The following is a 144,179-nucleotide window of genomic DNA, read 5'->3' as shown; positions in this document are numbered from 1 at the left end:
CCTGGGTTGGTGTAATGCCTAACTGCCCTAACACTAAAGGTTCCCTTAGCAGATGTTTCTAAGGGCCGTAGATGTCAGAGTCCAAAATAAAAATGCGTCTGTGTCGAAACCTATGCTTGCCCTCACTCTTTGACACAAATGTGTTAGAAGTCTTTTAAAAGTAAAAAGTGGTGGTTCAACAACAATAGGAAAAACCAGAATTGGTTTCAGGTGGTCTTCTCACCAGTTGTAGGTTGGTCAGCTTCAAAAGAATGAGTTCAATCAAAAAGGCACTGTTCATAGGACCTTCTCCCTAGTTTAAACAATGTCAATGGGCCTCATTACAAGTGTGGCGTACCGGAAACAAGGGTGCCGGTAAGCCTACCGGCACCCTTGTTTCTCGACCACCACACTACGAGTCTGCCTGCCGGGGCCACTGCGCCCAACAGGACTGATGCTGCCTAGCGCAGTGGCCCCGGCATGCAGAGTTGCCATGGAAGCACCGGCACTGTCGGCAAAGGTGCCGGTGCTTCCGATTCCCGATTCCCATGGAGTCCTTTAGGACTCCATGGGAATGGGGACCTATATTTTCCACTTTGATTGGCTGCTTAGGGATCCCTCCCCCAAGCTTAGGCCTGTTCCAAGTTCAAATACAAGTTCAGCTCCTCGGCCTCTCAGGGTTCCCTTCCCAAGCTCAGGTCTTTTCCAAGTTCAAATACAAGTTCGGCTCTTAGGCCTCTCAGGGTTCCCTTCCCTAAGCTTAGGCCCCTCTTCAGTTTCAAAACATAAATTCATTTTGGCAGGATGTACCTTTCTCTCATATACAGTTCTTTCAAGGGGTAGCATCAGAGACTTTCAAAAAGGCCAGTTTATTTCTGAGCTTTAACCCCTCTCTTTTATTTCCTAATCTTCATTCTCTTAACCTTTTGTCTTCAGGGGCTTTCTACACCCCCTTCTTTTCCCCTCTGTTTTCTTGACTTCCTTCTCGTGCACGCTTACACCTTCTTTGTTCTTCTTGGGCCCTGGCACTTTCTTCAGCTTTCCTGTGCACACTCACAACTGGCACCTTTTTCCACTTTCCCATGCACACTTGCACACTTTCCACTCTGCCGGGCCGCCTGCACCCTTCTCTCTCATTTTGGGTTGCTTGCGCCCTCTTTATTGCAGTTCTTTCACTTTGCACTGCCTGCACACTCTGCTTTCTTGCTTCCTATTACTTTCTCTTAATCTTGTCTGTCTTCTTTCATTCTATATTGCTTTACTTGTTCCTTTAATTTCTTTTCTCTTTTCCACTCTGTGAAACTTTATGCATTCCTTTCGCCCGCTCTGCCTCAGTTAGCCGCATGCTCCCGAGTCTCTCTCTCTCTCTTACTTTCACAAGACTCACCCGGGCAGCAGGGTGTTGACAAGCGGCCCCTTCCGGTTGTGGGGCTCTGAGGTCAGGGTCTCCCCACCTTCCCATCAAATACCCTTGGGGCCGCCACAAGACCCAAGGGAACAAGCAATGTCCTGACTGCCAATAGCAGCCTGCAGGGTGCTTCGTTCCGGCTTCTGGAGACACGGCTTTCTAGCCATGCTGTAGCTCCGCATCAACACCCGGCCAGCATCTCAGCACACCATTCTCCTCTGGACCGTAGATCCTGCTGCTCTCTGCTCCTTGGCTTCTCTGGTCCAGGTAACATCCCCAGGTCACTCTCTCACCTGTGTAGAACCACACCTGTCTCTAGCAATGGGACAACTTAAGTTCTTTCTACAGCTGGTTTCTACAGCTTGTCCACCCTCTGGGTTGGGATCCAAAAGCGATGGCCCTTCCCTGGCCCCCTGACTAGAGAATCCCGGGGGGGGGGTAGGTGTGAGAACACTGTCAGGTTTCTGCCAGACCCTTCCCCTATGTGGTTCGGACTGTATTGCTTCACAGGGGAACCTCGATGTGGATTCTGGTTACAGTGTTGATTCCCATTGGTGATTTCTCTGCTCCTGGTGGATGGATCAGGCCAGTTTCACTGTAGCAGGCTTCAGGACACACAGGGGGACTGCAGAAAGGCACGTGCAAAGTTTGTCACCACGGCTGGGTGACAAAGTAAGTGTGTGTACTCCAGTTCGGGCACTCTCTCTTTACTCCAGACCTGGGAATGCCAAGTGTACGAAATTTGGTGTGAGAGTGCCCTGAACAGAGATCTTGCAATGTGCCAAGATGTCTCACGGCCATAGCCGAAATTGGCGGATACCTCCGCGTTTGAGCTGGAGACACAGAGGTAGGGTGTTTTAGTCCCTTCTCTGTGTTCTTGCTTCCATCTCCAGTTACGTAGCGCAGCGCCACTGGAAGTATTTAACTCCCCGCCTCCCGGCATGACGCTGCGTTGCAACCCCCATTGGATGCTTTCCTGTTTCTGGGTTTCCTCGCTCCGATCCTCTGCCGTCCGCCTTCGGATCTGCCAGAGGGTTTTTCCCTGTTCTCCGGTGTTCCTGTCTCCCTCGGAATGCTACTCTTCGCTTCATTTTTCCTGCCGCTGCTCCGAGCGGTGCGCTGCTGTGCTTTATCTCCTGGCGGGTCCCGTTCCGGCAGTCTCTGCCTGCTCTCTCTCTCTCTCTCTCTATATATATATATATATATATATATATATATATATTTTCCAGGTTTTTCCCGTACTCTATTCCCGCTGGGCTCCTCTGAGCTGTGCTTACTGCTTACCTTCTCCCTCTTCCTGGATCCAGTGCCACATCTTCGAACGGCCACAAGGAGCTTCTGACTTCCCTGACACTGCTACTCCTTGGCTTCGACTAACTTGGACATTCTAAGGCTACCTACGAACTCTGCTGTATTGCCTCTCACCATTGCTTCTGTCAGCGATTGTCCTGTCATCTGGATTGGAAGGGTTGACGCTACACTACAGGGTTTTTTCCCTTTTGGGTTTTTCCCTGATTTCTGGCTTGGTTCCAGAAAGGGAGTCACGGGGCAGCTGTTCAAACAGCAGTCACTGTGGCTTCCCTCCGTGACAAGCATATCCATCTAAAGAAGGGGAGAGACTACCTTGCACAGCGACACCTACAAGAGACCGACAACTCCGACAGCTCAGGTGAGGAGAGTGTGCTTACAGGGGAGGAAGAGATTGGATTGCACCCTACGCCACACAAGTTTCAAGGGTCTCCTCAAAACGGCAATGGTGTCAGAGCAAAGGTCCTGCGCAAGCCGGTCAGCCCACTGGTTGGCCCACAGACACCTTAGAAGAGGCTTACTTGCAGGGTTTGATGAAGGTGCCGAGAATAGTTGGTCCTCCTCTTCTAATGGGTTGAAGTGTCTTCGCAGACCTTCTAGTTTGATCAGATGCATAGTGGTCCAGAGGGAAAACAGCGGGCTCAGGGTGCCAAACCTTCCAGCAGGTCACCAGTGGTTCCTTGACTCAGCTTCCTAGTTTCAGGATATTTGGATCCTATCCTAGGTTCAGTGAGAACTCAAGAGATCGACCTGGTATGAGTGTTTGGAGCCCTCTCTTATCCAGAATCTCCTTCGCGCCAAAACGAAGAGGACCTAATGAGAGACCTGCTCACATACAGGCACAACAGATGTGGACCAATCACGGACCACGGTGGTCCCAGTCATTCACAGCACACCAGATTCTCTGGCACCCAGGATGTGTATTGGAACCAGACAGTCCAACCCACATACTGGAAGCACACACACAAGGCATGCAGAAGCGCACAAAAGCTTGGCGTTTTGCGAGAGAATGCATGCCCAAATAAGGACTGACCCGGGTCAGCTCGACCTGGGGAAGGTGAAGGGGCAAGATAGCCAACGGACAGGACAAAGAACCTTGTGGCATGGCTATTTTGGAGCCAGGCCACCTTTCTGTGCCAAACGCGGTAAGCACGGTTTGCATGGCAGGAAAGGGTTAAAATATATGAAAAGATAAACTGCCACTAGCCCTCGCCAAGGCATATCTGCACTTCTCCTAAAAAATCCTTCGAGGGTGTCTAGGGCCTTTGTAAATGAAAGGAAGACCCAAGTGCACTGTACTGTAAGATACATTGTGCACTTGTAACATGTTGCAAAAAGTTGCAACATTGGAAAGGGCTAAGGGAAACAAAGTCTCCCAGTACTGACTGGGCCTCATTACGACCCTGGCAGAAGACCATGGTGCTATTAGCACCATGGTCCATGCCGGTAAGTTACCGACTCCGCCATGGAAAAAGGGGGAATTACTGCCCCGCCAACCTTGTAATGGGTTGGTAATTCCCCCTTTCTCCATGCGGGTCCCTACTTTAACGGCTGGTCTACACCAGCCGTTAAGGTCGAGTCCCGCAAAGGGACCTTGTAATTAGGTGCTAATAGGTTAACTGCGCCGCAGCCTTTTACGGCGCCGTTAACCCATTAGCGCCTGGGTCGTAATGAGGCCCACTGTCTTAAAGGACATTTGCGTTTCCCCATAACAAAGTGAGCTAAAAGCTCAGGGGAGTGCAGCTGCAGGCTGTGCTCCACTGGCAAAGTCAGACTATGGTGTTTAAACAGCAGCAAAACGTTGGGGGGTACACAATTGGAGGGGAAACTTCACATAAATGGGAATCTTTCCTAACACTAGCCCCTCCCAGACCAAGGACAGGGGGAATTAATTCACCCCTGGATAAGTCTCATGTTCAGGTCGGTTAAACATTCTGGACAACCCATCAGCATTGCTATGTTGGACACCTGGCCTATGCTCAATGGTGAAGTCAAAACCTTGAAGGCTTACGGACCACCTGAGCAACTTTGGATTCTCTCCCTTCATGTTCATTAGCCACTTTAAGGACTTATGGTCAGTTTGCACAGTGAAGTGGTCCCATAGAGCTAGGGCCTCAGCTTCCTTAGGGCACACACAACAGAGAAACATTCTTTCTATGCTGTTGACCATCTGAGCTATGTGTCCTTAACCTGGCGACTAATTAATCCAATAGGGTGTTCCTTACCCTTCTCATCTACTTGTGATAGTACAGCTCCTATCCTAGTGTCAGAGGCATCTGTCTACACAATAAAAGCTCCTTGGTAATCAGGGGCCCTGAGAACAGGGGCCTGGCACAAGGGGTCATTTAAGCCATTGAAGGCCTACCCATACTTCAGACCAAATTACCTTCTTGGGTTTCTTAGGAGTTGTGAGAGCAGTCAGAGGGGCCGTTATAGTGCCATAGTCTGCCATTAAATGTATGTAGTACCCAGTGAGTCCTAAAAAGGCTCTTACCTGGGTTTGTGTAGTGGGGGTAGGCCAGTCTTGTACTGCTTGTTCTCTACTGGGTAGATGCTGTATCCTCCCTCCTCCTACTTCATGCCCAAGGTAGACCACTTAACCTTGTCCAATCTGGCACTTATTGGCCTTTATGGTCAAGTGGGCATTCTGAAGAGCCTACAATACTATCCTAAGGTGTTTCACATGATCCTCCCAGGTGGCACTGAAAACTGTTATATCATCCGGATATGCAAGACAGAATTCATCTAACCCATTAAGGGCATGATTCACAAGCATCTGAAAAGTGGCAGGTGCATTCTTCAACCCAAAAGGCATTACCCTGAACTGGTAAAGACCCTCTGGTGCCTAGAACGCTGTGTTCTCCTTGGCATGTTCTACAAGAGCTATTTGCCAATAGCCTGCAGTAAGGTCAAATGTGCTGAGGTATTTGGAGGCACCCAAAGTATCCACCAGCTCATCTGTTCTAGACAAGGGGTGTGCATCTGTCTTTGTGACAGCATTCAGGGCCCTGTAATCCACACAGAACCTCAACTCAGAGGTGCCTGCCTTTGGAACCAAAACCGCTAGGCTGTACCAAGGACTACTAGAGGGTTCAATCGCCCCAAGATCTAACATTTTGTTGACCTTTGTCTTAATGTAAGACCTTACTTTGTCTGACATTCTGTATCCTCTACTTTTAGTAGGTACACTATCTCCTGTGTCAATGTCATGTTTGCACCAAGGTGTCAAACCAGGAGCTTGTGAAAACAAAGGGGAGAATTGCCTCAGCCAACCTCTCACCTCCTCTTGTTGATCAGAAGACAGGTGAGGGGCCACTTTGACACCCTCAATGAAGCTATCTGAAGGACTGCCCTGGAACAGGTCAGGGAGAGGTTCCGACTCCTCCTCCTCAACATCTGAAGCCAGCATCAGTGCAGCTATTTCAACTCTTGGGATGAAGGCCTTCAGCCTATTTACATAGAACACTTTTTGAGCTTGTCCAGCACTTCCAAGGTCCACTAAATAGCTGACCTCACCCAGTGATTCCACCACTATGTATGTGCTTGACCATTTGTCCTGTAAAGCTCTAGGCCTTATAGGACTCATGATCAGGACTTGCTGACCTGGTGTGCAGTTAATGAGGGCAGCTTTCTGGTCATACCAATGTTTCACCAGAGCTTGCCCAGCCTTCAGCTACTCACTAGCCAGACCAATCAGGAGTACCATTCTTTTTCTGAGTCCTAGCACATAGTCTACTATGTTGGTTGTGGCAGGGGGAGTGGGCATCTCCCACTCCTCCTTGACTATTGCGAAGGGGCCCCTCACAGGGTGACCAAAAAGAAGTTCAAAGGGGCTAAAGCCAACACCCTCCTGAGGTACCTCTCTGTAGGCAAACAGTAAGCATAGTAATAGAAGATCCCATTTTCTTCTTTGGGGCTCAGAGCCCCAATCATGCTCTTAAGGAGACTGTTAAACCACTCAACGAGACCATTGGTTTGTGGGTGGAATGCGGATGAAAACTCATAGGTGACACCACATTCCTTCCACATGGCCTGCATATACTTTGAAATAAAGTTGCTGCCCCTATCAGACACAACTTCTTTAGGGAAGCCAACCCTAGTAAATATGCCAAGTAAAGCTTTTGCAACTGACTTGGCAGTCACATTCATCAATGGGATGGCCTCAGGATACTTGGTGGCATGGTCTACCAGCACCAGGATAATGCTATTGCCTGAGAATGTTTGGGGGTCAACAGGACCAACAATTTTTTTTTTTTATTTTATTGGTTTAAATTCAAACCTTTAAAATATTACACAACAGAACAAAACAACAATTAGCATCTTAATATTATGCCCCTGCTGACCTCCCCCATTCCCATGACCCCAGGCATTAACTATGGCTCCTCTCCTGTCGCAGTTTTTCACATTAATTCAGTCAGCCTTTATTTTACTTGACTTCATTACCTAGAAGTCCTTCAGTTTAATTTGTGTTTATCCTCTCCTCAAATACGGCCAAAAATGAAGACAGGGGGATAATTAGTTTCATGTCCAAACCGTTCCACATTCTCTGCCACCAATCCTCTGCACACAATGACTGATGGTTAACGTACCACTGGCCCAGATGAATAGATCTTTCATTCTTTAAGGTCGGACAGAATAGCACAAGGTGCTTGAGGGATTCCAGCTCATTGCTACAGATGCGACAGGTAAGATTTAGACCTGCATCCCCCGGCCACTGGCTGGTGCGATCTTTCGTTCTAAACGCATTCAGCCGGAATAACATGAATAGTCTACGGGCTTTCGAATTTGGAAATCGATTCATATAAGGTTGCAGCACATTGTAGCCTATCGCTTCAGCGGGAGCATTTTTCAACGTACTGGCAGTCTGGCGCTCACTCCATGTGTTAATCCAATCAGCACGCCAAATCTTCACTTTAGCTGCTGTCGGGTTTGAATGAAGAGTTTTCAAGCTGATATTATTGATTGTTAGTAGATCTTCACATTGTTTCACCCATTGAAACAGAATATCTGGGCCTCTAGCACAAGCGTTGTGGAGAATCTTAAATTGGAAAATTCCCTCCTTTGCTCTGGATTTCCGGAACAAGGTTAGTTGGTTCCAGCAGATCCTAGCATGCATCGATACCAGAGCAAGTTCGTACCTTATGCATGCTGTCGAGATTCCAATTGGTAGACTTAGAGCCTTGGACCAGAACATGTGTTCCAATGAAGCCCAATGTGTCGGCGGCCAACCAAAGGCATTTTCAGTGCCGTATGTCAAAATCGGGACCACTTTCTGTTCATAAAAGTTTCTCAACGGTCGCATTGAAAACGCCCATATTTTTTATGTATTACAAGACCCTGATATGCCAACTGTCCGCATTTCCTCTTGGAATCAGTCACCCAAGGTTCATCACAAATACTAGAGTTCAGAATCATACCCAGGTATTTTACGGTTTTTGAAGTGCCAAGGTCAACTTGCTCTAATGACCATACGTGTTTTGAGCACCTTTGTTTTTGGCGCGTTCTTAGGTTCTCAAACACCAATATTTCAGTCTTTGCTGGGTTTATCTTCAAGCTGTTCATGCTCACGTACTTTTGAACCACGTCAAGTTTGCATTTGAAGGCCAATTGGGGTTTGATCTAGAATTACCAGATCGTCGGCGTACAACAACCAACTTATCGGCGATGAGTTAAGCTTCGGTGGAAAAGCCCTCACAGATTGGATTGCTTCGCCAATGTCAAAAATGAAGAGACTAAACATTGCAGCTGCCAAAGGGCATCCCTGTTTCACCCCTTTGTGAGTCTTGATTTGGGCAGACTGGGAGCCCGATAGATCGAGACAAATCGCAATTGAAGTGTCTGTGTGTAGTTCTTTAATTGCCGCAAGTATGTCTGCGGGACAACCCCACACTTCCAATTTATGCCACAGCGCTTCCCGATCAATCATATCAAATGCCATGGAAAAGTCAACAAAGGCTACATACACTTTCGTGTTTGTTCGCAGGGCTTCCATTTTCAGTAGGTTTAAGATTAGCAGGTTCAGTGAACACCCCACCAATTTCACAAAACCTGCCTGTCTTTCGTCCACTTTTTTTGCTGTTTGGGCCCAGTTAGTCAATTTAGTTTGCAGCAAAGATGCATAAAGCTTGCCTAGGATGTCAAGCAGGGCCACCAGACGATAGTTTTTCGGTGAGGCTCTGTTCCCTTTCTTAAAAATTGGCACTATTATCCCTGATTTCCATGATGTTGGCACTTGTTTTTGTGAGTTGATTCTTGCTAAAAGATCGAAGCACAAGTCAGCACAAAGATCAGGGAACTGTTTGATCATAAAGTTTGACAGTCCATCAGGACCCGGGGCCCTTGAATGTTTTGCTCTCATTATTGCCGCTCGGATGTCATCCTTTGAAAAGTTTAGGTTCCAAGCTGGTTGGTTAATTGTGGGCAAGATCGGAGCAAGATTTTTGTGGTATAGCGCCGTGAAGTGATGGACCCACTCAGTTTCAGTCACCAGGCATACTTGTAAGGCCTCTTGCGAGGTTTCCATGCAATTAATAGTTCGCCAGAACTCACCACTGTTCTTGTTTGATAAGATCTTCAACATGGCCTCCGCATCATTCTGGTGTAATACAAATTGATGGCTTTTAATCCAGTTTTTGTAACGCTGTTTGGTTACTTTATTTCTTGACGTTATTTCATCTTTTGGTCCTTGATTGTTTTTCCAGATTTCAGCTCTCATAGATCTTTTGCGTTGCATCACCATTAGATCAAAACGATGTTTTTTCCGTAATGAACGGATTTTCATTCCATTGTTTTTGCTTTTGAATTGCGCCAATATAGGCGCATATTCCATCTCTTCCCGTATATACTTAAATTGGGAGCATATGTTGGCCAGCTTGTGTTCTTCCAGTCATACACGTAGGCGATTAGATTCAACCACCACTTTTGAGCTCCATTTTTTGCTTTGGACGCCTTTTGTGTCGTGAAATTTTAATACCAGCATTTCATGGTCACTATTGTCCATTGCACGAATATTCAGGGTTTTTATTCTCGCATGCATCGTATCAGAAACAAGGATATAGCCAATGATAGAGCAGTGGCTTTCGCGCTGCCATGTGGGCTTCGCTGGTATGTCTCCTTGGGTGCAGCCATTTAACATTGACAAACCTCTTGCGTTCATTACATCTGACCAGGTTTTAGCTACATGATCTTTGTCGACACTCTGTGGTTAAAAAAAGTCAATATTTAAGTCACCACAGAGTATCAGGCCAGTTCAACTGGATGATTTAAGCAGATTATCAATTATGGAGGAAACCTGGTCAATGAAAGGATAAGACCCGGTCCATCGATGGTTCCAATATATGTTAATTATGTGGATCACATCATACACCATCAGTTTATCCATGAGTTTTCTTATCTCACAAACTTGAATGTAGGACGTGTAGTTTATAGAATTTATCAACCGGTACCCTGAAGACCGTTTGATCATCGTTAACAGCCCTGCTAATGGCCGCCCCTTGTCAGCTTTAATAGCTGGATTCAAGGCACATTCGAATTCGGAGATCACTGGCAAATCGCACAACCAAGTTTCTTGCAGACATATCAGGTGTAAGTCTTGCAGCCAATCGTTGTTTAAAAGATGAATAAAGCCGCGCGTGTTCCACGATGCAAACAAACATTCCTGGGCCGCGCTAGGCTTTGAACATTAGCTGAACCTTTTGGCATTCAAGGCTGATGCCAGCCAATTCCATTCTTTCGTTGGTTCATTTTCTTTTAGGCTACTTGGTATCATTGCCGCGGGGTTGACTGCTGGCACACCATTAATTATGGTTATTTTGATTTGTGCCATCGGGCTAGTTCTAGCTGCCTCCACCTGTTCAACAGCCACTGTACTTTGAGGTGTGGGTACAGAATGTCGCTCATTACGGATTAAGCCACGCTGACTACGCTGCTCCTGCTGAATCTGATCGATTGCTTTGATGCTTTGGGAGGACTCCAGAGACGATGACTTTTCCTTTTGCATATGCCATGGGACACCTATTCCATCATTCTTCACTGTTTTGTTGCACCTTTCCGGTTCCGTTACTTTGTAGGTATCAAAGCCCAACAATAGCAGCTCTTCATCTGCATATAGAATTACATTCGCAATTATACTAGAGTTTACATGCAGAATCACCTTGTCAGTGCACAACTCATCTGTGAATTCTACAATTTTTAGATCTTTCGAATCTAAAGATCGGAGCCGAGGTATGTGATGGAGCAATCTTAACACGTTTGTTCTGTTCATGATTAATTTATCGCCACCTCCCAGCCTCTCCAGCATGATTTTAATCAAAGTAGTTGTTTCGAGGGATCTGGCTGATTCCTGCCGGTTCTCAGTCTTTTGTTTTTTTTTTAAACATTTCGACCTGGTGGTGGTCAAATTTCTGCGGTATGAGTAGAGAGGCGACGGAGGCTGTCGTAGCAGGCACTTCATTTCTTTTTGTGAAAATCACCCCGTTTACTAAGCATTGGCCGGCTCCACCAAAATCCTGATACTTCCGCTGATCGCTCGATCTCTGTCTTTCCCATTTCGCTTGTAGTGTAATTAACTCGGGCTCCTAGGTTACAAATCTTCCACCCCTACTTCTCCATCAAGTGGCACCAACTCACATGACCTCTCGTTGTTCTCTCGTGTTATAATAGAGGGTAAAATCTGGATTGATTGAGGAGTGTTTCTTTTGGGGTGTGAGGGCTCTTTTGCCAAATTCTTGGGCTCGCTGCACGGTTTTGAGAATTTTGACCATGGAGCACTTTTTTGAGAGCTTGGGGCAACGAGCGGAACTTTCACAGGTTCAACATTCACTAGCTCCACTGCTTCATAAGTTGATAAATCCATTAACTCTTTGTGAATTGCCAATTCTTCTTTACTTGGTAAATTTTCAACGGATATCGTCTTATTTCCCACTGTTTGTGGTTGACCCACTGAGTTCTCTTTAATTGTGTCCTCTAATTTCAGACTAGAAGTGATTGCTTTGTCTACCAGTTGGAACATATTAAGGTTACGTAGGATTTTTCGTGCTCCTTTCTGTTGAGATTTTTTACGTGCTGGTAAATTCTTTTGCTTTTTCCCCATGCAGGGTGGATTTTTTTTCACATCCATGTTAGCTTTTGTTTTAGCGATAACAGCGGGTCCTTCATTCATCCCAACCACCAGGTCCACCTCTTTCACTGGAGGAAGTGAACCAGATGCCTTTTGAGTATCCAATAAGGCAGGATTTGATGCATTTTTGGCTTGCAGGAATGCGGTATTAAACAACATTTCCAATAAGTTAAACTGCCCAATGATTTTGCTCTGTGGCTCACTGAGGTTAATCAAATTTTCTACCACGGTTACAGCCTGCGGCGAGGCGAAGTTAAGCCCTGGGATAAGTGAGGCATTCCCTTCCGCTACAAGGCTTTCTGATGGCATGACAAACTGTTTCACGGGTTGCGCTGGCTGCACTTGGCAGGCAGCCTTCTTGGCCATTTTAACGGAATTGGATGGAATTTATACGGTGCGTGGCTGCTCGGACGTTGTCATATCTATCATGTAGCCGCCGCTACCCAGCTCCTCTCCTCTTTCAGCTGTCAATGATTTTCGAAAAAGAGACAGAGCTTCTTTTGCAACCTCTGCGAACAATTTTTTATCAATTGTGTCGTTCCGTTTAACATCGTTTAATGTATCTATGCCCGCCAATATTTTTTGATTTAGTTCTTCTTGTTTGGACTTTTGTTCGCTGTGTGATACTTCCAAATGCATCACTTTTGAGTTCATCATAGCCAGTAAGGTTGTAACGTCCTTCACATTTTCATTCAGGGTTTCGTACAACTTAGTGAAAGGCGTTAAGGAGATTGCCATTGCAGATGTAAGGGCTATTAGAAGCTCATTAGCAGGTACGTGTACACATGGGGCAGGACATCCCCCTCTTCCTCTCTCCTGTGGGTCACGGGCTGCTCGTGTAAAACGTGTCCTTTCACGCCGAATTTTTGGAAATGGGTGCTCAATGAATGAGGAGTCTCTTGTGGTGGAATCATCTGCCGAGTCTTCACCATTTGAAGAATGGCTTACTTGGATTTGAGGACTCGTCCTAGGTGTGAGTACTACATTAACATGCGAAGGCAATCTTTTCTGGGAGTCTGCCACATTGCCATTATGTGACAGTACTGACTCATCCAAAGATAGAGTCACTCCCGCTTTGGGTATTTTATAGTTGCCAGATCCCCATATGTCTCGATTTACATCAGTGATGTTAACGCAGTTCCTTTTTTGGGGCGCTTTGGGCATCACATCCTGCACCGGGGTGGATGCCACAATCCGTTTACTTGAGCAGGATATATTTAAGTTTATCAAGTTTTGTAAAACTGAGGATACCACCTCTAAGGAGTTTGTTTTATCAAAGAAGGGAGGGCCATCACTGCTTCCCCTCTGCGCACATCCTATTTGTGAATCAAAAGCGGGTGCTTCAAAGTGAGTGACCATTAAGGTTTCCTCAGGGATCAGGGTTTTCAGTATAGATGGAGCCATGTCATATTGATCTCTGTTTAAAGTTCCAATTAAGGTCATATATCCACCTCCAATAGCATTGGGAATTGCACCTACCTCTGACTCGGCTTCAGAATCAGCAGTGTTGCTTCCATCAGTCGCTGCTTTCCGTCTCCGTGCAGCCTCGGGAGGGGCGCAAACGCAGCTGACCAAACGTGCCTCTGCCCTGTCTGGCAAGCGCTGCGCATCCTCGGTGTCTCCAGAAGTGACATCGCACCCGCACGCCGAATCAGCTACCCGACTCCGCCCACCAGCGTCGTCAGGAGCGTCATCGGTCGCGGACTGCAAACCCGATTCCCGCAGTCCCACCACAGCCTCAACGCGAGCAGGGGCCACAGCAAGGACTGGCATACCCGCCGCTCGACATCCACCTATCGTCCCCAGGGTGGCACTCGGCTCATCCTCTCCTACCGGTGTCTTGATATGGGCCAAATCGTCCTCGGGACCAGCCCTCGGGAGCAATAATTACCCAATTCAGCCCAAAATACAGGTTCTATTGTGCTGAGCAGTGATCTCATGCTAGTGACAAATGACACCTTCAACCACTTTTAGTATTTATTCTAAACAGTGAATTTCATATACATTTGGGATTCAAGTTAGAGAAGATTACAAAGCACAAAATGCAGAAATATAGAGAAACATAGAACTTAGATAAACATAGAGAAACATAGAGAAACACAGTCTTATGCCCCTTCAATCAGCACTGGGAGACCCTGGCCCTCATAAGCTAGCTGTAACAAGCCCCGCTCAGAGGACAGCGCTGCTGGGTGCCGTCAGAGCTCCAATTCCGGGCACTTGATCTTGCTCGAACCAAGTCCACAGGACGATCTCCCACCCGAGTCATGTGAGCATGCATATTTTATAATCTCGTGCTGCCCATCCATGACGCACAGTTCCAGAACTTTCCCTGTGCAAAATATAGGCTGGCTCATGGAAAAAACCCAGCTCTGTCTCCTTCTTCTGAGCCCCTCCCTGGAGCCCATCTGCGCGGAAGCTCAGGAATGTCTTATCAGTGCCTTCCCAGAGAAAAGGAAGATTAGCTTGGGGCCATGCAGGGCTACCGTTAGTGAGGCAGAGCAAGCTCTAAAAGACATGCACTCATAGCTTAGTGTTCATAGCGCTTAAGACTGGCTATCTAAGCGCTATATAGGTGCCATAATGTTCCAAACACTCCAATATTGTCTATTAGCTTACAGAGCTGGGGCCTTCGCCCTGCCTGTCTATCAACAATGCATAATGTGACCTATCACTCATACTAGGCCTGCATATTCCTTGTAGCTCACTACTGCATAATGGAAGTGCTACAACAGACTACTGTCAGCATTTTTAGCACATACTTTGAATACACTATTGGCTTTCAGCGGCTAATGCTGTCATCTAAAGCCCTGATTGGCAAGGTTGCAATTTTGTGTATCACTACATTCCACCCCTATTCAACGTGTGTGCGACAAAAGCTGACTAATACACATCAATATAGTATTTAGTGCAGTGATAAAGACCTTTAAGCAAACTATCTTCTAGCGGTTAGTCAGCGTGGCATGCAAGGTAAAACACTACCTAAACAAGAATGTACACAAAGTGAACAGTGACATATACCCTTGCCAAAACCTGGCCTACACAAAAATACCTACACAAAGTGAACATGGGAATTTACTCTAGCCAAAACCTGGCCTACACAACAATACCTAAATAATTATTGTATGACTGATTGTCAGTTAAAAAGCAGCATGCAGTTAGAATGTCAAGGCAATCCAGTGTAGTCTAATCTACAATGCACTATTGCATTTATGTATGGTTACCAACTCTAAACCTGGCAGCCTTTCACTCTAAGGGCCTACCCTCCCCCTGATCCCAGGGCATACAGACATGACTATGGGCTGTGTGATTAGATACTTCCCCCATGTATGTGGAACCCAACCAGAAACCATCTAATTTCGTGAACAAGGTGAACCCATGGGCACCAGGTTATCTAAATAAAAACAATTCTACTAATTTACATCAAGCATGGCATGTGTTATTCATGCAATCAAAAGCAAGCGATTTGATCCATATGTTTGCTGGCAACTGTAGCTTTGTGTGCCAGTGTGTGGAGGATGGTCGCCCCCACCCAGTAAAAAGCCAACACCTGCTGATTTAACAATGTTTGCCATAAAATGCATCGTGTGTATTTAGCAGTCTTGTTGACCTGCCCTATGGCAGAAAAAATGTCTTCATACCTAAAATTCTGTCATCTCCAGTGGTTGCCAATACTTGTAGCAGTGTTGGGCGCATCAATGGGCCCCACTAGGCCAGAAGTTCTATAGCAGAGCTGGCATCAGAACCCATAGTGGCTAGCTTATTGTGCACAGTTTCTATGTCACAAGCATATAAAGCTCCTGTTACTCCCCGCTGCTCCTGCAATTAATGAATCTAGCTCCCTAGCTACGCGCACTCTAGTGATGGGCCATAGAAATGGACTCCATTTGTAGCAGCTTGGTAGTACTAAGGAAACATTGCCTCATGTATCACTCTAATAATAGAGGTGTGCATTACCAGCCTACAATTTAAATGTTGCCTTACTACTGGAAAATCTAACATGTTCACAGTGTCTACCTATTGTGACTTGGAGAATACCCTTCTTCACGTGGGATATCTACCATATACAATATTAGTTTTTGCTACAAACACCATACTACCATCCGGCAGTGGCTGTTTCATCACACCATTGTGTAAAATGCATTTAGTCAAATTATAGTCCATAAAATCTTGGCGAGAACACTCGCTGCAGTTCTTGGTCAGATAAAACATCAGATTAAACAAATTAAACAAATCGTTGTATCCATTCACTGAAACATTTGGGCCTATGACTTCATAGACACCAGTCATATGAGTCAGTGACAAAAGATGTCTGACAATGTGCCAGGCCAGTACGCTAGCAATTCCATGTGGATACTCATTTGTAGCGCTTTTCCAAAGAATTATTCCAAATGTCTACAATCAAAAAGGTGACTCTTTGCATTAGTGTGCTGGAGACAGCTGTCCCCACAAAAACATGAAACTGGTTGGTTTAACAAAAACCGTGTCACACTATGTGTCATAAAATCAAACATCAAGTCAGTCATGGTTTCATTTACCTGCCTTAAGCTGGCTGTAAATGTATCCAGTGTTTCAAAGATTACCATTTCAAATTAGAGCTCACACACTTGGCAGCATTACTTCAAATTAAGAATCTTAACCTACGCACAGGTGACTTTGATGTGCGCACTCATTTTATCTCAAAATAAATTACACTCCTGCTTGCATATTTCTGCTGCCCCAACAATTCATAAATCATTTTCCTGCCTACGTGCAACGTAGAAGTTTTTTTTTTTTCAAAAAAGCAAAGCATCTCTGGTTAAAGCAATTCAGTTGGAAGAGCAAAACCATTTCGTTTTTTCAGATTCATCTCAAAAAGTGTATTTAAAAACCATTTTTCAATGTGTTAGCATTCAAGTGCTGTGTCACACAGCTGTTTGTGGTGCATGATGTTACAGTCCACAACTCATTGTCCATAATCCTTTAAACAAGAAAGGAAAGACATGTCAATTAAGTTATTTCCAGCAACTGAATCATTTGAATGTGTAGCATCAAATATTTGATAATTAGCCAAGTCTGCACCGTGCCAGTTTAGCAAAAGTTATTACTCTGTTGGACACCTTTCGCAGGTTGCAGAACAAATGTCCTCATACGTCATGCATGTTAGCAGCATTGAGTGCGGTGCAGGACATTTCGCAGTGACTCGCATATTTCTGAGAATGCGTCTGCTTGACTGATCAGTGTCACCCACAAATTGCACACATCTACTTCTGTTATGGCACGCAACTGTCTTGCTTTTTTGCCTAGGCAAAATACAAACAGAAATGTTAGGATGCCATCAAAAGTACAATGTCGTTATTCTTCACATTAGGATGTCGTCAAAACTTCAATATCAGCGTTATCCACACCTTCCCATAACACCACCCCCATCTTCAGAAGTCTCATCAGGTAACTACACACTTTATCATTGCTACTGCAATTATTTATCACCCTTCTGCATGTTTCTGGGGGCCTATTTACACTCAACCATACGGGGTGTAACTGCCTAATCAAAAACTCATTTGTGCAAGGCGATCATAGTTGGTCAATGGTACCTCAGACTGATCTGTGCTTTTACAAAAGCCATATAATAAGTACCCAGGTCGCACAATGCTTTTCTTTTTCACCAAAGCGATCACAAATGCCAGGCGCCAACTTGCTTCCAGTGTCTCATGATCTTGATTTAGTTTGCCCTGCTGGCATCACTCCATTTTTCAAAGGTAAAGTCCTTCAGTCCAATACTGCCTGCAGTTTCACAAGCAGCTTTGTTTATTTTTCTCCATACAGCTAGTGTCTTCCAAGCCTCTGGTTTTTTCACTTATCATTTTCTCAAAGGGTGTTTGCTGATTTCTTGGCCGACCCCTTTGAGAGCGATAGTCTAAGTCAGTTTCTTTTGTTGCTTCAACAAATCATTCATTCTTGCACTAAGCCGTGAGGCTTCTGGATCATGGCTAATGTGCAGTGTTCATGTTGTACTCCAAAGCCCCGCTCTGCATGTTGTCTCTTGCAAAACGGCTAAGCGCTTTTGTCAGTTTTGCTTCCATCTGGAATGCCATAATGTCTTTGTCAGTTACTCCAGCCCTGGCAATGTAGCTTGCATTTTTAAACAGCTGTGTATTTTCACTTCTCAAAGCGCCTAGAGGTTTCTTCTCCAGTGCACAGCGCTTTACTTCAGTTCACATCACATGGAGCACTGGAATGCAGCTTGCACAGCAATGTTGCTTCACTTCACATCACATCACATGGTGCATGGGGATGCAGCTTGCATGGCAATGTCTCTTGAAATGGGCAGCTGTCTTTTCTTAGCCCTTTCACAGATGCACAGGTTCCCCAAATGTTCAGATGTGATATGCCCATCTGCCATCCTGCATGCAGCGTTTGTTTTCCTTCCAGTGTTGATACTGGGCAAATTCTTTACTTCTGATCAGCATTTCTGTCTTTGCACCCCCTCTCCTCAGTTTTTTTGCTCACATTGATGGTGTCTCTCACAGGGGATGGAATGCAGGAATGTCAATGTTTATCTTTCGCGCAGCAAGCTTATCTCTTTGCTCTATAACTCTTAAACTGTGGCGGCTTCAATGGAAGGCACTCGTTTCAGACAGTTCATCCAGATTAACTCTTTCTTGCACTGCTTTTCTCCAGCAACTCAGAAAAGCTCCCATATCTGAAACACCATTTTACTAAACAGGAGCGCAGTATTCTGCTTTTGTCTGCCTTCCTCCAACAGTTTTTTTTTTCTTCGCGCACCTCGCCCAAGACAGTGCAAGTTATCCTCAAGGCACAAGCTCTGCACACACAGCAAGATTCTTATTTTCAAAAGAGGCACTTTTTCTTGTCATCAGATTCTACTCCATGTAATTTTGCAAAATGTCAAAGCGTCTTTTAGCCTGTTTTGAACTGATTAATGTCCCATTTAAAAGCATACGTTTTTTTTTCTCTTCTTCCTCGTAACCTTGTAGTTTGGCTTCACGAGCTCACCCAATGCAATGTGCGATCTTTCAAAAGAACCCGCAACCCACTAAATCTTTGTGCTATCTTATCACATACAGATTTTTTCATTCTGTTGTACCATTGCCAGAATATAACCACTTATTTCAGTGCATTTAAAAAATGCCATGTTTAGTGCAGCTCCCTACACGTTTTTTTTTTCCTGCAAGAGCAACCCACACTCTATATTGCTTGTGGGCTGTTAAATGTGTCAACAACATTTTTCACCATGTATCACAGTCAACAGGTCACTATTTCCAAACATGCATCACTTATAAGGCAACAGTACAAATCCATGGCATAGCGTGGGAACACTCAAAAATACTCCAGGGGCAATTTAGAGGCAATTTAGAAAAATATAAATTGTTTTTTCCCCCCAAACCATTGCAAACTGATTCTGCAATTTCAAATCAATACACAAAAATCGAAAATCCAAATAACATCACTCACTTTCTTTTTTAAGTGAGTCTCTCACCCATTATAAGCATGGCACAGCTTAAAATGCAATATAACTATTTTAGTGTGTTTCCTTTAAACAGAATTCGCCACCAGCACATGGAATTTACAGTTGCCAAAAGAAAAACAAACCCTTTAGGCTCTCAGCACAGATGTTACTCTTTCTCCTAAGCACGGCTCATTCCCCACGTTATCTTCAGGAATGTCAACACTTCAAAAGCATACATTAATAAAGCGAACCTTCGCCTCCGAAAATTACAGCCTCCCACTCGCTAGCACACTGGGGCTGAGTCAATGGTTGAATTACTGTTCACAATTTGCATGTCAAATCCTCGCAACTATTTTTTTTTCCCTGCCCTCATGACAGAATAGAGATGAGAACTCCGTCTCACTTTGCATTTCAAATTACAACTTTAAACTGGGGAAACCGCATGATAAAATTCTTTCCTAATTGAACATACATCTTTCTTGACCATTCATCAGAGCGCTTTAAACAAAGCCATTTCCCGCTTGTTTATCGCCATGTACTCCCTGGCTCCATTCCCAAGCAATAAGTCAGTCACGACTGATTTACTGAAGGGAGTCTTAACCACACAAGCTATCGGCCACGGCAAGCCGACACAACGCTGCTGTCTTTTGAAGTCTCAGAGCTGCAGTGAGACCACCAAGGAAATGCGACAGCCTGCTCCTCACTCTGCACTGTGTTCTCTCACACAATTTGTCATTTCACAGCAAGGCACTGCTCTGCACAAATCCCCAAGCTGCCACCAAATGTCTTGATATGGGCCAAATCGTCCTCGGGACCAGCTCTCGGGAGCAATAATTACCTAATTCAGCCCAAAATACAGGTTCTATTGTGCTGAGCAGTGATCTCATGCTAGTGACAAATGACACCTTCAATCAGTTTTAGTATTTATTCTAAACAGTGAATGTCATATACATTTGGGATTCAAGTTAGAGAAGATTACAAAGCACAAAACCTAGAGAAATGCAAAATATAGAGAAACATAGAACTTAGATAAACATAGAGAAACATAGAGAAACACAGTCTTACGCCCCTTCAATCAGCACTGGGAGACCCTGGCCCTCATAAGCTAGCTGTAACAAGCCCCGCTCAGAGGACAGCGCTGCTGGGTGCCGTCAGAGCTCCAATTCCGGGCACTTGATCTTGCTCGAACCAAGTCCACAGGACGATCTCCCACCCGAGTCATGTGAGCATGCATATTTTATAATCTCGTGCTGCCCATCCATGACGCACAGTTCCAGAACTTTCCCTGTGCAAAATATAGGCTGGCTCATAGAAAAAACCCAGCTCTGTCTCCTTCTTCTGAGCCCCTCCCTGGAGCCCATCTGCGCGGAAGCTCAGGAATGTCTTATCAGTGCCTTCCCAGAGAAAAGGAAGATTAGCTTGGGGCCATGCAGGGCTACCGTTAGTGAGGCAGAGCAAGCTCTAAAAGACATGCACTCATAGCTTAGTGTTCATAGCGCTTAAGACTGGCTATCTAAGCGCTATATAGGTGCCATAATGTTCCAAACACTCCAATATTGTCTATTAGCTTACAGAGCCGGGGCCTTCGCCCTGCCTGTCTATCAACAATGCATAATGTGACCTATCACTCATACTAGGCCTGCATATTCCTTGTAGCTCACTACTGCATAATGGAAGTGCTACAACAGACTACTGTCAGCATTTTTAGCACATACTTTGAATACACTATTGGCTTTCAGCGGCTAATGCTGTCATCTAAAGCCCTGATTGGCAAGGTTGCAATTTTGTGTATCACTACAACCGGTAAGTCAGGATCAAAGGCAATGACCGGATTGAAGACTGTACAGTTCAGACAAGTTACGCTTTGCGTCGAGTACTGACTCTTTGCCTCTACTTGCTTAGTACTATTAGACACAGGAGTTAGATGAGGTATATCAGGGTGGCCTGGAACAGGGGGTACTACTGCATCTGGAGTAGGGGCTGAACCCTCTTCATTTTGCAAAGGATGAAATACATCATCTGGCATCAGTACGGCTTGCTCTTCAAATAATTCGGTATTTTCCGACTTTGAACGACAGGAAAAGTATTGGCTCACCTGTTTTTGACGAGCGCGTTTAGCAGGGAGATTCTCTGGATTGGCCATACGTTTTAATTGAGCTCTGGTCCTTAAGGTTAGATTTGATGGGTCCATCATCTGCGATTCGCCACTCGCCAAACAGCCAAACAGTGAAGTCCTCAGCCCTTTAGTCCTCAGGGCTTAACGCCGCAAGGGCGGTGGAGGCGAACTTTTGTACCTGGTGACCCGGTCAGGTGACTTGGTCAGTTGGACAGTTGTTAAAGGTACAGGCACACACACCTCAATCTCTCCTTCTCCTTCTCCTTCTCTTTCTCCACGTGATAAAGTCACTCGCCACTGCCAAACAGTGAAGTCCTCAGCCCTTTAGTCCTCAGAGCTTAACGCCGCAAGGGCGGTGGAGGCGGCCTTTTGTGACCCGGTCAGGTGACTTGGTCAGTTGGACAGTTGTTAAAGGTACAGGCACACGTACCTCAATCTCTCCTTCTCCTTCTCCTTCTCTTTCTCCACGTGATAAAGTCACTCGCTACAGCCAAACAGTGAAGTCCTCAGCCCTTTAGTCCTCAGGGCTTAACGCCGCAAGGGCGGTGGAGGCGGCCTTTTGTACCTGGTGACCCGGTCAGGTGACTTGGTCAGTTGGACAGTTGTTAAAGGTACAGGCACACGCACCTCACTCTCTCCTTCTCCTTCTCTTTCTCCACGTGATAAAGTCACTCGCCACAGCCAAACAGTGAAGTCCTCAGCCCTTTAGTCCTCAGGGCTTAACGCCGCAAGGGCGGTGGAGGCGGGCTTTTTGTACTTGGTGACCTGATCAGGTGACCTGGTCAGTTGGACAGTTGTTAAAGGTACAGGCACACGCACCTCACTCTCTCCTTCTCCTTCTCCTTCTCTTTCTCCACGTGATAAAGTCACTCGCCACAGCCAAACAGTGAAGTCCTCAGCCCTTTAGTCCTCAGGGCTTAACGCCGCAAGGGCGGTGGAGGCGGCCTTTTGTACCTGGTGACCCGGTCAGGTGACTTGGTCAGTTGGACAGTTCTTAAAGGTACAGGCACACGCACCTCACTCTCTCCTTCTCCTTCTCCTTCTCTTTCTGCACGTGATAAAGTCACTCGCCACAGCCAAACAGTGAAGTCCTCAGCCCTTTAGTCTTCAGGGCTTAACGCCGCAAGGGCGGTGGAGGCGGCCTTTTGTACCTGGTGACCCAGTCAGGTGACTTGGTCAGTTGGACAGTTGTTAAAGGTACAGGCACATGCACCTCACTCTCTCCTTCTCCTTCTCCTTCTCTTTCTCCACGTGATAAAGTCACTTGCCACAGCCAAACAGTGAAGTCCTCAGCCCTTTAGTCCAACAATGTCAATCCCTACCCTCTCAAATGGTCCCCCACAACTGGGAGTGGTGCCAATGGAGCTTGGATTGTTGTGCCACTTTTCCCAGATAACTGGCATGTGGCACAACTCCTGCAGTGGCATTCTACCTGCACCTCCATCTTGGGCCAGTAGAAGTGCATGGCTAACCTTTGCTTGGTTCTCTTGATGCCAAGGTGACCAGCAAGGGGGACTTCATGCACCAACTGCAAGAGGAAGGTTCTTACAGCAAAGGGAACCACCAACCTCCTATCGACTCCTTCTGTAGACTCCATAGGATCACTGTAGAGGAGCCCACGTTCCCAATAAATCCTGTGCTTCCCAGGAGGTTCACCCTCAAGCTGGGAGCAGTCCTGTCTCCCTAGGCCTTTCAAAGATGGGCACTCACGTTGGCCCTTACTGAACTCAACCCTGTCAGGACCACTTTCCACTAAAAAACTCTGTAGTTCGGGATGGTCATTGGGATTGAGGATTTCTGGGAACACCTCTTCCTCATCAGGTTCAGGTGTTTCACCAACTACCTCCACTTCAGTGGTAGGTGAGTTTGGGGAAATATTTTCTTTCCCTCTTCTGTCTTTTCTGACTCCTTTAGCCTTGGTATTCCCCTTTGGCTTGGGCTGTGCATTGGACTTGGCCAAGGCAGCCCTTGTTTGTGACCTTGTGCATGGTCTCTCTGCTGTGTCACCCACAAGCCCTACAGCTGTGAGATCATTCCGCAGCAGGACCTTTCCTGGAACTTGCCTCTGAATGCTCACTGGAATCCTGAATACTGTACCATTTATAGTAAGATTTACAGGCATAACCGGGAACTTGAGGGGGGCCACCAGCTAACATAGTGGGGAACAGAGGCGCTCTGGCAACTTCCTCTGGGTCTACCAAGGTAGAATCGACTACAGTTCTGCTGAACCCACTATCCCTAAGGACAGGAGTGTCAACTTCATTGATCAGCACACTGTCTTTAAAATAGTGATTGGTATTATCAGGAATTCTAGCATAAGCCTCTGAGACTTTAGGCTCCCAGGAACCCAGGGAAACTAAAACTACCTCAGATTCTATCCGACTGGGGAAGGAGTCTGAAGAGAAGGATGCTCCTGTGATCTCTTCTTACTCATAGGAGGAGAAGGGCAGATTCGCAGAGTGTACCCCCAAGGTTTTGACCTTACATCTGGGGTCCCCCTTCACATGGTCACTTGCTCCACAAGTCACACAAGATCCACTGGGTCTTGGGACATACAGAGGCTTACTGTGACCAGAGTTCTGTTTGGAAGGATAATTTCCACTACCCTGTGCATTTTCCTGTGACTTACCCTTACATTTCTTTTTCTGGCTCTTTTGGGAGGAAGTTTTATCAGACCCCCCACCCTCTTTACCTTTGGACTTTCCACCTTCTTTCTGCTTACCAGGACGAGTCTTGTTCTTATGGGACACTCTATGTGACACCCACAAATCTGCTACTATGGCCAGATTCTTAGGCTCTAACTTCTTTGAATCTGCCAAATGCTGCTTAATCACATGGGAACAAGATGCAAAAATATGTTCAAGCATGACAAGACATATCATACCCTCAAAGGTGGAGACCGTATAGCCTTCAACCCAACTAGTCAAGTTTTTCAGAGAATCAGTCACATGTCACCCAAGTACTACCTTTTTGTACTCTCTAAACCTCTTCAAGTATTGGGCAGGAGTCTTCCCAAACTTTAAGATGAGAGTTTGCTTCAACATTGCAAAATCTACTCTTTCAGCTTTTGACATCTCCATAATAGTATTGCAGCCAGAATGGGGTAGTCTGCTGAGCAACCATGGAATTTTATCAACATTTACAACCTCTTGAACTTCACATGCATACTCAAATGCATTCAGCCAGTCCATAATGTCATTCTTCTCATCATAGACACTGAGCAGATCATTGGGAAATCTTGGATGAGAGGAGGGCCCAGAGCCATGTCCAGATCCCTTGGAAACTTGAAGCTTGGTCAGTTCCAACTGGTGATCCTTGTCTTTCTGTTTTTCTGCCTGCTCTATCTTCAGCTTAGCTATGTGGAAATCAAGGTACTTCTGCTTAAACAGCAGTTCTTGTATCTTGAATTCCAACATGGCATCAGCATCAGAGCTGGCAGAGAAAATTTGGGACAATGCATCCTCTCTGTCATCATAGGCACCATGAATGAGGGCAGCGACAGAACTGTCAGGTCTGTCAGTGGAAGCTGCTCCACCTCCTCCTGCACTCTCATAAGAGGTTATGGCATCAAGTTGCAACTCTTGCCATTTCATAATTCTTTGAATAATTTCCAATTTTGTACCTTGAGCAGGTAAACCTCTCTGTAACGCTCACCTGACTCCCACGGAGGCGCTGGCCTGGTTTGCGCTGCTGTGACCTCTTCTAAGATGATGCGCAGGGTTCGGAAGACGGACTGGACCGGGCCCCCAAATCTGGCTTGTCTGGCTCGCAGAAGTATCCTTCTGTAGGCAAAAATAGGGGATTAACTGTCTGCGGGGTAATGCAATCAGCCTCCCACTTTCCCCTCTCACCCTCCTCGAAACCCTTCTGTGATTCCTCGCAGCGTCTCACCTTAGGGTCTGGAAGGACGAGCTCTCCATCCTGCTTCTGATGCAGGGGCGCGCTGGTATCCAGTTACTTCACTGGATTTACGGATTGGTGAGAACCAAACTTGCTTGGCTTCCAGGTAAGTTTTTTGATAAGAGGTTCCCCTTGTGTCCATGCATTAATGTACTAATGCTAGTGTCTTTTTCCCCATAGGGTCTTGGGTACGGAATGCCGGGGAACAGGCACTGACCCGAGATGAGAGGTGAAATCCTTGTAGAAATCAGGTAAGTCTTTAATGAGCGTTTTTTTGTAATGTCTTTTCATTCGCTCATTAACGCTGATGTCTTTTTTTCCCCTTAGGGGCCGGGGTCCGGAAATGCCAGGATGCGGCGAGGACCCGAAATGAAGAGGGAATGAATCAACAGGTAAGTCTTAACATGGAGATTTAGCTTTCCTTATTCCCTTCTCTCTCTTACCTTTTTTTCTGGTCTTTTTCTCCCTAGGCGCTGGGGCGTGACTGCGAATACGGATGATCGCTGCTGAACATGGAGGCGCCCAGTAAAGGTGAGTGGAATGCGGCGCTGCAGCGATCGACGCGATGAGCTTTTAAATAAAATCTTCCTTTTCAGGGTTGTCGGCGAGATGTCTCCGGGATGCGGCTTTAGCAGGTAAGGACTTTTCCTTCTTCTGTTCTCTTCTTCTCTTCCTTTGCAGCTGATCCAGGATGCTGGCAGGCGTGGCAGAAGTCAGGATGCAGGAGCAGACACGGTGAGCGTCCAGCTGCTAGATGCAGAACAACGCGAAGCACGTGTGGCTGTTCGGGTGGGGTTTAAATAGCCTTGGAAGAAGTTCCAGGTATGTATCCTTCCTCCAATCAGGTATGTATCCTTCCCCGACCACGCCCGGATGGTAAATTAGTCCCACAGGTAAAGTAGTTCCTTTCAGGCCTCAAGGAGGCCGGGATCCTGCAGCATGGTCTGCATCAGGTAAGTGCACCCAAGCACTTCCATAATGAGCCTGGCGCCTATGGCGCCAGGACTGATGTCTTTTATGAGCCTGGCACCATAGGCGCCAGGACACTGTCCAAAGGGCCTCTATATGGGGTTGCTGGGTCCTTCCTTGGGGACTGGATGTCCGCTTTCGGGGACGCAGGGCTTGAACCGGCTCCCCGGGAGCGGGCATCATGACAGCACTCCCCCCCAAGGCCCCTCCCAAGGTTGTTCCCTCCGGGGGTTTTGGTTTGTCTGGGAAGAGTCGGTGGAATTTCCTGACTAATCGAGGTGCATGCACATGGTCGCTGGGTTCCCACGACCTCTCCTGAGGTCCGTACCCCTTCCAATCAATTAGGTAGAACAGTTTTGACCTAAACATTTTTGAGTCTAAAATGTTCTTCACTTCGAATTCGGGCTCCCCATCTATTAGAATAGGTTCTGGAGGTTAGAGTAGTCGGGTTCCGGGTACCACTGGTTTCAGAAGTGACACATGAAAAACAGGGTGAATTCGCATACTAGCTGGTAAATCAAGTTTAACAGCCACTGGGTTAATTATTGCCATAATAGAATAAGGTCCCAGATATTTTGGGTTAAAAGTTCGAGGCCCTTTGAGTGGTAAATGTCTGGTAGCTAACCACACTTGATCCCCAATCTGATACGGAGGTGCTTCACTCCGATGTAGATCAGCATTCTCCTTGTATTTTCTCTTGGCTTGTTGTAAATGCGTAGTTGCCTCTTTGAAGGCTTGGGTAATTGTAGAATGCAGATATTCTACTGCAGGAATTCCGAGGTTCTGAGGTGAGTCAAGGTTTGAGGTTCGAGGGTGATGCCCAAACAAAGTATAAAAAGGACTGTGGCCAGTTCCAAAGTGTACCGAATTATTATATGCGTATTCGGCTATCCAAAGAATGTCTTTCCAGTTGCTTTCAGATTGCTGTAACATACACCGTAAGTATTGCTCAAGGGTCTGATTTGACCATCAGTCTGAGGGTGGTGACTGGTCGATAATCTTACGTCGATCTGCGCCATTTGGCAACATTTGCGCCAGAAGTGGGAAATGAATTGGCTTCCCCGGTCAGAGATTAGTATAGATGGGAATCCATGTAGCCGAACAATATTTTCGAGGAATTCTTTGGCTAGGACAGAAGCTGAAGGTAAACCTTTCAAAGGAATAAAGTGGGCCATTTTGGAAAACAAATCCACAATTACCAGAATAGTATTGTACCCCGAACAAGGAGGCAGGTCCGTAATAAAATCCATTGATAGGGTGTGCCAGGGTGCTGGCGGTATGTCTAGAGGTTGAAGGAGACCGGCTGGTCTTTTCTTTTGACTTTTATTTTGGGCGCAAACACCACAGGACATCACAAAAGATTTAACATCTTTTCGCCAAGAGGGCCACCAAAATTGTCATTTCACCTTTTCCTCTGTCTTGGCAATACCGGGGTGTCCCTCTATTAATGCATCATGATAACCGGAAATAACTAGTTTGTGTAATTCCTTATGTGGCAGGAATAAGCGTCCTTGAAAATAAGGTAAACCATTATCTATGGTAAAGTCTGATCCCTTTTGTATCCAATCCTGTAAGGTTGTAGGGTCCAGGAGTTGTTTCACTCTGGCTTGAATGTCTTCAAGTGTCTGTAACGAAGTCATGCCTAGAATCCTCTGTTCGGGAATTATTGGTACTGGCTCTGAGTTTGTATCAGATTCTCCCATTCCAATTCGGGATAAGGCGTCTGCTTTGCCATTCTTGCAGCCAGGTCGATAGGTAATCACGAAATCAAATTCAGCGAAAAACAAAGCCCATCCGAGCTGCCGTGATGACTGAGCCTTGGCGGTTTTCAAATACTGTAAATTCCTGTGATCAGTGATCACTGTGATGGTATGTCGAGCGCCAAGCAGATAATGCCGCCAGGCTTTAAAAGCGGACTTAATGGCTAACAGTTCTTTGTCCGTGATTGCATAATTAACCTCGGGTGCCGAGAATTTTCTGGACCAAAATGCTACGGGATGCAGTTGGTTTGTTTCGGGATCTCTTTGGGACAGGACAGCTCCCATGGCTAGGCTGGATGCGTCAGTCTCGACGACATAAGGGAGATCTGGACGCGGGTGTTTCAATATAGGTGCAGAGGTAAACTTAGCTTTTAAATCCTGAAAGGCCTGCTCGGCTTCTTCAGACCATTCAAAATGTTTATTTTTCCTCAAGAGTGCAGTAGTGGGTTGTACCACGCGTGAAAATTCCGGGATAAACCTGCGATAGAAATTGGCAAAGCCGAGCATGCTTTGAATCCCTTTTACAGAGCTAGGTGATAGCCATTTGAGGATGGCATCCACTTTTCTTGAGTCCATTCGGACTCCTTTGGGTGTCAGGATGAAACCTAGAAACTCGACTTCTGTGGTATGGAAAACACATTTCTCCAATTTAGCAAATAGTTTGTGTTGGCGCAGTTTTTCAAGTACTGCCCTGACGTGTTTTCTGTGATCAGATTCCGAAGAGGAGTACACCAGAATGTCATCGATATATACGACAACACAAACATCAATGAGTTCCCGAAGGATATCATTCATGAAGTATTGGAAGGCAGCCGGCGCGTTACACAATCCGAAAGGCATCACCTGGTACTCGAATAATCCGTATTTAGTACGGAAGGCAGTTTTCCATTCGTCGCCTTCTTTAACTCGTACCAAATGATAAGCCCCCCGGAGATCTAACTTGGTGTATATGCAAGCGTCCTTCACCTGGTCAAGGAGTTCAGGGATCAGAGGCAGAGGATAACGGTTTTTAACCGTTATCTGGTTCAATGCACGGTAATCGATACAAGTTCTAAGGTCGCCTTCTTTTTTGGGCACGAAGAACAAAGCCGAGGATGCCGGGGACTTTGACGGGCGAATAAAACCATTAGCTAGGTATTGATCCAAATATTGTCTCAAATGCAGATTCTCAGGTTCGGTAAGGGCATAAATCCTGTTACAAGGGGGTTGTGCACCGGGCACCAGATCGATTTGGCAATCGTACGATCTGTGAGGAGGTAACGTGTTGGCCTGTTCCTTTTGGAAGACGTCCTGAAAGTCTTGGTATTCCGGAGGTAGTTGCATGGAGGCAGAGGTTACAGATGCTAGATTAATCTTCAGGTTTTCTGGGTAGCAGGTTTGTGTACAATCCGGGAAGGTTATTCTCTTAGCTCGCCAATCAATTCGAGGATTATGTGTCTCTAACCAAGGGATTCCAAGAATAACCTGAAACTGTGGAGCCTTGATTACATCAAACACAACATCCTCCCGATGGCCGTCGGGACCAATAAGAGTCACCTCAGTAGTGGAATGTGCTACCGGTCCAGATGCAATTTCAGTTCCATCGACTGTGGTGATGACATCTTTGCTGGTTTTAGGACGGAGAGGGAGGTTAATCCTAGAGACCAATTCATGATCCACATAGTTTCCAATAGCCCCACTATCGATGTATGCCTTTATTGCATGCAACCGCTTAGGCTGTTCTGGATCTACGAGAACCATTGGCACAATGAAATGCGAGGTCTGAGAGTTAGTTTTCATGCTCGGCAAGCGGACCCCTACACTTGTCGGGCAGAGTCGTTTCCCAAAACAGAGTCTTCATGGTTTTTATCAGCGGCTCCTACTGCCTTTCGGGGCGGTTTTGCCGGGCAATCTCGTAGAAAGTGTCCAGAATTCCCACAATAAAGACATAATTTTAACTGCCGCCTCCTTTCACGTTCCTTTTGAGTTAAGGGTTCTTTAACCCCTCCAATTTGCATAGGCTCAGAGACATCAACTCCCTTGGGATTACCATGGGTCTTGACCAACACCGGGGTCTCAAACCTGGACCGATCTGCTTTTCTGTTTTGAAGTCTGTGATCCAATTGGACCACTAAGTCTATATACTCTGTGCATTCTTGGGGCGGATTTACAACTTTGGCCAAGACATCTTTAAGTTCTGCGCGTAGGCCTCGATAAAACAACGTGACTCTTTTATCCTCTGGCCATCCCGTTTCCACAATTAGTCTATTAAAGGTTGCAATATAGGATAGGAGGTCCTGATTGCCCTGTCGCAGGGATAGAAGTTCGTCATCCAGAGCCTGCCCCTGTTAAGCTGTGCGTCTCTGGAGCGCTGCGTACCTGAAGTTTCAGTTGCTGGTCTCGCCGGTGACGCCAGACTGGTAGACCGTCAAATAGAATGCAGAAATTGTAACGCTAGGAAGCGACCCCGACCCAACCCTAATGGAACAGGGATGGATTGGAATCACCTCCCAACGCCACTGGCTCACCTCCCTGCGGATTAAATTGACGTCGGGACAGTGCAAGCACTGACAGGGAGGTGATGAGGTGTTGAGCTGGTATGATCCGGTAGAGGTTCACAAACTGGAGGATGAGAGGTCTTCAAAGATGTCCAGGCACGATCCACCAAGGCAGTTGATAATCAAGAGGGCTGGCACCCAGAGCCAAATAGACAAGGAAGATCCAGGCAAACAAGGAGATCAGGAAGAGAGTGGAACCCAGGGAACAGGGAGGCCCAAGGAGAGGGAGAAAGCCAGAATGGGAACCCCACCACCTCTTAAGGGCCACAGAGCCAAGGGAAGATAATCCCAATAGAAATGAACCCAGGGAGGGGAGAGGAAACTGGAAGGCAGAAACCACAAGGAAGGGACCCAACAGGAGCTAGGCAGCCCAAAGGGCCAGAGAATCGGACAAGGAAGCAGGAGCGAAGGAGCAGGAACCTGATGCAAGGCACCAAGCGACGGTAAGTGGGGAACAAACCGCGTTAAGACGCGATCTGTAGAGGGCCGGACGCTATTTACAGCGTCCGGCACAAAAGCGAGGCTTGGAACGCTAGCGGGGCTGCGCATGCGTAGTGGCCGAGCGGGCACCAGAACGAGGCTTGGAACACAAGCTTGTCTGCCCGTTCCTGGTTACCCGCGAGGTTCGCGCATGCAAGCGAAGGTGTCGAGCGCCGGCCCGCTGCCTACAGCCACGCTTCCCAAGCCGGTAGTACGGGTACAACTGCCACGTCCGGGAACGGATGCGACGAGAAGGCCAGGTAAGTGTCCTAACACCATACCCCCCCTCCGGAAAGACCGGAAGAACCCGGCTTCCAAGGAAAACGGGCATAAAATTCCTTAACCAAACGAGGGGCATGAACGCTCTCAACAGGTTCCCAAGTGCGATCACAGGCAGGATAGCCCTTCCAGTCAATCAAATACTGCAATTTTCCCCTAAAGAGACGGGAATCACATATTTCCTGCACCTCAAATTCAGGGAAACCTTCCACGTCAATAGCAGCGGGTCGGGGGCAGGCACGATGGAAGGGATCCGAATGATAAGCTTTCAAAAGAGATACATGAAAAACAGGGTGGACCCTCCAGGAGTCCGGCAACTTAAGTTCAAAAGCTACTGAAGATACCCTCTTGACAATCGGAAAGGGGCCTAAAAACTTGGGAGCTATTTTCAAGGGTATGTTCCGTGCAGGCAAATATCTGGAAGATAACCACACAAGATCTCCCACCCGGAATGGTGGCTCAGGGCTCCGATGCTTATCGGCCTGCCTCTTCATGGTCTCACGTGCCTTGGCCAGGGTACCAGCCGCTCGACGCTGCAGATTCTGGATATCGGTGACAAGGTGATCCGCCGATAGGAACATTACTTGATTGTACTGGCGTAAAAGGCAGCAATCTGGGATGAAGGCCAAAAGTACAGAAAAAGGGACTTAGTCTGGTTGCAGAATGAACTGAATTGTTATACGCAACTTCGGCCAAATCGAGATGCGACATCCAATTTGTTTGGGAGGCATTGGCAAAACAACGGAGGTACTGCTCCAACGTTTGGTTTGTCCTTTCTGTCTGTCCGTTGGTTTGCGGATGATAGCCAGAACTGAGTGCCCTCTGGATGCCCAAATGCTGGCACAATCGACCCCAAAAGGAAGAGATGAACTGAGAACCACGGTCAGATATTATCTTAACAGGTAATCCATGCAGGCGATATACATAGTGCAAAAAGGCATGTGCCACTAGAGCAGCCGTGGGAATTCCTGGGAAGGGAATGAAGTGGGCCATCTTGGTGAAACAGTCGACAATAACCATGATGCAGGTATGACCTTCGGAGGGCGGAAGGTCGACAATGAAATCAGTGGCGATTGTATGCCAAGGAAAAGGCGGAGTTTTCATGGGATGTAAAAGACCTACAGACCTCATGCGTGGAACCTTGACCTGGGCACAGATGGGACAGCATTCCACATAACGCCTGACTTGCAAAGTCCATTTAGGCCACCAAAAATGTCGAGAAATGAGTTCTTGTGTAGACCGAATACCACGGTGACCCCCTATCTTGGAATCGTGAAAGCTTTGTAGGATTGTCTTGCGAAGCTCATCCGTGGGTAGGTACAACCTATTCTGGAAAAAAAGCAATCCATCCTTCTCCCTCAACTGGCGACGTTTCATCAACGTATCCCGAGAAGAATCAGACAAAGTAGCTTGTACCACCCTATGCAAGAACGACGGCAAAGCCAGTAGAAAATGCTTGGGAGCGATCACAGGCAGGTCTCGTCCCTCATGTTGCACATCAGCAGCCAAAGAACGGGAAAGAGCATCCGCCTTCACATTACAGTTACTGGGTACATAGGTGACACGGAAATCATACTGTGAAAAAAAAAAAGCCCATCGAGCCTGGCGGGAGGTCCGACACTGCAGAGAGCGTAGAAATTGCAGGTTTCGATGGTCAGTGCGTACCTCCACCGGAAAGCGTCCTCTGAGAAGATGATGGCGCCATTCTTCAAAGGCGGTCTTGATGGCCAGTAGTTCTTTCTCGATAATGGGATAGTTCCGTTCACTAGCCGTAAGTTTTCTGGAATAGTAGGCTACAGGAAACTCCATTCCAATGCTCGGATCCATCTGAAGTAGAACGGCTCCCACAGCAAAATCCGAAGAGTCGGCTTCCACGATAAATGGCTGGTCGTCTTGGGGATGATGTAAGATAGGCGCGGAACTAAAGGCCTTCTTTAGTTGCTCAAAAGAGGCGGCAGCATCATGCCCCCAAACAAAGATTCTCTTACTGCTGGTCAAACAGGTTAAGGGTGCAGTTAGTTGCGAAAAGGATGGAATGAATCTCCGGTAGAAATTAATGAATCCAAGAAAACGTTGAAGAGAATTTCTGTCGCTGGGGACCTTCCATCCTAGGATTGCACGAACCTTGGCTGGATCCATGTGTATACCCGACGCACTGATCACATACCCAAGAAATTCAATATGGTCTTGGTGAAAAAGACATTTCTCAAGCTTAGCGTAAAGGTTATTCACATGTAGCCGCCGAAGTCCCTCTTTTACTTGTACTATGTGCTCTTCGAGATTTCTTGAGAACACCAATATGTCATCCAAATAAACCCAGACTGAGGTCCTGATTAAATCAGAAAATATATGATCCATTAGGCGCTGAAAGACAGCTGGGGCATTACATAGCCCAAAAGGCATAACTCTGTATTCATAGTGCCCACTTGGAGTCTTGAAGGCCGTCTTCCATTCATCCCCGGCCTTTATCCGTACCAAATGGTAGGCTCCACGGAGATCAAACTTGGAAAATATTCTTGACTCACGTAAAGATTCCAAAATGGATCGAATCAAGGGAAGTGGGTATCTATCCTTTTGAGTGATGTCGTTTAGTTGGCGATAATCAACACACGGGCGCAGGGTACCCTCCTTCTTCCTTACAAAAAACAGTGGGAATCCTGCCGGTGAATTAGAAGGGGCAACATACCCTTTCTGAAGACATTCATCAAGATATTCCTGCAAAACCTCCTTTTCTTGAGCGGTCAGGGAGTACACCTTACCATGTGGAATCACAGCGTCGGGCAACAGGCCGATGGCACAATCGAAAGATCTGTGAGGAGGTAAGGGAATGTCCTTAGGTTCAGAGAAAACCTCATGAAATTCAGCATATTCAGAGGGAACTGAAGAAACAGAGAGTAAGCGTGGCACACCAACCCCTTCAGTCTGGGTGGCGATTGAAGATTGCGTTGAAGAAGAACCGATATGGCAACAGTCCTGCACACAACGATCAGAGCAGAAAACCAAGGTCCGAGTCTGCCAGTTGATGTTGGGTTTATGATGTAACAACCAAGGCAACCCTAAAATGATCGGATAAGAGGGAGTCTTGATGACATCCAGAGAGATCTGTTCATGATGTTCTTCAATCCACAAACTCAGTGTCTCGGAATGTTGATGGACCGGACCCGAAGACAACGGGGTACCGTCAATAACTTCCACCACTGAAGCACAGTTCTTTTCAATCAAGGCAATACCATTCCTGTTGGCAAAATCAGCGTCCATATAATTTCCAGAGGCTCCACAATCCAATAATCCTAGCACCTTTATGGGTTCTTTTCCTGACCAAGAGACCTTGAGTGTTAAGACCATAAGCACGACTGATTGCATGGGTTGTCGGACCTGTACCGAATCGGGAAGGACTGTAGAAGAAGAGAGGCCCATTGTCGCCTTTCCCCTAGACGATAGGCCATTCAGTTTTCCGACTTCCGAAGCGGTCTTAATGGACAAGTAATGAGATAATGGCCGGAGGCCCCGCAATACAGGCACAACCGTAGGTCACGCCTACGTCTCTTCTCGGAATCAGATAGGGGACCCCTGACCGCTCCTAGTTGCATTGGTTCAGGAGTAGGTTCAGACGAGGTAGATGCTTTGGCTGGCACTGGAATGAATCTTGGAATTGACCTTTCCAAACGACGCCTCTCACCCCTTCTCTCAGACAACCTGTGATCGATCCGCATCACCTGTTCTTGCAATGCTTGCAGGGTTTCAGGTTCTGGATATGGAGAAGTTCATCCTTATATTCGTCTCTCAACCCCCTACGAAAAAGGGTCTTTTGAGTAATCTCAGGCCATTGTGAATCTGTGGCCAGCTGACGAAAACGGCTGATGTAGGCGATTATATCACTAGATCCTTGCTTCAGGTCCATGAGCTGATTTTGCGCAGCAGCGGCGAGGTTGGGAGACTGGAACACTTCCAGAAAAGCCTTCTCAAAGGCCACAAAGTCTTCCAGAACTGGACTCTTGGCAGCTACCAAAGGAGTGGCCCATCGATATATACGACAACACAAACATCAATGAGTTCCCGAAGGATATCATTCATGAAGTATTGGAAGGCAGCCGGCGCGTTACACAATCCGAAAGGCATCACCTGGTACTCGAATAATCCGTATTTAGTACGGAAGGCAGTTTTCCATTCGTCGCCTTCTTTAACTCATACCAAATGATAAGCCCCCCGGAGATCTAACTTGGTGTATATGCAAGCGTCCTTCACCTGGTCAAGGAGTTCAGGGATCAGAGGCAGAGGATAACGGTTTTTAACCGTTATCTGGTTCAATGCACGGTAATCGATACCAGTTCTAAGGTTGCCTTCTTTTTTGGGCACGAAGAACAAAGCCGAGGATGCCGGGGACTTTGACGGGCGAATAAAACCATTAGCTAGGTATTGATCCAAATATTGTCTCAAATGCAGATTCTCAGGTTCGGTAAGGGCATAAATCCTGTTACAAGGGGGTTGTGCACCGGGCACCAGATCGATTTGGCAATCGTACGATCTGTGAGGAGGTAACGTGTTGGCCTGTTCCTTTTGGAAGACGTCCTGAAAGTCTTGGTATTCCGGAGGTAGTTGCATGGAGGCAGAGGTTACAGATGCTAGATTAATCTTCAGGCTTTCTGGGTAGCAGGTTTGTGTACAATCCGGGAAGGTTATTCTCTTAGCTCGCCAATCAATTCGAGGATTATGTGTCTCTAACCAAGGGATTCCAAGAATAACCTGAAACTGTGGAGCCTTGATTACATCAAACACAACATCCTCCCGATGGCCGTCGGAACAATAAGAGTCACCTCAGTAGTGGAATGTGCTACCGGTCCAGATGCAATTTCAGTTCCATCGACTGTGGTGATGACATCTTTGCTGGTTTTAGGACGGAGAGGGAGGTTAATCCTAGAGACCAATTCATGATCCACATAGTTTCCAATAGCCCCACTATCGATGTATGCCTTTATTGCATGCAACCGCTTAGGCTGTTCTGGATCTACGAGAACCATTGGCACAATGAAATGCGAGGTCTGAGAGTTAGTTTTCATGCTCGGCAAGCGGACCCCTACACTTGTCGGGCAGAGTCGTTTCCCGAAACAGAGTCTTCATGGTTTTTATCAGCGGCTCCTACTGCCTTTCGGGGCGGTTTTGCCGGGCAATCTCGTAGAAAGTGTCCAGAATTCCCACAATAAAGACATAATTTTAACTGCCGCCTCCTTTCACGTTCCTTTTGAGTTAAGGGTTCTTTAACCCCTCCAATTTGCATAGGCTCAGAGACATCAACTCCCTTGGGATTACCATGGGTCTTGACCAACACCGGGGTCTCAAACCTGGACCGATCTGCTTTTCTGTTTTGAAGTCTGTGATCCAATTGGACCACTAAGTCTATATACTCTGTGCATTCTTGGGGCGGATTTACAACTTTGGCCAAGACATCTTTAAGTTCTGCGTGTAGGCCTCGATGAAACAACGTGACTCTTTTATCCTCTGGCCATCCCGTTTCCACAATTAGTCTATTAAAGGTTGCAATATAGGATAGGAGGTCCTGATTGCCCTGTCGCAGGGATAGAAGTTCGTCATCCAGAGCCTGCCCCTGTTAAGCTGTGCGTCTCTGGAGCGCTGCGTACCTGAAGTTTCAGTTGCTGGTCTCGCCGGTGACGCCAGACTGGTAGACCGTCAAATAGAATGCAGAAATTGTAACGCTAGGAAGCGACCCCGACCCAACCCTAATGGAACAGGGATGGATTGGAATCACCTCCCAACGCCTCTGTCTCACCTCCCTGCGGATTAAAGTGACGTCGGGACAGTGCAAGCACTGACAGGGAGGTGATGAGGTGTTGAGCTGGTATGATCCGGTAGAGGTTCACAAACTGGAGGATGAGAGGTCTTCAAAGATGTCCAGGCACGATCCACCAAGGCAGTTGATAATCAAGAGGGCTGGCACCCAGAGCCAAATAGACAAGGAAGATCCAGGCAAACAAGGAGATCAGGAAGAGAGTGGAACCCAGGGAACAGGGAGGCACAAGGAGAGGGAGAAAGCCAGAATGGGAACCCCACCACCTCTTAAGGGCCACAGAGCCAAGGGAAGATAATCCCAATAGAAATGAACCCAGGGAGGGGAGAGGAAACTGGAAGGCAGAAACCACAAGGAAGGGACCCAACAGGAGCTAGGCAGCCCGAAGGGCCAGAGAATCGGACAAGGAAGCAGGAGCCAAGGAGCAGGAACCTGATGCAAGGCACCAAGCGACGGTAAGTGGGGAACAAACCGTGTTAAGACGCGATCTGTAGAGGGCCGGACGCTATTTACAGCGTCCGGCACAAAAGCGAGGCTTGGAACGCTAGCGGGGCTGCGCATGCGTAGTGGCCGAGCGGGCACCAGAACGAGGCTTGGAACACAAGCTTGTCTGCCCGTTCCTGGTTACCCGCGAGGTTCGCGCATGCAAGCGAAGGTGTCGAGCGCCGGCCCGCTGCCTACAGCCACGCTTCCCAAGCCGGTAATATGGGTACAACTGCCACGTCCGGGAACGGATGCGACGAGAAGGCCAGGTAAGTGTCCTAACAGCCCCTGAGAGTGTCGAGCAAATAACCTTTCCATGCTTGCTTGAATCCTTTGAAAATCACGGAGAATCGGGTCATCTTGAGTAACCAGTGGAACTGACCAATCGGCAGCGCAGCCGCTGAGATATGACAATACAAAGGCTACCTTGGTCTGATCATTAGGGAAGGCCCCAGGTCTGCATAGGAAGTGCAAACGACACTGATTCATGAATACGGCGAATCGTTTGGGGTCCCCAGCAAAGCGTTCGGCTGGGGCCAGCGGCATGTTTCCAGGTAGATTAATCTGCACAGGGTTACTGGAAACCACAGGAGCGGGGTTCCCTCCGGAACCGGGTAGAGGAGTTTGCCCAGCTTGACCTTGCAAAAGCTGTCTGGCCAGGTCATCAGTTCTTTCCTTTGATATTATTAATTCCCTCCTGAGGGCATTAGTCTCTTGACAAGCGGCATGTACTGTGGCCCGTAATTCCCCCAGTAATTGGGCCAACTGATCAGTCTCAGAACTTTCCAGAGCGCCTGGGTGGGAATTTGTAGGAAGGCTTCGCGTTCTGTAACGCTCACCTGACTCCCACGGAGGCGCTGGCCTGGTTCGCGCTGCTGTGACCTCTTCTAAGATGATGCGCAGGGTTCGGAAGACGGACTGGACCGGGCCCCCAAATCTGGCTTGTCTGGCTCGCAGAAGTATCCTTCTGTAGGCGAAAATAGGGGATTAACTGTCTGCGGGGTAATGCAATCAGCCTCCCACTTTCCCCTCTCACCCTCCTCGAAACCCTTCTGTGATTCCTCGCAGCGTCTCACCTTAGGGTCTGGAAGGACGAGCTCTCCATCCTGCTTCTGATGCAGGGGCGCGACGGTATCCAGTTACTTCACTGGATTTTCGGATTGGTGAGAACCAAACTTGCTTGGCTTCCAGGTAAGTTTTTTGATAAGAGGTTCCCCTTGTGTCCATGCATTAATGTACTAATGCTAGTGTCTTTTTCCCCATAGGGGCCGGGGTACGGAATGCCGGGGAACAGGCACCGACCCGAGATGAGAGGTGAAATCCTAGTAGAAATCAGGTAAGTCTTTAATGAGCGTTTTTTGGTAATGTCTTTTCATTCGGTCATTAACGCTGATGTCTTTTTTTCCCCTTAGGGGCCGGGGTCCGGAAATGCCAGGATGCGGCGCGGACCCGAAATGAAGAGGGAATGAATCAACAGGTAAGTCTTAACATGGAGATTTAGCTTTCCTTATTCCCTTCTCTCTCTCACCTTTTTTTCTGGTCTTTTTCTCCCTAGGCGCTGGGGCGTGACTGCGAATACGGATGATCGCTGCTGAACATGGAGGCGCCCAGTAAAGGTGAGTGGAATGCGGCGCTGCAGCGATCGACGCGATGAGCTTTTAAATAAAAGTCTTCCTTTTCAGGATTGTCGGCGAGATGTCTCCGGGATGCGGCTTTAGCAGGTAAGGACTTTTCCTTTTTCTGTTCTCTTCTTCTCTTCCTTTGCAGGTGATCCAGGATGCTGGCAGGCGTGGCAGAAGTCAGGATGCAGGAGCAGACACGGTGAGCGTCCAGCTACTAGATGCAGAACAACGCGAAGCACGTGTGGCTGTTCGGGTGGGGTTTAAATAGCCTTGGAAGAAATTCCAGGTATGTATCCTTCCTCCAATCAGGTATGTATCCTTCCCCGACCACGCCCGGATGGTAAATTAGTCCCACAGGTAAAGTAGTTCCTTTCAGGCCTCAAGGAGGCCGGGATCCTGCATCAGGTAAGTGCACCCAAGCACTTCCATAATGAGCCTGGCGCCTATGGCGCCAGGACTGATGTATTTTATGAGCCTGGTGCCAAAGGCGCCAGGACACTGTCCAAAGGGCCCCTATATGGGGTTGCTGGGTCCTTCCTTGGGGACTGGATGTCCGCTTTCGGGGACGCAGGGCTTGAACCGGCTCCCCGGGAGCGGGCATCATGACACTCTCTCAGCACACATAATTATTAGTGTTTCTGATTTAGAAGAATTTAAGGTTATATTGGTAATTGTTTCCAAGGTCTATGGCCTTTACAGTTATCACTACTAAGTCACTATGTGTCCTGGGTAGGGGTAATCTGAAATGCCTTCACTAGTGTGCAACACTGGATACCTTCAGTCCTATCCCACCACTGCCACCAATTTGTTAAGATGGATTTCTGAACTCTGACCTGATGGTCAGAGGTTCAGGAGGCCAGCCTAGTTTCTCAGAACAGGGTAACCTTCTGGACAAGCCAGACCAATCAAGGTAGCCTTGGCGCAGTCAAGAATAGGGGCCTCATTCCGAGATTGGAGGTAGTCATGGCGCCATGACTGCCTCCAATAACGGTACTGGGTCCGCCCTGGTTGAATGGGGACTTACCGGTCTATTCCGACCTTTGCGGGACCGGTAAATCACCATTGAAAATGGCAATCCCCATTCCCATTTGACCCCCCCCCACAGGGCTCAATGGGAATGGGGAGGGTGCAAATAACGGGCCGGCGCTTCCCTAGGCCGTTATTTGCACCCTGGTCCCCTAACGGGAACCGTAAGGTATGTTTGGTCCGACCAAACGTATGTTACGGGTCCCGTTGGGGGACCTCAGAATAGGGCGCAAAGGGATTACCGGCACCGGTGTCCTTACCGGTGCCGGTATCCCTTTGCGCCAAACTCGGAATGGGGCCCTAGGTCTCTGGAGGGGCAAGGGTGACTGAAATACCTCAATGAGCACACAGAGTAAAGGACACTTACAAATCATTCTCAGTCAGGTGTATATATATTAAAAAAAACAAATATATTTATTCAAGGCCTTTGAGTTACAGCACACAGCAATAATGAATAGTAATACCTTTAAACCAACACAATCCTATTAAAATACATATATACAATTCCAAGTGGCCTAAAGAGTTAAGCACACATAATGGTTCCCCAACCTGCAAGAGAAGAAAGCAAGCAGTGCAAATTATCTTTAGGCAGTTCTGCAAAGTTCAGTACCTAACTGAAAGGCAGTCGAGTCCCTACGATGAGAGGAGCCTAGTTCTTGAATGTACTTTCAGGTGCTGGTGCACGCAATGGTGCAGAAGGGCGAAAACGGGGTCTCTTGTAGGGTCTGTAGCAGCTCAGGAAGATGGATGAGGTGATGCAGAATATGTTCCAATTAATCGTGGAGGGTCTTCCCAAAAGGGCAGAACAGGTTCCAGGAGTTGGGAATAGTGCGATAGCTCAGGCTATCTGTGAAAAGGAGAGTGGCCCTCAGGGGACACTTGTGCGTAAAAATAGGTGGATGCGCTAGGGGCTACCGGTAAGTGTTGCAAGTACTCACCGACCCCTGGCGTACTCAGGACCAAACTTCGGCAGTCGAGTCCACTTCGGTTGCAGGTTCAAACGCGGCAGTTGTGCGGCTCTGTGGCTTTCAGCTGCGAAGTTACAGCGTTGATTCCCAAACGGTACAGTGGTGATTTCTCTGCTCCTGGTGGATGGATCAGGCCAGTTTCACTGCAGCAGGCTTCAGGGTGGGCCCAGAGGGGCACTGCAGCAAGGCACCTGCGAAGTTCGTCACCACGGCTTGGCGATGCGGTAACCGCGTGTACTCTGGTTCAGGCGCTCTCTCTTTACTCCACACCTGAGAATGCTAAATGTACAAAATTCGGTGTGAGAGTGCCATGAACAGAGAGCATGTGATGTGCCAAGTTTCAAGGGTCTCCTCGAAACGGCAGCAATGTCAGAGCAAAGGTCCTGCGCAAGCTTGTCAGCCCACTGGTTGGCCCAGGGAAACTTCCGAAGAGGCTTACTTGCAGAGTTTGATGAAGGTGCCGAGAATAGTTGGTCCCACTATTCAAATGGGTTGAAGCATCTTCACAGACCTTCTAGTTTGATAAGATGCAGAGGGATCCAGCGGGACAACAGGGGGTTCAAGGTGCCAAACCTTCCAGCGGGTAACCAGGGGCCAAAGGACAGGACAAAGAACCTTGTGGCATGGCCATTTTGGAGCCAGGCCATTTTTCTGTGACAAACGCGGTTTGCATAGCAGAAAAGGGTTAAAAAAATATATTAAAAGATAAGCTGCCATTAGCCCTGTCCAAGGCACATCCGCACTTCTAAAAAATCCTTTGAGGGTGTCTAGGGCCTTTGGAAATGAAAGGAAGACCCAAGTGCTCTGTACTGTAAGGTACATTGTGCACTTGTAACATGTTGCAGAAAAGTTGCAACATTGGAAAGGACTAAGGGAAACAAAGTCTCCCAATATTGACTGTCTTTAAGGGCATGTCAGTTCCCCCTTAACAAAGTGAGTAAAAAGCCCAGGGGAGTGCGGCTGAAGGCTGTGATTCATTGGCAAATTCAGACTATGGTGTTTAAACAGCCGCAAACAGTTGGGTGGTAAACAACTGGAAGGAAAACTTCACATACATGGGAATCTTTCCTAACAATGTCTGAGAGTCCCAAATAAAGATCTGCCTTTGTTTAAACCTATGGTTGCCCTCACTCTTTAACAAACGTGTGTTAGGAAGTCTTTTAAAAGTAAAAAGTGATGGTTCAACAAAAATAAGCGACCAGGATTTGTTTCAGGTGGTCTTCTGACTGGGTCTAGGTTGGTCAGCTTCAAAAGAATGTGTTCAATCAAGAAAAGGGAGAGTTCACAGGACCTTCTCTATGGTTCAAACAATGTCAATGTCTTTAATGCCTTGGGGTTCCCTTCCCAAGCTTCAGTCCTTCCAATTTCACAAGAAAACCAACAAAAACACAGTTCTTCTTTAAGCGTCTCAGGGTTCTCTTCCCCCAATCTTCAATTCCTTCACTAGCACAAATAATCAGGATTCCACTTTGATAGGCCTATTAGGGTCCCCTTCCACAAGCCTAGGCCTCTTCCAAGTTCAAATACAAGATCAGGTCTTCGGTCTCTCAGGGTTCCCTTCACGAGCTCAGGCCCCTCTTGAGTTTCAAAACACAAGTTTCATATACAATTATTTCAAGGGGTAGCATCAGAGGCTTTCTTTCGAAAACACCAGGTTCTTTGCACCTCCTAAACGTGACCACTCCGAGCTTAAACCCCTCTCTTTAATTCCCTGCTCTTCCTTTTCTGAACCTTTTTCCTCCAGGGGCTTTCTGCACCCCCTTCTTGTTCCATTCTATTTTCTTGACTTCTTTCTCGTGCCCACTGGCACCTTCTTTAACTTCCTCCATGCACACTTGCACATTCTTTATCTTTCCGTGCCCACTGGCACCTTTTCCAGTTTTCCCGTGTACACCTGCACACATTCCACTCTACCAGGTCGCCTGCACCCTTCTCTCTTGTTTCAGGTCACTTGCACCCTCTTTATTACAGTTATTTCGCTTTGTGCCTTTTGCGCGCTTTGCTTTTCTTGCTTTCTCTTGATCTTGTCACTCTTCTTTGATTCTATATTGCTTTACCAATTCCTTTCATTTCCTTCACTCTTTTTCCACTTTCTGCATTCCTTTTCACCCGCTCCGCATCAGTTAGCCGCATGCTCCCTAGTCTCTCTCTTTCTCTCTTACTTTCACAAGATTCTCTCGGGCAGCAGCGCATTGAAAAGCAGACCCTTCTGGTTGTGTGGGCCTGAGGTCAGGGTCTCACCACCTGCCCCTCATAATCCCTTGGGGCCGGCACAGGTCCCAAGGGAACAAGCAATGTTCCGACCACCAATAGCAGCCTGCTGGATGCCTCGCTCCGGCTCCTTGGTGACACGGCTCCCTAGCCACGCTGCAGCTCCTCACCATTACCGGGCCAGCGTCTCTGCACACCGTTCTCCTCTGGGTCGTAGATCCTGCTGCTCTCTGCTCCTTGACTTCTCCGTCCAGACAACACCCCCACTCTCTCAGGACCAAACTGCTCTCTCACCTGTGTAGAACCAGTAATTGTGAGAACAGTCAAGTGGAGTTAGGAGTGCGTGATAATTAGTAAATGCCTGACTCTGCCTGACTCTATTAATGGGACAACTTAAGTTCTTTCTGCTGCCAGTTTCCCTTACACTCCACATGTTATTCCTATGGGAAATCTTCATTACTCCTGGTTGCCTCTTCCTCGTCTCAGTATTTGTTGGAAATGGGGAGGGGAAGATGGAATAAGACCAATGAGGATTCTTGCAGTGCGAAGGGTAATAAGATGGTTGAGTTTGGGGAGAAGGGAAACACCCAGCTTGATTTCCAAATGTCCAGGGCAATTCTGTTGTCCGCATTTCATCTTTCTTTACTGACTGATATGAATAAGAGGTTCTTTAACTTGAGTTGGGGAAGGACCTGTTTATGTTATAGCCAACCAGATTCTGGTCTCTCTGGTCCCCGTATATTTTCCCACCTTTGTCATTCTATTATAATTGAGCTTCTCTTCCTTAATCAAGATGGACCCGAATTACCTATAATGGTGTCAGGGATCTCTTCCTCGCCCCCTGTTATCCTAATCGGATACCGCACCTCACCTGAGTGTCTCCCGGATTTGTCACCCCGGACTCCCCAACTCAGGTGATCCTCCCTCATTTGTCCACCCCAAGGATTGGGATCCAAAAGCGATGGCCCTCCCCTGGCCACTGAATAGTGTGCTCGACTCACTTGGGAAGATTTCATGAGAAAGTGTAACAGAGGTCTGACTCTTAGAATAATAGCTAATATTTGTTATAGCAGGCTACCGAGCCACGAAGTTGGCAGCACGAAGGCTTTCTTGGATGCGGCAGAAACAAAACCTAATTCAAGATGGCAGAAGCACTAAATAGAAATGGCTGAATGCTCACAAGCCTACTTCTAAATACAATGGTTAATATTTGCAATGCTAGCTCACTTTCCCGTGTACTTGGCAGTCTCCATGGACTGTGAAGAGTGATGCAGAAGCAAGGCCTAATTCAATATTAATGACAAAAACAATCATGCTAATAGCAGTCCCTTAGCTTATATTTCTCTTACATTTAGGACGTTGCACCCCCATATTAACATTCGCCCACTAGTTGATTTATCAAATACACTATCTTTCTCATATTATCAAAAGGAGTCTTCGGTACCCACACGTTCATCACATTTCTCAAATCCCCTTTGTAAACATCTGGACTGCAGGGCAAAAAACACTCAGGCGGAGTGTTTGCAGAATGTGCAGTACTAAGGTTTGAGGTGTTTTGCTGCGTGAAGAGTCTGTTTTCAGAGACCAGGCGAGTCTCTCTACACTGTTCATTTCTACAGACTGCTTATGACATCCACTCCGGACGCAGAGCATTGCGGAGTGCTTGCAGTGTGTGCGGCACTAAGGTTCGAGGAGTTTTGATGAGTGAAGAGTCTGTTTTAAGAGACCAGGTGAGTCTCTTTGCACTGTTCATTCCTACAGACTGCTTATAACATCCACTCTGGATGCAGAGCGTCGCAGAGTGTGCAGCACTAAGGTCTGAGGAGTTTTGCTGTTTTCAGAGACCAGGCGAGTCTCTCTACACTGTTCATTCCTACAGACTGCTTATAGCATCCACTCCGGATGTGGAGTGTTGCAGAGTGTTTACAGAGTGTGCAGCACTAAGGTTCGAGGAGTTTTGCTGTCTGAAGCATTTGTTTTCAGAGACCAGGTGAGTCTCTCTACACTGTTAATTCCTACAGACTGCTTATAACATCCACTCCGGACGTAGAGTGCTCCAGAGTGTTTACAGAGTGTGCAGCACTAAGGTTTGAGGAGTTTTGCTGTGTGAAGATACTGTTTTCAGAAACCAGGCAAGTCTCTCTACACTGTTCATAACTACAGACGGCTTATAACATCCACTCCGGACGTGGAGCGTCGCAAAGTGTTTGCAGAGTGTGCAGCACTAAGGTTCAAGGAGTTTTTCTGCGTGAAGAGTCTGTTTTCAGAGACCAGGTGAGTCTCTCTACACTGTTCATTTCTACAGAATGCTTATGACATCCACTCCGGACGCAGAGCATTGCGGAGTGCTTGCAGTGTGTGCGGCACTAAGGTTCGAGGAGTTTTGTTGAGTGAAGAGTCTGTTTTCAGAGACCAGGTGAGTCTCTTTGCACTGTTCATTCCTACAGACTGCTTATAACATCCACTCCGGATGCAGAGCGTCGCAGAGTGTTTGCAGAGTGTGCAGCACTAAGGTCTGAGGAGTTTTGATGTTTTCTGAGACCAGGCGAGTCTCTCTACACTGTTAATTCCTACAGACTGCTTATAACATCCACTCCGGACGTAGAGCGCTGCAGAGTGTTTACAGAGTGTGCAGCACTAAGGTTTGAGGAGTTTTGCTGTGTGAAGATACTGTTTTCAGAAACCAGGCAAGTCTCTCTACACTGTTCATAACTACAGACTGCTTATAACATCCACTCCGGACGTGGAGCGTCGCAAAGTGTTTGCAGAGTGTGCAGCACTAAGGTTCAAGGAGTTTTTCTGCGTGAAGAGTCTGTTTTCAGAGACCAGGCGAGTCTCTCTACACTGTTCATTTCTACAGACTGCTTACGACATCCACTCCGGACGCGGAGTGCTTGCAGTGTGTGCGGCACTAAGGTTCGAGGAGTTTTGTTTAGTGAAGAGTCTGTTTTCAGAGACCAGGCGAGTCTCTTTGCACTGTTCATTCCTACAGACTGCTTATAACATCCACTCCGGATGCAGAGCGTCGCAGAGTGTTTGCATAGTGTACAGCACTAAGGTTCGAGGAGTTTTGCTGTCTGAAGCATTTGTTTTCAGAGACCAGGTGAGTCTCTGTACACTGTTAATTCCTACAGACTGCTTATAACATCCACTCTGGACGTAGAGCGATGCAGAGTGTTTACAGAGTGTGCAGCACTAAGGTTTGAGGAGTTTTGCTGTGTGAAGATACTGTTTTCAGAAACCAGGCACGTCTCTCTACACTGTTGATTCCTACAGACTGCTTATAACACCCACTCCGGATGCAGAGCATTGCAGAGTGTTTGCAGAGTGTGCAACACTAAGGTTTGAGGAGTTTTGCTGCGTGAAGAGTCTGTTTTCAGAGACCAGACGGGTCTCTCTACACTGTGTACAGGAGGGCAGAGTGACCTCTGATGGGCCCATGGGATCAGAGCTCACCCTTGAGTACTTTAAGACGAGATAGCTGCACCTTGAGGAGGATGGGGTGCAGGATTCTCTTGCTCCAACACCAATCAATAAGGACAACTGAAATGGTTTGGCAAAGGGAAGTCTGTTTAATGACAAGTACAAAAAACGGGGAAACATTAGGAAATCATCAGTGATGCGATCGCCCGTCTCGCTTCAACTCCCGACTTCTTCATTCAGACAGCAATTTTTATAGATAATATTCATCATCATTGACGTGTTACACTCATAAGTTTGTCATGCAATTCTATTGGCTGAAAAAGGTAACTTAAGTATAGGTGCTATATGTATATACGTCTCATTGGTTCTACCAGCTATAGGACCCTAGATTATTTGGTCCATTGTGATTGGGTAGGTTACACCCCTAGACATAAATCTCCACTTTATTTAGCAGCATGCAGAATGGACACCCAGATTCGGTGTGCCCAAGATTCACCCTGCCTCCCTTCCATCAATCAGTACCTTAGGGCTACGTGTCAATTAGTTGGCTGAAGCTGTAGCTTCTTATCAGGAAAAGTTATGGCATCCTCAGGTTCTGGGTGACATCAGACTTTGGTACCTCTTCGCGCTTACCTGGTCACGTGTTAGTTCACCGTGAATCTGCTTCATTTTCCCCCTATTTGTGTATTTGATTCTTCCTTTAGCCTTGCCACCTGCCTGGGCCCCCTTATCTCAACCTTCACTGGCTGGCTGCCATGCTCTTAAGTTTCGTTTCTTCGAAGTTGCCGTTCTCCTCCCTTCCTGGAGTTGACCTCGAATTCCTAGGCATGAGCTGCTTCTTACTGAGTTTCGATTCTGCTCTTCGTCTGGCTTTGAGCTAGTATCTGAATCCTGTCCTGTTTGTCCTCCACCCTCCAGGGCTTAATTCTGCTTTTAAAAAATTGGGTTGCACTTGTATAATGTGCTTCTTGAGGTAGATATATAGTTGGCGCTTGCCGCTCTATCCTTCTACTAAGCATTGCAAGCAGGACCGTTTCCTTAGCTTCCTGCATTCCAAGCCTATTTACAGGCATTTAGCCAGTTGCATATTTTCATCCTTCTTTCATGGTTACGTTCTTTGTGTTGCAACATTGTTTCTTCTTTTAAGTCTATTACACCATTGTTCCTCATAATTCGTCTTTATGTGTCGTTCTTTGCTTGTCGTTTTGTTCATTAGTATGCCTGTCAAGGCCCTTGTGTCGTCACCATTCGCCTTCTATTAAGGCCCTTTGGGACTCTTCGGGGACAGTTTGTAAGTAGTCTTCATTTCGTGTCAACTGCTGGTACGGTTGTCTCAATGGGTACCGTGCTGCCCACGGTTGTCTGGTTATAGGCACGTCAACAGGTATTGCTCTTCTGATGGGCACTGGGCAGAGCCCTAGCGCTGCTCTTTGTTGGTTTATTTGCTCCTTATACATCACATATCTTGGCAAGTATGTTCCTGGTATCTCAAAATGGGTGGCTGTCGTGCAGGCCATATATGGGACCTCCTCTGCACTCCCCCCTCTGGTCGGTTCATCGACCACTTCTGCTTCCTCTTTTGTATTCACCTTGCTTGGTTCTTCTGTATTCATTTCTTCTTCATCTTCTGTATTTGTACATGATGGTGCAAAGGGGTGCCTCTTTGCAGTCCATATTTTTATCACTCCTTTCAAACTTCCTGCTGTTTTTACATGTTTGTCTTTGTTCCAGGTCATTAGTTGGCATTGGGCCTCATTCCGAGGCTGCGCAAAGGGATTACCTGCACCGGTAAGGACACCGGTGCCGGTAATCCCTTTGCGCCCTATTCCGAGGTCCCTTTTCGGGTCCTGCTAAGGCCGCCTGGTTTTACCAGGCAGCCTTCGTGGGAGCCGCAAAGGGTCCAGGGAGCAAATAACGGTACCGCAAATTTCAGTACCGTTATTTGCACCTTCCCCTTTCCCACTGAGCCCTATGGGGGCTCAAATGGGAATGGGGAATGGTATTTTCAATTGGGACTTATGGGTCCCGCAAAGGTCCGACTAGACCGGTAAGTCCCCATTGAATGAGGGCGGACTCTGTACCGTTATTGGAGGCAGCCATGGTGCTATTAGCGCCATGGCTACCTTCAATCTCAGAATGAGGCCCATTGTCCATTCGGGCTACAATAAATCAATTTTCCTTTGTACTTTCTTCGTTTCCTGGGATACTCAAATGTTGTTCCTTCTGGCGCAAATTCGCTGGCCTTCAGGAAGTTTCTTATTTCTTCATCAGTCAGGTCTCTGGGCTTCCATCCTGGTTTGACATTGATCATGATCTTCATTCCTATGGCCTTCTTCACAGTTTTCTGGCACTGTGGGATGATTATCTTGATAACACAAAATCCTAGTATTATAATCAATAGCAGGGCTCCCAGAAACTTGAATATGTCTGCCATCCATTGTGGGACCCATGAGAATAGTGTTCCAAACAAGCTGTTGTCATCAACTTCGTCAGTTTCATCGATCATCTGGTTCTGTTGCTTTATTAGCATCTCTATAGCTTCTGTCAAGGTTCCATTTTCTTCATCATGGGAAGGTATAAATGTGCAACATGATTCTCCGGTTTTTGCACAAACACATCCATCCATTGCTGTAATCATGTCAAGTACATATCTGTTCTGGAGAGTCATCAGTCGGATTGCTCTTAACTCTTACTTGACTGTGTTGAATCCTTTTATTGTCGAGTTGATAGTTTGCAGTAATTCCCATCTGGTGATTTTCAACCACTTAGTATTTGCTCCAACCTGGAATCTTGGCATGATGATCGCTCGAACACAGATGAGGTGAGGCTGAAGAGCCTGTGCTCATACAGGATTGCATGGAAATCTTCTTCAGATTTGGCAGAAAAGTAATTTTCTCTTTTCTTTCGGGATATTAGCTCCACAGATCTTCTTTTCCTCAGGTGAGCATCTGCTTTCGGGAAACTGTCAATATTCAGGTCATTCTTCGGGATCACTAGGGCAGGAACGTGGACGTTCATTGTTGTGCATATGCCTCCCCCGTTTTCAGTAGTCTTATGTATGGATCCACACGCCCAGTAATGATCCATAATTACTGCGGTTCAGTGAGTCATTCCTGGAGCTTCAGAGATTCGTCCGCAGTTTTGATTCTCCCCCATCTTCCTTGTGCCATTGTTCCTGAAGCATAATTTTGGACTTTCCAGCGGCACTATCTGCAAGGGTCCTCCTCTGTCTTCGACCCATGTTAGTAATTTTACCAACTTTGGCCATATAGGTTTGCACAACCTCTGTGAGTTTTCTATTGCCTCTTTGCAGGCTCCGAGGACCATCCATGCTCGTCAGATCACCACTCCTTCTTCCCATCCATTTGGGGAAACCACTGTTCCCCAAATCTGCATTTGGCCTCTGTTCTTCCAATTTTTTGCCTCTTCTGGAATTTCTCCTTGGACATTTAGCTTTGGGTTCACTTCCCATCTGAATGCTGTTCCTTTAACTCCAGGCTTCTCGTACCTGATCACATGATTCCTTGTATGGGCTCTATTTCTCGTCTTACTGTCCTGTATATAATCATCTTCCTCGGGGTCCCATATCAATGAGGCATCTCTTCCCATGAACTGCCCTCTGGTGTTGCACATTGCTACGTGTGATCTTTCAGTGTGCTGTCAGGACATCAATTTCTACAGCCACGAAAATCTTGGATTTCCCCATGCTGTATGGTACGAGTGAACAAACAAAGCATCCTCCTTCTGCTTTCCTTCTTCCAACTTCTTTCATGTGCTGGTACCAAATGTTGTTTCCTAGATGTGCTGTGCTGTCTAGGTAGTCGTTCAGTTTACTGTTATTTTCATGCAGGCTCCTCTTGACCCTTAGTGTTTCCCTGTAGTTCGCTATAACTACATCTCTAAACACGTCTGTGTGGCTTCCTGGGGGACTCTCGGGCATTCTGGTCGATGGAGCAGGTTTCCTTATCCGCATCGATGTGGTAGGTGGAGGTTTTGCAATTCTCTCCTTCTCTTCTTGCATTATTTTCCTGCCCTCTATAAGTGTCTTTATTAGCCACCAGCCTGTCACCGGCCCAGTGTATGGCTGCATCATGGGCCTGGTACTTGTTCCTTGTGTTGGAACTTGTGTGATTGTCAGTACGGTCTCTGCAGGTTTATTTTGCAGTTCCTCATGTAGCTTCTTCGCTCTAGCTATGAACGGGAATAAATGATCTATCAACCTGTGTGTCCTTGCAGTGAATTCTCCTACAGCTGCTTCTGTCTTTTTAAGGGCTTTTGTTATGTCTTCTTTTGTTGGCATTTCTCTTGATTCTTCTCGGTTTCTGTAATTGTTTTCTGGGGCTGATTGTTTGGTAGGCAGTCTCATGCTCTCGATTGCCTTTGCTTGAGGTCCTGTGGCCATTGACACATGCCCTGGTTCGTGTGCATTCAGTGTGTGGGTGCGTGTAGTTGTCAGTGCTATGTTTTCATTCATTGTGTGCTGACTCTGTCTCCAGCTCTTCTTTTCATTCGTTAGCTCAAGTGTGTATGGGTCACTGTTAATTACATTCAATTTCAGTTCATTTACTTTACCATCAGATTGTCTTGGGACTGGAATAACTATATGTGGTCTGTATGCTTTTGTGGGACTTAAGTGTACATTATCCGGTGGGTGCACTGAAATTGGAACGCTTCGTGCACCAATAAAGAATGCAATTCTGATTGTTAATGACGGAAAGACAATGAGAATCACTATACATATACACATAATCATGCGGTATGAAAAGTGGCAGCATTTCCTTCCAGTGAAGCGGGGGCGCCCCTCTGCTTGTGGGAGGACCAGGTTACTGTTCTGGGCCCCCATTTCGCTGATAACAAAATGTCAATGTTTATTCTTTTCCCCCAATTCACTTGTTCTCGAACAGTTTGTATCATAAAGTGTCTGGTGCTTCACAAGTGCCCCCCCTCTTGCGGGGGACGATGGTCTCTTGATATAGGATTCAGTATCCTTGCTAGACTATGGAAAATAGATTAGACTAACACTTAGATAAGTCACTTTTACTGTATATATTCAAAATAGGTGAGTTCCCAGTCCACCCCCCGAATCGGCTTCAGTCCTGAGGACATGCTGGAACCTGTTCAATGTGAAAAAATAGAAAACATGGAAAAATCAAAAATCAAAAATAATAAAAGGTGAAGTTCTTGTCTATGCTCCCTCGATCGGTCCCTCGGCGGAAAGATGAAGTGCTTGCCTCTGCTTCCTCGATCTGTCCCTCGGTGGAAGGTTTCACTGGAACCTCCTCATATAATCTCTCTGAAAGTTGGACAGCTCCACTTGAAGCATGATGCCGTGGAGGAGCATTCCCATCTGTGTGACGTTAGCTGGATCTCTGATGAAGGTGAGGGCGTCAACCTCGGCAGGTCTCCCCACCATTTCCGGAAAGTCAGTTACTAGGCTGAAAAGGACGTTGTGAGCCAGTCGGCTGTCTTCAGGTGACAGGGACAGTTGTCCTGCCTTGCTGGGTTCAGGATTATAGGCTCTTCTCTTGACGTGAACAGTTCTTGCACTTTCCTGCTGCGTGAATTGCGACCAGATAACTTAGCTTGGTCCACAGCTGGCTCAAGAGTTCAGAGTTTGCTGGATCTCTAATAAAAGTAAGCGTGTCAGTGGTTCTCCCAATGATTGCTGGACACTCCTCTATGATACGAAAGAAAAGCGTATTGGTGAGTTCAACTACTATCGCCTGAGGTAGAAGCATTTGTGTCCTTATCACTGTATTCCAGTAACACAATGAAGGCTTCCGCGATGACAGTAAGCAGTTGCCGGTTATTTTCTTGTTGGCAGGATCTTGGATAAAGTCTGTGACACTGGTGACCCTCCCTACTAGTGATGGATAGGATTCCAATACTAACTGAAGGTAGGTTGGCACATCCCTTGTGATATTTCTGCTGGGAGACACCATAAATGCTGCACAACAAAGTCTTGATATTTGATGATTCAGGACACTGTGTTTAGCACTTAAGGTAAAAGTGCTCGATCTCAGTCTTTTAGAGTCTTTCTTTTCTCAACAACGCTTTAGTGTGATTTGATCTACAAGTTTGTGTCAACATATGTGTTGTGGCTTAGATGCGCAATTGTCTTCTTCACCCTGCAACTGGGATGCACAGAGTGTCCGTTTTATGTCATTATCCCCCTTTTTTGCTGAGTGGAAATGTCCAATTTAAACCACAATTTGCTCAAGAGTTCTTTGTCTTGGCTTTGCTGTTCATGCGTCCTTCTTCCTTGTTATGGATCTCGTCTGCATGTGCTGAGGTTCTTCCCCGTTGTCCGTAATTTCTTCTTTCTTCACGGTAGGGTGCAGCTTGATGGCTTTCTCTGATATAGGGCTTAATATCATTGAGAAAGATCCATGTTATTCTGTCTTGCAGTTCAACAGCTGAAGGAGTGCAGTCCTCTATGATGAAGGGGCCATTAAATCTTGGCTCATCCCATCTTTTTCTCATGTGGTTTTTCACCAACACAGCATCTCCAGGGAAGAGGAGTGGAACACGTAGACTTTGAACTGCATCTGTTTCAGTGTCTCTTGCTGTGTTTTTTGTTGGCTGCCCCCTTTTCGTCGTCGCTGTAGTTGGTCTGAAATTACCATAAGGCTGGATGTCATGCAGTTCAGGTACTCTTGTAACTCGGTTCCCAGGACCTCTCGGGTTGACTGGGCATCACATCTAGCTCTATTTCGGGTGGTAAGGTGGGTAATCATTCTTCTTCCTGCAACTATCTTGTGCGGCGTAAGATGATGGTCGGTGCCTGGTTGGTTCCAAAGAGCACACAATGCCAGTGGAAGGCAGTGCAACCATCCCCTCTTTAGAGTAAGCTTCAACTTGGCTATCCTTTCCTTTAGCAAGCCGTTGAGCCTCTCACAAATGCCATTACCTTCCGGATGATACGCCGACGAGAACTTGTGCTTTATACCAAGCAACAAGCTAATCTTCTCAGAGACTGCGTTAACAAAATGAGCCCTCTTGTCTGATCTCATCACCTCACACACCTGCCCATCTGGGGATCGCTTTCCTCACCAGGAATTTGGCTGCACAGGTTGAGTCTGGGTGTGTACAAGGACCTGCTTCTATCCATCTAGAGAATGGACACACCACTACAATTAAGCACCTGTACCCGTTACACATTTGAATCATGTCAACATAGTCGATATGTAAGTGCTGAAAAGGCCCATTTGGCCGGGGGATGATTCCTCTCACTACTTTTAATGTGTTCCCAGCGGTGAATTGCTGGCAGATTATGCAGTTCACTATAAAGAATGAAACATGCTCTGCTAAATTCGGTATAAACCAGTCTTCTGCGAGCGTTACTGCTAGATTCTATTTTTCCATGTGAAATGGGTAATGCAATTGTTCCAATGCTATCTTTAGTGGGGCTACAGGCATTACTGGTTTACCAGTGCTGTCTTGCTGCCACAATCCGTCAGAGGGGTTTAAAGAACGCCCTTGACGTTTACACAGGTTTTTTTCGTCCTGAGGTGCCTCCCCTTGAAGATCCATCAGTTGTGACTGCCCCATATTGCTATAGGCTTCTGGTGTGGCTCGCGTTATCATCATCCGTTCATGGGTGCACACCACTTCTACTTCCATGATCGTCTCACTCTTGTATGCCATACGCTTGGCTTCCGTGTATGCTGCATGGTTTCCATGTGACACGAAGTCTGTCGCATTGGTGTGGGTGGCGCATTTCATGACTGCTATGCCCACTGGGAGCTGTAGTGCCTTTATCAGCCTGTCCAATAAGGCAGGGTGCTGCACTGGCGTACCGTCTGTTCAGAGGTAGTCCCTCCTTTTCCAGCATGCTAGGCCTGCGTGCACTGTAGACATCACATAGGCGGAGTCTCTGTACACCGTGACTTCCTAGTCCGTGTGATTTTCAATGGCGAGTATCAACGCCAATAGTTCTGCAGCCTGTGCTGAATAATGAGATGGTATTTGTGCACTGACGAGTACTTGAAATTCCCCGCTTGCTATGTGTTTCATTACAACAACGCCTGTATAGCTTTGTCCGTCTTCTTGGTCGATTCTTGAAGAACCGTCAATAAAAACGATCTCACCTCCCGCATTTTCTTTCACCCTGGGGATTTCATGATAGAATTCTTCATAGTTTGCACAGTCATGTATCGGCTCTCCTTCAGTGACTGGCTCAGCTATGAACGTAGCTGGGTTTACTGTTTTACATCGAACTATTTTGATCGATGGGTTTGATATGATCACTTCATATGCAGAGGCTCTCTGAGACATCAACGTGCCTTTAGGTTTCTCTAAAATAGCGAACAATGAATGTTCATCGTATAACGTCATGGAACATCCCATCACAATAGTGGTTGCCTTTTTTATGGCAAACGCTGCGGCAGCTAAACTTTGTTTGCATGGGAAGTGGCCTCTCATTACTGGGTCCAGGATCCCACTGTAGTAGGCCAGGGGCTTGTACCCCAGCAAAGTTTTTTGAGCGAGCACTGCCGTCATAACGTTGCCATTTGTGTGTGAAAACAGGTATAATTTGCTGCATAATTAGGAATTCCGAGAACTGGAGCTGTACAAATCACTCTCTTGAGTTCTACAAACCCCTTTTCCATTGCCTCTGTCCATTCAATCTTTTCCTTTGTCACCTGAGCCTTCTTTAAAGCCTGGAGCAAGGGCTTGGTATACAAGCTGTAATCGAAGACCTGTGCTCTAACATAATTGCACAGACCTAAAAAGCTCTGCATTTGCTTTATAGTGAGTGGCTTTGCCGTTTTCATGATAGCTTCAGCCCTTTCTGGGGTCACCTTTTTTCCCTCATACGAGATGAGTTGACCTATGTACAGCACTTCCTGTTGACAATACTGTAGCTTTTCCTTGTCAACCTTATATCCTTTCTCAGCCAGAATGGTCAATAGCTTAACAGAATCGCGCCTGCATTGCTCTTCAGTGGTGCTGCAGATTAGGATGTCATCCACATACTGCAAGACGACACTATCTAATACAATATTGCTTAGGCCATCTGTAGGACTCTGTTTAAAATGGACGGGGACTCAAAGTACCCCTGTGGCAACCTCGTGCTTTTCAGACGGATTTGTCTGAATGTAAATGACGTCAGATCTTGAGAGTCACAGTGCAACAGGATTGAGAAAAAGGCATTTTTCAAGTCAATCACCATGAAATATTTTGCCTCAATGGGTATGTGACATAGGATTGTAGATGGATTAGGGACTAGAGGGAGCTCAGCTTCAACAGTATCGTTTAATGCTCTTAAATCTTGGATTAAACGCCAAGAACCTCCCTTTGATTTCTTGACGGGATAAATCACTGTATTACAGGGTGACTCCGATTTCGCCTGATCCATCATGGCGGAAATTGTCTTTGCGATCCCCTCATCTGCCTCTCTGGACATGGGATACTGTTGCGCCCTCAGTAAAATTTCTCCTGGTTTCAGTTTAATTGTCACTTCTCCCACCCCCTTTAGTAGGCCTACGTCATATGGTCCTGTAGTCCATACTGAGACAGGCACCTGGGCCATGTCGTTGTCAAAGTATTCCAGACGTATCAGTGCCAACATCACTCTCTGAGGCACTTCTCTTTTGATCATTTTTACCCAAAATATGAGACTCACTTCTACTCTTGTCTCTTCTGAGTCTGGTTGTTCTTCAAACAGATCGTCATCGGTGACGTCAGTCACTCGATACCCTTCTTCGATAGCGATAATCACGCACCATTGTCTGCCTTCATCTTTATATATATTCGACCAATGCTGCTTTCCCTCGCACTGCTGCAGTATGTATCATCAAGGGAAATACTTGTCCCTCTTCTTCATGCATAGGTATTCTTGGTCTGAATAGAAACTCATCAGGGGTTCTCATAGTTCTGTCTGCGAGGCCTGGCAATCCTGCCATAAGCACTTGCATGCCATATGTGAAGACCTCTGGCTCTAGAGGTATGGCCCTCATGGCTCTGCGTCCTGAGTATGCCCTGATTATTTCACACACGTTGGAATAATGCATTCCTAGAGTGGAGCATACTATGCCCTCCTCCGTGAACGAAATTGTCATGTTCAATTTTGTCATTAAGTCTCGACCCAAAATGTTTACTGGGGTCTGACGTGAATACAACAAAGGTACATTCATCTCGCACTCTCCTACGGAGACTTGGAGTGTTCGTCTGAAAAGGGAACTCGACTGTGAGCTCCTGTAAAACTCTGAGTATCTATGGCCTCACCGGACAAGAAAAACCTACCTTCACGCATGCACAAGCGTGTTGCACCCGTGTCAACTAAGAACAAATAATTTTTACCCACTATAATGACATCCACCCTAGGTTCCCTATTAGGGTCTGGTGTCACTGATAGGGTAGAGCACATCAGGGTTCCCAGTGAGCTGTCCTAGTTCATATATAAGTTTGTGCCCTTCAAAGTTTGCGTTGGTGCCTATTGGAAATGCCCTTGTGATAGGTTCCCCATGTTAGGGGGTTGGACCCCTTGTTGCGCACCTTGCTGCAAGCCTGGTGCTTGCTGCTGCACTGTGTGATTTTGTGCACCGCCCTGTTGGGAGTTTGCAGGCGGATTCACTGTGCCTGCTCCCATTCCTTGGCTATTCTGCCACACGTGTGCGCCAAATGCCCTGTCATTCCACACAGCCAACATACTGGCGGTGGTCACACTATTGTCCATTTGACATATCTGGATTTCCCATTTGCACGTTTTGAAAACCTCCTTGATTACTCTGAAAACCTCCTTGATTACTTTGCCTTCCTCTTCCTCTAATCCTCTTCCCCTTGGGTACTGTCCTAGGTTACCCAGGTTGTTCTGCTGTGGGTAGGCCACCTGTTGCGAGCTCTGTTCAGCTGCGTTAGTTAGCATGGCTCCTTCAAGAGCATACTTTGATAATTTCTTTTGCACCAGCTTTGCTTCCTCACCTTTTCGAGATGCCTCCTTTTTCCGATTCTTTTCTTGCAACAGTCTAGAGTAAGGTGCAATAGTCAACTGTATTTTTCGACCCAAGGTTTAGCCTCCACTCCTACCAATTTCTTGAGCTGTTTATGCACTGGTTCTGGCAACCCTTGGCATAATATGTGGTAAAACACCAGTATAGATTTCGTCCAAGATTCATGCGTTTCAAGCACCCACGCATTTTGGAAATTCTGGATATAAATCAACAGATCTTCTGACTCCTTCATTTTTTGAGTCATTATAGCTCCCATATCGGAAGTGTCTGGGTACAGCACTCGTAGCGCTTTCAATACTGCTGTTCTGCAATTATTAAATGGTGCTCCGTCGTGAGCAGTGTTAATCGTGGTTACCCCAGAGTACCCTGCCTGCGTCCACACATCGTCTGTTCTCTCACCAAGTATGGCGATCAGGAGACCCTTAATGTCCCCTATTGCGAGCGTGACACCCCCTGTATTTTTTTCTAGCTCGTGTATCCACTTCCTGGCTCCCGATGTCAGCATTGGGAGCTTATTTTTCAGGTTTTCGCGATCCATGTGTGGCCATGGAATATATTGCGGTTTTGCTCCCCCCTTTTCTAGCAGCGGAAATTGGAATGCGCAGCCTTCTTTCTCTTTCCCCATGGCTCTTCTCTCTATCACTGGGTTAACACTCCCGCATCGCCGCCTGCCTGGCAATGTCCTCAACCTGTCTACATAGGCGGGTGGTGACACCTCCCTCTGACCATGGGGTGTTCCATCATGCCGGTCTGACTCGGTGCGGACTCACTAGCATCCGACCATCACACCCTTTTGTCCCTTGGGAGCTGCTTTTCGCGCCGTCTCCCTTCTTCATTTGTCTTGCGCTCCGTTTCCTCTCCGGAGTCGGACATTGATTGTTCCCAATTCACGCAACTCCTTGGGTCATCATTATTTTTACTGATTTCCAGTCTGTCCAGGGACAGTCTCCTGCTCCCACTACTTCGGGTGACGTCTTCAGTATCATACAGCGGAGTGCTCTCCAGGCGCTCGTCTTCCCTTTCCCCTTGGGATACTCGTTCTAACCCCATTTCATCATATATTTTATCATTCGTTTCCCTGATGCTTCTGGTGTCGAAATCATCCTCAAAATTCAGCCCACTAGTGCCTGGTACTGAATCGTACACAGGGAAAAATTATTCAACGCCTTCCCATTCTACAACAGAATTGGGTTTTTTAACTTCCCTCTCCAGATATTCGAGATTGCGTGCCCTCTGTCTACACTTATGTTCTATGACATCATCACATTCTTTGCGCTTCCTCGTCTCTGACCTTATCTTCTTCCCTTCTCCTTTCATTTCTACATTCATTTTCCCTTCGAACTTCCTCATCCCTTCGTCTTCTTATCTTGTCACGTACTCTTTGCTCTTCTGCTAGACCTTGCTATTTCTGTCTGTCCAAGGCATAGACTGCTCTCTGTTTGCGATCGAGCTGTTTCTCTTGCTCTTTGCAATATAGCTGTTGACACCTCAGTCTATCCTTCTGTCTTATCCTTTCATCCCTTGACTCCTTTTCTTTCTCCCTTCTCTGCACCTCATCTAACCTCTCTATAGGTCTCACATCATCACTTCCTTTTCCATCAAGTTTGAACAATATCTGTCCTCCCATCCATTCGTCCTTTGCGAATGCTATCTTATCAGTTCTGCTTTCACCTTCTTTCCATTTCTTTCCCTCTCTCTCCTTATCGAGAGATGCACTAATCTGTGCCTGATCCTTCCTCTCATAATTGCGTCTCTTCTTGTCCCTCGGGACTGCAGAGACAAGAATCTTGTCCTGATCCTCCCCTCGGGTCTCGTCACTACTGTGCGTAGGTGACTCATATGCGGGGTTGCTGTACAGTGTGGCTGCTTTAAGCTCCCTTAATGGGTAGAGTCCCTCAGGCTTCTTTCCCTCGGTTTCTGTTTCAGGCGGGGCAGGTGGCGCGGTAGGCGTCTAACGCCCCTCCGTGCATACCTTTAATATCCAGTCTGCAGGTGGCTCTTCCTCCTTCGTCTGTTCGAACATTTTCCCAAGTTCTAGAACAGCGAGGCATTTCTCTAGCTTCGGGCCTGTATAAGTGGCATGCAAGTAAGTCGTCATGTGTGTTAAGACGGTTTTAGATATGGACCCATTCTGTGGCCACGGCATAAACATCTTGTGGGCGGTGCCCTTAACCCACTGGGTACTGTATTTCTTAAGCTTGGGTGCATGTTTAGGCAGTTGTTTACATAAGTGTGCTAGTGGAGTAATATCTTCCATGCTTAAACCTGCTTCTAACAATACTTCCATATAACTTCACCACTCCTTATTATATGAGCGAGCACCAATACCGCAAGCTCCAATCCAATCTTTTCCCGCCAAAATTTTATATCACCAATTTTTTCAAGAACATCAATTCATGTGCGATTCCCTCTCAACTATAGAATCACGTAAAAACCCTATTTGATTTCAACCAATACAAGACAACATTTCTTACATGTGATATACAACAAAACAGGTACAACAGACATTTGACGGACTAGACAGACACCAGCTGGACACAAATTACTCTGCCTTCTAATTAATACCCCGACATGGAGATTAAACAAACTCCGTTTATGACGCCTTTAATCGTCGTAGTAGCCTAGTCTTTCCCTATTATGAGGGACTATGAGTTCACGTTTCTTCTGACCACTATATTAAAGTGCAGGAACAAGGCGAATCCTCTCTCTCCTCAGGTGTCCGCCCTGGAATCCTCTCTCTTCTCGGGTGTCTAACCAGGTATTCTTTACTATCTCAGTTATCCAGCATCGGTATTCTTCAATATCTCAATTATTCTCAAGTCATTATCCCCTTATATATATAGAGTCTTCTCTACTTCTGGCTATTTTGTTTATTCCACCTCCCTCCATTACTTTTTCCCTTACTTGTTCTAATGCCTATGACATTTGCCAAAGCACTTAATTTTTTGCTTCATTCACCACTCGCATCGTTCCTCTCTGGATCCTCGGGATCACTGCCTCCGTTACCGTCTCCTTTGGTCTTTCGTCGGTTCCGCTGCCCGTAGGAATGGAAGGATTTATGTTTGTAAAACGGGTACCTTCAAACCCACTGCAGATTTTAGGACAAGTTTAAGCTATCATTGTCCACGGGAAGCTTCACAGTCTACTCGGCCAAAATGGCGAAGGACTTGTGATATTAGCGAAGAACTAGAGTTACTTCGTGTCGACCGTCAATAGGTGTCTTATCAATAATCAATATTTAATAGTTGATGGTCAGAACCATCTTCTGCTACCAAGGGTACAGGAGGGCGGAGCGACCTCTGACGGGCCCATGGGATCAGAGCTCACCCTCAAGTACTTTAAGATGAGATAGCTGCACCTTGAGGAGGATAGGGTGCAGGATTCTCTTGCTCCAACACCAAACAATAAGGACAACTCAAATGGTTTGGCAAAGAGAAGTCAGTTTAATGACAAGTACAAAAAACGGGGAAACATTAGTAAATCATCAGTGATGCAATCGCCCGTCTCGCTTCAACTCCCGACTTCTTCATTCAGGCAGCAATTTTTATAGGTAATATTCGTCATCATTGACGTGTTCCACTCATAAGTTTGTCATGCAATTCTATTGGCTGAAAAAGGTAACTTAAGTATAGGTGCTATATCTGTATATGGTAACAGAGTCTGAGGATTGGATAACTCTTATCGGGTGGGCGTCTACGCCCATCCCTCTACATCACGCGTGATAGACGTCACTACAAGTACGACGTCTCATTGGTTCTACTAGCTATAGGACCCTAGATTATTTGGTCCATTGTGATTGGGTAGGTTACACCCCTAGACATAAATCTCCACTTTAATTAGCAGCATGCAGAATGAACACCCAGATGCGTTGTGCCCCAAGATTCACCCTGCCTCCCTTCCATCAATCAGTACCTTAGGGCTATGTGTCAATTAGTTGGCTGAGGATGGCCTTGAAGCTGTGACTTCTTATCAGGAAAAGTTATGGCATCCTCAGGTTCTGGGTGACATCAGACGTTGGTACCTCTTCAACTTGGCTGGTCATGTGTTAGTACATCGTGAATCTGCTTCATTTTTCCTCTATTTGTGTATTTGATTCTTCCTTTAGCCTTGCCACCTGCCTGGGCCTCCTTATCTCGACCTTTACTGGCTGTCTGCTATGCTCTTAGGTTTCATTTCTTTGAAGTTGCCGCTCTCCTCCCTTCCTGGTGTTCACCTCGAATTCCTAGGCATGAGCTGCTTCTTACTGAGTTTCGATTCTGCTCTTCATCTGGCTTTGAGCTAGTATCTGAGTCCTGGCCTGTTTGTCCTCCACCCTCCAGGGCTTAATTCTGCTTTTAAAAAAATTGGGATGCACTTGTATAATGTGCTTCTTGAGGTAGATATATAGTTGGCGCTTGCCGCTCCATCCTTCTACTAAGCATTGCAAGCAGGACCATTTCCTTAGCTTCTTGCGTTCCAAGCCTTTTTACAGGCATTTAGCCAGTTGCATATTTTCATCCTTCTTTCATGGTTACGTTCTTTGTGTTGCAACATCGTTTCTTCTTTTAAGTCTATTACACCATTATTCCTCATAATTCGTCTTTACGTGTCATTCTTTGCTTGTGGTTTCGTTCATTAGTACGCCTGTCAAGGCCCTTGTGTTTTCACCATTTGCCTTCCATTAAGGCCCTTCGGGACTCTTCAGGGACAGTTTGTAAGTAGTCTTCATTTTGTGTCAACTGCTGGTGCGGTTGTCTCAACGGGTACCGTACTGCCCATGGTTGTCTGGTTATAGGCACGTCAACAGGTATTGCTCTTCTGATGGGCACTGGCCAGAGCCCTAGCGCTGGTCCTTGTTGGTTTGTTTGCTCCTCATACGTCACATATCTTGGTGAGTATGTTCCTGGTATCTCAAAATGGGTGGCTGGAGTGCAGGCCATATCTGGGACTTCCTCTACAACTGCTCATTCCTACAGATTGCTTATAGCATCCACGCCGGACGCAGAGCATCGCGGAGTGTTTGCAGAGTGTGCAGCACTAAGGTTTGAGGAATTTTGCTGGATGAAGAGTCTGTTTTCATAGACCCGGTGAGTATCTCTGCATTGTTCATTTCTACAGACTGCTTATGGCATCCACTCTGGACGCAGAGCTTTGCGGAGTGTTTTCAGAGTGTACAGCACTAAGGTTCGAGGAGTTTTGCTGCATGAAGAGTTTTTTTTCAGAGAACAAGCGAGTCTCTCTACACTGTTAATTCCTACATACTGCCTATAACAGCCACTCCGGATGCAGAGGGTTGCGGAGTGTTTGCAGAGTGTGCAGTACTAAGGTTCGAGGAGTTTTGCTGCGTGAAGAGTCTGTTATTAGAGACCAGCAAGTCTCTCTACACTGTTCATTCCTAGAGACTGCTTATAACATCCACTCCAGGCGTGGAGCGTCGCAAAGTGTTTGCAGAGTGTGCAGCACTAAGCTTCTAAGAGTTTTGCTGCCTGAATAGTCTGTTTTCAGAGATCAGGCAAGTCCCTCTACACTGTTCATTCCTAGAGACTGCTTATAACATCCACTCCGGACGCGGAGTGCCGCAGAGTGTTTGTAGAGTGTGCAGCACTAAGGTTCTAGGATTTTTGCAGCGTGAAGAGTCTGTTTTCAGAGACCAGGCGCATTTCTCTACACTGTTCATTCCTACAGACTGCTTATAACACCCACTCCAGACGCAGAGCATCGCAGAGTGTTTGCAGACTGTGTAGCACTAAGGTTCAAGGAGGTTTGCTGCGTGAAGAGTCTGTTTTCAGAGACAAGGTGAGTCTCTCTACACTGCTCATTCCTACAGACTGCTTATACCATTCGTCCCCCGATGCAGAGCGTCGCAGAGCGTTTGCAGAGTGTGCAGCACTAAGGTTTGAGGAGTTTTGATGCGTGAAGAGTCTGTTTTCAGAGACCAGGCGAGTCTCTCTACACTGTTCATTCCTATAGACTGCTTATAACGTCCACTCCGGACATGGAGCGTCACAGAATGTTTGCAGAGTGTGCAGCACTAAGGTTCTAGGAGTTGTGCTGCGTGAATAGTCTGTTTTCAGAGACCAGGCGAGTCTCTCCACACTGTTTATTCCTACAGACTGATTAGAACATCCAATGCGATGCGGAACGTCGCAAAGTGTTTGCACATTGTGCAGCACTAAGGATTGAGGAGTTTTGCTGCATGAAGAGTCTGTGTTCAGAGACCAGGTGAGTCTCTCTACACTGCTCATTCCTACAGACTGCTTATAACATCCACTCCGGATGCGGAGCGTCACTGAGTGTTTGCAGAGTGTGCAGCACTAAGGTTCTAGGAGTTTTGCTGCATGAAGAGTCTGGTTTCAGAGACCAGGTGAGTCTCTCTACACTGTTCATTCCTACAGACTGCTTATAACATCCACTCCGGATGCGGAGCGTCACTGAGTGTTTGCAGAGTGTGCAGCACTAAGGTTCTAGGAGTTTTGCTGCGTGAAGAGTCTGTTTTCAGAGACCAAGCGCATCTCTTTACACTGTTCATTCCTACAGACTGCTTATAACACCCACTCCGGACGCAGAGCATCGCAGAGTGTTTGCAGAGTGTGCAGCATTAAGGTTCGAGGAGTTTTACTGCATGAAGAGTCTGTTTTCAGAGACCAGGTGAGTCTCTCTACAGTTAATTCCTACAGACTGCTTATAGAATCCACTCCGGACGCAGAGCATCACGGTGTGTTTACAGAGTGTGCAGCAATAAGGTTCGAGGAGTTTTGCTGCATGAACAGTCTGTTTTCAGAGACCAAGCAAGTCTCTCTACAATGTTCATTCCTAGAGACTGCTTATAACATCCACTCCAGGTGTGGAGCGTCGCAAAGTGTTTGCAGAGTGTGCAGCACTAAGCTTCGAGGAGTTTTGCTGCCTGAATAGTCTTTTTTCAGAGTTTAGGCAAGTCCCTCTACACTGTTCATTCCTAGAGACTGCTTATAACATCCACTCCGGACGCGGAGTGCCGCAGAGTGTTTGTAGAGTGTGCAGCACTAAGGTTCTAGGATTTTTGCAGCGTGAAGAGTCTGTTTTCAGAGACCAGGTGCATTTCTCTACACTGTTCATTCCTACAGACTGCTTATAACACCCACTCCAGACGCAGAGCATCGCAGAGTGTTTGCAGACTGTGTAGCACTAAGGTTCAAGGAGGTTTGCTGCATGAAGAGTCTGTTTTCAGAGACCAGGTGAGTCTCTCTACACTGCTCATTCCTACAGACTGCTTATAACATTTGTCCCCCAATGCAGAGTGTCGCAGAGCGTTTGCAGAGTGTGCAGCACTAAGGTTTGAGGAGTTTTGATGCGTGAAGAGTCTGTTTTCAGAGACCAGGTGAGTATCTCTGCATTGTTCATTTCTACAGACTGCTTATGGCATCCACTCTGGACGCAGAGCTTTGCGGAGTGTTTTCAGAGTGTACAGCACTAAGGTTCGAGGAGTTTTGCTCCATGAAGAGTTTTTTTTCAGAGAACAAGCGAGTCTCTCTACACTGTTAATTCCTACATACTGCTTATAACAGCCACTCCGGATGCAGAGGGTTGCGGAGTGTTTGCAGAGTGTGCAGTACTAAGGTTCGAGGAGTTTTGCTGCGTGAAGAGTCTGTTATTAGAGACCAGCAAGTCTCTCTACACTGTTCATTCCTAGAGACTGCTTATAACATCCACTCCAGGCGTGGAGCGTCGCAAAGTGTTTGCAGAGTGTGCAGCACTAAGCTTCGAGGAGTTTTGCTGCCTGAATAGTCTGTTTTCAGAGATCAGGCAAGTCCCTCTACACTGTTCATTCCTAGAGACTGCTTATAACATCCACTCCGGACGCGGAGTGCCGCAGAGTGTTTGTAGAGTGTGCAGCACTAAGGTTCTAGGATTTTTGCAGCGTGAAGAGTCTGTTTTCAGAGACCAGGCGCATTTCTCTACACTGTTCATTCCTACAGACTGCTTATAACACCCACTCCAGACGCAGAGCATCGCAGAGTGTTTGCAGACTGTGTAGCACTAAGGTTCAAGGAGGTTTGCTGCGTGAAGAGTCTGTTTTCAGAGACAAGGTGAGTCTCTCTACACTGCTCATTCCTACAGACTGCTTATACCATTCGTCCCCCGATGCAGAGCGTCGCAGAGCGTTTGCAGAGTGTGCAGCACTAAGGTTTGAGGAGTTTTGATGCATGAAGAGTCTGTTTTCAGAGACCAGGCGAGTCTCTCTACACTGTTCATTCCTATAGACTGCTTATAACGTCCACTCCGGACATGGAGCGTCACAGAATGTTTGCAGAGTGTGCAGCACTAAGGTTCTAGGAGTTGTGCTGCGTGAATAGTCTGTTTTCAGAGACCAGGCGAGTCTCTCCACACTGTTTATTCCTACAGACTGATTAGAACATCCAATGCGATGCGGAACGTCGCAAAGTGTTTGCACATTGTGCAGCACTAAGGATTGAGGAGTTTTGCTGCATGAAGAGTCTGTGTTCAGAGACCAGGTGAGTCTCTCTACATTGCTCATTCCTACAGACTGCTTATAACATTCACTCCCGATGCGCAGCATCGCAGAATGTTTGCAGAGTGTGCAGTACTAAGGTTCGAGGAGTTTTGCTGCATGAAGAGTCTGGTTTCAGAGACCAGGTGAGTCTCTCTACACTGTTCATTCCTACAGACTGCTTATAACATCCACTCCGGATGCGGAGCGTCACTGAGTGTTTGCAGAGTGTGCAGCACTAAGGTTCTAGGAGTTTTGCTGCGTGAAGAGTCTGTTTTCAGAGACCAAGCGCATCTCTTTACACTGTTCATTCCTACAGACTGCTTATAACACCCACTCCGGACGCAGAGCATCGCAGAGTGTTTGCAGAGTGTGCAGCATTAAGGTTCGAGGAGTTTTACTGCATGAAGAGTCTGTTTTCAGAGACCAGGTGAGTCTCTCTACAGTTAATTCCTACAGACTGCTTATAGAATCCACTCCGGACGCAGAGCATCGCGGTGTGTTTACAGAGTGTGCAGCAATAAGGTTCGAGGAGTTTTGCTGCATGAACAGTCTGTTTTCAGAGACCAAGCAAGTCTCTCTACAATGTTCATTCCTAGAGACTGCTTATAACATCCACTCCAGGTGTGGAGCGTCGCAAAGTGTTTGCAGAGTGTGCAGCACTAAGCTTCGAGGAGTTTTGCTGCCTGAATAGTCTTTTTTCAGAGATTAGGCAAGTCCCTCTACACTGTTCATTCCTAGAGACTGCTTATAACATCCACTCCGGACGCGGAGTGCCGCAGAGTGTTTGTAGAGTGTGCAGCACTAAGGTTCTAGGATTTTTGCAGCGTGAAGAGTCTGTTTTCAGAGACCAGGTGCATTTCTCTACACTGTTCATTCCTACAGACTGCTTATAACACCCACTCCAGACGCAGAGCATCGCAGAGTGTTTGCAGACTGTGTAGCACTAAGGTTCAAGGAGGTTTGCTGCATGAAGAGTCTGTTTTCAGAGACCAGGTGAGTCTCTCTACACTGCTCATTCCTACAGACTGCTTATAACATTTGTCCCCAATGCAGAGTGTCGCAGAGCGTTTGCAGAGTGTGCAGCACTAAGGTTTGAGGAGTTTTGATGCGTGAAGAGTCTGTTTTCAGAGACCAGGTGAGTATCTCTGCATTGTTCATTTCTACAGACTGCTTATGGCATCCACTCTGGACGCAGAGCTTTGCGGAGTGTTTTCAGAGTGTACAGCACTAAGGTTCGAGGAGTTTTGCTGCATGAAGAGTTTTTTTTCAGAGAACAAGCGAGTCTCTCTACACTGTTAATTCCTACACACTGCTTATAACAGCCACTCCGGATGCAGAGGGTTGCGGAGTGTTTGCAGAGTGTGCAGTACTAAGGTTCGAGGAGTTTTGCTGCGTGAAGAGTCTGTTATTAGAGACCAGCAAGTCTCTCTACACTGTTCATTCCTAGAGACTGCTTATAACATCCACTCCAGGCGTGGAGCTTAGCAAAGTGTTTGCAGAGTGTGCAGCACTAAGCTTCGAGGAGTTTTGCTGCCTGAATAGTCTGTTTTCAGAGATCAGGCAAGTCCCTCTACACTGTTCATTCCTAGAGACTGCTTATAACATCCACTCCGGAGGCGGAGTGCCGCAGAGTGTTTGTAGAGTGTGCAGCACTAAGGTTCTAGGATTTTTGCAGCGTGAAGAGTCTGTTTTCAGAGACCAGGCGCATTTCTCTACACTGTTCATTCCTACAGACTGCTTATAACACCCACTCCAGACGCAGAGCATCGCAGAGTGTTTGCAGACTGTGTAGCACTAAGGTTCAAGGAGGTTTGCTGCGTGAAGACTCTGTTTTCAGAGACAAGGTGAGTCTCTCTACACTGCCCATTCCTACAGACTGCTTATACCATTCGTCCCCCGATGCAGAGCGTCGCAGAGCGTTTGCAGAGTGTGCAGCACTAAGGTTTGAGGAGTTTTGATGCGTGAAGAGTCTGTTTTCAGGGACCAGGCGAGTCTCTCTACACTGTTCATTCCTATAGACTGCTTATAACATCCACTCCGGACATGGAGCGTCACAGAATGTTTGCAGAGTGTGCAGCACTAAGGTTCTAGGAGTTGTGCTGCGTGAATAGTCTGTTTTCAGAGACCAGGCGAGTCTCTCCACACTGTTTATTCCTACAGACTGATTAGAACATCCAATGCGATGCGGAACGTCGCAAAGTGTTTGCACATTGTGCAGCACTAAGGTTTGAGGAGTTTTGCTGCATGAAGAGTCTGTGTTCAGAGACCAGGTGAGTCTCTCTACACTGCTCATTCCTACAGACTGCTTATAACATTCACTCCCGATGCGCAGCATCGCAGAATGTTTGCAGAGTGTGCAGTACTAAGGTTCGAGGAGTTTTGCTGCATGAAGAGTCTGGTTTCAGAGACCAGGTGAGTCTCTCTACACTGTTCATTCCTACAGACTGCTTATAACATCCACTCCGGATGCGGAGCGTCACTGAGTGTTTGCAGAGTGTGCAGCACTAAGGTTCTAGGAGTTTTGCTGCGTGAAGAGTCTGCTTTCAGAGACCAAGCGCATCTCTTTACACTGTTCATTCCTACAGACTGCTTGTAACACCCACTCCGGACGCAGAGCATCGCAGAGTGTTTGCAGAGTGTGCAGCATTAAGGTTCGAGGAGTTTTACTGCATGAAGAGTCTGTTTTCAGAGACCAGGTGAGTCTCTCTACAGTTAATTCCTACAGACTGCTTATAGAATCCACTCCGGACGCAGAGCATCGCGGTGTGTTTACAGAGTGTGCAGCAATAAGGTTCGAGGAGTTTTGCTGCATGAACAGTCTGTTTTCAGAGACCAAGCAAATCTCTCTACAATGTTCATTCCTAGAGACTGCTTATAACATCCACTCCAGGCGTGGAGCGTCGCAAAGTGTTTGCAGAGTGTGCAGCACTAAGCTTCGAGGAGTTTTGCTGCCTGAATAGTCTTTTTTCAGAGATTAGGCAAGTCCCTCTACACTGTTCATTCCTAGAGACTGCTTATAACATCCACTCCGGACACGGAGTGCCGCAGAGTGTTTGTAGAGTGTGCAGCACTAAGGTTCTAGGATTTTTGCAGCGTGAAGAGTCTGTTTTCAGAGACCAGGTGCATTTCTCTACACTGTTCATTCCTACAGACTGCTTAAAACACCCACTCCAGACGCAGAGCATCACAGAGTGTTTGCAGACTGTGTAGCACTAAGGTTCAAGGAGGTTTGCTGCATGAAGAGTCTGTTTTCAGAGACCAGGTGAGTCTCTCTACACTGCTCATTCCTACAGACTGCTTATAACATTTGTCCCCCAATGCAGAGTGTCGCAGAGCGTTTGCAGAGTGTGCAGCACTAAGGTTTGAGGAGTTTTGATGCGTGAAGAGTCTGTTTTCAGGGACCAGGTGAGTCTCTCTACACTCTTCATTCCTATAGACTGCTTATAACATCCACTCCGGACGTGGAGCGTCACAGAATGTTTGCAGAGTGTGCAGCACTAAGGTTCTAGGAGTTGTGCTACGTGAATAGTCTGTTTTCAGAGACCAGGCGAGTCTCTCCACACTGTTCATTCCTACAGACTGATTATAACATCCAATGCGAGGCGGAATGTCGCGAAGTGTTTGCACATTGTGCAGCACTAACGTTTGAGGAGTTTTGCTGCATGAAGAGTCTGTTTTCAGAGACCAGGTTAGTCTCTCTACACTGCTCATTCCTACAGACTGCTTATAACATTCACTCCCGACGCGCAGCATCGCAGAATGTTTGCAGAGTGTGCAGTACTAAGGTTCGAGGAGTTTTGCTGCATGAAGAGTCTGGTTTCAGAGACCAAGCGAGTCTCTCTACAATGTTCATTTCTACAGACTGCTTATGACATCTACTCTGGATGCGGAGCATCGCGGATTGCTTGCAGAGTGTGCGGCACTAAGGTTCGAGAAGTTTTGTTGAGTGAAGAGTCTGTTTTCAGAGACCAAGCGCGTCTCTTTACACTGTTCATTCCTACAGACTGCTTATAACACCCACTCCGGACGCAGAGCATCGCAGAGTGTTTGCAGAGTGTGCAGCATTAAGGTTCAAGGAGTTTTACTGCATGAACAGTCTGTTTTCAGAGACCAAGCGAGTCTCTCTACAATGTTCATTCCTAGAGACTGCTTATAACATCCACTCCAGGCGTGGAGCGTCGCAAAGTGTTTGCAGAGTGTGCAGCACTAAGCTTCGAGGAGTTTTGCTGCCTGAATAGTCTGTTTTCAGAGATCAGGCAAGTCCCTCTACACTGTTCATTCCTAGAGACTGCTTATAACATCCACTCCGGACGCGGAGTGCCGCAGAGTGTTTGTAGAGTGTGCAGCACTAAGGTTCTAGGATTTTTGCAGCGTGAAGAGTCTGTTTTCAGAGACCAGGCGCATTTCTCTACACTGTTCATTCCTACAGACTGCTTATAACACCCACTCCAGACGCAGAGCATCGCAGAGTGTTTGCAGACTGTGTAGCACTAAGGTTCAAGGAGGTTTGCTGCATGAAGAGTCTGTTTTCAGAGACCAGGTGAGTCTCTCTACACTGCTCATTCCTACAGACTGCTTATAACATTCGTCCCCCAATGCAGAGTGTCGCAGAGCGTTTGCAGAGTGTGCAGCACTAAGGTTTGAGGAGTTTTGATGCGTGAAGAGTCTGTTTTCAGAGACCAGGTGAGTCTCTCTACACTGTTCATTCCTATAGACTGCTTATAACATCCACTCCGGACGTGGAGCGTCACAGAATGTTTGCAGAGTGTGCAGCACTAAGGTTCTAGGAGTTGTGCTACATGAATAGTCTGTTTTCAGAGACCAGGCGAGTCTCTCCACACTGTTCATTCCTACAGACTGATTATAACATCCAATGCGATGCAGAACGTCGCGAAGTGTTTGCACATTGTGCAGCACTAACGTTTGAGGAGTTTTGCTGCATGAAGAGTCTGTTTTCAGAGACCAGGTGAGTCTCTCTACACTGCTCATTTCTACAGACTGCTTATAACATTCACTCCCGACACGCAGCATCGCAGAATGTTTGCAGAGTGTGCAGTTCTAAGGTTCGAGGAGTTTTGCTGCATGAAGAGTCTGGTTTCAGAGACCAAGCGAGTCTCTCTACAATGTTCATTTCTACAGACTGCTTATGACATCTACTCTGGATGCAGAGCATCGTGGATTGCTTGCAGAGTGTGCGGCACTAAGGTTCGAGACGTTTTGTTGAGTGAAGAGTCTGTTTTCAGAGACCAAGCGCGTCTCTTTACACTGTTCATTCTTACAGACTGCTTATAACACCCACTCCGGACGCAGAGCATCGCAGAGTGTTTGCAGAGTGTGCAGCATTAAGGTTCAAGGAGTTCTACTGCATGAACAGTCTGTTTTCAGAGACCAAGCAAGTCTCTCTACAATGTTCATTCCTAGAGACTGCTTATAACATCCACTCCAGGCGTGGAGCGTCGCAAGGTGTTTGCAGAGTGTGCAGCACTAAGCTTCGAGGAGTTTTGCTGCCTGAATAGTCTGTTTTCAGAGATCAGGCAAGTCCCTCTACACTGTTAGTTCCTAGAGACTGCTTATAACATCCACTCCGGACGCAGAGTGCCGCAGAGTGTTTGTAGAGTGTGCAGCACTAAGGTTCTAGGATTTTTGCAGCGTGAAGAGTCTGTTTTCAGAGACCAGGCGCATTTCTCTACACTGTTCATTCCTACAGACTGCTTATAACACCCACTCCAGACGCAGAGCATCGCAGAGTGTTTGCAGACTGTGTAGCACTAAGGTTCAAGGAGGTTTGCTGCGTGAAGACTCTGTTTTCAGAGACAAGGTGAGTCTCTCTACACTGCCCATTCCTACAGACTGCTTATACCATTCGTCCCCCGATGCAGAGCGTCGCAGAGCGTTTGCAGAGTGTGCAGCACTAAGGTTTGAGGAGTTTTGATGCGTGAAGAGTCTGTTTTCAGAGACCAGGCGAGTCTCTCTACACTGTTCATTCCTATAGACTGCTTATAACATCCACTCCGGACATGGAGCGTCACAGAATGTTTGCAGAGTGTGCAGCACTAAGGTTCTAGGAGTTGTGCTGCGTGAATAGTCTGTTTTCAGAGACCAGGTGAGTCTCTCTACACTGCTCATTCCTACAGAATGCTTATAACATTTGTCCCCCAATGCAGAGTGTCGCAGAGCGTTTGCAGAGTGTGCAGCACTAAGGTTTGAGGAGTTTTGATGCGTGAAGAGTCGGTTTTCAGAGACCAGGCGAGTCTCTCTACACTGCTCATTCCTACAGAATGCTTATAACATTTGTCCCCCAATGCAGAGTGTCGCAGAGCGTTTGCAGAGTGTGCAGCACTAAGGTTTGAGGAGTTTTGATGCGTGAAGAGTCGGTTTTCAGAGACCAGGCGAGTCTCTCTACACTGTTCATTCCTATAGACTGCTTATAACATCCACTCCGGACGTGGAGCGTCACAGAATGTTTGCAGAGTGTGCAGCACTAAGGTTCTAGGAGTTGTGCTACGTGAATAGTCTGTTTTCAGAGACCAGACGAGTCTCTCCACACTGTTCATTCCTACAGACTGATTATAACATCCAATGCGATGCAGAACGTCGCGAAGTGTTTGCACATTGTGCAGCACTAACGTTTGAGGAGTTTTGCTGCATGAAGAGTCTGTTTTCAGAGACCAGGTGAGTCTCTCTACACTGCTCATTCCTACAGAATGCTTATAACATTTGTCCCCCAATGCAGAGTGTCGCAGAGCGTTTGCAGAGTGTGCAGCACTAAGGTTTGAGGAGTTTTGATGCGTGAAGAGTCGGTTTTCAGAGACCAGGCGAGTCTCTCTACACTGTTCATTCCTATAGACTGCTTATAACATCCACTCCGGACGCGGAGTGCCGCAGAGTGTTTGTAGAGTGTGCAGCACTAAGGTTCTAGGATTTTTGCAGCGTGAAGAGTCTGTTTTCAGAGACCAGGCGCATTTCTCTACACTGTTCATTCCTACAGACTGCTTATAACACCCACTCCAGACGCAGAGCATCGCAGAGTGTTTGCAGACTGTGTAGCACTAAGGTTCAAGGAGGTTTGCTGCATGAAGAGTCTGTTTTCAGAGACCAGGTGAGTCTCTCTACACTGCTCATTCCTACAGACTGCTTATAACATTCGTCCCCCAATGCAGAGTGTCGCAGAGCGTTTGCAGAGTGTGCAGCACTAAGGTTTGAGGAGTTTTGATGCGTGAAGAGTCTGTTTTCAGAGACCAGGTGAGTCTCTCTACACTGTTCATTCCTATAGACTGCTTATAACATCCACTCCGGACGTGGAGCGTCACAGAATGTTTGCAGAGTGTGCAGCACTAAGGTTCTAGGAGTTGTGCTACATGAATAGTCTGTTTTCAGAGACCAGGCGAGTCTCTCCACACTGTTCATTCCTACAGACTGATTATAACATCCAATGCGATGCAGAACGTCGCGAAGTGTTTGCACATTGTGCAGCACTAACGTTTGAGGAGTTTTGCTGCATGAAGAGTCTGTTTTCAGAGACCAGGTGAGTCTCTCTACACTGCTCATTTCTACAGACTGCTTATAACATTCACTCCCGACACGCAGCATCGCAGAATGTTTGCAGAGTGTGCAGTTCTAAGGTTCGAGGAGTTTTGCTGCATGAAGAGTCTGGTTTCAGAGACCAAGCGAGTCTCTCTACAATGTTCATTTCTACAGACTGCTTATGACATCTACTCTGGATGCAGAGCATCGTGGATTGCTTGCAGAGTGTGCGGCACTAAGGTTCGAGACGTTTTGTTGAGTGAAGAGTCTGTTTTCAGAGACCAAGCGCGTCTCTTTACACTGTTCATTCTTACAGACTGCTTATAACACCCACTCCGGACGCAGAGCATCGCAGAGTGTTTGCAGAGTGTGCAGCATTAAGGTTCAAGGAGTTCTACTGCATGAACAGTCTGTTTTCAGAGACCAAGCAAGTCTCTCTACAATGTTCATTCCTAGAGACTGCTTATAACATCCACTCCAGGCGTGGAGCGTCGCAAGGTGTTTGCAGAGTGTGCAGCACTAAGCTTCGAGGAGTTTTGCTGCCTGAATAGTCTGTTTTCAGAGATCAGGCAAGTCCCTCTACACTGTTAGTTCCTAGAGACTGCTTATAACATCCACTCCGGACGCAGAGTGCCGCAGAGTGTTTGTAGAGTGTGCAGCACTAAGGTTCTAGGATTTTTGCAGCGTGAAGAGTCTGTTTTCAGAGACCAGGCGCATTTCTCTACACTGTTCATTCCTACAGACTGCTTATAACACCCACTCCAGACGCAGAGCATCGCAGAGTGTTTGCAGACTGTGTAGCACTAAGGTTCAAGGAGGTTTGCTGCATGAAGAGTCTGTTTTCAGAGACCAGGTGAGTCTCTCTACACTGCTCATTCCTACAGAATGCTTATAACATTTGTCCCCCAATGCAGAGTGTCGCAGAGCGTTTGCAGAGTGTGCAGCACTAAGGTTTGAGGAGTTTTGATGCGTGAAGAGTCGGTTTTCAGAGACCAGGCGAGTCTCTCTACACTGTTCATTCCTATAGACTGCTTATAACATCCACTCCGGACGTGGAGCGTCACAGAATGTTTGCAGAGTGTGCAGCACTAAGGTTCTAGGAGTTGTGCTACGTGAATAGTCTGTTTTCAGAGACCAGACGAGTCTCTCCACACTGTTCATTCCTACAGACTGATTATAACATCCAATGCGATGTGGAACGTCGCGAAGTGTTTGCACATTGTGCAGCACTAACGTTTGAGGAGTTTTGCTGCATGAAGAGTCTGTTTTCAGAGACCAGGTGAGTCTCTCTACACTGCTCATTTCTACAGACTGCTTATAACATTCACTCCCGACACGCAGCATCGCAGAATGTTTGCAGAGTGTGCAGTACTAAGGTTTGAGGAGATTTGCTGCATGAAGAGTCTGGTTTCAGAGACCAAGCGAGTCTCTCTACAATGTTCATTTCTACAGACTGCTTATGACATCTACTCTGGATGCAGAGCATCGCGGATTGCTTGCAGAGTGTGCGGCACTAAGGTTCGAGACGTTTTGTTGAGTGAAGAGTCTGTTTTCAGAGACCAAGCGCGTCTCTTTACACTGTTCATTCTTACAGACTGCTTATAACACCCACTCCGGACGCAGAGCATCGCAGAGTGTTTGCAGACTGTGTAGCACTAAGGTTCAAGGAGGTTTGCTGCATGAAGAGTCTGTTTTCAGAGACCAGGTGAGTCTCTCTACACTGCTCATTCCTACAGACTGCTTATAACATTTGTCGCCAATGCAGAGTATCGCAGAGCGTTTGCAGAGTGTGCAGCACTAAGGTTTGAGGAGTTTTGATGCGTGAAGAGTCTGTTTTCAGAGACCAGGTGAGTATCTCTGCATTGTTCATTTCTACAGACTGCTTATGGCATCCACTCTGGACGCAGAGCTTTGCGGAGTGTTTTCAGAGTGTACAGCACTAAGGTTCGAGGAGTTTTGCTGCATGAAGAGTTTTTTTTCAGAGAACAAGCGAGTCTCTCTACACTGTTAATTCCTACATACTGCTTATAACAGCCACTCCGGATGCAGAGGGTTGCGGAGTGTTTGCAGAGTGTGCAGTACTAAGGTTCGAGGAGTTTTGCTGCGTGAAGAGTCTGTTATTAGAGACCAGCAAGTCTCTCTACACTGTTCATTCCTAGAGACTGCTTATAACATCCACTCCAGGCGTGGAGCGTAGCAAAGTGTTTGCAGAGTGTGCAGCACTAAGCTTCGAGGAGTTTTGCTGCCTGAATAGTCTGTTTTCAGAGATCAGGCAAGTCCCTCTACACTGTTCATTCCTAGAGACTGCTTATAACATCCACTCCGGAGGCGGAGTGCCGCAGAGTGTTTGTAGAGTGTGCAGCACTAAGGTTCTAGGATTTTTGCAGCGTGAAGAGTCTGTTTTCAGAGACCAGGCGCATTTCTCTACACTGTTCATTCCTACAGACTGCTTATAACACCCACTCCAGACGCAGAGCATCGCAGAGTGTTTGCAGACTGTGTAGCACTAAGGTTCAAGGAGGTTTGCTGCGTGAAGACTCTGTTTTCAGAGACAAGGTGAGTCTCTCTACACTGCTCATTCCTACAGACTGCTTATACCATTCGTCCCCCGATGCAGAGCGTCGCAGAGCGTTTGCAGAGTGTGCAGCACTAAGGTTTGAGGAGTTTTGATGCGTGAAGAGTCTGTTTTCAGAGACCAGGCGAGTCTCTCTACACTGTTCATTCCTATAGACTGCTTATAACATCCACTCCGGACATGGAGCGTCACAGAATGTTTGCAGAGTGTGCAGCACTAAGGTTCTAGGAGTTGTGCTGCGTGAATAGTCTGTTTTCAGAGACCACGCGAGTCTCTCCACACTGTTTATTCCTACAGACTGATTAGAACATCCAATGCGATGCGGAACGTCGCAAAGTGTTTGCACATTGTGCAGCACTAAGGTTTGAGGAGTTTTGCTGCATGAAGAGTCTGTGTTCAGAGACCAGGTGAGTCTCTCTACACTGCTCATTCCTACAGACTGCTTATAACATTCACTCCCGATGCGCAGCATCGCAGAATGTTTGCAGAGTGTGCAGTACTAAGGTTCGAGGAGTTTTGCTGCATGAAGAGTCTGGTTTCAGAGACCAGGTGAGTCTCTCTACACTGTTCATTCCTACAGACTGCTTATAACATCCACTCCGGATGCGGAGCGTCACTGAGTGTTTGCAGAGTGTGCAGCACTAAGGTTCTAGGAGTTTTGCTGCGTGAATAGTCTGTTTTCAGAGACCAGGCGAGTCTCTCCACACTGTTTATTCCTACAGACTGATTAGAACATCCAATGCGATGCGGAACGTCGCAAAGTGTTTGCACATTGTGCAGCACTAAGGTTTGAGGAGTTTTGCTGCATGAAGAGTCTGTGTTCAGAGACCAGGTGAGTCTCTCTACACTGCTCATTCCTACAGACTGCTTATAACATTCACTCCCGATGCGCAGCATCGCAGAATGTTTGCAGAGTGTGCAGTACTAAGGTTCGAGGAGTTTTGCTGCATGAAGAGTCTGGTTTCAGAGACCAGGTGAGTCTCTCTACACTGTTCATTCCTACAGACTGCTTGTAACACCCACTCCGGACGCAGAGCATCGCAGAGTGTTTGCAGAGTGTGCAGCATTAAGGTTCGAGGAGTTTTACTGCATGAAGAGTCTGTTTTCAGAGACCAGGTGAGTCTCTCTACAGTTAATTCCTACAGACTGCTTATAGAATCCACTCCGGACGCAGAGCATCGCGGTGTGTTTACAGAGTGTGCAGCAATAAGGTTCGAGGAGTTTTGCTGCATGAACAGTCTGGTTTCAGAGACCAGGTGCATTTCTCTACACTGTTCATTCCTACAGACTGCTTATAACACCCACTCCAGACGCAGAGCATCACAGAGTGTTTGCAGACTGTGTAGCACTAAGGTTCAAGGAGGTTTGCTGCATGAAGAGTCTGTTTTCAGAGACCAGGTGAGTCTCTCTACACTGCTCATTCCTACAGACTGCTTATAACATTTGTCCCCCAATGCAGAGTGTCGCAGAGCGTTTGCAGAGTGTGCAGCACTAAGGTTTGAGGAGTTTTGATGCGTGAAGAGTCTGTTTTCAGAGACCAGGCGAGTCTCTCTACACTGTTCATTCCTATAGACTGCTTATAACATCCACTCCGGACGTGGAGCGTCACAGAATGTTTGCAGAGTGTGCAGCACTAAGGTTCTAGGAGTTGTGCTACGTGAATAGTCTGTTTTCAGAGACCAGGCGAGTCTCTCCACACTGTTCATTCCTACAGACTGATTATAACATCCAATGCGATGCGGAACGTCGCGAAGTGTTTGCACATTGTGCAGCACTAACGTTTGAGGAGTTTTGCTGCATGAAGAGTCTGTTTTCAGAGACCAGGTTAGTCTCTCTACACTGCTCATTCCTACAGACTGCTTATAACATTCACTCCCGACGCGCAGCATCGCAGAATGTTTGCAGAGTGTGCAGTACTAAGGTTCGAGGAGTTTTGCTGCATGAAGAGTCTGGTTTCAGAGACCAAGTGAGTCTCTCTACAATGTTCATTTCTACAGACTGCTTATGACATCTACTCTGGATGCGGAGCATCGCGGATTGCTTGCAGAGTGTGCGGCACTAAGGTTCGAGAAGTTTTGTTGAGTGAAGAGTCTGTTTTCAGAGACCAAGCGCGTCTCTTTACACTGTTCATTCCTACAGACTGCTTATAACACCCACTCCGGACGCAGAGCATCGCAGAGTGTTTGCAGAGTGTGCAGCATTAAGGTTCAAGGAGTTTTACTGCATGAACAGTCTGTTTTCAGAGACCAAGCGAGTCTCTCTACAATGTTCATTCCTAGAGACTGCTTATAACATCCACTCCAGGCGTGGAGCGTCGCAAAGTGTTTGCAGAGTGTGCAGCACTAAGCTTCGAGGAGTTTTGCTGCCTGAATAGTCTGTTTTCAGAGATCAGGCAAGTCCCTCTACACTGTTCATTCCTAGAGACTGCTTATAACATCCACTCCGGACGCGGAGTGCCGCAGAGTGTTTGTAGAGTGTGCAGCACTAAGGTTCTAGGATTTTTGCAGCGTGAAGAGTCTGTTTTCAGAGACCAGGCGCATTTCTCTACACTGTTCATTCCTACAGACTGCTTATAACACCCACTCCAGACGCAGAGCATCGCAGAGTGTTTGCAGACTGTGTAGCACTAAGGTTCAAGGAGGTTTGCTGCATGAAGAGTCTGTTTTCAGAGACCAGGTGAGTCTCTCTACACTGCTCATTCCTACAGACTGCTTATAACATTCGTCCCCCAATGCAGAGTGTCGCAGAGCGTTTGCAGAGTGTGCAGCACTAAGGTTTGAGGAGTTTTGATGCGTGAAGAGTCTGTTTTCAGAGACCAGGCGAGTCTCTCTACACTGTTCATTCCTATAGACTGCTTATAACATCCACTCCGGACGTGGAGCGTCACAGAATGTTTGCAGAGTGTGCAGCACTAAGGTTCTAGGAGTTGTGCTACATGAATAGTCTGTTTTCAGAGACCAGGCGAGTCTCTCCACACTGTTCATTCCTACAGACTGATTATAACATCCAATGCGATGCGGAACGTCGCGAAGTGTTTGCACATTGTGCAGCACTAACGTTTGAGGAGTTTTGCTGCATGAAGAGTCTGTTTTCAGAGACCAGGTGAGTCTCTCTACACTGCTCATTTCTACAGACTGCTTATAACATTCACTCCCGACACGCAGCATCGCAGAATGTTTGCAGAGTGTGCAGTACTAAGGTTCGAGGAGTTTTGCTGCATGAAGAGTCTGGTTTCAGAGACCAAGCGAGTCTCTCTACAATGTTCATTTCTACAGACTGCTTATGACATCTACTCTGGATGCAGAGCATCGCGGATTGCTTGCAGAGTGTGCGGCACTAAGGTTCGAGACGTTTTGTTGAGTGAAGAGTCTGTTTTCAGAGACCAAGCGCGTCTCTTTACACTGTTCATTCTTACAGACTGCTTATAACACCCACTCCGGACGCAGAGCATCGCAGAGTGTTTGCAGAGTGTGCAGCATTAAGGTTCGAGGAGTTCTACTGCATGAACAGTCTGTTTTCAGAGACCAAGCAAGTCTCTCTACAATTTTCATTCCTAGAGACTGCTTATAACATCCACTCCAGGCGTGGAGCGTCGCAAGGTGTTTGCAGAGTGTGCAGCACTAAGCTTCGAGGAGTTTTGCTGTCTGAATAGTCTGTTTTCAGAGATCAGGCAAGTCCCTCTACACTGTTAGTTCCTAGAGACTGCTTATAACATCCACTCCGGACGCAGAGTGCCGCAGAGTGTTTGTAGAGTGTGCAGCACTAAAGTTCTAGGATTTTTGCAGCGTGAAGAGTCTGTTTTCAGAGACCAGGCGCATTTCTCTACACTGTTCATTCCTACAGACTGCTTATAACACCTACTCCAGACGCAGAGCATCGCAGAGTGTTTGCAGACTGTGTAGCACTAAGGTTCAAGGAGGTTTGCTGCATGAAGAGTCTGTTTTCAGAGACCAGGTGAGTCTCTCTACACTGCTCATTCCTACAGAATGCTTATAACATTTGTCCCCCAATGCAGAGTGTCGCAGAGCGTTTGCAGAGTGTGCAGCACTAAGGTTTGAGGAGTTTTGATGCATGAAGAGTCGGTTTTCAGAGACCAGGCGAGTCTCTCTACACTGTTCATTCCTATAGACTGCTTATAACATCCACTCCGGAGGCGGAGTGCCGCAGAGTGTTTGTAGAGTGTGCAGCACTAAGGTTCTAGGATTTTTGCAGCGTGAAGAGTCTGTTTTCAGAGACCAGGCGCATTTCTCTACACTGTTCATTCCTACAGACTGCTTATAACACCCACTCCAGACGCAGAGCATCGCAGAGTGTTTGCAGACTGTGTAGCACTAAGGTTCAAGGAGGTTTGCTGCGTGAAGACTCTGTTTTCAGAGACAAGGTGAGTCTCTCTACACTGCTCATTCCTACAGACTGCTTATACCATTCGTCCCCCGATGCAGAGCGTCGCAGAGCGTTTGCAGAGTGTGCAGCACTAAGGTTTGAGGAGTTTTGATGCGTGAAGAGTCTGTTTTCAGAGACCAGGCGAGTCTCTCTACACTGTTCATTCCTATAGACTGCTTATAACATCCACTCCGGACATGGAGCGTCACAGAATGTTTGCAGAGTGTGCAGCACTAAGGTTCTAGGAGTTGTGCTGCGTGAATAGTCTGTTTTCAGAGACCAGACGAGTCTCTCCACACTGTTCATTCCTACAGACTGATTATAACATCCAATGCGATGCGGAACGTCGCAAAGTCTTTGCACATTGTGCAGCACTAACGTTTGAGGAGTTTTGCTGCATGAAGAGTCTGTTTTCAGAGACTAGGTGAGTCTCTCTACACTGCTCATTCCTACAGACTGCTTATAACATTCACTCCCGACACGCAGCATCGCAGAATGTTTGCAGAGTGTGCAGTACTAAGGTTCGAGGAGTTTTGCTGCATGAAGAGTCTGGATTCAGAGACCAAGCGAGTCTCTCTACAATGTTCATTTCTACAGACTGCTTATGACATCTACTCTGGATGTGGAGCATCGCGGATTGCTTGCAGAGTGTGCGGCACTAAGGTTCGAGAAGTTTTGTTGAGTGAAGAGTCTGTTTTCAGAGACCAGGCGAGTCTCTTAACACTGTTCATTCCTACAGACTGCTTATAATACCCACAATGGACGCAGAGCATCGCAGAGTGTTTGCAGAGTGTGCAGCATTAAGGTTCGAGGAGTTTTGCTGCATGAAGAGTCTGTTTTCAGAGACCAGGTGAGTCTCTCTACAGTTAATTCCTACAGACTGCTTATAGTAGCCATTCCGGACGCAGAGCATCGCGGTGTGTTTACAGAGTGTGCAGCAATAAGGTTCGAGGAGTTTTGCTGCATGAACAGTCTGTTTTCAGAGACCAATCGAGTCTCTCTACAATGTTCATTTCTACAGACTGCTTATGACATCTACTCTGGATGCGGAGCATCGCGGATTGCTTGCAGAGTGTGCGGCACTAAGGTTCGAGAAGTTTTGTTGAGTGAAGAGTCTGTTTTCAGAGACCAGGCGAGTCTCTTAACACTGTTCATTCCTACAGACTGCTTATAACATCCACTGCGGACGCGGAGTGTCGTGGGGTGTTTGCAGAGTGTGTGGCACTGTAACGCTCACCTGATTCCCGCGGAGGCGCTGGTCTTGGCAGGAAGGTGTCTGTGACTCGGAAAGTGATGTGCAGGACTCGATTGGCTTCTGGGGTCGAACCTCTTCGCACTGTGTGTCGAACTCGTAGGGTGAGGTTTCTGCAGGTGAAAGAATATGGGGGTTAATGGTCTGGGTTGTTGAATGTCCCTCTCTCTCTCTCACTTCCTAGCTTCTCCGTAGAGCCCCCAGGTCAACGTGCTCACCTTAGATAGGTGAATGCTGGACTCTCCATCTGTGTCTGGTGCAGGGTGCCATTGCCAGTTCCTTCACTGGTGAAACATACGCCTCTTGAACTCAGAGGATCGTTACCGTCGTTAACTGCACGAGCGGTGAGTTTCCAGACACCTTTTTAGTCTTTATAGTCTTTAGGTGCGTGGCACGTTAATATTGAACAGGACTCTGTATAATGCTTTTCCCTTTTTGTCTTGCAGGACTCTTGAGATGGAAGATGGAGTGAGCACCTGGAAATGCGTAAGTAAATGCAAGCGCTCTAACTGTCTTTTTCCCTTGCAGCTTAATTTGTGCTGAAGAGACGCCGGAGTATTTGCAGGCGTTCTATTGCGACGAGCGCGATGGGCGTAAGTAAACACCTGTCTAATGTCTCTTCTCTTGTCTTTCAGAAGTTGGGTTGCAGGGCCGGAGTCCGCGGAATGTCCGTAAGTAATAACAATGCTTTTGTCTTCACAGGCGGCAATGCAGCGTGAAGAAATCCGGAATTCGCGGAGTGCCGGTAAGTAATAACAATGCTTTTGTCTTCACAGGCGGAGGTGCAGCGTGAAGAAATGGCCGCAGCCGATGGATCAGGTGAGTAAGCACTGCGAGTAAAGGTTGCCTTGCTAACCTGTTGTTTCTTGTCTTTGCAGGTGCTGCTGTTGACTGGATACAGGAATGGTAAGTGTAATTCTGGCAGGTTCAGGATCGAAAGAAGAAAGGCTGGAACAGACTCGGTGAGCGTTCTGCTGCAGATGCAGAATAACGCGAAGCATATTTCATCTATCGGGTGTGGTTTAAATAGCCTTGGAGTGATGAGGCGTCTTCCTCCACGGCCCCGCCTAGGTAAGAAAAGAGTTCCAGTTCCAGAAGAGTTCCAGTGCTGTATCCAGGGAGTGGAGCTTGCCCCACCCAGGTAAGAAAGTAGTTCCTGTTCACAGAGGACTTCTAAGTGGCTGGTAAGTAAGCAGCATGGTCTGCTGCAGGTAAGTCCACCCAAGCATCTTCACACATATTATGAGCCCGGCGCTTCCAGTGCCGGGACCGATGGTTTTGATGAGCCTGGTGCCACCGGCGCCAGGACAAGGTCCAAAAGGTCCCAGTGGGGACCGGCTGGTGCCTAGGATTAGGGCTAGGAGCCTGCTTCCAAGGACGTTGGGCTGGTCCTGGCTCCTTGGAAGCAGTGATCATGACAGCACCCCCCCTCAAGGCCCCTCCTAAGCGTGTCTTCTCCGGGGGTTTTGGCTTGTCGGGGTGATTCAGATGGAATTTCTTGACCAGACGAGGTGCGTGGACATATTCTGAAGGTTCCCAAGACCTTTCCTGGGGGCCGTATCCTTTCCAATCAACCAAATAATATAACTTAGATTTGGAGATTTTGGATTCTAGGATGTTCTTTACTTCGAATTCAAGTTCTCCATCTACCAAAGCAGGTTCTGGGAGTTCAGTCAATCGGGTTTCTGGTTGTACTGGTTTTAATAAGGAGACATGGAATACTGGATGTATTTTCATATGCGCAGGTAATTCCAATTTGACAGCCACCGGATTAACTATGGTAGAGATGAGATAGGGTCCAAGGTATCTCGGGATGAAGGTGCGGGATCCTTTTAGAGGCAGGTGCTTAGTGGATAACCAGACCTGATCTCCTACTGCGTAGTGAGGGGCCTCTTTACGGTGTCGATCTGCTCCTTTTTTGAATTGAGCTTTAGCTCTTTGCAGATGGACAGTGGCTTCCTTAAAAGCACGGGTGATCTCCGAGTGCAAGTGATCCACAGCAGGTGTTTCGAATTCTTGGGGAGGATCCAGGTTAGAGGTTCTAGGATGGTGTCCGTATAATAGGAAGAAGGGAGTCTTCCCGGTTCCAGAATGAATCGAATTGTTGTAAGCGTATTCAGCGATCCAAAGAATATCCTTCCAAGGGTTTTCAGTTTGTTGGAGCATGCAACGTAGATATTGCTCTAGAGTCAGATTTGTCCTCTCGGTTTGTCCGTCAGTTTGGGGATGGTGACTGGTTGAAAGTCTTACATCAATTTGGGCTAGACGACAGCAACTTCGCCAAAAGTGGGAGATGAATTGACTTCCCCTATCAGAGACTAAAACCGAGGGAAAACCGTGTAACCGAACGATGTTTTCTAAGAATACTCGGGCCAATACTGAAGCTGAAGGTAGGCCCTTCAGGGGAATGAAGTGAGCCATCTTGGAAAATAGATCCACAACTACTAAAATGGTATTATACCCTGAGCATGGAGGTAAGTCCGTGATGAAATCCATGGACAGGGTATGCCATGGACAGGGAGGAATGTCTAGAGGGTGTAATAGGCCGGCTGGTTTCTCCTTCTGACTTTTATTCTGGGCACACACACCGCAGGAGATTACAAAGTCTCTAATATCCTTCTTCCATGATGGCCACCAGAAATGTCTTTTGATCTTTTCCATGGTTTTGGTAATGCCAGGGTGACCCTCCATTAGAGAGTCGTGATAACAGGAGATTACTTGTTTTTGTATTTTCTAACAGGGCAAGTAGAATCGTCCTCGGAAATATGGTAGGTCTTGATCCACTGAGAATTCTTTTCCTTTTAATTGCCAGTCCTGCAAATCGGGCGGAGTCAGGAGTGATTTGACTGTAGTGCTGATGTCTTCAAAGGATTGAGCGCTGACCAAACCCAAAATCCTTTGTTCTGGGATTATGGGTATTGGTTCTGGATTGGTCAAATGTTCATCTACTCCCATCCGGGAGAGGGCATCTGCTTTTCCGTTTTTGCTGCCTGGTCGATAAGTAATTATAAAGTCAAACTCAGCCAGAAACAGAGCCCAGCGAAGCTGTCTGGAAGACTGAGCTTTGGCCGTCTTCAGATATTGTAAATTGCGGTGATCAGTCATTACGGTGACTGTGTGTCTGGCTCCCAAAAGATAATGCTGCCAGGCTTTAAAGGCCGATCTGATAGCTAAAAGTTCCTTGTCAGTAATTGAATAGTTGATCTCGGGAGCCGAGAATTTGCGGGACCAAAAGGCTACAGGATGTAATTGGTGTGTGACCGGATCTCTTTGTGATAAAACTGCCCCCATAGCAAGACTAGAAGCATCCGTTTCCACGATGTAGGGGAGGTCTGGGCGAGGATGTTTTAGAACAGGTGCAGAAATGAATTTAGCTTTTAAGTCCTGAAAAGCTTGTTCTGCTTCAGTAGACCACTCAAAACGTTTGTTCTTCTTTAACAGAGCGGTGATGGGCTGGACTATCCGAGAGAATTCAGGAATGAATCTGCGGTAAAAGTTAGCGAAGCCTAACATGCTTTGAACTCCTTTTACAGAGGTTGGTGATGGCCACTTGATGATTGCATCGACTTTCTTTGAATCCATATGGACTTCGTTAGGTGACAATATGAATCCCAGGAACTCAACTTCAGTTATGTTGAAAACGCATTTTTCAAGCTTAGCAAAAAGGTTATGTTGACGCAATCTCTCGAGAACCTTTTTAACGTGTCTCTGATGTTCCTCTTCAGATGATGAACAGACAAGGATGTCATCAATGTAGACAACAACACACACATCTATGAGTTCTCTAAGGACATCGTTCATAAAATACTGGAAAGCGGCAGGAGCGTTACAAAGTCCAAAGGGCATCACTTGATATTCGAATAGCCCATACTTGGTGCGGAAGGCCGCCTTCCATTCATCGCCCTCTTTTATTCGTACCAAGTGGTAGGCTCCTCTGAGATCCAACTTTGTATATATACATGCGTCTTTGACTTGGTCCAAGAGTTCAGGGATCAAAGGTAACGGGTATCTGTTTTTAACGGTGATTTGATTCAGGGCGCGGTAATCTATGCAAGTCCTAAAGTCTCCTTCCTTTTTCGGAACGAAGAACAAAGCCGATGAAGCTGGAGATTTTGAAGGACGGATAAACCCGTTAGCTAGGTATTGGTCCAGATATTGTCTGAGGTGAAGATTCTCTGGCTCGGTGAGGGCATAAATCCTACTGCAAGGAGGAGTTGTTCCGGGTATCAGATCTATTTGACAGTCGTAAGACCTATGAGGAGGCAGGGTGTTAGCTTGATCCTTCCGAAAGACATCTTGGAATTCCTGGTATTCGGGAGGTAATTTGGGAACCTCAGAAGAGATTGCCGCCAGTGAAACATCAGGCCGAGGATAACAAGTGGTAAAACATTCTGGAAACTGAACCGTCTTTGCTCGCCAATCGATCTGAGGATTGTGCTTCTCTAACCAAGGGATTCCCAGAATGATCTGAAACTGAGGGGCCTTGATCACATCGAACACGATTTTCTCCCGGTGTCCATCTTGGCTCACTAGCGTCACTTCTTGGGTGGCGTGCGTTACTGGTCCGGAGGCTATCTCCGTGCCATCCACTGTAGTAATGACGTCTTTTACTGCCTTAGGGACAAGGGGTAGATTCATCCTTGATACCATTTCACAGTCCACATAATTACCGATTGCTCCGCTGTCGATGTAAGCTTCAATTGCATGCAAACGATCCGGACGTTCAGGACTAATGAGGATCATGGGCACCACGAAATGCGAGGTCACGGGACAGATCTTAACGCTCGGCAAGAGGACCTCTACATTTGCCGGGCTAGGTTGTTTCCCTGCTCAGAACTTGTGGTACAGGTATCTGTGGCTCCTACAGCCTTCTTAGCTGGTTTCATTGGACAGTCTGGAAGAAAGTGCCCTGAGTTCCCGCAATAGAGGCATAATTGCAGCTGTCTTCTTCTTTCCCGCTCCTTTTTGGTTAAAGGACCTTTCATGCCTCCTATTTGCATGGGTTCCACAGTGTCAGCTCCCTTAGTAGAGGTCTGTGGTTTAGAAAACACTCGGGTATCAAATTTAGAACGATCAGCCTTCCTGTTCTGTAATCTGTGGTCCAATTGGACAACTAAGTCAATATAGTCTGAGCATTCTTGTGGAGGGTTCACAACTTGAGCTAACACATCCTTGAGCTCTCCATGCAGGCCTCTGTAGAAAAGCGTTATTCTCTTATCCTCGGGCCATTGAGTTTCCACTATCAGTCTGTTGAATGAGGCTATATAAGTCAAGAGGTCTTGATTACCCTGTCGTAATGAAAGAAGTTCATTGTCCAAGGCCTGCCCTTGTGCATGTCTTGCGAACAGTTTCTCCATGCTGGACTGGAAGGCCTGGAAATCATGTAAAACGGATCATCCTGTGTGACTAAAGGGATCGACCAATCTGCGGCGCTGCCACTGAGATAAGAAAGCACGAAAGCCACCTTGGTCTGGTCTGTTGGGAATGCAGCTGGTCGACATAAGAAGTGTAGGCGGCATTTGCACTGGATTTAAAGATGATGCAGAAGGATAGCTTCCTCCTGGAGCGGGCAGAGGTGTCTGTCCTGCCTGCGTTTGTAGCAATTGCCTAGCGAGGTCCTCTGTTCGCTCCTTTGAAATTATCAGTTCTCTTCTTAGAGAGTTTGTTTCCTGACGAGCTGCATGTACTTCTGCTCTTAATTCCCCGAGCAACTGGGCTAATTGATCAGTGTCTGAGGTTTCCATTGCGCCTGGGTAGGAGTTTTGCAGTGGGCTTCGCGTTCTGTAACGCTCACCTGATTCCCACGGAGGCGCTGGTCTTGGCAGGAAGGTGTCTGTGACTCGAAAAGTGATGTGCAGGACTCGATTGGCTTCTGGGGTCGAACCTCTTCGCACTGTGTGTCGAACTCGTAGGGTGAGGTTTCTGCAGGTGAAAGAATATGGGGGTTAATGGTCTGGGTTGTTGAATGTCCCTCTCTCTCTCTCTCTCTTCCTAGCTTCTCCGTAGAGCCCCCAGGTCAACATGCTCACCTTAGATAGGTGAATGCTGGACTCTCCATCTGCGTCTGGTGCAGGGTGCCGTTGCCAGTTCCTTCACTGGTGAAACATAAGCCTCTTGAACTCAGAGGATCGTTACCGTCGTTAACTGCACGAGCAGTGAGTTTCCAGACACCTTTTTAGTCTTTATAGTCTTTAGGTGCGTGGCACGTTAATATTGAACAGGACTCTGTATAATGCTTTTCACTTTTTGTCTTGCAGGACTCTTGAGATGGAAGATGGAGTGAACACCTGGAAATGCGTAAGTAAATGCAAGCGCTCTAACTGTCTTTTTCCCTTGCAGCTTAATTCGTGCTGAAGAGACGCCGGAGTATTTGCAGGCATTCTATTGCGACGAGCGCGATGGGCGTAAGTAAATACCTGTCTAATGTCTCTTCTTTTGTCTTTCAGAAGTTGGGTTGCAGCGCCGGAGTCCGCGGAATGTCCGTAAGTAATAACAATGCTTTTGTCTTCACAGGCGGAGGTGCAGCGTGAAGAAATGGCCGCAGCCGATGGATCAGGTGAGTAAGCACTGCGAGTAAAGGTTGCCTTGCTAACCTGTTGTTTCTTGTCTTTGCAGGTGCTGCTGTTGACTGGATACAGGAATGGTAAGTATAATTCTGGCAGGTTCAGGATCGAAAGAAGAAAGGCTGGAACAGACTCGGTGAGCGTTCTGCTGCAGATGCAGAATAACGCGAAGCACATTTCATCTATCGGGTGTGGTTTAAATAGCCTTGGAGTGATGAGGCGTCTTCCTCCATGGCCCCGCCTAGGTAAGAAAATAGTTCCAGTTCCAGAAGAGTTCCAGTGCTGTATCCAGGGAGTGGAGCTTGCCCCACCCAGGTAAGAAAGTAGTTCCTGTTCACAGAGGACTTCTAAGTGGCTGGTAAGTAAGCAGCATGGTCTACTGCAGGTAAGTCCACCCAAGCATCTTCACACATATTATGAGCCCGGCGCTTCCAGTGCCGGGACCGATGGTTTTGATGAGCCTGGTGCCACCGGCGCCAGGACAAGGTCCAAAAGGTCCCAGTGGGGACCGGCTGGTGCCTAGGATTAGGGTTAGGGGCCTGCTTCCAAGGACGTTGGGCTGGTCCTGGCTCCTTGGAAGCAGTGATCATGACAGGCACTAAGGTTCAGGGAGTTTTGCTGCGTAAAGAGTCTGTTTTCAGAGACCAGGTGAGTCTCTCTACACTGTTCATTCCTACAGACTGCTTATAACACCCACTCCAGACGCAGAGCATCGCAGAGTGTTTGCAGACTGTGTAGCACTAAGGTTCAAGGAGGTTTGCTGCATGAAGAGTCTGTTTTCAGAGACCAGGTGAGTCTCTCTACACTGTTCATTCCTACAGACTGCTTATAACAACCACTCCAGAGACGGAGCGTCACTGAGTGTTTGCAGAGTGTGCAGCACTAAGGTTCTAGGATTTTTGCTGCGTGAAGAGTCTGTTTTCAGAGACCAAGCGCGTCTCTCTACACTGTTCATTCCTACAGATTCCTTATAACACCCACTCCGGACGCAGAGCATTGCGGAGTGTTTGCAGAGTGAGCAGCGCTAAGGTTCGAGGAGTTTTGCTGCATAAAGAGTCTGTTTTCAGAGACCAGGTGAGTCTCTCTAAACTGTTCATTTCTACAGACTGCTTATGACATCCACTCCGGACGCGGAGCGTCACTGAGTGTTTGCAGAGTGTGCAGCACTAAGGTTCTAGGAGTTTTGCTGCATGAAGAGTCTGTTTTCAGAGACCAGGTGAGTATCTCTGCAGTGTTCATTCCTACAGACTGGACTGCTTCTAACATCCGCTCCGGACGCGGAGCGTCACTGAGTGTTTGCAGAGTGTGCAGCACTAAGGTTCTAGGAGTTTTGCTGCGTGAAGAGTCTGTTTTCAGAGACCAAGCTCATCTCTCTACACTGTTCATTCCTACAGAATGCTTATAACACCCACTCCGGATGCAGAGCATCGCGGAGTGTTTGCAGAGTGTGCAGCCCTAAGGTTGGAGGAGTTTGGTGTGTGAAGAGTCTGTTCTCAGAGACCAGGTGAGTCTCTCTACACTGTTCATTCCGACAGACTGCTTATAGCATCTACTCCATATGCAGAGCATCGCAGTGTTTACAGAGTGTGCGGCACTAAGGTTCGAGGAGTTTTGCTGCGTGAAGAGTCTGTTTTCAGAGACCAGGTGAGTCTCTCTATACTGTTCATTCCTACAGACTGCTTATAACATCCACTCCAGACGCGGAGCGTCACTGAGTGTTTGTAGAGAGTGCAGCACTAAGGTTCTAGGATTGTTGCTGCGTGAAGAGTCTGTTTTCAGAGACCAAGCCCAACTCTCTATACTGTTCATTCCTACAGACTGCTTATAACATTCACTCCCGACGCGCAGCATCGCAGAATGTTTGCAGAGTGTGCAGTACTAAGGTTCGAGGAGTTTTGCTGCATGAAGAGTCTGGTTTCAGAGACCAGGTGAGTCTCTCTACACTGTTCATTCCTACAGACTGCTTATAACATCCACTCCGGATGCGGAGCGTCACTGAGTGTTTGCAGAGTGTGCAGCACTAAGGTTCTAGGAGTTTTGCTGCGTGAAGAGTCTGTTTTCAGAGACCAAGCGCGTCTCTCTACACTGTTCATTCCTACAGACTGCTTATAACACCCACTCCGGACGCAGAGCATCGCAGAGTGTTTGCAGAGTGTGCAGCATTAAGGTTCGAGGAGTTTTGCTGCATGAAGAGTCTGTTTTCAGAGACCAGGTGAGTCTCTCTACAGTTCATTCCTACAGACTGCTTATAGCATCCACTCCAGACGCAGAGCATCGCGGTGTGTTTACAGAGTGTGCCGCAATAAGGTTCGAGGAGTTTTGCTGCATGAACAGTCTGTTTTCAGAGACCAAGCGAGTCTCTCTACAATGTTAATTTCTACAGAGTGCTTATGACATCTACTCTGGATGCGGAGCATCGCGGATTGCTTGCAGAGTGTGCGGCACTAAGGTTCGAGAAGTTTTGTTGAGTGAAGAGTCTGTTTTCAGAGACCAGGCGAGTCTCTTAACACTGTTCATTCCTACAGACTGCTTATAACATCCACTGCGGACGCGGTGTGTCGTGGGGTGTTTGCAGAGTGTGTGGCACTAAGGTTCAGGGAGGTTTGCTGCGTAAAGAGTCTGTTTTCAGAGACCAGGTGAGTCTCTCTACACTGTTCATTCCTACAGACTGCTTATAACATCCACTCCAGAGGCGGAGCGTCACTGAGTGTTTGCAGAGTGTGCAGCACTAAGGTTCGAGAAGTTTTGTTGAGTGAAGAGTCTGTTTTCAGAGACCAGGCGAGTCTCTTAACACTGTTCATTCCTACAGACTCCTTATAACACCCACTCCGGACGCAGAGCATTGCGGAGTGTTTGCAGAGTGAGCAGCGCTAAGGTTCGAGGAGTTTTGCTGCATGAAGAGTCTGTTTTCAGAGACCCGGTGAGTCTCTCTACACTGTTCATTTCTACAGACTGCTTATGACATCCACTCCAGACGCGGAGCATCACTGAGTGTTTGCAGAGTGTGCAGCACTAAGGTTCTAGGAGTTTTGCTGCATGAAGAGTCTGTTTTCATAGACCCGGTGAGTATCTCTGCATTGTTCATTCCTACAGACTGGACTGCTTCTAACATCCGCTCTGGACGCAGAGCGTCACTGAGTGATTGCAGAGTGTGCAGCACTAAGGTTCTAGGAGTTTTGCTGCGTGAAGAGTCTTTTTTCAGAGACCAAGCTCGTCTCTCTACACTGTTCATTCCTACAGACTGCTTATAACACCCACTCCGGACGCAGAGCATCGTGGAGTGTTTGCAGAGTGTGCAGCACTAAGGTTGGAGGAGTTTTGGTGTGTGAAGAGTCTGTTTTCAGAGACCAGGTGAGTCTCTCTACACTGTTCATTCCTACAGACTGCTTATAGCATCCACTCCGGATGCAGAGCATCGCAGTGTGTTTACAGAGTGTGCAGCACTAAGGTTCGAGGAGTCTTGCTGCATGAAGAGTCTGTTTTCAGAGACCAGGTGAGTGTCTCTACACTGTTCATTCCTACAGACTGCTTATAACATCCACTCCAGACGCGGAGCGTCACTGAGTGTTTGCAGAGGGTGCAGCATTAAGGTTCTAGGATTTCTGCTGCGTGAAGAGTCTGTTTTCAGAGACCAAGCCCAACTCTCTATACTGTTCATTCCTACAGACTGCTTATAGCACCCACTCTGGACGCAGAGCATCGCAGAGTGTTTGCAGAATGTGCAGCACTAAGGTTGGAGGAGTTTTGCTGCGTGAAGAGTCTTTTTTCAGAGACCAAGCTCGTCTCTCTACACTGTTCATTCCTACAGACTGCTTATAACACCCACTCCGGACGCAGAGCATCGTGGAGTGTTTGCAGAGTGTGCAGCACTAAGGTTGGAGGAGTTTTGCTGCATGAAGAGTCTGTTTTCAGAGACTTGGTGAGTCTCTCTACACTGTTCATTCCTACAGACTGCTTATAGCATCCACTCCGGACTCAGAACGTCGCAGAGTGCTTGCAGAGTGTGCAGCACTAAGATTCAAGGAGTTTTGCTGCATGAAGAATCTGTTTTCAGAGACCAGGCGAGACTCTATACACTGTTCATTTCTACAGACTGCTTATGACATCCACTCCGGACGCAGAGCATTGCGGAGCACTTGCAGAGTGTGCAGCACTAAGGTTCGAGAAGTTTTGTTGAGTGAAGGGTCTGTTTTCAGGGACCAGGCGAATCTCTCTAAACTGTTCATTTCTACAGGCTGCTTATAAAATCCACTCCGGACGCAGAACGTCATGGAGTGTTTGGAAAGTGTGCAGCACTAAGGTTCGAGGAGATTTGCTGTTTTCAGAGACCAGGCGAGTCTCTCTACACTGTTTATTCCTACAGACTGCTTATAGCATCCACTCCAGATGCAGAGCGTCGCGGAGTGTTTGCAGAGTGAGTAAGCAGCACTAAGCTTCGAGGAGCTTTGCTGCATGAAGAGTTTGTTTTCAGAGACCAGGCTAGTCTCTCTACACTGTTCATTCCTAGATACGGCTTACAACATTGACTCCGGACGCGGAATGCTGCAGAGTGTTTGTAGAGTGTGCAGCACTAAGGTTCTAGGAGTTTTGCAGCGTGAAGAGTCTGTTTTCATAGACCAGGCGCATCTCTCTACACTGTTCATTCCTACAGACTGCTTATAACACCCCCTCCGGATGCAGAGAATCGCAGAGTGTTTGCAGAGTGTGTAGCACTAAGGTTCGAGGAGTTTTGCAGCGTGAAGAGTCTGTTTTCATAGACCAGGCGCATCTCTCTACACTGTTCATTCCTACAGACTGCTTATAACACCCACTCCGGATGCAGAGCATCGCAGAGTGCTTGCAGAGTGTGTAGCACTAAGGTTCGAGGAGTTTTGCTGCGTGAAGAGTCTGTTTTCAGAGACCAGGTTCGTCTCTCTACACTGTTCATTCCTACAGACTGCTTTTAACATCCAATTCGGATGCGGAGCGTCACATAGGGTTTGTAGAGTGTGCAGCACTAAGGGTCGACAAGTTTTGCAGAGTGAAAAGTCTGTTTTCAGAGACCAAGGGCGTCTGTCTACACTGTTCATCTCTACAGATTGCTTTTAACACCCACACTGGACGCAGAGCATCGTGGAGTGTTTGCAGAGTGTGCAGCACTAAGGTTCGAGGAGTTTTGCTGAGCGAAGAGTCTGTTTTCAGAGACCAGGCGAGTCTCTCTACACTGTTCCTTCCTAGAGACTGCTTATAACATCCACTCTGGACGAGGACTATCGCTGAGTTTTTGCAGAGTGTGCAGCACTGAGGTTCGAGGAGTTTTGCTGCGTGATGAGTCTGTTTTCAGAGACCAGGCGAGTCTCTCTACACTGTTCATTCCTACAGACTGCTTATTACATCCAATCCGGACGCGGATGATCGTGAAGTGTTTGCAGAGCCTGCAGCACTAAGGTTTGAGGAGTTTTGCTGCGCGAAGAGTCTGTTTTCAGAGACCAGGTGAGTCTCTCTACACTACTCATTCCTACAGACTGCTTATAACATCTACTGCGGACGCGGAGTGTCGTGGGGTGTTTGCAGAGTGTGTGGCACTAAGGTTCAGGGAGTTTTGCTGCGTAAAGAGTCTGTTTTCAGAGACCAGGTGAGTCTCTCTACACTGTTCATTCCTACAGACTGCTTGTAACATCCACTCCAGAGGCGGAGCGTCACTGAGTGTTTGGAGAGTGTGCAGCACTAAGGTTCTAGGATTTTTGCTGCGTGAAGAGTCTGTTTTCAGAGACCAAGCGCGTCTCTCTACACTATTCATTCCTACAGACTCCTTATAGCACCCACTCCGGATGCAGAGCATTGCGGAGTGTTTGCAGAGTGAGCAGCGCTAAGGTTCGAGGAGTTTTGCTGCATGAAGAGTCTGTTTTCAGAGACCAGGTGAGTCTCTCTACACTGTTCATTTCTACAGACTGCTTAAGACATCCACTCCGGACGCGGAGCGTCACTGAGTGTTTGCAGAGTGTGCAGCACTAAGGTTCTAGGAGTTTTGCTGCATGAAGAGTCTGTTTTCAGAGACCAGGTGAGTATCTCTGCAGTGTTCATTCCTACAGACTGGACTGCTTCTAACATCCGCTCCGGACGCGGAGCGTCACTGAGTGTTTGCAGAGTGTACAGCACTAAGGTTCTAGGAGTTTTGCTGCGTGAAGAGTCTGTTTTCAGAGACCAAGCTCGTCTCTCTACACTGTTCATTTCTACAGACTGCTTATAACATCCACTCCAGATGCATAGCGTCACAGAGTGTTTGTAGAGTGTGCAGCACTAAGGGTCGACAAGTTTTGCAGCGTGAAGAGTCTGTTTTCAGAGACCAAGGGCGTCTGTTTACACTGTTCAATCCTACAGATTGCTTTTAACATCCACTCTAGACGCAGAGCATCGTGGAGTGTTTGCAGAGTGTGCGGCACTAAGGTTCGAGGAGTTTTGCTGAGCGAAGAGTCTGTTTTCAGAGACCAGGTGAGTCTCTCTACACTGTTCCTTCCTAGAGACTGCTTATAACATCCACTCTGGACGAGGAGCATCGCGGAGTGTTTGCAGAGTGTGCAGCACTGAGGTTCGAGGAGTTTTGCTGCGTGAAGAGTCTGTTTTCAGAGACCAGGCGAGTCTCTCTACACTGTTCATTCCTACAGACTGCTTATAACATCCAATCTGGACGCAGAGCATTGCAGAGTGTTTGCCTAGTGTGAGGCATTAAGGTTCGAGGAGTTTTGCTGCGTGAAGAGTCTTTTTTCAGTGACCAGGCTAGTCTCTCTACACTGTTCATTCCTACAGACTGCTTATAGCATCCACTCCGGAAGCAGAGCACCGCGGAGTGTTTGCAGAGTGTGCAGCACTATGGTTCGAGGAGTTTTGCTGCGTGAAGACTCTGCTTTCAGAGACCAGGCGAGTCTCTCTACACTGTTCATTCCTACAGACAGCTTATAACATCCACTCCGGATGCGGAGCATCACAGAGTGTTTGCAGAGTGTGCAGCACTAAGGTTCTAGGAGTTTTGCAGCATGAAGATTCTGTTTTCAGAGACCAAGCGAGTCCCTCTACAATGTTCATTTCTACAGACTGCTTATGACATCTACTCTGGATGCGGAGCATCGCGGATTGCTTGCAGAGTGTACGGCACTAAGGTTCGAGAAGTTTTGTTGAGTGAAGAGTCTGTTTTCAGAGACCAGGTGAGTCTCTTAACACTGTTCATTCCTACAGACTGCTTATAACATCCACTGCGGACGCGGAGTGTCGTGGGGTGTTTGCAGAGTGTGCAGCACTAAGGTTCTAGGATTTTTGCTGCATGAAGAGTCTGTTTTCAGAGACCAAGCGCGTCTCTCTACACTGTTCATTCCTACAGACTGCTTATAACACCCACTCCGGACGCAGAGCATTGCGTAGTGTTTGCAGAGTGAGCAGCGCTAAGGTTCGAGGAGTTTTGCTGCATGAAGAGTCTGTTTTCAGAGACCAGGTGAGTCTCTCTACACTGTTCATTTCTACAGACTGCTTAAGACATCCACTCCGGAGGCGGAGCGTCACTGAGTGTTTGCAGAGTGTGCAGCACTAAGGTTCTAGGAGTTTTGCTGCATGAAGAGTCTGTTTTCAGAGACCAGGTGAGTATCTCTGCAGTGTTCATTCCTGCAGACTGGACTGCTTCTAACATCCGCTCCGGACGCGGAGCGTCACTGAGTGTTTGCAGAGTAAGTTTCTAGGAGTTTTGCTGCGTGAAGAGTCTGTTTTCAGAGACCAAGCTCGTCTCTCTACACTGTTCATTCCTACAGACTGCTTATAACATCCAATCTGGACGCAGAGCATTGCAGAGTGTTTGCCGAGTGTGAGGCATTAAGGTTCGAGGAGTTTTGCTGCGTGAAGAGTCTTTTTTCAGTGACCAGGCTAGTCTCTCTACACTGTTCATTCCTACAGACTGCTTGTAACATCCACTCCAGAGGCGGAGCGTCACTGAGTGTTTGCAGAGTGTGCAGCACTAAGGTTCTAGGATTTTTGCTGCATGAAGAGTCTGTTTTCAGAGACCAAGCGCGTCTCTCTACACTGTTCTTTCCTACAGACTCCTTATAACACCCACTCTGGACGCAGAGCATTGTGGAGTGTTTGCAGAGTGTGCAGCACTAAGGTTCGAGGAGTTTTGCTGAGCGAAGAGTCTGTTTTCAGAGACCAGGCGAGTCTCTCTACACTGTTCCTTCCTAGAGACTGCTTATAACATCCACTCTGGACGAGGACTATCGCTGAGTTTTTGCAGAGTGTGCAGCACTGAGGTTCGAGGAGTTTTGCTGCGTGATGAGTCTGTTTTCAGAGACCAGGCGAGTCTCTCTACACTGTTCATTCCTACAGACTGCTTATTACATCCAATCCGGACGCGGATGATCGTGAAGTGTTTGCAGAGCCTGCAGCACTAAGGTTTGAGGAGTTTTGCTGCGCGAAGAGTCTGTTTTCAGAGACCAGGTGAGTCTCTCTACACTACTCATTCCTACAGACTGCTTATAACATCTACTGCGGACGCGGAGTGTCGTGGGGTGTTTGCAGAGTGTGTGGCACTAAGGTTCAGGGAGTTTTGCTGCATAAAGAGTCTGTTTTCAGAGACCAGGTGAGTCTCTCTACACTGTTCATTCCTACAGACTGCTTGTAACATCCACTCCAGAGGCGGAGCGTCACTGAGTGTTTGGAGAGTGTGCAGCACTAAGGTTCTAGGATTTTTGCTGCGTGAAGAGTCTGTTTTCAGAGACCAAGCGCGTCTCTCTACACTATTCATTCCTACAGACTCCTTATAGCACCCACTCCGGATGCAGAGCATTGCGGAGTGTTTGCAGAGTGAGCAGCGCTAAGGTTCGAGGAGTTTTGCTGCATGAAGAGTCTGTTTTCAGAGACCAGGTGAGTCTCTCTACACTGTTCATTTCTACAGACTGCTTAAGACATCCACTCCGGACGCGGAGCGTCACTGAGTGTTTGCAGAGTGTGCAGCACTAAGGTTCTAGGAGTTTTGCTGCATGAAGAGTCTGTTTTCAGAGACCAGGTGAGTATCTCTGCAGTGTTCATTCCTACAGACTGGACTGCTTCTAACATCCGCTCCGGACGCGGAGCGTCACTGAGTGTTTGCAGAGTGTACAGCACTAAGGTTCTAGGAGTTTTGCTGCGTGAAGAGTCTGTTTTCAGAGACCAAGCTCGTCTCTCTACACTGTTCATTTCTACAGACTGCTTATAACATCCACTCCAGATGCATAGCGTCACAGAGTGTTTGTAGAGTGTGCAGCACTAAGGGTCGACAAGTTTTGCAGCGTGAAGAGTCTGTTTTCAGAGACCAAGGGCGTCTGTTTACACTGTTCATTCCTACAGATTGCTTTTAACATCCACTCTAGACGCAGAGCATCGTGGAGTGTTTGCAGAGTGTGCGGCACTAAGGTTCGAGGAGTTTTGCTGAGCGAAGAGTCTGTTTTCAGAGACCAGGTGAGTCTCTCTACACTGTTCCTTCCTAGAGACTGCTTATAACATCCACTCTGGACGAGGAGCATCGCGGAGTGTTTGCAGAGTGTGCAGCACTGAGGTTCGAGGAGTTTTGCTGCGTGAAGAGTCTGTTTTCAGAGACCAGGCGAGTCTCTCTACACTGTTCATTCCTACAGACTGCTTATAACATCCAATCTGGACGCAGAGCATTGCAGAGTGTTTGCCTAGTGTGAGGCATTAAGGTTCGAGGAGTTTTGCTGCGTGAAGAGTCTTTTTTCAGTGACCAGGCTAGTCTCTCTACACTGTTCATTCCTACAGACTGCTTATAGCATCCACTCCGGAAGCAGAGCACCGCGGAGTGTTTGCAGAGTGTGCAGCACTATGGTTCGAGGAGTTTTGCTGCGTGAAGACTCTGCTTTCAGAGACCAGGCGAGTCTCTCTACACTGTTCATTCCTACAGACAGCTTATAACATCCACTCCGGATGCGGAGCATCACAGAGTGTTTGCAGAGTGTGCAGCACTAAGGTTCTAGGAGTTTTGCAGCATGAAGATTCTGTTTTCAGAGACCAAGCGAGTCCCTCTACAATGTTCATTTCTACAGACTGCTTATGACATCTACTCTGGATGCGGAGCATCGCGGATTGCTTGCAGAGTGTACGGCACTAAGGTTCGAGAAGTTTTGTTGAGTGAAGAGTCTGTTTTCAGAGACCAGGTGAGTCTCTTAACACTGTTCATTCCTACAGACTGCTTATAACATCCACTGCGGACGCGGAGTGTCGTGGGGTGTTTGCAGAGTGTGCAGCACTAAGGTTCTAGGATTTTTGCTGCATGAAGAGTCTGTTTTCAGAGACCAAGCGCGTCTCTCTACACTGTTCATTCCTACAGACTGCTTATAACACCCACTCCGGACGCAGAGCATTGCGTAGTGTTTGCAGAGTGAGCAGCGCTAAGGTTCGAGGAGTTTTGCTGCATGAAGAGTCTGTTTTCAGAGACCAGGTGAGTCTCTCTACACTGTTCATTTCTACAGACTGCTTAAGACATCCACTCCGGAGGCGGAGCGTCACTGAGTGTTTGCAGAGTGTGCAGCACTAAGGTTCTAGGAGTTTTGCTGCATGAAGAGTCTGTTTTCGGAGACCAGGTGAGTATCTCTGCAGTGTTCATTCCTGCAGACTGGACTGCTTCTAACATCCGCTCCGGACGCGGAGCGTCACTGAGTGTTTGCAGAGTAAGTTTCTAGGAGTTTTGCTGCGTGAAGAGTCTGTTTTCAGAGACCAAGCTCGTCTCTCTACACTGTTCATTCCTACAGACTGCTTATAACATCCAATCTGGACGCAGAGCATTGCAGAGTGTTTGCCGAGTGTGAGGCATTAAGGTTCGAGGAGTTTTGCTGCGTGAAGAGTCTTTTTTCAGTGACCAGGCTAGTCTCTCTACACTGTTCATTCCTACAGACTGCTTGTAACATCCACTCCAGAGGCGGAGCGTCACTGAGTGTTTGCAGAGTGTGCAGCACTAAGGTTCTAGGATTTTTGCTGCATGAAGAGTCTGTTTTCAGAGACCAAGCGCGTCTCTCTACACTGTTCTTTCCTACAGACTCCTTATAACACCCACTCTGGACGCAGAGCATTGTGGAGTGTTTGCAGAGTGTGCAGCACTAAGGTTCGAGGAGTTTTGCTGAGCGAAGAGTCTGTTTTCAGAGACCAGGCGAGTCTCTCTACACTGTTCCTTCCTAGAGACTGCTTATAACATCCACTCTGGACGAGGACTATCGCTGAGTTTTTGCAGAGTGTGCAGCACTGAGGTTCGAGGAGTTTTGCTGCGTGAAGAGTCTGTTTTCAGAGACCAGGCGAGTCTCTCTACACTGTTCATTCCTACAGACTGCTTATTACATCCAATCCGGACACGGATGATCGTGAAGTGTTTGCAGAGCCTGCAGCACTAAGGTTTGAGGAGTTTTGCTGCGCGAAGAGTCTGTTTTCAGAGACCAGGTGAGTCTCTCTACACTGCTCATTCCTACAGACTGCTCATAACATCTACTGCGGACGCGGAGTGTCGTGGGGTGTTTGCAGAGTGTGTGGCACTAAGGTTCAGGGAGTTTTGCTGCGTAAAGAGTCTGTTTTCAGAGACCAGGTGAGTCTCTCTACACTGTTCATTCCTACAGACTGCTTGTAACATCCACTCCAGAGGCGGAGCGTCACTGAGTGTTTGGAGAGTGTGCAGCACTAAGGTTCTAGGATTTTTGCTGCGTGAAGAGTCTGTTTTCAGAGACCAAGCGCGTCTCTCTACACTGTTCATTCCTACAGACTCCTTATAGCACCCACTCCGGATGCAGAGCATTGCGGAGTGTTTGCAGAGTGAGCAGCGCTAAGGTTCGAGGAGTTTTGCTGCATGAAGAGTCTGTTTTCAGAGACCAGGTGAGTCTCTCTACACTGTTCATTTCTACAGACTGCTTAAGACATCCACTCCGGACGCGGAGCGTCACTGAGTGTTTGCAGAGTGTGCAGCACTAAGGTTCTAGGAGTTTTGCTGCATGAAGAGTCTGTTTTCAGAGACCATGTGAGTATCTCTGCAGTGTTCATTCCTACAGACTGGACTGCTTCTAACATCCGCTCCGGACGCGGAGCGTCACTGAGTGTTTGCAGAGTGTGCAGCACTAAGGTTCTAGGAGTTTTGCTGCGTGAAGAGTCTGTTTTCAGAGACCAAGCTCGTCTCTCTACACTGTTCATTTCTACAGACTGCTTATAACATCCACTCCAGATGCATAGCGTCACAGAGTGTTTGTAGAGTGTGCAGCACTAAGGTTCTAGGAGTTTTGCTGTGTGAAGAGTCTGTTTTCAGAGACCAGGTTGGTCTCTCTACACTGTTCATTCCTACAGACTGCTTTTAACATCCAATCCGGATGCGGAACGTCACATAGTGTTTGTAGAGTGTGCAGCACTAAGGGTCGACAAGTTTTGCAGCGTGAAGAGTCTGTTTTCAGAGACCAAGGGCGTCTGTTTACACTCTTCATTCCTACAGATTGCTTTTAACACCCACTCTAGACGCAGAGCATCGTGGAGTGTTTGCAGAGTGTGCGGCACTAAGGTTCGAGGAGTTTTGCTGAGCGAAGAGTCTGTTTTCGGAGACCAGGCGAGTCTCTCTACACTGTTCCTTCCTAGAGACTGCTTATAACATCCACTCTGGACGAGGAGCATCGCGGAGTGTTTGCAGAGTGTGCAGCACTGAGGTTCGAGGAGTTTTGCTGCGTGAAGAGTCTGTTTTCAGAGACCAGGCGAGTCTCTCTACACTGTTGATTCCTACAGACTGCTTATAACATCCAATCTGGACGCAGAGCATTGCAGAGTGTTTGCCTAGTGTGAGGCATTAAGGTTCGAGGAGTTTTGCTGCGTGAAGAGTCTTTTTTCAGTGACCAGGCTAGTCTCTCTACACTGTTCATTCCTACAGACTGCTTATAGCATCCACTCCGGAAGCAGAGCGCCGCAGAGTGTTCGCAGAGTGTGCAGCACTATGGTTCGAGGAGTTTTGCTGCGTGAAGAGTCTGCTTTCCGAGACCAGGCGAGTCTCTCTACACTGTTCATTCCTACAGACAGCTTATAACATCCACTCCGGATGCGGAGCATCACAGAGTGTTTGCAGAGTGTGCAGCACTAAGGTTCTAGGAGTTTTGCAGCATGAAGATTCTGTTTTCAGAGACCAAGCGAGTCTCTCTACAATGTTCATTTCTACAGACTGCTTATGACATCTACTCTGGATGCGGAGCATCGCGGATTGCTTGCAGAGTGTACGGCACTAAGGTTCGAGAAGTTTTGTTGAGTGAAGAGTCTGTTTTCAGAGACCAGGTGAGTCTCTTAACACTGTTCATTCCTACAGACTGCTTATAACATCCACTGCGGACGCGGATTGTTGTGGGGTGTTTGCAGAGTGTGTGGCACTAAGGTTCAGGGAGTTTTGCTGCGTAAAGAGTCTGTTTTCAGAGACCAGGTGAGTCTCTCTACACTGTTCATTCCTACAGACTGCTTGTAACATCCACTCCAGAGGCGGAGCGTCACTGAGTGTTTGCAAAGTGTGCAGCACTAAGGTTCTAGGATTTTTGCTGCATGAAGAGTCTGTTTTCAGAGACCAAGCGCGTCTATCTACACTGTTCATTCCTACAGACTGCTTATAACACCCACTCCGGACGCAGAGCATTGCGTAGTGTTTGCAGAGTGAGCAGCGCTAAGGTTTGAGGAGTTTTGCTGCATGAAGAGTCTGTTTTCAGAGACCAGGTGAGTCTCTCTACACTGTTCATTTCTACAGACTGCTTAAGACATCCACTCCGGACGCGGAGCGTCACTGAGTGTTTGCAGAGTGTGCAGCACTAAGGTTCTAGGAGTTTTGCTGCATGAAGAGTCTGTTTTCAGAGACCAGGTGAGTATCTCTGCAGTGTTCATTCCTGCAGACTGGACTGCTTCTAACATCCGCTCCGGACGCGGAGCGTCACTGAGTGTTTGCAGAGTAAGGTTCTAGGAGTTTTGCTGCGTGAAGAGTCTGTTTTCAGAGACCAAGCTCGTCTCTCTACACTGTTCATTCCTACAGACTGCTTATAACATCCAATCTGGACGCAGAGCATTGCAGAGTGTTTGCCGAGTGTGAGGCATTAAGGTTCGAGGAGTTTTGCTGCGTGAAGAGTCTTTTTTCAGTGACCAGGCTAGTCTCTCTACACTGTTCATTCCTACAGACTGCTTGTAACATCCACTCCAGAGGCGGAGCGTCACTGAGTGTTTGCAGAGTGTGCAGCACTAAGGTTCTAGGATTTTTGCTGCATGAAGAGTCTGTTTTCAGAGACCAAGCGCGTCTCTCTACACTGTTCATTCCTACACACTCCTTATAACACCCACTTGAAATTGACAAGAGCTTGCTTTAGTGTTGCAAGAAATAGACCCAAGAGGGAAGAGCCCAGAGCAAAGTCAGCCCCTAAAAACAATAGTAGCAGTACAATTAGAATGAGAATCGAAAATAGGCAGGCCTTTCAGAATCCTTGAGATTGAATCTAGCAGAAAATACGAGAAAGAATGATGTGCCCATGACCAAGGAAATCTCACATGGAGAAAGAGTCCTGGAACAGATTGAGGATGATTTGAGGATGACTTCCTTCTCTAATCAGTAAAAAAAAAAACGCAAAAGAACTCAGTAAGCAGTGACTCTGACTCTTCTGACTCTACATGCTCCTTTACACCCTCAAGATGTAGAAATGCAAAGGACACAAAGTACAAAAATATAGACAGTAAAAGAAACACCACAAAAGTTTCCAACCCTTCCAATGATTGGGAAAGACACTTTCATACGTCGGTGATCTCAGCAGTAACCATAACTCTCGCACCGTACTTAAAACTGTACAAGACTTTATGCGAGAACTATAAAGATCAGTCAACACTAATCGCACTGATGAATTCAAAGTTAATTTCTATAGAAAATTTCATTGAATCAGTGAGAGATAAAAAAGGAAGAGAAAGAGAGTTGGATGGAGTTATGTTAAAATCATTCATTGACTTGCTCCAAGACGCTAAAGCGCATAAAAGACACTTTCTCGAGGGTGTGCAGGAGATTGTTACCTTATTACAACCAGATCCAAATAGAATCTCAGAAACAGGATGGAGAAGTGGATTTCACCCTAGGATCCCAAATAACTTAACTTGAAAAATCATCAGGGTCATTCAAGAAAACAGATAAAAAATATGTACCTAATATACTATTTCCAATTATGATTGAGAGACCTGACAAGACATCCACCAGCAGTCTCCCTCCACTTCCTGCTTCGTCACAAGTGGTATTTAGCGCCATGATTCACAACAGCAATACTCAAGCTGGACTTGAAGAAATTGTATTGAAAGAAGTGAAAGGAGAGGAAAACGATGGTCAAATTAATACAAACCCTTTTTCAATATTCAAACAAAACACTAGTTCCAATAATTGCAGGAACACTAAAGGAAAAGCAACCCAAATGCAAAAATCTAAAAATATTAAAAAATTGGCGAGGGCAAAAACCTGGAGCTCAAGGAAATTCCTAAGGATTGTAAAAGGAACAGAAGAGAAGGACCCGACTAACGAAGGGCCAGGTTCAGTTGAAGGCTCAGAGATTCCGCCCTCCAGAGTGGCTAGCAAGACTAACAAAAAGATAAGCTCTCTAAAAAATGCACCAGCTGAGACGATATCTCAGGCAAGTTTAGACCTGAGTGTTATGGACCCACTAGAGCTATCAACCTACGAAGACAACTCCGACTCTTTTAATCAGAGCCAGAGTAGAGTCGTCCTAATGAGTCCAACAAAGGAAATCGAGGATGAAGACATAAAATCAGATGGTGCTTTTCAAAGAGCACCTAGATTACGCATGTTAAGTGAAAGAAGGAAATTGCTGAGAAATAACGGTGTGAAAGAAGATGAAGCAGAGACTCCTGAGAGGCAGAGAAAGCTAGCCACAGCAACCCTAAATACGATACAATTTAAAATGACCAATGATTTAAAAGTTACATCACATTCTCTGGAGAGAAGGAAAGAATCTAAGAACGAGAAAAAGGGTGTGAACTGGAAACAAAAGAAGAGCACTGAAGAAAACAACTGCCCAACACTAGAAAGTATACAAAAAGATGTGGACGGATTGATCTTAAATCACTCAAACCTGATTTTCCTATTGCATCACATTCCAAAACTTTGAGTAATTTCATCAAAGGACATAAAAGTAGTACGTTTTCCAGACGAGAACACGAATGACAAAGTCAAACTGTCCATGAATTCAGCCTTTTCGGTAGCCCCCGTGCTAGAGGCAAGAGATAACTTTGGATCACTGGGATTTGATGTTGAAACGAGTGAAGCTTGGGAAAAACAGTGTGCAGAACCAATGTTAAGCTCTCCACCAAGCGAGCCTGCAGGGTTGAAAATTAGAAGACAAGAGACCCACCGGCATGAAAAACCCCAAAGGAGATTGGCCCGGTATGAAGAAACCCCTAAAACATCTGAGGATGATACCTTCTGGAAAAATGAGAAAAAAGACCAATCACAAAGGAGTACATCGATGGAACATACAAAGATTGAAAAACATGCACTGCAACAGATAAAAGTAACTTTCCAATGCAAAAAATCTAAGAGTAATCAAACAGAGGCGATCTTGAATAAAAACGAAAAAGACTTCAATTCGTCCTGGGATTGGTTAGCAAGAACACTTGCAAGAAACTCCCACAAGTAGAGCCAGAAGGAAAATCAATATGAAGATTTGAACGTCGGATGCTGGAACACCCAGGGCTTTGGCCATTCGTTTAATGAGATGCCCTCCATCCTCCTTGAACTAGACTTGATCTGTCTCTAAGACATATGGTTAAAGGATCTCTTGCTTCCGGATGGCTATACCGCTCACTTGAACCCAGCGAGAGGAGGTCCAAAAGGTAGACCATCATCAGGACTCCTAAATTTAGTTAAAAACAATCAAAATCTTCAGGTTGTTCAATCTTCAAATCCGAATCCTTATGTTCAAGTGATTAAGAGCCAAAATAATGGTACTACAAAGGCAGCAGAAAACATATTAATAGTAAATCTTTTTTTTTGGAATCCGGACAGAAAAGAAGATTCCATTTTCATTGAAACTGTAACAGATGAAATAGACAAAAATCTAGTAGAACAACCAAATCTCACAGTACTGATCAGTGGTGATTTGAATGCAAATTGCCTAGAAGAACAGACAGAAAAGTCATCCAAAAGAAATCTCAATTCCGATAAGAAAATTCATAGAGTTGATGAATGGATGGAAGAAATGACGTTGAGAGGTCTACACTTAGTGAATGGAAATACTGATGGAGACATGCCTCTAGCTACTACATGGACCAATGGAAACAGCAAAGCTACTCTCGACTACTGTTTCATATGTGGAAACCTGCTGCCAGAGATATCCCGAATGGAAGTAATAAGTACTCCTTATAATGATCATGATTCTTTGATCATGATCTTCAATAGAGCTCACGCTCGACCGTAAAAACAATGGAATCACAAAATTGAAGTCACGGGAGGCTTAAATCGACTACGAATAAAATCCAGTGAAGTCCACAAAATGACAAAAGACCTAACTGGCCAATTGAAAAAGGAACCAGACTCAGTGGAATACTGCAGTACTTTAATGGCCTTTAGAGAGATAAAAAAGGGACCAATGAAAGCAACATTTAAACACCGGCATATCTTTAATAAAGATATAATAGCTCAAAAAAAGGATTCTAAGGAAAGATCTCAGAGAACTGAAAAAAAATACCAAACAAAAATGAGTTATTAAAAAAACGGAAACAAAAAAATAGGAACTAGCTAAAATCCCAAAGAATAAACATGGATTTGAGAGATGCAGAAAGCATGCTCGCAGCCCTTGCAGAACCTAATGGCAGGAACTTTTGGCAACTAATGAAAGAAAAGGGAGAAACGGTAATCTCAGTGCACCCCAACCCGATAACGGAAGAAATATGGGTGAATCACTTAAAAACTTATTTGACAAACCAACTGACTTAGTTGAAGAGCGACAGAAAGATGACCAAACCGAAAGAGCCTGGGAGATAAAATGTGAAAGAAATTAGATTCTGAATCTGATAAAGAAAAGTAGTAAGTCACAGGCGTGGGGCCCAGACGGGATCACGAATGCACTAATGAAAGAAGCCCCAGAACAATGGGCAGAGTTCTGTGAAAAGCTATTCAACAGAATATTCATAAAGTATCAATTACCAAAATCATGGAAGTTAGCCAAAATGATACCAATCTTTAAACATGGGGACAGGAAAGCGCCTGGGAATTATAGACCAATCGCCCTACTCGACGTGGTGGGAAATATTTTTGCGACCGTCATTCTAAAGAGATTTAAAGAATGGATAAAAACATCCTATTTGTTTCGTAAAAGAAGTCAGATGTAACTTGAATCTGCTGATCTTAAACCTGGTAAAACAACGTGCAGAGCATAAGAAAATGAAAATATACACAGCTAGTCGTGATATAAGCCAGGCATTTGATAGTATCGATTGTACTTTACTATGGAGAAAACTGGAAAAGAAAGGATGCCCAGGTGATTTACTTGAAATTATTAATTCAAACACAAATATGCAAGTAAAGCTCGACCGCAAGGTAATCTTTCCAGAAAGATCAGAACATCGACAGGGCTGAAACAAGGTTGCCCCATAGCAGCCACCCTGTTTAATTTTTTTACCGAAGATATATGGGAAGATCTGATAAATAGTAACACCTTTCCAGTGAAATTAAATGGCAACGAGATAGGGTGGTTGCTATATGCGGACAATTTGGTCCTCTTAGAACAGACAAAAATCGGTATACAAAGGAAACTTGTCATTTTACAAAACTACATCGAGTAAAACCATCTAAAGATCAACACCGCTAAATCTGTCATTATGGTGTTAGGTGAAAAGAAAAGCAATCTGAAAGACTCTTGTATTCTAGACAAAGAAAGGCTCTACTACGCGAACAGAAATACTTAGGTGTAATACTACATGTTTTTAAAAGCGAAAGACCTTGGATAGAGAATGTGAGGGAAAAAATTAAGTCAGCTGACAGCACAGGGCAAAGCACTAAACCAACGTTTTTGGAAAATTCTCATTAACTCTGATTATTAAATACTTTAATCAAAAAGTAACACCTACTATGGAGTATAATCAAACAAAGGTTTGGGTGAAGAGATATGAGAATGATGTGAAGGTTCTTTTTGGAAAATAATTTTAAACTTACCACAATCAATCCCTGTCGCCATTATCCGACATGAGCTAGGCCTGAACTCGTTATATTTAAAGATCCGATGGAACAGAATTTCATTGTTCAGGAAAATAGTCCTGGAAAATTGTCCTCCCCTATTTGAGATTCTTAAAAAAATAGAAAACTTGGACGATGAGTGGGTGCTTGCGAATTGGGAATCCGAATGCATAAATCTACTTTCTTATCTTGGAACATCAGAAGATACCCTGTGCAAAAATCCTATGGCCGTTAAAAGATTATTATGGGCTGATGATTGGTGCATCACAGAAGAGAAGAGAGCCGGGTCTAGAACTGACACGTTATCCAAAAACATCAGTGGATTATTAAATGTGACAAGAAGATACTTGTCGAAATTCCCTAACAATGTCACCCGGAATACACTTTTGAGGCTAAGATTGAACATTTTACATAACAAAAGCACATTAAAAAGGTATAATAAAGAAACATCGGATGATTGCCGGTTATGAGAACAAAGAAAGGAATAACTGAGACATTTATGTTTATTCTGCCCAAAATTAAAAGAGCTTGGATTGATACATCTTCTCCCTGTCCTGGAACATACTAATGGTTTAGATGCTGAGAGATGGTGGGAGAGTATCTACCAAGCGGAGAACCGTAAAGTCAACTATGCCACAGTTAACTTCCTGAGAGAACTCTGGAGAAACTAAAAGAAAACACAGAGAAAGAATGAAACACAGTTAAATAAAAATAAAGAATTTAAAGAAAAGCTTATAATCTATCAAAGCCTAAGTAATTAAGTGAAAAGTTGAGGATCGGATATTTTTAAACTTTTACGTTTTTTGATTGTTGTGTGTTTTTGAGATGTCAAAGAAAGCAAAAAGTTTGTAATAAATGAAATGCTAATAAAAAATAATGAAAAAACACTCAGTCGTGTGTATAAATCCCAAAGTACCTTTCTAAGGAGCTGGCAAAGTTAGGGACAGGATTCCGAAGGGTGAAAACAAGTTCCAAGGGTCAGGGGAGGATCTGCTGCGATGAACAAAGCCATTCCCAACCTTTGGAGAGCTTTAGGAAGCGGGGGCTACCCAAGCCTAAGAGGACCACCAGGGATCCTCTGTGCGTATAATGCAATGGATGAAGAAGGGGCCACTGATAAGTGGTTTCAGTACTCACCACCCTTAGCTCAGTTCTGGTCCAAACTTGGCAGGTCTGGAGAGGGTTGTCAGGGGTTCTAGTTCCCACCTTTGATTCGGCTTTAAAGTGCACAGGTGCTGCGGGTGCAGATGTGGGTCCAGTTTGCAACAGGAGCTGTATATCTCATCTCGCTTGAAGAACAAAGAAAACACCAATGCAGCTGGTCTCAGGGCACAAGAAGGAACGCAGGAAACCAGCATTCAGCGACTGTAACTGTAGCACAATGACGCAGGGGCACCCAACTCTTGCGATCTGACACAACCTTTTCTCTCATGGCGCAAAGCAGCGGGGGTGACGAATGTCTGTGAAAAGGTGCTTTGCAGTACAAGCTAGGATTCCTCAATGTTTAGAGGTAAAACCTGAGGAGACGCTGCTCGTGCACGGGTGCCAAGGTTCGAGCTGGACAGTCCACTGGATGCTCCATGGACACTTCCAAACAAGCTCTTTTGCAGGGAAACCAGGAAGAATCAAGAGTGATTATTCCCACCACTCCAAAGTTTCAAAGCACCTTCACAGGTCTTCTGAGATCGAGCACAAAGCAGGGCTCTACCGGGACAACAGCAGGCTCAGGGTGCCAACCTTCTTCAGCGCAGATCCGGATAGTCCTTGGGTTTGCTCAGCTCTTCTGGATACTTGCCTCTGTCTAGACACGCCGGGACGCTTGCTTAGAGGCTCTGGCACTGTATTGCTGTGGCACCTGACGAAAAGCTTGTGAAGAGGACAGATTCAGAATATGATGCCTTCAGTGCCAGCGCAGGCCTTGGATACTCCGGTTGGACTACTGCCCTGGGTCGTGTGACTGCTTTGGGAACCACGATCTATCCGATTTCTGAGCCACTACTCTTTCTAACATGATATTGTTAACCACGGGCCTGCTTGGAATATGCTGTAGAAGCTTATGACATTTTGAGAAGCAGTCCCTCCTAGCTACAAGAGTATAAACTTGTTTTCCTGATGAATACATTCTAAAGTGATGTAAATACGTCGAAACCGGTCGAGAAATTGGGGATGGGGTCGTGTTGTATATCTAATTGACCCACCCCAGGAGTAGACCACATTTACAACTATAGTGGTCATGTACATTGAATGCACTTTAAAATTTAATTTGGTAGCCATGATTTTTAACAGGCTTTATCATATATGTATTTTTGTTGGGTATTTAAAATGTATAGAATGTGTATGTATGATGGCTGTGTGTGGATGAATGAGTGAATGATTGATTGTCATTTGGATCAATTGTATCGAATATTATGTTCTTAATTCTCCTGCAATGTAAATAATATGCAAAGTGTTGATTAAGTCACGATTAATTCATATGTGTAAATGATGTATCAGGCACAATAAATCCTTTTTGATACTTTGTTTATTAATCAAACTCCTCTGGACTCTTTCTTCTGAGCTAGTTACAGGTTGATTCGGACCTGTTGCTGATCTGTGGGTCTGCATTCAGGATCCCCTCCTTATACCCACAATTCTGGTGAGTGCTCGCACCCGGCCAGCCAATGAGAAGATCTGCCCTACTCATGCACACCAGCAGCAGTCCAATCAGGGACCACTGTGGCTCTCATGTTCTCGTGCACACCAGGCATCCTGGCACTAGTAGTGTTGATTGGTTCCGTACAGTCCCAACCCACATCCTGGGTACTTGAACCCGTGACCAGCAGTAGCCCGCAAAAGAAGCAGCTTTCGTGGGCAACTGCATGCCCAAATAAGGAAGTCCCAGGTCATGAAGACCAGGTGGAAGGCCAACAGACAACATGGCCAAAGGAATAGACAAAAGACCTTGTGGCATGGTCATGACGGACACTAGCCACAGGCATGAGCCAAACACGGTAAGCACGGCATGGCTCCGTTAAAAGTTATAAAAATACACGGAAAACCCTCTGCTGCCACCAGTATATTCCTAGGTACATTGTCCAGTCACCAAATAATTCTTAGTGGATGGCTATGGCCAGAAAACACAAGGACACCATTGCGTGGTACAGGAATGTACTTTGTGCAATGATAAATTGTTACTAAAAGTGTCAACAAAGTCAAAGACTAAGAGAAACAAAGTTTCTCAGTACTTACAGGCTGAAGAACATGTCAGTTTCCCTATAACAACTAGTAAAAGCTTAGGTAAGCACAGATGAAGGCTGTGCTCCACTGGCAAAAGTCAGGATGCTAAAACAAAACCAAAAAGTTTGGGGGGGGCCACAAATATAGAGAAATATTCCCTAATAGTTCCTATCACATAGTTGTCTGGCTATGCCATGTATGAAAACCATGATTGCATAGTATGCTCGACTCCCTTAGGAAAGATTTCATGAGAAAGTGTAACAGAGGCCTGACTCTTAGAATAATAGCCAATGTTTGTTCTGCCAGGTCCCCCAGCTACAAAATCGGCAGCCCGAAGGGTCTCTTGGATGCGGCAGAAACGAAAACTAATTCCACATGACAGAGACACTAAAATAAAATGGCTGAACGCTCACAAGCCTACTTCTAGATTCAATGGTTAATATTTCTGCTGCTAGCTCACTCTGCTGCGTACTTGGCAATCCATGGACTCTCTAGAGGGATGCAGAAACAAGGCCTAACTCAATTATAATGCCAAAAACACGTATGTTAATAGCAGTCCCTTAGCCTATTTTTTCTCTTATGTTGAGAACATTATACCCCCATATTAACATTCCCCCCTAGTTGATTTATCATAGACACTTTAACGCTTACTGGGGACTCTGTGGGACTGTAATGCCTTCTCTGCCAAAGGATCTGTTATTTGGGCACTTTTCTGTGAAAACGACAATAATAACAATGAAACTATTGTAATTTCTATTTTGCTAGGAAATAACTGTATAGCAGTGCCCCTTTGAGAATCCCTCCCTTCTCACCTTATTTTATGTTTTGTGGAGCTCTCCATCCTGTATTCTAAAGGGGCGCGTTTGTTGAAAACTTTTAACTTGAAAGGCTGCAGTGTTCAAATGTTTCTTGTCAGAATAGTGTCCTCGCTTTTCTAGTATTATCTTGGGTAAATATTTGGTGAAAAAAGATTATAGTTCATCAGATTCTGGGCTGTCCTTACGTTGGAGAGATCTCTCTTTATAATACTTTCCCTTTATTTTCACAGGTTCTTTGTTCTCTGACAAGATTAATAGGGTAATTCATAGAATTCAGCGCACAAGTGGCGCACGCGGCTGGTGCCCAATGTGCGCGTGCGGCAGTCTGCGCCAGCCGCGTGCGCTGAAATCCATTTCCGCGCACAGCGTATTCATGGATTTTATCATCCAAAACCAGCCGTGGCGCAGAGTGGCGCAGTGACCCTGCAGCAGCACCAGTTACGCCCCCAACCCCTCCCCGTGCGCCATGCACAGTGCACAAATCCCATAAATGGCGCACAGGCCCCCAACCTCGAAAATGCCTGTAAAACTCCCTGCGCACCCCTCCGAATACATGTACACCCCGGCGCGGGGAGTTTCACACGCGATTGGCCCTGTGCGAGCGGGGTACGTGTAATACTGGGGTTTGCGGGAAGTTTCACACACGATTGGCCCTGTGCGAGTGGGTTACGTGTATTACTGAGGTTTGCGGGAAGTGTCACACGCGATTGGCCCTGTGCGAGCGGGGTACGTGTATTACTGGGGTTCGCAGGGAGTTCCACACGCGATTGGCCCTGTGCGAGTGGGGTACGTGTATTATTTGGATTCGCGGGGAGTTTCACACACGATTGGCCCTGTGCCATCGGGGTAGGTGTATTACCGGGGTTCGCGGGGAGTTTCACATGCGATTGGCCCTGTGCGAGCGGGGTACGTGTATTATTTGGGTCCCCGGGGAGTTTCACATGCGATTGGCCCTGTGCGAGCAGGGTACGTGTATTATTTGGTGCGCGGCGAGTTTCACACGCGATTGGCCCTGAGTGAGCGGGCTACGTGTATCACTGGGGTTTGCGGGGAGCTTCACAAGCTATTGGCCCTGTGCGAGCGGGCTATGTGTATTTCGGGGGTGCACGGGGAGTTTCACACGCGATTGGCCCTGTGCGAGCGGGGTACGTGTATTTCGGGGGTGCGCGTGAAGTTTCACACGCAATTTCGCTGACAGAGTGGGGTATGTGTATTTCGGGGGTGCGCGTTTTCGCTGTCAGAGCGGGGTACGTGTATCCAGTGGGGTGCGTAGCGAGTCCCACATGTGAATTGGCAGTGTGGGTCCTCCCAGGTGTCCCCTCTACCCCCTCCAAGGCCCCTGCAGGCAGCCCACACCACAGAGGACTACCCTGCACCCCTGGTCATGTCCCGTAGGCAGCCAATCCACCATGGGCATGCCCCCCACCCAAGCCACATGTCACGTTGCAATATGATCACCAACTCATGTCCCCCTGTACCTCCACCCCCCAGCAGTGAGGGGCACCTGCCATTAGGCCCCCACTCATGTCCCCTGCACCCCCATCCCCCAGCAGTGAGGGGCACTAGCCAGCAGGCCACCACTCATTTCCCCCTGCATCCCCACCCCCCAGCAGTGAGGGGCACCTGCCAGCAGGCCCCCACTCATGTCCCCCTGCACCCCCATCCCTCAGCAGTGAGGGGCATCTGCCAGCAGGCCCCACTCATGTCCCCCAGCATCCCCATCCCCCAGCAGTGAGGGGCATCTGCCAGCAGGCCCCCACTCATGTCCCCCAGCATCCCCATCCCCCAGCAATGAGGGGCACCTGCCAGCAGGCCACCACTCATGTCCCCCTGCACCCCCATCCCCCAGCAGTTAGGGGCATCTGCCAGCAGGCCCCCAACCATGTCCCCCAGCATGCCCATCCCCCAGCAGTGAGGGGTACATGCCAGCAGGCCCCCACTCATGTCCCCCTGCACCCCCACCCCCCAGTAGTGAGGGTCACCTGCCAGCAGGCACCCACTCATGTCCCACTCATGTCCCCCTGCACCCCCACCCCCCAGCAGTGAGGGTCTCCGGCATGCAGGCACCCACACATGTCCCACTCATGTCCCCCTGCACCCCCAGCCTCTAGCAGTGAGGGGCACCTGCCAGCAGGCCCCCACTCATGTCCCCCTGCACCTCCACCCCCCAGATTCGTTTCGTAAAAGAAGTCAGATGTAACTTGAATCTGCTGATCTTAAACCTGGTGAAACAACGTGCAGAGCATAAGAAAATGAAAATATACACAGCTAGTCTCGATATAAGCCAGGCATTTCATAGTATCGATTGTACTTTATTATGGAGAAAACTGGAAAAGAAAGGATGCCCAGGTGATTTACTTGAAATTATTAATTCAAACACAAATATGCAAGTAAAGCTCGACCAGCAAGGTAATCTTTCCAGAAAGATCAGAACATCGACAGGGCTGAAACAAGGTTGCCCCTTAGCAGCCACCCTGTTTAATTTTTTTACCGAAGATATATGGGAAGATCTGATAAATAGTAACACCTTTCCAGTGAAATTAAATGGCAACGAGATAGGGTGGTTGCTATATGCGGACAATTTGGTGCTCTTAGAACAGACAAAAATCGGTATACAAAGGAAACTTGTCATTTTACAAAACTACGTCGAGTAAAACCATCTAAAGATCAACACCGCTAAATCTGTCATTATGGTGTTAGGTGAAAAGAAAAGCAATCCGAAAGACTCTTGGATTCTAGACAAAGAAAGGCTCTAATACGCGAACAGAAATACTTGGGTGTAATACTACATGTTTTTAAAAGCGAAAGACCTTGGATAGAGAATGTGAGGGAATAAATGAAGTCAGCTGACAGCACAGGGCAAAGCACTAAACAAACGTTTTTGGAAGATTCTCATTAACTCCGATTATTAAATACTTTAATCAAAAAGTAACAACTACTATGGAGTATAATCAAACAAAGGTTTGGGTGAAGAGATATGAGAACGATGTGAAGGTTCTTTTTGGAAAATAATTTTAAATTTACCACAGTCAATCCCTGTCGCCATTATCCGACATGAGCTAGGCCTGAACTCGTTATATTTAAAGATCCGATGGAACAGAATTTCATTGTTCAGGAAAATAATCCTAGAAAATTGTCCTCCCCAATTTGAGATTCTTAAAAAATAGAAAACTTGTACGATGAGTGGGTGCTTGCGAATTGGAAATCCGAATGCATAAATCTACTTTCTTATCTTGGAACATCAGAAGATACCATGTGCAAAAATCCTATGGCCGTTAAAAGATTATTATGGGCTGACGATTGGTGCATCACAGAAGAGAAGAGAGCCGGGTCTAGAACTGACAAATTATCCAAAAACATCAGTGGATTATTAAATGTGACAAGAAGATACTTGTCGAAATTCCCTAACAATATCACCCGGAATACACTTTTGAGGCTAAGATTGAACATTTTACATAACAAAAGCACATTAAAAAGGTATAAAAAAGAAACATCGGATGATTGCCGGTTATGAGAACAAAGAAAGGAATAACTGAGACATTTATGTTTATTCTGCCCAAAATTAAAAGAGCTTGGATTGATACATCTTCTGCCTGTCCTGGAACATACTAATGGTTTAGATGCTGAGAGATGGTGGGAGAGTATCTACCAAGCTGAGAACCGTAGAGTCAACTATGCCACAGTTAACTTCCTGAGAGAACTCTGGAGAAACTAAAAGAAAACACAGAGAAAGAATGAAACACAGTTCAATAAAAATAAAGAATTTAAAGAAAAGCTTATAATCTATCAAGGCCTAAGTAATTAAGTGAAAAGTTGAGGATCAGATATTTTTAAACTTTTAAGTTTTTTGATTGTTCTGTGTTTTTGACATGTCAAAGAAAGCAAAAAGTTTGTAATAAATGAAATGCTAATAAAAAATAATGAAAAAACACTCAGTCGTGCGTATAAGTCCCAAAGTACCTTTCTAAGGAGCTGGCAAAGTTAGGGACAGGATTCCGAAGGGTGAAAACAAGTTCCAAGGGTCAGGGGAGGATCTGCTGCGATGAACAAAGCCATTCCCAACCTTTGGGGAGCTTTAGGAAGCGGGGGCTACCCAAGCCTAAGAGGACCACCAGGGATCCTCTGTGCGTATAATGCAATGGATGAAGAAGGGGCCACTGATAAGTGGTTTCAGTACTCACCACCCTTAGCTCAGTTTTGGTCCAAACTTGGCAGGTCTGGAGAGGGTTGTCAGGGGTTCTAGTTCCCACCTTTGATTCGGCTTTAAAGTGCACAGGTGCTGCGGGTGCAGATGTGGGTCCAGTTTTCAACAGGAGCTGTATATCTCATCTCGCTTGAAGAACAAAGAAAACACCAATGCAGCTGGTCTCAGGGCACAAGAAGGAACGCAGGAAACCAGCATTCAGCGACTGTAACTGTAGCACAATGACGCAGGGGCACCCAACTCTTGCGATCTGACACAACCTTTTCTCTCATGGTGCAAAGCAGCGGGGGTGACGAATGTCTGTGAAAAGGTGCTTTGCAGTACAAGCTAGGATTCCTCAATGTTTAGAGGTAAAACCTGAGGAGACGCTGCTCGTGCACGGGTGCCAAGGTTCGAGCTGGACAGTCCACTGGATGCTCCATGGACACTTCCAAACAAGCTCTTTTGCAGGGAAACCAGGAAGAATCAAGAGTGATTATTCCCACCACTCCAAAGTTTCAAAGCACCTTCACAGGTCTTCTGAGATCGAGCACAAAGCAGGGCTCTACCGGGACAACAGCAGGCTCAGGGTGCCAACCTTCTTCAGCGCAGATCCGGATAGTCCTTGGGTTTGCTCAGCTCTTCTGGATACTTGCCTCTGTCTACAAGTTAGACACGCCGGGACGCTTCCTTAGAGGCTCTGGCACTGTATTGCTGTGGCACCTGACGAAAAGCTTGTGAAGAGGACAGATTCAGAATATGATGCCTTCAGTGCCAGCGCAGGCCTTGGATACTCCAGTTGGACTACTGCCCTGGGTCGTGTGACTGCTTTGGGAACCACGATCTATCCGATTTCTGAGCCACTACTCTTTCTAACATGATATTGTTAACCACGGGCCTGCTTGGAATATGCTGTAGAAGCTTATGACATTTTGAGAAGCAGTCCCTCCTAGCTACAAGAGTATGAACTTGTTTTCCTGATGAATACATTCTAAAGTGATGTAAATACGTCGAAACCGGTCGAGAAATTGGGGATGGGGTCGTGTTGTATATCTAATTGACCCACCCCAGGAGTAGACCACATTTACAACTATAGTGGTCATGTACATTGAATGCACTTTAAAATCTAATTTGGTAGCCATGATTTTTAACAGGCTTTATCATATATGTATTGTTGTTGGGTATTTAAAATGTATATAATGTGTATGTATGATGGCTGTGTGTGGATGAATGAGTGAATGATTGATTGTCATTTGGATCAATTGTATCGAATATTATGTTCTTAATTCTCCTGCAATGTAAATAATATGCAAAGTGTTGATTAAGTCACGATTAATTCACATGTGTAAATGATGTATCAGGCACAATAAATCCTTTTTGATACTTTGTTTATTAATCAAACTCCTCTGGACTCTTTCTTCTGAGCTAGTTACAGGTTGATTCGGACATGTTGCTGATCTGTGGGTCTGCATTCAGGATCCCCTCCTTATACCCACAATTCTGGTGAGTGCTCGCACCCGGCCAGCCAATGAGAAGATCTGCCCTACTCATGCACACCAGCAGCAGTCCAATCAGGGACCACTGTGGCTCTCATGTTCTCGTGCACACCAGGCATCCTGGCACTAGTATTGTGGATTGGTTCCGTACAGTCCCAACCCACATCCTGGGTACTCGAACCCATGACCAGCAGTAGCCCGCAAAAGAAGCAGCTTTCGTGGGCAACTGCATGCCCAAATAAGGAAGTCCCAGGTCATGAAGACCAGGTGGAAGGCCAACAGACAACATGGCCAAAGGAATAGACAAAAGACCTTGTGGCATGGTCATGACGGACACTAGCCACAGGCATGAGCCAAACACGGTAAGCACGGCATGGCTCCGTTAAAAGTTATAAAAATACACGGAAAACCCTCTGCTGCCACCAGTATATTCCTAGGTACATTGTCCAGTCACCAAATAATCCTTAGTGGATGGCTATGGCCAGAAAACACAAGGACACCATTGCGTGGTACAGGAATGTACTTTGTGCAATGATAAATTGTTACTAAAAGTGTCAACAAAGTCTTAGACTAAGAGAAACAAAGTTTCTCAGTACTTACAGGCTGAAGAACATGTCAATTTCCCTATAACAACTAGTAAAAGCTTAGGTAAGCACAGATGAAGGCTGTGCTCCACTGGCAAAAGTCAGGATGCTAAAACAAAACCAAAAAGTTTGAGGGGGCCACAAATATAGAGAAATATTCCCTAATAGTTCCTATCACATAGTTGTCTGGCTATGCCATGTATGAAAACCATGATTGCATAGTATGCTCGACTCCCTTAGGAAAGATTTCATGAGAAAGTGTAACAGAGGCCTGACTCTTAGAATAATAGCCAATGTTTGTTCTGCCAGGTCCCCCAGCTACAAAATCGGCAGCCCGAAGGGTCTCTTGGATGCGGCAGAAATGAAAACTAATTCAACATGACAGAGACACTAAAATAAAATGGCTGAGCGCTCACAAGCCTACTTCTAGATTCAATGGTTAATATTTCTGCTGCTAGCTCACTCTGCCGCGTACTTGGCAATCCATGGACTCTCTAGAGGGATGCAGAAACAAGGCCTAATTCAATTATAATGCCAAAAACACGTATGTTAATAGCAGTCCCTTAGCCTATTTTTTCTCTTATGTTGAGAACATTATACCCCCATATTAACATTCCCCCCTAGTTGATTTATCATAGACACTGTAACGCTTACTGGGGACTCTGTGGGACTGTAATGCCTTCTCTGCCAAAGGATCTGTTATTTGGGCACTTTTCTGTGAAAACGACAATAATAACAATGAAACTATTGTAATTTCTATTTTGCTAGGAAATAACTGTATAGCAGTGCCCCTTTGAGAATCCCTCCCTTCTCACCTTATTTTATGTTTTATGGAGCTCTCCATCCTGTATTCTAAAGGGGCGCGTTTGTTGAAAACTTTTAACTTGAAAGGCTGCAGTGTTCAAATGTTTCTTGTCAGAATAGTGTCCTTGCTTTTCTAGTATTATCTTGGGTAAATATTTGGTGAAAAAAGATTATAGTTCATCAGATTCTGGGCTATCCTTACGTTGGAGAGATCTCTCTTTATAATACTTTCCCTTTATTTTCACAGGTTCTTTGTTCTCTGACAAGATTAATAGGGTAATTCATAGAATTCAGCGCACAAGTGGCGCACGCGGCTGGCGCCCAATGTGCGCGTGCGGCAGTCTGCGCCAGCCGCGTGCGCTGAAATCCATTTCCGCGCACAGCGTATTCATGGATTTTATCATCCAAAACCAGCCGTGGCGCAGAGTGGCGCAGTGACCCTGCAGCAGCACCAGTTACGCTCCCAACCCCTCCCCGTGCGCCATGCACAGTGCACAAATCCCATAAATGGTGCACAGGCCCCCAAACTCGAAAATGCCTGTAAAACTCCCCGCGCACCCCTCCGAATACATGTACAGCCCGGCGCGGGGAGTTTCACACGCGATTGGCCCTGTGCGAGCGGGGTACGTGTAATACTGGGGTTTGCGGGAAGTTTCACACACGATTGGCCCTGTGCGAGTGGGTTACGTGTATTACTGAGGTTTGCGGGAAGTGTCACACGCGATTGGCCCTGTGCGAGCGGGGTACGTGTATTAAAGGGGTTCGCAGGGAGTTCCACACGCGATTGGCCCTGTGCGAGTGGGGTACGTGTATTATTTGGATTCGCGGGGAGTTTCACACACGATTGGCCCTGTGCCATCGGGGTAGGTGTATTACCGGGGTTCGCGGGGAGTTTCACACGCGATTGGCCCTGTGCGAGCGGGGTACGTGTATTATTTGGGTCCCCGGGGAGTTTCACATGCGATTGGCCCTGTGCGAGCGGGGTACGTGTATTATTTGGTGCGCGGGGAGTTTCACACGCGATTGGCCCTGAGTGAGCGGGCTACGTGTATCACTGGGGTTTGCGGGGAGCTTCACAAGCTATTGGCCCTGTGCGAGCGGGCTATGTGTATTTCGGGGGTGCACGGGGAGTTTCACACGCGATTGGCCCTGTGCAAGCGGGGTACGTGTATTTCGGGGGTGCGCGTGAAGTTTCACACGCAATTTCGCTGACAGAGTGGGGTATGTGTATTTCGGGGGTGCGCGTTTTCGCTGTCAGAGCGGGGTACGTGTATCCAGTGGGGTGCGTAGCGAGTCCCACATGTGAATTGGCAGTGTGGGTCCTCCCAGGTGTCCCCTCTACCCCCTCCAAGGCCCCTGCAGGCAGCCCACACCACAGAGGACTACCCTGCACCCCTGGTCATGTCCCGTAGGCAGCCAATCCACCATGGGCATGCCCCCCACCCAAGCCACATGTCACGTTGCAATATGATCACCAACTCATGTCCCCCTGTACCTCCACCCCCCAGCAGTGAGGGGCACCTGCCATTAGGCCCCCACTCATGTCCCCTGCACCCCCATCCCCCAGCAGTGAGGGGCACTAGCCAGCATGCCACCACTCATTTCCCCCTGCATCCCCACCCCCCAGCAGTGAGGGGCACCTGCCAGCAGGCCCCCACTCATGTCCCCCTGCACCCCCATCCCTCAGCAGTGAGGGGCATCTGCCAGCAGGCCCCACTCATGTCCCCCAGCATCCCCATCCCCCAGCAGTGAGGGGCATCTGCCAGCAGGCCCCCACTCATGTCCCCCAGCATCCCCATCCCCCAGCAATGAGGGGGACCTGCCAGCAGGCCACCACTCATGTCCCCCTGCACCCCCATCCCCCAGCAGTTAGGGGCATCTGCCAGCAGGCCCCCAACCATGTCCCCCATCATGCCCATCCCCCAGCAGTGAGGGGCACATGCCAGCAGGCCCCCACTCATGTCCCCCTGCACCCCCACCCCCCAGTAGTGAGGGTCACCTGCCAGCAGGCACCCACTCATGTCCCACTCATGTCCCCCTGCACCCCCACCCCCCAGCAGTGAGGGTCTCCGGCATGCAGGCACCCACACATGTCCCACTCATGTCCCCCTGCACCCCCAGCCTCTAGCAGTGAGGGGCACCTGCCAGCAGGCCCCCACTCATGTCCCCCTGCACCTCCACCCCCCAGATTCGTTTCGTAAAAGAAGTCAGATGTAACTTGAATCTGCTGATCTTAAACCTGGTGAAACAACGTGCAGAGCATAAGAAAATGAACATATACACAGCTAGTCTCGATATAAGCCAGGCATTTCATAGTATCGATTGTACTTTATTATGGAGAAAACTGGAAAAGAAAGGATGCCCAGGTGATTTACTTGAAATTATTAATTCAAACACAAATATGCAAGTAAAGCTCGACCAGCAAGGTAATCTTTCCAGAAAGATCAGAACATCGACAGGGCTGAAACAAGGTTGCCCCTTAGCAGCCACCCTGTTTAATTTTTTTACCGAAGATATATGGGAAGATCTGATAAATAGTAACACCTTTCCAGTGAAATTAAATGGCAACGAGATAGGGTGGTTGCTATATGCGGACAATTTGGTGCTCTTAGAACAGACAAAAATCGGTATACAAAGGAAACTTGTCATTTTACAAAACTACGTCGAGTAAAACCATCTAAAGATCAACACCGCTAAATCTGTCATTATGGTGTTAGGTGAAAAGAAAAGCAATCCGAAAGACTCTTGGATTCTAGACAAAGAAAGGCTCTAATACGCGAACAGAAATACTTAGGTGTAATACTACATGTTTTTAAAAGCGAAAGACCTTGGATAGAGAATGTGAGGGAATAAATGAAGTCAGCTGACAGCACAGGGCAAAGCACTAAACAAACGTTTTTGGAAAATTCTCATTAACTCCGATTATTAAATACTTTAATCAAAAAGTAACAACTACTATGGAGTATAATCAAACAAAGGTTTGGGTGAAGAGATATGAGAACGATGTGAAGGTTCTTTTTGGAAAATAATTTTAAATTTACCACAATCAATCCCTGTCGCCATTATCCGACATGAGCTAGGCCTGAACTCGTTATATTTAAAGATCCGATGGAACAGAATTTCATTGTTCAGGAAAATAATCCTAGAAAATTGTCCTCCCCAATTTGAGATTCTTAAAAAAATAGAAAACTTGTACGATGAGTGGGTGCTTGCGAATTGGAAATCCGAATGCATAAATCTACTTTCTTATCTTGGAACATCAGAAGATACCATGTGCAAAAATCCTATGGCCGTTAAAAGATTATTATGTGCTGACGATTGGTGCATCACAGAAGAGAAGAGAGCCGGGTCTAGAACTGACACGTTATCCAAAAACATCAGTGGATTATTAAATGTGACAAGAAGATACTTGTCGAAATTCCCTAACAATATCACCCGGAATACACTTTTGAGGCTAAGATTGAACATTTTACATAACAAAAGCACATTAAAAAGGTATAAAAAAGAAACATCGGATGATTGCCGGTTATGAGAACAAAGAAAGGAATAACTGAGACATTTATGTTTATTCTGCCCAAAATTAAAAGAGCTTGGATTGATACATCTTCTGCCTGTCCTGGAACATACTAATGGTTTAGATGCTGAGAGATGGTGGGAGAGTATCTACCAAGCTGAGAACCGTAGAGTCAACTATGCCACAGTTAACTTCCTGAGAGAACTCTGGAGAAACTAAAAGAAAACACAGAGAAAGAATGAAACACAGTTCAATAAAAATAAAGAATTTAAAGAAAAGCTTATAATCTATCAAGGCCTAAGTAATTAAGTGAAAAGTTGAGGATCAGATATTTTTAAACTTTTACGTTTTTTGATTGTTGTGTGTTTTTGACATGTCAAAGAAAGCAAAAAGTTTGTAATAAATGAAATGCTAATAAAAAATAATGAAAAAACACTCAGTCGTGCGTATAAGTCCCAAAGTACCTTTCTAAGGAGCTGGCAAAGTTAGGGACAGGATTCCGAAGGGTGAAAACAAGTTCCAAGGGTCAGGGGAGGATCTGCTGCGATGAACAAAGCCATTCCCAACCTTTGGAGAGCTTTAGGAAGCGGGGGCTACCCAAGCCTAAGAGGACCACCAGGGATCCTCTGTGCGTATAATGCAATGGATGAAGAAGGGGCCACTGATAAGTGGTTTCAGTACTCACCACCCTTAGCTCAGTTTTGGTCCAAACTTGGCAGGTCTGGAGAGGGTTGTCAGGGGTTCTAGTTCCCACCTTTGATTCGGCTTTAAAGTGCACAGGTGCTGTGGGTGCAGATGTGGGTCCAGTTTGCAACAGGAGCTGTATATCTCATCTCGCTTGAAGAACAAAGAAAACACAAATGCAGCTGGTCTCAGGGCACAAGAAGGAACGCAGGAAACCAGCATTCAGCGACTGTAACTGTAGCACAACGACGCAGGGGCACCCAACTCTTGCGATCTGACACAACCTTTTCTCTCATGGCGCAAATCAGCGGGGGTGACGAATGTCTGTGAAAAGGTGCTTTGCAGTACAAGCTAGGATTCCTCAATGTTCAGAGGTAAAACCTGAGGAGACGCTGCTCATGCACGGGTGCCAAGGTTCGAGCTGGACAGTCCACTGGATGCTCCATGGACACTTCCAAACAAGCTCTTTTGCAGGGAAACCAGGAAGAATCAAGAGTGATTATTCCCACCACTCCAAAGTTTCAAAGCACCTTCACAGGTCTTCTGAGATCGAGCACAAAGCAGGGCTCTACCGGGACAACAGCAGGCTCAGGGTGCCAACCTTCTTCAGCGCAGATCCGGATAGTCCATGGGTTTGCTCAGCTCTTCTGGATACTTGCCTCTGTCTACAAGTTAGACACGCCGGGACGCTTGCTTAGAGGCTCTGGCACTGTATTGCTGTGGCACCTGACGAAAAGCTTGTGAAGAGGACAGATTCAGAATATGCTGCCTTCAGTGCCAGCGCAGGCCTTGTATACTCCAGTTGGACTACTGCCCTGGGTCGTGTGACTGCTTTGGGAACCACGATCTATCCGATTTCTGAACCACTACTCTTTCTAACATAATATTGTTAACCACGGGCCTGCTTGGAATATGCTGTAGAAGCTTATGACATTTTGAGAAGCAGTCCCTCCTAGCTACAAGAGTATGAACTTGTTTTCCTGATGAATACATTCTAAAGTGATGTAAATACGTCGAAACCGGTCGAGAAATTGGGGATGGGGTCGTGTTGTATATCTAATTGACCCACCCCAGGAGTAGACCACATTTACAACTATAGTGGTCATGTACATTGAATGCACTTTAAAATCTAATTTGGTAGCCATGATTTTTAACAGGCTTTATCATATATGTATTTTTGTTGGGTATTTAAAATGTATAGAATGTGTATGTATGATGGCTGTGTGTGGATGAATGAGTGAATGATTGATTGTCATTTGGATCAATTGTATCGAATATTATGTTCTTAATTCTCCTGCAATGTAAATAATATGCAAAGTGTTGATTAAGTCACGATTAATTCATATGTGTAAATGATGTATCAGGCACAATAAATCCTTTTTGATACTTTGTTTATTAATCAAACTCCTCTGGACTCTTTCTTCTGAGCTAGTTACAGGTTGATTCGGACCTGTTGCTGATCTGTGGGTCTGCATTCAGGATCCCCTCCTTATACCCACAATTCTGGTGAGTGCTCGCACCCGGCCAGCCAATGAGAAGATCTGCCCTACTCATGCACACCATCAGCAGTCCAATCAGGGACCACTGTGGCTCTCATGTTCTCGTGCACACCAGGCATCCTGGCACTAGTATTGTGGATTGGTTCCGTACAGTCCCAACCCACATCCTGGGTACTCGAACCCATGACCAGCAGTAGCCCGCAAAAGAAGCAGCTTTCGTGGGCAACTGCATGCCCAAATAAGGAAGTCCCAGGTCATGAAGACCAGGTGGAAGGCCAACAGACAACATGGCCAAAGGAATAGACAAAAGACCTTGTGGCATGGTCATGACGGACACTAGCCACAGGCATGAGCCAAACACAGTAAGCACGGCATGGCTCCGTTAAAAGTTATAAAAATACACGGAAAACCCTCTGCTGCCACCAGTATATTCCTAGGTACATTGTCCAGTCACCAAATAATCCTTAGTGGATGGCTATGGCCAGAAAACACAAGGACACCATTGCGTGGTACAGGAATGTACTTTGTGCAATGATAAATTGTTACTAAAAGTGTCAACAAAGTCAAAGACTAAGAGAAACAAAGTTTCTCAGTACTTACAGGCTGAAGAACATGTCAGTTTCCCTATAACAACTAGTAAAAGCTTAGGTAAGCACAGATGAAGGCTGTGCTCCACTGGCAAAAGTCAGGATGCTAAAACAAAACCAAAAAGTTTGGGGGGGCCACAAATATAGAGAAATATTCCCTAATAGTTCCTATCACATAGTTGTCTGGCTATGCCATGTATGAAAACCATGATTGCATAGTATGCTCGACTCCCTTAGGAAAGATTTCATGAGAAAGTGTAACAGAGGCCTGACTCTTAGAATAATAGCCAATGTTTGTTCTGCCAGGTCCCCCAGCTACAAAATCGGCAGCCCGAAGGGTCTCTTGGATGCGGCAGAAATGAAAACTAATTCAACATGACAGAGACACTAAAATAAAATGGCTGAACGCTCACAAGCCTACTTCTAGATTCAATGGTTAATATTTCTGCTGCTAGCTCACTCTGCCGCGTACTTGGCAATCCATGGACTCTCTAGAGGGATGCAGAAACAAGGCCTAACTCAATTATAATGCCAAAAACACGTATGTTAATAGCAGTCCCTTAGCCTATTTTTTCTCTTATGTTGAGAACATTATACCCCCATATTAACATTCCCCCCTAGTTGATTTATCATAGACACTGTAACGCTTACTGGGGACTCTGTGGGACTGTAATGCCTTCTCTGCCAAAGGATCTGTTATTTGGGCACTTTTCTGTGAAAACGACAATAATAACAATGAAACTATTGTAATTTCTATTTTGCTAGGAAATAACTGTATAGCAGTGCCCCTTTGAGAATCCCTCCCTTCTCACCTTATTTTATGTTTTGTGGAGCTCTCCATCCTGTATTCTAAAGGGGCGCGTTTGTTGAAAACTTTTAACTTGAAAGGCTGCAGTGTTCAAATGTTTCTTGTCAGAATAGTGTCCTCGCTTTTCTAGTATTATCTTGGGTAAATATTTGGTGAAAAAAGATTATAGTTCATCAGATTCTGGGCTGTCCTTACGTTGGAGAGATCTCTCTTTATAATACTTTCCCTTTATTTTCACAGGTTCTTTGTTCTCTGACAAGATTAATAGGGTAATTCATAGAATTCAGCGCACAAGTGGCGCACGCGGCTGGCGCCCAATGTGCGCGTGCGGCAGTCTGCACCAGCCGCGTGCGCTGAAATCCATTTCCGCGCACAGCGTATTCATGGATTTTATCATCCAAAACCAGCCGTGGCGCAGAGTGGCGCAGTGACCCTGCAGCAGCACCAGTTACGCTCCCAACCCCTCCCCGTGCGCCATGCACAGTGCACAAATCCCATAAATGGCGCACAGGCCCCCAACCTCGAAAATGCCTGTAAAACTCCCCGCGCACCCCTCCGAATACATGTACACCCCGGCGCGGGGAGTTTCACACGCGATTGGCCCTGTGCGAGCGGGGTACGTGTAATACTGGGGTTTGCGGGAAGTTTCACACACGATTGGCCCTGTGCGAGTGGGTTACGTGTATTACTGAGGTTTGCGGGAAGTGTCACACGCGATTGGCCCTGTGCGAGCGGGGTACGTGTATTACTGGGGTTCGCAGGGAGTTCCACACGCGATTGGCCCTGTGCGAGTGGGGTACGTGTATTATTTGGATTCGCGGGGAGTTTCACACATGATTGGCCCTGTGCCATCGGGGTAGGTGTATTACCGGGGTTCGCGGGGAGTTTCACACGCGATTGGCCCTGTGCGAGCGGGGTACGTGTATTATTTGGGTCCCCGGGGAGTTTCACATGCGATTGGCCCTGTGCGAGCGGGGTACGTGTATTATTTGGTGCGCGGGGAGTTTCACACGCGATTGGCCCTGAGTGAGCGGGCTACGTGTATCACTGGGGTTTGCGGGGAGCTTCACAAGCTATTGGCCCTGTGCGAGCGGGCTATGTGTATTTCGGGGGTGCACGGGGAGTTTCACATGCGATTGGCCCTGTGCGAGCGGGGTACGTGTATTTCGGGGGTGCGCGTGAAGTTTCACACGCAATTTCGCTGACAGAGTGGGGTATGTGTATTTCGGGGGTGCGCGTTTTCGCTGTCAGAGCGGGGTACGTGTATCCAGTGGGGTGCGTAGCGAGTCCCACATGTGAATTGGCAGTGTGGGTCCTCCCAGGTGTCCCCTCTACCCCCTCCAAGGCCCCTGCAGGCAGCCCACACCACAGAGGACTACCCTGCACCCCTGGTCATGTCCCGTAGGCAGCCAATCCACCATGGGCATGCCCCCCACCCAAGCCACATGTCACGTTGCAATATGATCACCAACTCATGTCCCCCTGTACCTCCACCCCCCAGCAGTGAGGGGCACCTGCCATTAGGCCCCCACTCATGTCCCCTGCACCCCCATCCCCCAGCAGTGAGGGGCACTAGCCAGCAGGCCACCACTCATATCCCCCTGCACCCCCACCCCCCAGTAGTGAGGGTCACCTGCCAGCAGGCACCCACTCATGTCCCACTCATGTCCCCCTGCACCCCCACCCCCCAGCAGTGAGGGTCTCCGGCATGCAGGCACCCACACATGTCCCACTCATGTCCCCCTGCACCCCCAGCCTCTAGCAGTGAGGGGCACCTGCCAGCAGGCCCCCACTCATGTCCCCCTGCACCTCCACCCCCCAGATTCGTTTCGTAAAAGAAGTCAGATGTAACTTGAATCTGCTGATCTTAAACCTGGTGAAACAACGTGCAGAGCATAAGAAAATGAAAATATACACAGCTAGTCTCGATATAAGCCAGGCATTTCATAGTATCGATTGTACTTTATTATGGAGAAAACTGGAAAAGAAAGGATGCCCAGGTGATTTACTTGAAATTATTAATTCAAACACAAATATGCAAGTAAAGCTCGACCAGCAAGGTAATCTTTCCAGAAAGATCAGAACATCGACAGGGCTGAAACAAGGTTGCCCCTTAGCAGCCACCCTGTTTAATTTTTTTACCGAAGATATATGGGAAGATCTGATAAATAGTAACACCTTTCCAGTGAAATTAAATGGCAACGAGATAGGGTGGTTGCTATATGCGGACAATTTGGTGCTCTTAGAACAGACAAAAATCGGTATACAAAGGAAACTTGTCATTTTACAAAACTACGTCGAGTAAAACCATCTAAAGATCAACACCGCTAAATCTGTCATTATGGTGTTAGGTGAAAAGAAAAGCAATCCGAAAGACTCTTGGATTCTAGACAAAGAAAGGCTCTAATACGCGAACAGAAATACTTGGGTGTAATACTACATGTTTTTAAAAGCGAAAGACCTTGGATAGAGAATGTGAGGGAATAAATGAAGTCAGCTGACAGCACAGGGCAAAGCACTAAACAAACGTTTTTGGAAGATTCTCATTAACTCCGATTATTAAATACTTTAATCAAAAAGTAACAACTACTATGGAGTATAATCAAACAAAGGTTTGGGTGAAGAGATATGAGAACGATGTGAAGGTTCTTTTTGGAAAATAATTTTAAATTTACCACAGTCAATCCCTGTCGCCATTATCCGACATGAGCTAGGCCTGAACTCGTTATATTTAAAGATCCGATGGAACAGAATTTCATTGTTCAGGAAAATAATCCTAGAAAATTGTCCTCCCCAATTTGAGATTCTTAAAAAAATAGAAAACTTGTACGATGAGTGGGTGCTTGCGAATTGGAAATCCGAATGCATAAATCTACTTTCTTATCGTGGAACATCAGAAGATACCATGTGCAAAAATCCTATGGCCGTTAAAAGATTATTATGGGCTGACGATTGGTGCATCACAGAAGAGAAGAGAGCCGGGTCTAGAACTGACAAATTATCCAAAAACATCAGTGGATTATTAAATGTGACAAGAAGATACTTGTCGAAATTCCCTAACAATATCACCCGGAATACACTTTTGAGGCTAAGATTGAACATTTTACATAACAAAAGCACATTAAAAAGGTATAAAAAAGAAACATCGGATGATTGCCGGTTATGAGAACAAAGAAAGGAATAACTGAGACATTTATGTTTATTCTGCCCAAAATTAAAAGAGCTTGGATTGATACATCTTCTGCCTGTCCTGGAACATACTAATGGTTTAGATGCTGAGAGATGGTGGGAGAGTATCTACCAAGCTGAGAACCGTAGAGTCAACTATGCCACAGTTAACTTCCTGAGAGAACTCTGGAGAAACTAAAAGAAAACACAGAGAAAGAATGAAACACAGTTCAATAAAAATAAAGAATTTAAAGAAAAGCTTATAATCTATCAAGGCCTAAGTAATTAAGTGAAAAGTTGAGGATCAGATATTTTTAAACTTTTACGTTTTTTGATTGTTGTGTGTTTTTGACATGTCAAAGAAAGCAAAAAGTTTGTAATAAATGAAATGCTAATAAAAAATAATGAAAAAACACTCAGTCGTGCGTATAAGTCCCAAAGTACCTTTCTAAGGAGCTGGCAAAGTTAGGGACAGGATTCCGAAGGGTGAAAACAAGTTCCAAGGGTCAGGGGAGGATCTGCTGCGATGAACAAAGCCATTCCCAACCTTTGGGGAGCTTTAGGAAGCGGGGGCTACCCAAGCCTAAGAGGACCACCAGGGATCCTCTGTGCGTATAATGCAATGGATGAAGAAGGGGCCACTGATAAGTGGTTTCAGTACTCACCACCCTTAGCTCAGTTTTGGTCCAAACTTGGCAGGTCTGGAGAGGGTTGTCAGGGGTTCTAGTTCCCACCTTTGATTCGGCTTTAAAGTGCACAGGTGCTGCGGGTGCAGATGTGGGTCCAGTTTTCAACAGGAGCTGTATATCTCATCTCGCTTGAAGAACAAAGAAAACACCAATGCAGCTGGTCTCAGGGCACAAGAAGGAACGCAGGAAACCAGCATTCAGCGACTGTAACTGTAGCACAATGACGCAGGGGCACCCAACTCTTGCGATCTGACACAACCTTTTCTCTCATGGTGCAAAGCAGCGGGGGTGACGAATGTCTGTGAAAAGGTGCTTTGCAGTACAAGCTAGGATTCCTCAATGTTTAGAGGTAAAACCTGAGGAGACGCTGCTCGTGCACGGGTGCCAAGGTTCGAGCTGGACAGTCCACTGGATGCTCCATGGACACTTCCAAACAAGCTCTTTTGCAGGGAAACCAGGAAGAATCAAGAGTGATTATTCCCACCACTCCAAAGTTTCAAAGCACCTTCACAGGTCTTCTGAGATCGAGCACAAAGCAGGGCTCTACCGGGACAACAGCAGGCTCAGGGTGCCAACCTTCTTCAGCGCAGATCCGGATAGTCCTTGGGTTTGCTCAGCTCTTCTGGATACTTGCCTCTGTCTACAAGTTAGACACGCCGGGACGCTTCCTTAGAGGCTCTGGCACTGTATTGCTGTGGCACCTGACGAAAAGCTTGTGAAGAGGACAGATTCAGAATATGATGCCTTCAGTGCCAGCGCAGGCCTTGGATACTCCAGTTGGACTACTGCCCTGGGTCGTGTGACTGCTTTGGGAACCACGATCTATCCGATTTCTGAGCCACTACTCTTTCTAACATGATATTGTTAACCACGGGCCTGCTTGGAATATGCTGTAGAAGCTTATGACATTTTGAGAAGCAGTCCCTCCTAGCTACAAGAGTATGAACTTGTTTTCCTGATGAATACATTCTAAAGTGATGTAAATACGTCGAAACCGGTCGAGAAATTGGGGATGGGGTCGTGTTGTATATCTAATTGACCCACCCCAGGAGTAGACCACATTTACAACTATAGTGGTCATGTACATTGAATGCACTTTAAAATCTAATTTGGTAGCCATGATTTTTAACAGGCTTTATCATATATGTATTGTTGTTGGGTATTTAAAATGTATATAATGTGTATGTATGATGGCTGTGTGTGGATGAATGAGTGAATGATTGATTGTCATTTGGATCAATTGTATCGAATATTATGTTCTTAATTCTCCTGCAATGTAAATAATATGCAAAGTGTTGATTAAGTCACGATTAATTCATATGTGTAAATGATGTATCAGGCACAATAAATCCTTTTTGATACTTTGTTTATTAATCAAACTCCTCTGGACTCTTTCTTCTGAGCTAGTTACAGGTTGATTCGGACCTGTTGCTGATCTGTGGGTCTGCATTCAGGATCCCCTCCTTATACCCACAATTCTGGTGAGTGCTCGCACCCGGCCAGCCAATGAGAAGATCTGCCCTACTCATGCACACCAGCAGCAGTCCAATCAGGGACCACTGTGGCTCTCATGTTCTCGTGCACACCAGGCATCCTGGCACTAGTATTGTGGATTGGTTCCGTACAGTCCCAACCCACATCCTGGGTACTCGAACCCATGACCAGCAGTAGCCCGCAAAAGAAGCAGCTTTCGTGGGCAACTGCATGCCCAAATAAGGAAGTCCCAGGTCATGAAGACCAGGTGGAAGGCCAACAGACAACATGGCCAAAGGAATAGACAAAAGACCTTGTGGCATGGTCATGACGGACACTAGCCACAGGCATGAGCCAAACACGGTAAGCACGGCATGGCTCCGTTAAAAGTTATAAAAATACACGGAAAACCCTCTGCTGCCACCAGTATATTCCTAGGTACATTGTCCAGTCACCAAATAATCCTTAGTGGATGGCTATGGCCAGAAAACACAAGGACACCATTGCGTGGTACAGGAATGTACTTTGTGCAATGATAAATTGTTACTAAAAGTGTCAACAAAGTCTTAGACTAAGAGAAACAAAGTTTCTCAGTACTTACAGGCTGAAGAACATGTCAATTTCCCTATAACAACTAGTAAAAGCTTAGGTAAGCACAGATGAAGGCTGTGCTCCACTGGCAAAAGTCAGGATGCTAAAACAAAACCAAAAAGTTTGAGGGGGCCACAAATATAGAGAAATATTCCCTAATAGTTCCTATCACATAGTTGTCTGGCTATGCCATGTATGAAAACCATGATTGCATAGTATGCTCGACTCCCTTAGGAAAGATTTCATGAGAAAGTGTAACAGAGGCCTGACTCTTAGAATAATAGCCAATGTTTGTTCTGCCAGGTCCCCCAGCTACAAAATCGGCAGCCCGAAGGGTCTCTTGGATGCGGCAGAAATGAAAACTAATTCAACATGACAGAGACACTAAAATAAAATGGCTGAGCGCTCACAAGCCTACTTCTAGATTCAATTGTTAATATTTCTGCTGCTAGCTCACTCTGCCGCGTACTTGGCAATCCATGGACTCTCTAGAGGGATGCAGAAACAAGGCCTAATTCAATTATAATGCCAAAAACACGTATGTTAATAGCAGTCCCTTAGCCTATTTTTTCTCTTATGTTGAGAACATTATACCCCCATATTAACATTCCCCCCTAGTTGATTTATCATAGACACTGTAACGCTTACTGGGGACTCTGTGGGACTGTAATGCCTTCTCTGCCAAAGGATCTGTTATTTGGGCACTTTTCTGTGAAAACGACAATAATAACAATGAAACTATTGTAATTTCTATTTTGCTAGGAAATAACTGTATAGCAGTGCCCCTTTGAGAATCCCTCCCTTCTCACCTTATTTTATGTTTTATGGAGCTCTCCATCCTGTATTCTAAAGGGGCGCGTTTGTTGAAAACTTTTAACTTGAAAGGCTGCAGTGTTCAAATGTTTCTTGTCAGAATAGTGTCCTTGCTTTTCTAGTATTATCTTGGGTAAATATTTGGTGAAAAAAGATTATAGTTCATCAGATTCTGGGCTGTCCTTACGTTGGAGAGATCTCTCTTTATAATACTTTCCCTTTATTTTCACAGGTTCTTTGTTCTCTGACAAGATTAATAGGGTAATTCATAGAATTCAGCGCACAAGTGGCGCACGCGGCTGGCGCCCAATGTGCGCGTGCGGCAGTCTGCGCCAGCCGCGTGCGCTGAAATCCATTTCCGCGCACAGCGTATTCATGGATTTTATCATCCAAAACCAGCCGTGGCGCAGAGTGGCGCAGTGACCCTGCAGCAGCACCAGTTACGCTCCCAACCCCTCCCCGTGCGCCATGCACAGTGCACAAATCCCATAAATGGCGCACAGGCCCCCAAACTCGAAAATGCCTGTAAAACTCCCCGCGCACCCCTCCGAATACATGTACACCCCGGCGCGGGGAGTTTCACACGCGATTGGCCCTGTGCGAGCGGGGTACGTGTAATACTGGGGTTTGCGGGAAGTTTCACACATGATTGGCCCTGTGCGAGTGGGTTACGTGTATTACTGAGGTTTGCGGGAAGTGTCACACGCGATTGGCCCTGTGCGAGCGGGGTACGTGTATTAAAGGGGTTCGCAGGGAGTTCCACACGCGATTGGCCCTGTGCGAGTGGGGTACGTGTATTATTTGGATTCGCGGGGAGTTTCACACACGATTGGCCCTGTGCCATCGGGGTAGGTGTATTACCGGGGTTCGCGGGGAGTTTCACACGCGATTGGCCCTGTGCGAGCGGGGTACGTGTATTATTTGGGTCCCCGGGGAGTTTCACATGCGATTGGCCCTGTGCGAGCGGGGTACGTGTATTATTTGGTGCGCGGGGAGTTTCACACGCGATTGGCCCTGAGTGAGCGGGCTACGTGTATCACTGGGGTTTGCGGGGAGCTTCACAAGCTATTGGCCCTGTGCGAGCGGGCTATGTGTATTTCGGGGGTGCACGGGGAGTTTCACACGCGATTGGCCCTGTGCAAGCGGGGTACGTGTATTTCGGGGGTGCGCGTGAAGTTTCACACGCAATTTCGCTGACAGAGTGGGGTATGTGTATTTCGGGGGTGCGCGTTTTCGCTGTCAGAGCGGGGTACGTGTATCCAGTGGGGTGCGTAGCGAGTCCCACATGTGAATTGGCAGTGTGGGTCCTCCCAGGTGTCCCCTCTACCCCCTCCAAGGCCCCTGCAGGCAGCCCACACCACAGAGGACTACCCTGCACCCCTGGTCATGTCCCGTAGGCAGCCAATCCACCATGGGCATGCCCCCCACCCAAGCCACATGTCACGTTGCAATATGATCACCAACTCATGTCCCCCTGTACCTCCACCCCCCAGCAGTGAGGGGCACCTGCCATTAGGCCCCCACTCATGTCCCCTGCACCCCCATCCCCCAGCAGTGAGGGGCACTAGCCAGCATGCCACCACTCATTTCCCCCTGCATCCCCACCCCCCAGCAGTGAGGGGCACCTGCCAGCAGGCCCCCACTCATGTCCCCCTGCACCCCCATCCCTCAGCAGTGAGGGGCATCTGCCAGCAGGCCCCACTCATGTCCCCCAGCATCCCCATCCCCCAGCAGTGAGGGGCATCTGCCAGCAGGCCCCCACTCATGTCCCCCAGCATCCCCATCCCCCAGCAATGAGGGGGACCTGCCAGCAGGCCACCACTCATGTCCCCCTGCACCCCCATCCCCCAGCAGTTAGGGGCATCTGCCAGCAGGCCCCCAACCATGTCCCCCAGCATGCCCATCCCCCAGCAGTGAGGGGCACATGCCAGCAGGCCCCCACTCATGTCCCCCTGCACCCCCACCCCCCAGTAGTGAGGGTCACCTGCCAGCAGGCACCCACTCATGTCCCACTCATGTCCCCCTGCACCCCCACCCCCCAGCAGTGAGGGTCTCCGGCATGCAGGCACCCACACATGTCCCACTCATGTCCCCCTGCACCCCCAGCCTCTAGCAGTGAGGGGCACCTGCCAGCAGGCCCCCACTCATGTCCCCCTGCACCTCCACCCCCCAGATTCGTTTCGTAAAAGAAGTCAGATGTAACTTGAATCTGCTGATCTTAAACCTGGTGAAACAACGTGCAGAGCATAAGAAAATGAACATATACACAGCTAGTCTCGATATAAGCCAGGCATTTCATAGTATCGATTGTACTTTATTATGGAGAAAACTGGAAAAGAAAGGATGCCCAGGTGATTTACTTGAAATTATTAATTCAAACACAAATATGCAAGTAAAGCTCGACCAGCAAGGTAATCTTTCCAGAAAGATCAGAACATCGACAGGGCTGAAACAAGGTTGCCCCTTAGCAGCCACCCTGTTTAATTTTTTTACCGAAGATATATGGGAAGATCTGATAAATAGTAACACCTTTCCAGTGAAATTAAATGGCAACGAGATAGGGTGGTTGCTATATGCGGACAATTTGGTGCTCTTAGAACAGACAAAAATCGGTATACAAAGGAAACTTGTCATTTTACAAAACTACGTCGAGTAAAACCATCTAAAGATCAACACCGCTAAATCTGTCATTATGGTGTTAGGTGAAAAGAAAAGCAATCCGAAAGACTCTTGGATTCTAGACAAAGAAAGGCTCTAATACGCGAACAGAAATACTTAGGTGTAATACTACATGTTTTTAAAAGCGAAAGACCTTGGATAGAGAATGTGAGGGAATAAATGAAGTCAGCTGACAGCACAGGGCAAAGCACTAAACAAACGTTTTTGGAAAATTCTCATTAACTCCGATTATTAAATACTTTAATCAAAAAGTAACAACTACTATGGAGTATAATCAAACAAAGGTTTGGGTGAAGAGATATGAGAACGATGTGAAGGTTCTTTTTGGAAAATAATTTTAAATTTACCACAATCAATCCCTGTCGCCATTATCCGACATGAGCTAGGCCTGAACTCGTTATATTTAAAGATCCGATGGAACAGAATTTCATTGTTCAGGAAAATAATCCTAGAAAATTGTCCTCCCCAATTTGAGATTCTTAAAAAAATAGAAAACTTGTACGATGAGTGGGTGCTTGCGAATTGGAAATCCGAATGCATAAATCTACTTTCTTATCTTGGAACATCAGAAGATACCATGTGCAAAAATCCTATGGCCGTTAAAAGATTATTATGTGCTGACGATTGGTGCATCACAGAAGAGAAGAGAGCCGGGTCTAGAACTGACACGTTATCCAAAAACATCAGTGGATTATTAAATGTGACAAGAAGATACTTGTCGAAATTCCCTAACAATATCACCCGGAATACACTTTTGAGGCTAAGATTGAACATTTTACATAACAAAAGCACATTAAAAAGGTATAAAAAAGAAACATCGGATGATTGCCGGTTATGAGAACAAAGAAAGGAATAACTGAGACATTTATGTTTATTCTGCACAAAATTAAAAGAGCTTGGATTGATACATCTTCTGCCTGTCCTGGAACATACTAATGGTTTAGATGCTGAGAGATGGTGGGAGAGTATCTACCAAGCTGAGAACCGTAGAGTCAACTATGCCACAGTTAACTTCCTGAGAGAACTCTGGAGAAACTAAAAGAAAACACAGAGAAAGAATGAAACACAGTTCAATAAAAATAAAGAATTTAAAGAAAAGCTTATAATCTATCAAGGCCTAAGTAATTAAGTGAAAAGTTGAGGATAAGATATTTTTAAACTTTTACGTTTTTTGATTGTTGTGTGTTTTTGACATGTCAAAGAAAGCAAAAAGTTTGTAATAAATGAAATGCTAATAAAAAATAATGAAAAAACACTCAGTCGTGCGTATAAGTCCCAAAGTACCTTTCTAAGGAGCTGGCAAAGTTAGGGACAGGATTCCGAAGGGTGAAAACAAGTTCCAAGGGTCAGGGGAGGATCTGCTGCGATGAACAAAGCCATTCCCAACCTTTGGAGAGCTTTAGGAAGCGGCGGCTACCCAAGCCTAAGAGGACCACCAGGGATCCTCTGTGCGTATAATGCAATGGATGAAGAAGGGGCCACTGATAAGTGGTTTCAGTACTCACCACCCTTAGCTCAGTTTTGGTCCAAACTTGGCAGGTCTGGAGAGGGTTGTCAGGGGTTCTAGTTCCCACCTTTGATTCGGCTTTAAAGTGCACAGGTGCTGTGGGTGCAGATGTGGGTCCAGTTTGCAACAGGAGCTGTATATCTCATCTCGCTTGAAGAACAAAGAAAACACCAATGCAGCTGGTCTCAGGGCACAAGAAGGAACGCAGGAAACCAGCATTCAGCGACTGTAACTGTAGCACAATGACGCAGGGGCACCCAACTCTTGCGATCTGACACAACCTTTTCTCTCATGGCGCAAATCAGCGGGGGTGACGAATGTCTGTGAAAAGGTGCTTTGCAGTACAAGCTAGGATTCCTCAATGTTCAGAGGTAAAACCTGAGGAGACGCTGCTCATGCACGGGTGCCAAGGTTCGAGCTGGACAGTCCACTGGATGCTCCATGGACACTTCCAAACAAGCTCTTTTGCAGGGAAACCAGGAAGAATCAAGAGTGATTATTCCCACCACTCCAAAGTTTCAAAGCACCTTCACAGGTCTTCTGAGATCGAGCACAAAGCAGGGCTCTACCGGGACAACAGCAGGCTCAGGGTGCCAACCTTCTTCAGCGCAGATCCGGATAGTCCATGGGTTTGCTCAGCTCTTCTGGATACTTGCCTCTGTCTACAAGTTAGACACGCCGGGACGCTTGCTTAGAGGCTCTGGCACTGTATTGCTGTGGCACCTGACGAAAAGCTTGTGAAGAGGACAGATTCAGAATATGCTGCCTTCAGTGCCAGCGCAGGCCTTGTATACTCCAGTTGGACTACTGCCCTGGGTCGTGTGACTGCTTTGGGAACCACGATCTATCCGATTTCTGAACCACTACTCTTTCTAACATAATATTGTTAACCACGGGCCTGCTTGGAATATGCTGTAGAAGCTTATGACATTTTGAGAAGCAGTCCCTCCTAGCTACAAGAGTATGAACTTGTTTTCCTGATGAATACATTCTAAAGTGATGTAAATACGTCGAAACCGGTCGAGAAATTGGGGATGGGGTCGTGTTGTATATCTAATTGACCCACCCCAGGAGTAGACCACATTTACAACTATAGTGGTCATGTACATTGAATGCACTTTAAAATCTAATTTGGTAGCCATGATTTTTAACAGGCTTTATCATATATGTATTTTTGTTGGGTATTTAAAATGTATAGAATGTGTATGTATGATGGCTGTGTGTGGATGAATGAGTGAATGATTGATTGTCATTTGGATCAATTGTATCGAATATTATGTTCTTAATTCTCCTGCAATGTAAATAATATGCAAAGTGTTGATTAAGTCACGATTAATTCATATGTGTAAATGATGTATCAGGCACAATAAATCCTTTTTGATACTTTGTTTATTAATCAAACTCCTCTGGACTCTTTCTTCTGAGCTAGTTACAGGTTGATTCGGACCTGTTGCTGATCTGTGGGTCTGCATTCAGGATCCCCTCCTTATACCCACAATTCTGGTGAGTGCTCGCACCCGGCCAGCCAATGAGAAGATCTGCCCTACTCATGCACACCAGCAGCAGTCCAATCAGGGACCACTGTGGCTCTCATGTTCTCGTGCACACCAGGCATCCTGGCACTAGTATTGTGGATTGGTTCCGTACAGTCCCAACCCACATCCTGGGTACTCGAACCCATGACCAGCAGTAGCCCGCAAAAGAAGCAGCTTTCGTGGGCAACTGCATGCCCAAATAAGGAAGTCCCAGGTCATGAAGACCAGGTGGAAGGCCAACAGACAACATGGCCAAAGGAATAGACAAAAGACCTTGTGGCATGGTCATGACGGACACTAGCCACAGGCATGAGCCAAACACGGTAAGCACGGCATGGCTCCGTTAAAAGTTATAAAAATACACGGAAAACCCTCTGCTGCCACCAGTATATTCCTAGGTACATTGTCCAGTCACCAAATAATCCTTAGTGGATGGCTATGGCCAGAAAACACAAGGACACCATTGCGTGGTACAGGAATGTACTTTGTGCAATGATAAATTGTTACTAAAAGTGTCAACAAAGTCAAAGACTAAGAGAAACAAAGTTTCTCAGTACTTACAGGCTGAAGAACATGTCAGTTTCCCTATAACAACTAGTAAAAGCTTAGGTAAGCACAGATGAAGGCTGTGCTCCACTGGCAAAAGTCAGGATGCTAAAACAAAACCAAAAAGTTTGGGGGGGCCAGAAATATAGAGAAATATTCCCTAATAGTTCCTATCACATAGTTGTCTGGCTATGCCATGTATGAAAACCATGATTGCATAGTATGCTCGACTCCCTTAGGAAAGATTTCATGAGAAAGTGTAACAGAGGCCTGACTCTTAGAATAATAGCCAATGTTTGTTCTGCCAGGTCCCCCAGCTACAAAATCGGCAGCCCGAAGGGTCTCTTGGATGCGGCAGAAATGAAAACTAATTCAACATGACAGAGACACTAAAATAAAATGGCTGAACGCTCACAAGCCTACTTCTAGATTCAATGGTTAATATTTCTGCTGCTAGCTCACTCTGCCGCGTACTTGGCAATCCATGGACTTTCTAGAGGGATGCAGAAACAAGGCCTAACTCAATTATAATGCCAAAAACACGTATGTTAATAGCAGTCCCTTAGCCTATTTTTTCTCTTATGTTGAGAACATTATACCCCCATATTAACATTCCCCCCTAGTTGATTTATCATAGACACTGTAACGCTTACTGGGGACTCTGTGGGACTGTAATGCCTTCTCTGCCAAAGGATCTGTTATTTGGGCACTTTTCTGTGAAAACGACAATAATAACAATGAAACTATTGTAATTTCTATTTTGCTAGGAAATAACTGTATAGCAGTGCCCCTTTGAGAATCCCTCCCTTCTCACCTTATTTTATGTTTTGTGGAGCTCTCCATCCTGTATTCTAAAGGGGCGCGTTTGTTGAAAACTTTTAACTTGAAAGGCTGCAGTGTTCAAATGTTTCTTGTCAGAATAGTGTCCTCGCTTTTCTAGTATTATCTTGGGTAAATATTTGGTGAAAAAAGATTATAGTTCATCAGATTCTGGGCTGTCCTTACGTTGGAGAGATCTCTCTTTATAATACTTTCCCTTTATTTTCACAGGTTCTTTGTTCTCTGACAAGATTAATAGGGTAATTCATAGAATTCAGCGCACAAGTGGCGCACGCGGCTGGCGCCCAATGTGCGCGTGCGGCAGTCTGCACCAGCCGCGTGCGCTGAAATCCATTTCCGCGCACAGCGTATTCATGGATTTTATCATCCAAAACCAGCCGTGGCGCAGAGTGGCGCAGTGACCCTGCAGCAGCACCAGTTACGCTCCCAACCCCTCCCCGTGCGCCATGCACAGTGCACAAATCCCATAAATGGCGCACAGGCCCCCAACCTCGAAAATGCCTGTAAATCTACCCGCGCACCCCTCCGAATACATGTACACCCCGACGCGGGGAGTTTCACACGCGATTGGCCCTGTGCGAGCGGGGTACGTGTAATACTGGGGTTTGCGGGAAGTTTCACACACGATTGGCCCTGTGCGAGTGGGTTACGTGTATTACTGAGGTTTGCGGGAAGTGTCACACGCGATTGGCCCTGTGCGAGCGGGGTACGTGTATTACTGGGGTTCGCAGGGAGTTCCACACGCGATTGGCCCTGTGCGAGTGGGGTACGTGTATTATTTGGATTCGCGGGGAGTTTCACACATGATTGGCCCTGTGCCATCGGGGTAGGTGTATTACCGGGGTTCGCGGGGAGTTTCACACGCGATTGGCCCTGTGCGAGCGGGGTACGTGTATTATTTGGGTCCCCGGGGAGTTTCACATGCGATTGGCCCTGTGCGAGCGGGGTACGTGTATTATTTGGTGCGCGGGGAGTTTCACACGCGATTGGCCCTGAGTGAGCGGGCTACGTGTATCACTGGGGTTTGCGGGGAGCTTCACAAGCTATTGGCCCTGTGCGAGCGGGCTATGTGTATTTCGGGGGTGCACGGGGAGTTTCACATGCGATTGGCCCTGTGCGAGCGGGGTACGTGTATTTCGGGGGTGCGCGTGAAGTTTCACACGCAATTTCGCTGACAGAGTGGGGTATGTGTATTTCGGGGGTGCGCGTTTTCACTGTCAGAGCGGGGTACGTGTATCCAGTGGGGTGCGTAGCGAGTCCCACATGTGAATTGGCAGTGTGGGTCCTCCCAGGTGTCCCCTCTACCCCCTCCAAGGCCCCTGCAGGCAGCCCACACCACAGAGGACTACCCTGCACCCCTGGTCATGTCCCGTAGGCAGCCAATCCACCATGGGCATGCCCCCCACCCAAGCCACATGTCACGTTGCAATATGATCACCAACTCATGTCCCCCTGTACCTCCACCCCCCAGCAGTGAGGGGCACCTGCCATTAGGCCCCCACTCATGTCCCCTGCACCCCCATCCCCCAGCAGTGAGGGGCACTAGCCAGCAGGCCACCACTCATATCCCCCTGCACCCCCACCCCCCAGTAGTGAGGGTCACCTGCCAGCAGGCACCCACTCATGTCCCACTCATGTCCCCCTGCACCCCCACCCCCCAGCAGTGAGGGTCTCCGGCATGCAGGCACCCACACATGTCCCACTCATGTCCCCCTGCACCCCCAGCCTCTAGCAGTGAGGGGCACCTGCCAGCAGGCCCCCACTCATGTCCCCCTGCACCTCCACCCCCCAGATTCGTTTCGTAAAAGAAGTCAGATGTAACTTGAATCTGCTGATCTTAAACCTGGTGAAACAACGTGCAGAGCATAAGAAAATGAAAATATACACAGCTAGTCTCGATATAAGCCAGGCATTTCATAGTATCGATTGTACTTTATTATGGAGAAAACTGGAAAAGAAAGGATGCCCAGGTGATTTACTTGAAATTATTAATTCAAACACAAATATGCAAGTAAAGCTCGACCAGCAAGGTAATCTTTCCAGAAAGATCAGAACATCGACAGTGCTGAAACAAGGTTGCCCCTTAGCAGCCACCCTGTTTAATTTTTTTACCGAAGATATATGGGAAGATCTGATAAATAGTAACACCTTTCCAGTGAAATTAAATGGCAACGAGATAGGGTGGTTGCTATATGCGGACAATTTGGTGCTCTTAGAACAGACAAAAATCGGTATACAAAGGAAACTTGTCATTTTACAAAACTACGTCGAGTAAAACCATCTAAAGATCAACACCGCTAAATCTGTCATTATGGTGTTAGGTGAAAAGAAAAGCAATCCGAAAGACTCTTGGATTCTAGACAAAGAAAGGCTCTAATACGCGAACAGAAATACTTGGGTGTAATACTACATGTTTTTAAAAGCGAAAGACCTTGGATAGAGAATGTGAGGGAATAAATGAAGTCAGCTGACAGCACAGGGCAAAGCACTAAACAAACGTTTTTGGAAAATTCTCATTAACTCCGATTATTAAATACTTTAATCAAAAAGTAACAACTACTATGGAGTATAATCAAACAAAGGTTTGGGTGAAGAGATATGAGAACGATGTGAAGGTTCTTTTTGGAAAATAATTTTAAATTTACCACAGTCAATCCCTGTCGCCATTATCCGACATGAGCTAGGCCTGAACTCGTTATATTTAAAGATCCGATGGAACAGAATTTCATTGTTCAGGAAAATAATCCTAGAAAATTGTCCTCCCCAATTTGAGATTCTTAAAAAAATAGAAAACTTGTACGATGAGTGGGTGCTTGCGAATTGGAAATCCGAATGCATAAATCTACTTTCTTATCTTGGAACATCAGAAGATACCATGTGCAAAAATCCTATGGCCGTTAAAAGATTATTATGGGCTAACGATTGGTGCATCACAGAAGAGAAGAGAGCCGGGTCTAGAACTGACAAGTTATCCAAAAACATCAGTGGATTATTAAATGTGACAAGAAGATACTTGTCGAAATTCCCTAACAATATCACCCGGAATACACTTTTGAGGCTAAGATTGAACATTTTACATAACAAAAGCACATTAAAAAGGTATAAAAAAGAAACATCGGATGATTGCCGGTTATGAGAACAAAGAAAGGAATAACTGAGACATTTATGTTTATTCTGCCCAAAATTAAAAGAGCTTGGATTGATACATCTTCTGCCTGTCCTGGAACATACTAATGGTTTAGATGCTGAGAGATGGTGGGAGAGTATCTACCAAGCTGAGAACCGTAGAGTCAACTATGCCACAGTTAACTTCCTGAGAGAACTCTGGAGAAACTAAAAGAAAACACAGAGATAGAATGAAACACAGTTCAATAAAAATAAAGAATTTAAAGAAAAGCTTATAATCTATCAAGGCCTAAGTAATTAAGTGAAAAGTTGAGGATCAGATATTTTTAAACTTTTACGTTTTTTGATTGTTGTGTGTTTTTGACATGTCAAAGAAAGCAAAAAGTTTGTAATAAATGAAATGCTAATAAAAAATAATGAAAAAACACTCAGTCGTGCGTATAAGTCCCAAAGTACCTTTCTAAGGAGCTGGCAAAGTTAGGGACAGGATTCCGAAGGGTGAAAACAAGTTCCAAGGGTCAGGGGAGGATCTGCTGCGATGAACAAAGCCATTCCCAACCTTTGGGGAGCTTTAGGAAGCGGGGGCTACCCAAGCCTAAGAGGACCACCAGGGATCCTCTGTGCGTATAATGCAATGGATGAAGAAGGGGCCACTGATAAGTGGTTTCAGTACTCACCACCCTTAGCTCAGTTTTGGTCCAAACTTGGCAGGTCTGGAGAGGGTTGTCAGGGGTTCTAGTTCCCACCTTTGATTCGGCTTTAAAGTGCACAGGTGCTGCGGGTGCAGATGTGGGTCCAGTTTTCAACAGGAGCTGTATATCTCATCTCGCTTGAAGAACAAAGAAAACACCAATGCAGCTGGTCTCAGGGCACAAGAAGGAACGCAGGAAACCAGCATTCAGCGACTGTAACTGTAGCACAATGACGCAGGGGCACCCAACTCTTGCGATCTGACACAACCTTTTCTCTCATGGTGCAAAGCAGCGGGGGTGACGAATGTCTGTGAAAAGGTGCTTTGCAGTACAAGCTAGGATTCCTCAATGTTTAGAGGTAAAACCTGAGGAGACGCTGCTCGTGCACGGGTGCCAAGGTTCGAGCTGGACAGTCCACTGGATGCTCCATGGACACTTCCAAACAAGCTCTTTTGCAGGGAAACCAGGAAGAATCAAGAGTGATTATTCCCACCACTCCAAAGTTTCAAAGCACCTTCACAGGTCTTCTGAGATCGAGCACAAAGCAGGGCTCTACCGGGACAA

Source organism: Ambystoma mexicanum, chromosome 3q (assembly GCF_040938575.1).
Source record: "Ambystoma mexicanum isolate Mex_15411 chromosome 3q, UKY_AmexF1_1, whole genome shotgun sequence".
Lineage (NCBI taxonomy): Eukaryota > Metazoa > Chordata > Amphibia > Caudata > Ambystomatidae > Ambystoma > Ambystoma mexicanum.
The sequence above is the reverse complement of the archived record's forward strand: the minus strand, read 5'-3'. Positions refer to the sequence as shown.